At 36.2% G+C, this 109,725-nt stretch overlaps 8 protein-coding genes across 14 annotated transcripts; 3 read left to right on the plus strand and 5 right to left on the minus strand.

The window, feature by feature from the left end:
* Positions 1 to 7,688: 7,688 nt before the first annotated feature.
* LOC131939383 (very low-density lipoprotein receptor-like) lies at positions 7,689 to 15,055 on the minus strand. Its single transcript, XM_059297668.1, has 7 exons — positions 14,863 to 15,055; positions 14,280 to 14,390; positions 12,263 to 12,379; positions 11,474 to 11,590; positions 10,327 to 10,440; positions 9,090 to 9,200; positions 7,689 to 7,916 (listed from the first exon to the last, which is right to left on the minus strand). Exons 1-7 carry the CDS (start codon positions 15,002 to 15,004, stop codon positions 7,738 to 7,740), a joined length of 891 nt encoding a protein of 296 aa, XP_059153651.1. The 5' UTR covers positions 15,005 to 15,055; the 3' UTR covers positions 7,689 to 7,737.
* A 12,805-nt stretch (positions 15,056 to 27,860) lies between these two features.
* On the minus strand, positions 27,861 to 33,978 carry LOC131939384 (low-density lipoprotein receptor-related protein 4-like). The gene is made up of 7 exons (XM_059297669.1): positions 33,736 to 33,978; positions 32,267 to 32,377; positions 31,519 to 31,635; positions 30,184 to 30,300; positions 29,526 to 29,642; positions 28,655 to 28,765; positions 27,861 to 28,109 (listed from the first exon to the last, which is right to left on the minus strand). The coding sequence occupies exons 1-7, from the start codon at positions 33,875 to 33,877 to the stop codon at positions 27,940 to 27,942; spliced, it is 885 nt and encodes a 294-aa protein (XP_059153652.1). The 5' UTR covers positions 33,878 to 33,978; the 3' UTR covers positions 27,861 to 27,939.
* Positions 33,979 to 36,661: 2,683 nt separating this feature from the next.
* Positions 36,662 to 49,846, plus strand: LOC131939414 (sortilin-related receptor). Of its 2 annotated transcripts, none has more exons than XM_059297700.1 (15): positions 36,662 to 36,855; positions 37,342 to 37,455; positions 38,022 to 38,138; positions 38,976 to 39,092; positions 39,417 to 39,509; positions 40,008 to 40,121; positions 40,524 to 40,640; positions 41,828 to 41,944; positions 42,168 to 42,260; positions 44,397 to 44,507; positions 44,776 to 44,892; positions 45,660 to 45,776; positions 46,425 to 46,541; positions 47,709 to 47,816; positions 49,581 to 49,846. In XM_059297700.1, exons 1-15 carry the CDS (start codon positions 36,759 to 36,761, stop codon positions 49,748 to 49,750), a joined length of 1,719 nt encoding a protein of 572 aa, XP_059153683.1. In that variant the 5' UTR covers positions 36,662 to 36,758; the 3' UTR covers positions 49,751 to 49,846. The 2 variants fall into 2 exon arrangements, with proteins under 2 accessions (XP_059153683.1, XP_059153684.1); XM_059297701.1 differs by lacking the exon at positions 49,581 to 49,846 and adding an exon at positions 48,660 to 48,727.
* Positions 49,847 to 51,356: 1,510 nt separating this feature from the next.
* Positions 51,357 to 63,045, minus strand: LOC131939413 (pseudouridylate synthase 7 homolog). The gene is made up of 19 exons (XM_059297699.1): positions 63,015 to 63,045; positions 61,823 to 62,116; positions 61,180 to 61,300; positions 60,793 to 60,891; positions 60,499 to 60,622; positions 59,945 to 60,077; positions 59,467 to 59,544; positions 59,175 to 59,240; positions 58,955 to 59,017; positions 58,598 to 58,723; positions 58,406 to 58,464; positions 57,988 to 58,139; positions 57,206 to 57,347; positions 56,886 to 57,009; positions 53,024 to 53,040; positions 52,771 to 52,878; positions 52,393 to 52,462; positions 52,027 to 52,181; positions 51,357 to 51,545 (listed from the first exon to the last, which is right to left on the minus strand). Exons 1-19 carry the CDS (start codon positions 63,029 to 63,031, stop codon positions 51,421 to 51,423), a joined length of 2,073 nt encoding a protein of 690 aa, XP_059153682.1. The 5' UTR covers positions 63,032 to 63,045; the 3' UTR covers positions 51,357 to 51,420.
* A 4,652-nt stretch (positions 63,046 to 67,697) lies between these two features.
* Positions 67,698 to 73,787, plus strand: LOC131939359 (CCHC-type zinc finger nucleic acid binding protein). Of its 5 annotated transcripts, XM_059297644.1 has the most exons (7): positions 67,698 to 67,784; positions 69,040 to 69,199; positions 69,323 to 69,448; positions 70,152 to 70,208; positions 70,748 to 70,967; positions 71,808 to 71,958; positions 72,350 to 72,473. In XM_059297644.1, exons 2-6 carry the CDS (start codon positions 69,055 to 69,057, stop codon positions 71,914 to 71,916), a joined length of 657 nt encoding a protein of 218 aa, XP_059153627.1. In that variant the 5' UTR covers positions 67,698 to 67,784; positions 69,040 to 69,054; the 3' UTR covers positions 71,917 to 71,958; positions 72,350 to 72,473. The 5 variants fall into 5 exon arrangements, with proteins under 5 accessions (XP_059153627.1, XP_059153625.1, XP_059153626.1 ...); XM_059297642.1 differs by lacking the exon at positions 71,808 to 71,958 and having other exon boundaries at positions 72,350 to 73,787; XM_059297643.1 differs by lacking the exon at positions 71,808 to 71,958 and having other exon boundaries at positions 69,040 to 69,193; positions 72,350 to 73,787.
* A 481-nt stretch (positions 73,788 to 74,268) lies between these two features.
* LOC131939361 (peroxisome assembly protein 26) lies at positions 74,269 to 79,183 on the minus strand. 2 transcript variants are annotated; one of them, XM_059297648.1, is made up of 9 exons: positions 79,108 to 79,140; positions 77,885 to 77,963; positions 77,597 to 77,747; positions 76,988 to 77,128; positions 75,848 to 75,950; positions 75,526 to 75,651; positions 75,070 to 75,319; positions 74,795 to 74,923; positions 74,269 to 74,452 (listed from the first exon to the last, which is right to left on the minus strand). In XM_059297648.1, exons 3-9 carry the CDS (start codon positions 77,725 to 77,727, stop codon positions 74,367 to 74,369), a joined length of 966 nt encoding a protein of 321 aa, XP_059153631.1. In that variant the 5' UTR covers positions 77,728 to 77,747; positions 77,885 to 77,963; positions 79,108 to 79,140; the 3' UTR covers positions 74,269 to 74,366. The 2 variants fall into 2 exon arrangements, with proteins under 2 accessions (XP_059153631.1, XP_059153632.1); XM_059297649.1 differs by lacking the exon at positions 77,885 to 77,963 and having other exon boundaries at positions 79,108 to 79,183.
* A 266-nt stretch (positions 79,184 to 79,449) lies between these two features.
* Positions 79,450 to 93,227, plus strand: LOC131939378 (uncharacterized). Its single transcript, XM_059297661.1, has 17 exons — positions 79,450 to 79,670; positions 80,887 to 80,970; positions 81,131 to 81,313; positions 82,317 to 82,365; positions 82,585 to 82,680; positions 82,909 to 82,976; positions 83,114 to 83,209; positions 83,738 to 83,833; positions 84,025 to 84,150; positions 84,460 to 84,655; positions 85,365 to 85,423; positions 85,744 to 85,872; positions 86,161 to 86,268; positions 86,526 to 86,631; positions 87,067 to 87,152; positions 88,675 to 89,117; positions 90,233 to 93,227. The coding sequence occupies exons 1-17, from the start codon at positions 79,596 to 79,598 to the stop codon at positions 93,198 to 93,200; spliced, it is 4,968 nt and encodes a 1,655-aa protein (XP_059153644.1). The 5' UTR covers positions 79,450 to 79,595; the 3' UTR covers positions 93,201 to 93,227.
* A 3,978-nt stretch (positions 93,228 to 97,205) lies between these two features.
* LOC131939382 (ankyrin-3) lies at positions 97,206 to 105,840 on the minus strand (the record flags this gene model as incomplete). Its single annotated transcript, XM_059297667.1, is given in 14 exon segments — positions 97,206 to 97,624; positions 98,377 to 98,479; positions 98,725 to 98,835; positions 99,016 to 99,054; positions 99,292 to 99,330; positions 100,105 to 100,176; positions 101,491 to 101,562; positions 102,175 to 102,294; positions 102,682 to 102,789; positions 103,503 to 103,592; positions 103,937 to 104,065; positions 104,493 to 104,714; positions 105,252 to 105,347; positions 105,720 to 105,840. Coding segments are annotated over 14 exon segments (1,368 nt in total). The 3' UTR covers positions 97,206 to 97,502.
* Positions 105,841 to 109,725: the final 3,885 nt, after the last annotated feature.

Consider the following 109,725-nt stretch of genomic DNA (forward strand, 5'->3'; position numbering starts at 1 on the left):
GCCACTTGCCCGAAGGCCGTTTGCCCGAAAAATGTCCATTCGGGAAATCGACCTTCGGGCAAACGGCATTCGGGCAAGTGTCTTTCGGATATTTGTCGTAGACCCGTAACTTTGATATGTGGAAATCTACGTCGTAGATTGGCTTGACAGTTCTACGCAGAAATCTTCTTCTTCTTCTTAATCCCGTTTGTGCCCAAGACACATGGGGCAGATGAAGTAGAGTTCATCTGATTCAGAGATTACGGCATATGAAGGGATAGTGTGGTCATTACTATGCCCAGCCGCCTCTGTTTCCCTAACGTAAGTTAAGTACCCATCAGAGCTGGGTGGACCTGAGGTCAGAAACGTTCCACTGATTTGAACCCGGATTCAGACTCGATACACTCGGATTAGCAGTCTAGCTCTCTACCGCCGTCCCATATACAGAAATCTGACAGATACCAATTATCTCAAAAAGATAAAAAGAACTCCAAATATCAAAAACAAATACCCAAAGCGACGACTTCGTACCCAAAACTACAACCACATTAAGATATTTTTCAAATTTTCCTGGGGAACAAAACCTCTGTTTATTAAATTTGCCCCCCCCCCCCCCAAACAGCCCCAAACTTAATTTAAGAGCAATTCAAACAATTTCACATTAACAATATTAAAATTTAAAATGTACATTTCTGTAAGCGACAGCGAATTTATGGTTATCGTGGTATTGTTGCGACGATTTTAAAGTGAAGTGTTTTCGTTTACAGCAGAAAAACAAAATAGATCGAAAAATGTATGACAAGTCGGTAAAAGTACAAGACGAAACAGTAAACCGGACGTCTTCATAACTGATATTTTTGGTATCAAATATCAAAGGTTGAAGAACAAACCTACATACTATTTTACACTCATAGATTTACAGAGGAAAACAGGATTTACAGCAGATATTAGGGAAGAGAAAAACATGGTAGAAACGACGTGGATGTTTGTTTTTTTTTTTTTTGTTTTTTTTTTTTTGTTGCTTTAATTTCCTTAGATAAGATTTTTTTTTTAAATTAGTATTCATAAAATAAAAACAGTAAATGTATGTGAAAGGGAATAGTTCGTGTAACCATGGTACCCATATCTTTTCAACAGCACATGCTTGCTAGAGAAAATTGTGTAATAATCAAATTTTTTCATAAATAATGAACTTGAGGTTTTTTTTTTAAAATAGATTTTGTATTTTAGGTTAAACGAGGCAGATTATATGAAAATGCATGTCTGTAGAGCTTGTATTTTATGAGACATTTAACTCATTACTCGTATACCATTAATTCTTCTACTTTAGACAGAACAGAGTTAGATTTGGGTGGTTTCTCTGTAATATATTAAACCCTTATCCTCATCTTAAACTTAGAATAATACTTACAGAGTTAAGTCGCATCTGTGTTCTTGGTTGAGTGTCTTAACTTTGTAATTACTTTTGAGCATTCTGATTAAAAGCAATGAGTTCATTACTGCTTCTACTGAATGGTTAACTTACTGCAAGTATATATATATATCTATATATATATATATATATATATATATATATATATATATATATATATATATATATGCTACATATGTGTGTGCGTGTGTGTTTGTGTGTGAGAGAATATGCGTGTCTGTGTGCGTGTGTGTATGAGTGTGCAGTCTTCACATTTCATCTAAATTCGAAACTAAATATATATTTTTTTTATTTCCGAAAATTCCGTTTCAAGACTTTTAACAAATTTATGCCTGGTAGTTTTGTTAAATCTCGACCGATAAGAACTAGACTAGAACGAGAAAACGTGACATTCGCGGCCGTGCTAGACAGCTGGTCTGGCTCTCAGTGAATCAGACAGTGCAAGCACGACATATTTTTTTTCATACAACATGTGTCACAGATTGTCTGATTTTTACCCGAACTATCAAGTAGAAAATATATTTTTTTATTTATTAAAAAACAAAACGGTTGCAAAGTTCAAGGGTTGGGCATTGGCTTTTGCGTATTATTGAAAAGCCCTTGTACTGCAGGATAAAAATGAATATTTTCAAAATAGATTCCAGTTTATTTGTAACTGCGAATATTTATTGTTACCACAGATCTAAATAATGCACTATTTCTTGTTTAAAACAAGTAATCATATCGGCCTTTTGTTCGTGTCGGCCTTTTATCTTGTCGGCCTTTTTGATGTCAGCCTTTTCTCCTACACCCATTTATAAGTACTTATTCACAGTGGTGATAAAGCTCCCCTCCTCCAATTCGGAAATGTGGGGATGCTTTTTTACCAGTAATGTCCCATACAAGTTTTTATTTTGCTACCAAATAATTTACTTATAAAACGGTTAAATAAGTCCGTAGCGCTAGGTAGAAGTCTATTTTTGTGCTTAAACTTGGATGTGTATAATTCAGTAATTAAATTTACACAGAATGAGGTTGTTTTTTTTTACCCCGATTGGCTTTCCCGTTTGGTCGACGCCCCTGAACTGTCGCCCCACCCTCCCTGGACCAGCGCAGATTCCTTAAGAACTAGTGTCTCTTTCAGACTTTTTTCTCCGATTGGGGGGGGGGGGAGAGACATGGTAAAAGTATTCATTGTTAGGAGGGGAGGGGCGATTGACGCGCTTGTGGGGTGAGGGCTTCCCATTATGAACAGATGCATGAAAGAAACTCTGCCCAGCACATATACGACAGACATTTTTCTGACTATTTACTATATTATATTTTTACTAGATCTAACTGTACAAGAACATAGCTCTATCCGTATACAGCAACAAAACTCAAATGAACTCATCATTCTAGTATACATCTTTCTCTCTTCAAGCTGCTCAATCTGTGTATCGAACCAGGATGTATCTACCTCTCCAGATTTATTCTGTTCTTCCGGTGTTTTTCAGGGCAAGCGGGATAACTTACACTGTAAACTTACGAATTGATATCTACAATGGTAAGCGAACTGTCTCATTCAAAATATGTGTACACTGTCTCATTAGAAAAAATATTTAGCAAGGGACCTCACAGTGCCTGTTGTGCTTATCTTTCTCTCCCCCATCTCTCTCCTTCTCTCTCTCTCCTCTCTCTCTCTCTCTCTTATATATATATATATATATATATATATATATATATATATATATATATATATATATATATATATATATAATTTGTTTCTTTAGGGGGGGTGACACCTCGTATTGCCGCACCGACGCCACTGATTGTATCGTGTCAGCCAAATTCATCCAACCATTATAAAAGATAAAATTAATTCGGAATAAAGACGATTAAAGGCAGTGGTCCATTTCAAGGATCTGCATACCACCCTACCCGCGTATAAATAATCATTCATGTTATATAATACCTATATGTAGGCTTTATTGACCTACTAGTGTCATCTTTGTTAAAAGGCAAATTCAAATACAGTAATTAGGCGTTTTTATTTTTTTTTATAATTTGACGCATTGAGGCCTTAAATCATGTCGCCAGACACAGAAAGAAAAGAAATACAAAAGTAAACAAACCAATGATCCATGTCAATGTGTTTCTTAATTATCCCAAATCGTCGTCTCCCAGCGCGGTCAAGATTATGCCTGCTTGTGTCAGCTGATAGTTCTGTCAACAGTGATACGCATCACTGCGCTCCACGCTGGTGAGGTACAATAGCCCCCAAATTAGACGCCACGTGGTAAGTCAGATTTGGAGGTGGGAGGTGGGGGAGGGAGGACTTCACCACATGTTGCGTCAGAACAACACATTTTTTATGTAAACGAAGGGAGACAAAGAAACTAGATCAAGATGAGGGGCGGGGTCAAGCTTAGTGTTATAAATACCCGTGAATTTTTGCTAATCCTTCTCAGTCTACATCGTCAGACGAACCGATCACACGCATTGAACATTTCTGTTTCTTGGAATTTAAATGTAAGTAGACTTTACGTGTTTTTTATAAATATAATATTACTTACAATCAGAAAATATAAGGCCTATTATTTCTATGCATGAAAATTAATATTTTAGTCATAGGTGTACCTACTAGGCCCTACATTTAAAAATCACAAATTCACCTATAACGATACATTAAATACACTGGACCAGATTTTATGAGATGTAACTCATTAATTAAAAATTAAATTAGTGGCGAATAATACCACTTAGGTACTTGAAGAAAAGAATAGGCTATGTAAATAAATTATTGTACGCAGCACTATTATGTTACTTGGACTACACGTTTTATATACGTAGCATATGATTGGTAATGCTTGTTTCTTTTCACAATGTTGAGGCTGTCTACAAGACAAAATAAAGTCTGTCCCAACTTGTAACAAAACACTATCAGTTGAGTCGTTGTATCAACTTGTAAGTCTCTCTGAATTGTGATGCTGTAGTCACAAAATGGATTACAAAATGGGAACTTCCAAAGGTTTTGATTTTTGACTATAACCACATTATAAAGTAACCGTTTCTCCTGTAATCTAAATGTCTTTGAAATATTAAAATATGTTGATTCATATCCTAACCATGTTTTATTTATTTTCAGATTTCAAAATGAACAAAGAAATCAATATGAACCAATCAGGGTTTATTCGGGATGTTCCTCATCGACCTATGTCACATGACACAGCGGTCACTATGCAAGTGTCACGTCCTGAAGTCGTTCCACAACTTTGGATGAGACAAGCACCTCAGTTAAATCACATCCACCCGGTTCGTGGTAGAACGCATATCACTCGACCAGTGCTGATACCCCAGGACTCACACGCATTGCCATGTACTCAAGTTCAGCTTCACAGCGTAACACAAGGCTTTCAACTAGTCGTGGCTCGTCAACCGGCGCATGCGCAGCCAATGTTTCCATCCGTTGAACTCTGCACTCTCCGGTCTCAGCCTGTCCTTACACGTGCCGGGGTCCAAGTCTACACGCATCCTTGTCTTCTTCTGCGTCATCAGCAACCCCGGCAACTAGCTGGTGGGCTACAATGCCACGGACGTCATACAGGACCACATAACCGGGCATATCTAACTGGCCCACTGAATAACTCACAGCCAACTGGACCACATAACCAGTCAAATTCCTCACAGTATTATACGTACCTCAGTACTGGCTCTCAATGTATGAACTTTTTTCATTCGCATCTAGCTGGACCACATTACCTTTTACGGCCAACAGGCCCACAAAACCTACCACAGCCATCGGGCCCACAAAACCTACCACAGCCATCGGGCCCACAAAACTTATCACAGCCAACAGGCCCACAAAACCTATCACAGCCAACAGGCCCACAAAACTTATCACAGCCAACAGGCCCACAAAACTTATCACAGCCAACAGGCCCACAAAACGTATCACAGCCAACAGGCCCACAAAACCTATCACAGCCATCGGGCCCACAAAACTTATCACAGCCAACGGGCCTACAAAACTTATCACAGCCAACACGACCCTCTCAGCCAGCTCGAGTACAATCTGAACAGGATCGCCAAAGACTATCAGATGAGCTACAACGGTTCTCACGAATAATCAACCATCTTGACAACTTGATGAACATAGGGGATGCAACTCGGGCTGTAAACCGCATCTTGGACAGGAGAGATACGCCAGCCTTGGATAATACAGATGCTATACAGGTAGCACCAGCTGCTTGATAGATTGTACTTACCTCCCTTGGACACACTGATATTTTATTCAGACTACAATTCTTTATTCATGTGAATCGACTATTAATGCCATTACTTTTAAAATATTATTTTTTTTATACTATTTGTTTTGTTACTACTTGTTTATGTTGTATTATTATATTTTAGTAATTAAAAAGCTTCAAAATATTAAATTTGTTTCTACCTTCATTTTCCCCCTTTTTTTTATTTTCTGATTATAAATTTTAAGCAAAAATTAAAGGGTATATTCCAATGAGTAATTTAATATAATGCCTAGCAACACTCCTGTTTCAGCTTAATAAACGACTATAATACCCCAACTTATTCATAGTCTTTTGCATTCACTTAAAAAACGTAGGCGCCAAACAGAACACTGGAGGCCCGGGGCCCCAAATAGCACCCTGTCTGGGCGCCAGAGGACAATTATAATACTCCAAGCTTATCCGTAAAAAGAAAGAAATAAACATATAGGACATGTAAGACCTGGCTTATTAACTGTTATTGATTTTAAAAAATAATTAGTAAACAGTAAGTTCAGTGTATAGAATAAATAAAAGGCTGTATTAAAAATACCTACAACATCTGCACTAATTATGTAATTATTTTTTTCCCAACACCAAAACAAAGTAATAAAAACTAAATTCTTTTCCACTAGTGCAATGTTTTATAAAGGGAAGTAATTGTGTTTTCCTAATTTATCAAAGGGAAGTAAGTGCTAAAGGACTAAATATAAATAATTTTCAGACATAATTAGAATTTTTGTAAAATATGATATTTTTTTAAATTGAGTTTAATGAACTTGCCGACAATTATTACTATCAGTTTAGAAAATGAAAATTATTTCCCAACACTTTCAGTATTAATTTTTAACTCATAAATTTAGACCATGAGCACTTTAATAATCTAACACTTTAATCCGTCGAGGTATCTTTTTTTTGTTTTTTCTTATATTCCTTTGTAATCCTCGATTACAAACATACAAACATACAGAATTGAACTTTATATATTAGACTAATAATATTCCGCACTAGTATGCACATTTTATGTGGCGTTCCATGGTGTGCATTTATTTTTTCTATGAGATTTTATTTTTATATTTTAGAAAGTTTAAGTTTTTAAAATGGATTAAAATTCATGTCTATATCCCGAGTTCCCAACCCCTGTTTTTTATATAAGAATATTCGAGAAAGTTTAGTGAAGATCACTCCCGGTTTATTTCTTTAATAGGAAGTAGGCCTACAGTCGCTAACCCGAGGAAGGTGACTTCGTTAACCCTCGTTATTTTTTTTTATTTTAACTAATTATTATTAATATTTAATTAATTATTACGGATGTCCTAGCTTGCCACAACTCCTCGTATATAAAAGTTTTAGAACACCACTACCCCTCCGCCCTCTCTAACATAAACAACACGATTTGGTAGGCTAAAACAAAACTTGAAATATTTATAACAACTTTTTGAAAACAGAAAATACTGTTAGAGGTCAATTAAAAAGTAGTAAAGCCGTTTTGTATCCACAGGCGTAGCGAGGGCGGGGGACGCGGACCGCAGCGGGTGACACCATTTAAGGGGTGTCACCAAGGCAAATAATTGAAAAATGTAATGAAGAAAAATGTTCTTTTGCCAGTTCCATTAATGAATAATTAAAGTTAAATAGTCTTTTACGTACAAATTGACAGTTATTACAAGAGGGTGGGGGTGACATCGTACGAACTATAGAGAAAACAGTGTTGCAACCAACTATATTATTAACATACAATAGATAAACATCGTTACTATAAAATCTGCAGTGATCAGAGCTTATACACATACATGTATGCGTATGGGCATATAATATATTAAAATTGTATATATATATATATATATATATATATATATATATATATATATATATATATATATATATATATATATATATATATATATATATATATATATATATATATATAATATGTGTGTGTGTATATATATAATTTAGAAAAAAAATAAATTACGTTTAAGATTTGAGACAAAGAAACAATATCATACAAATAACAATTTAAATTTGTTTATTTTATTTTATTAAAACAATATCTCTACACCGCCGAGTCGCTCTGGTCTATCAGTACAAGAGGACTTTGTGTCTGGCACCTGAGCCGTCATCAGCGCACATGTTGCAGTATTTTCTGCAGTACCTGTGTCCATCCACGTAGGTCAGACAGATGGGGTGGGTCGTCTGGTTCATGAGGGCACACTCACGCATGGTCAGCATGTCGCTACATATGCTGGGGTGGAGGGCGGCTGTGGGTGAGTCACAGGGGGTTCAGTGGGTGGTGATAGGGGGTTCAGTGGATGTGCGGATAGGTGTTGACACGGGCTTTAGTGGATGTAATGGGGGGTGGGGATATGAGGTTTAGTGGATGTAAGGATGGGTGGGGATAGGGGGTTCAGTGGATGTAAGGGTGGGTGGGGATAGGGGGTTCAGTGGATGTAAGGATGGGTGGGGATAGGGGGTTCAGTGGATGTAAGGGGGTTCAGTGGGTGTAAGGATGGGTGGTCACACGGGGTTCAGTGGATGTAAGGGGGTGGGGATATGAGGTTTAGTGGATGTAAGGATGGGTGGGGATAGGGGATTCAGTGGATGTAAGGGTGGGTGGGGATAGGGGGTTCAATGGATGTAAGGATGGGTGGGGATAGGGGGTTCAGTGGATGTAAGGGGGTTCAGTGGGTGTAAGGATGGGTGGTGACACGGGGTTCAGTGGATGTAAGGTGGGGGGGTGTGGATATGAGGTTTAGTGGATGTAAGGATGGGTGGGGATAGGGGGTTCAGTGGATGTAAGGGTGGGTGTGACAAACGACAAGTGATGTAAACAAGACCTTTGAAGAAGAGCATTCGAACTGACAGGATTTTGTCAAAAAAGGTCTAAAAATGTCAATCTTCCATCACACAATTCTGTCTAAGATGTTCCACCCACACCCTGTGAAGTAAACCCGTCAGTAAACACTACCTCGTTACCTCTTGATAAATTACCCTCGTGTCAAAATCACCTTGTCAATTACTCTCTGACTCCACCCATCTTAAAGGTATAACTTGCACCTACGATTTTCCCAATTCAGCACCCCATCCCTTATCCTATCCCCAGTCCTAACCATATCCTAACACTATCACTATCCTTAAACCTTACCTTATCCCTAGCCCCATCCTTGATTTACCCTTAACCTATCTCTACAGGAAGGTGGTGGGGGGGGGGGGTAATTGACAAAGCTAGTTCATTATGGTGGTAATGTCCTGCTCCATAGAAACATGTAACGATTTTAAGATATTAAAACATTGGTTTTATGACATTGAAAATGTGAAACTGCACCGTCACCAACTGTTGTTAACTTTCATTTCCGGGTGAAGGGTTCTATCCCCCCCCCCCCCCATTCAGCCCCCCCCCCCCACTATTCTTTCTACACCAAACATAAACTTACGGCATCCAAGCTCGTCCGAGACGTCGCCGCAGTCGTTGTCGTTGTCACACCTCCAGTTGATGTTGATGCACAGCCCGTTGGCGCACTTAAACTGGGTGTCCGGGTCACACACTACAGGTGCGATAATATAACAAAAACCTTTTTAATAACAAACATATTGTGGCTTGTACCAACATGTGAAAGGTTTTAATCAATCCGCTTAACAGTTTTCTTTACGACACACTATCTCATCGCCGGAGTCAGATTGTTTAGACTTTTGACAACTCCGCCCTGAAATTTCCCTTACCACACCCCATCTCGTCAGTTAAGATTTAGATAAACCATCCAATAAAATTGTCCTTACCACACCCCATCCCGTCAGTTAAGATTTAGACAAACTGTCCAATAAAATTTCCCTTACCACACCCCATTTCGTCAGTTAAGATTTAGACAAACTGTCCAAACAGCTTGCTCCAATATGTTAAGATTTAGACAAACTGTCCAATAAAATTTCCCTTACCACACCCCATTTCGTCAGTTAAGATTTAGACAAACTGTCCAATAAAATTTCCCTTACCACACCCCATTTCATCAGTTAAGATTTAGACAAACCATCCAATAAAATTGTCCTTACCACACCCCATCCCGTTAGTTAAGATTTAGACAAACCGCCCAATAAAATTTCCTTACCACACCCCATCCCGTCAGTTAAGATTTAGACAAACCGTCCAATCAAATTTCACTTACCACACCCCATCCCGTCAGTTAAGATTTAGACAAACCGTCCAATCAAATTTCACTTACCACACCCCATTTCATCAGTTAAGATTTAGACAAACCATCCAATAAAATTGTCCTTACCACACCCCATCCCGTTAGTTAAGATTTAGACAAACCGCCCAATAAAATTTCCTTACCACACCCCATCCCGTCAGTTAAGATTTAGACAAACCGTCCAATCAAATTTCACTTACCACACCCCATCCCGTTAGTTAAGATTTAGACAAACCGCCCAATAAAATTTCCTTACCACACCCCATCCCGTCAGTTAAGATTTAGACAAACCGTCCAATCAAATTTCACTTACCACACCCCATCCCGTCAGTTAAGATTTAGACAAACCGTCCAATCAAATTTCACTTACCACACCCCATCCCGTCAGTTAAGATTTAGACAAACCGTCCAATCAAATTTCACTTACCACACCCCATCCCGTCAGTTAAGATTTAGACAAACCGTCCAATCAAATTTCCCTTACCACAACCCATCTCGTCACTGGAGTCAGCACAGTTTCTGGTACCGTCACACCTCCACCTGGCATCGATACACCTGGAACCGTCAGCACACCGGAACTGGAACTCGTTACATGAGCCTGTGGTCGAGAGATTGAGCCTTACGTAAGTCTGTGATAAATATATTCGAAACTTACCACGAGTAGGCCCTAAATGCAAGTAAGCAAGGTACACTGGACTACTAAACTGTCCAAATACTATAGGATATAGTGTTTAATGGACAGTATGTATAATAATACAACGACAAAAGCCAAGCATCATCTTTCCTTTAACGGGGCCGTAGACAAACGCAATCTATAGCTGGATTTGAACAGCCTCATTAGCTGTGTATTCATCAGATAGATGTGCTTGGATTTGGACATGTCCTTAAGATCTAAGTCGGGGCCAAGCGTGAACTGTGTTCAAATAAGAGTTCTGGCTAGTCGTTTCTTGGCAGATGTGTGTTTAAGTTGGTATGATGTTCATTGACTTACTGCAGTCGGCAGATGTGTGTTTAGGTGGTGATGTTTAGGTTGTGATGTTTAGGTGGTGATGTTTAGGTTGTGATGTTTAGGTTGTGATGTTTAGGTTGTGATGTTTAGGTTGGGATGTTTAGGTTGTGATGTTTAGGTTGGGATGTTTAGGTTGTGATGTTTAGGTTATGATGATGTTCATAGACTTACTGCAGTCGGCAGATTTGTGTTTAGGTTGTGATGTTTAGGTTGTGATGTTTAGGTTATGAGGATGTTCATAGACTTACTGCAGTCGGCAGATTTGTGTTTAGGTTGTGATGTTTAGGTTGTGATGTTTAGGTTGTGATGATGTTATTGACTTACTGCAGTCGGCCGATTTGTGTTTATCTGGTGATGTTTAGGTTGTGATGTTTAGGTTGTGATGTTTAGGTTGTGATGATGATGATGTGACTTACTGCAGTCGGCAGATTTGTGTTTATCTGGTGATGTTTAGGTTGTTATGATGTTTAGGTTGTGATGTTTAGGTTGTGATGTTTAGGTTGTGATGATGTGACTTACTGCAGTCGGCAGATTTGTGTTTATCTGGTGATGTTTAGGTTGTTATGATGTTTAGGTTGTGATGTTTAGGTTGTGATGTTTAGGTTGTGATGATGTGACTTACTGCAGTCAGCCTCGTCGAAGCCAGTGCCACAGTCGTTGTCACCGTCGCACATCCAGACCGCCGGGATACATCGGTGGTTGTCACATCGGAACTCGTTGGGTTCACAGGTCACTAGGTCTGTGGGTAGTTATGTGGGTGGGTCGGTAGAATGATGGATAGTTAGATTTATAGGTGGGTGGATGGGTTGATTGGTGAATGAATGAGTGGGTGGGTGGGTGGATTAATGGGTGGTTACATTTATTGGTGGGTGGATGGATTGATGGATGGACGGGTATGTGTGAGTGGGTGGGTGGATTAATGGGGGTGTTTAATTTTTGGCAGGGTGGAAGGGTTGATGGGTGGATGAATGGGTGGGTGAGTGGGTGGACGGGTGGGTGGATGGATGAATTGATAAACGGATGAATAAGTGGGAGAATGGATGGGTGGGTAGGTGGATGGGTGAATTTATTGGAGGGTGAATGGATTGATAGATGGATGTATGGACAGATAGACGGGCTAATGGATGGACTAATGGACGGATGAACGGAAGGATGGATGGACGGTTGGTGGGTGATGTGGGTGTGAGGGGGGGGGGGGTTTAGGGGTGGGTGAATTTGTTGGTGGGTGCATGGTTTGATTGAAGGATGGATGGTCAAACGGATAGACGGACGGAAGGATGAGGGGAGATGGTGGTTGTGTTTGGGTGGGTATGTGGATGGGAATGTGGGTGGGTTCTGGGTGGGTAGGAGGGTGAGTGGACGAATGAATCAATGGAGCAATGGACAGATACTTGGATGTATGACATCTTACGGCAATCTGTTTCATCGGTTCCATCCCCACAATCATCATCCCCATCACATTGATAAGATTTGGTGATACATTTCCCGTTGTTGCATAAAAACTGATGGGACCCTGTGCAGTCGGTGGCTGTAGGGGACAAAACAAAACAAAAACTGATGGGACCCTGTGCAGTCGGTGGCTGAAGGGAAAAACAAAACAAAAACTGATGGGACCCTGTGCAGTCGGTGGCTGTAGGGGAAAAAAACAAAAACTGATGGGACCCTGTGCAGTCGGTGGCTGTAGGGAAAAAAAACTGATGGGACCCTGTGCAGTCGGTGGCTGTAGGGGAAAAAAACAAAAACTGATGGGACCCTGTGCAGTCGGTGGCTGTAGGGAAAAAAAACTGATGGGACCCTGTGCAGTCGGTGGCTGTAGGGAAAAAAACAAAAACTGATGGGACCCCGTGCAGTCGGTGGCTTTAGGGGACAAAACAAAACAAAAACTGATGGGACCCTGTGCAGTCGGTGGCTGTAGGGAAAAAAACAAAAACTGATGGGACCCCGTGCAGTCGGTGGCTTTAGGGGACAAAACAAAACAAAAACTGATGGGACCCTGTGCAGTCGGTGGCTTTAGGGGACAAAACAAAACAAAAACTGATGGGACCCTGTGCAGTCGGTGGCTGTAGGGGAAAAAAACAAAAACTGATGGGACCCTGTGCAGTCGGTGGCTGTAGGGGAAAAAAACAAAAACTGATGGGACCCTGTGCAGTCGGTGGCTTTAGGGGACAAAACAAAACAAAAACTGATGGGACCCTGTGCAGTCGGTGGCTTTAGGGGACAAAACAAAACAAAAACTGATGGGACCCTGTGCAGTCGGTGGCTTTAGGGGACAAAACAAAACAAAAACTGATGGGACCCTGTGCAGTCGGTGGCTGTAGGGAAAAAAACAAAAACTGATGGGACCCCGTGCAGTCGGTGGCTTTAGGGGACAAAACAAAACAAAAACTGATGGGACCCTGTGCAGTCGGTGGCTTTAGGGGACAAAACAAAACAAAAACTGATGGGACCCCGTGCAGTCGGTGGCTTTAGGGGACAAAACAAAACAAAAACTGATGGGACCCTGTGCAGTCGGTGGCTTTAGGAGAAAAACAAAACAAAAATATTTTTAAAATCCACAAACTTGACATAACCCTAAGTCAAACCCGACGTTACAATTTCTTAAAATAATATTGTTTGAATTGTTTCCCTTAATTAAGGGATATAACAAATGAAAGTGAAAGATAATTCAGAAAATAAAGCGAATGACTATGTCATTCTGATGTGTTAGAAAAATACCGTGAAGATAAGCGGCGATAATAATTTTATATTTCACTTTGCAAAGATGTATTGTTCGATATGCAAAATAACTGCTAAAATATACTTTTAAATAATGTGTAATGCAAAAATATTACGTCAGAACGTTTAACTATCCCCCCCCTACACACCACCTGGTCACACGTTGTTTCCCCCCCCCCCCTGCCCCGCACTTCCATGAGGGCAATGTCCTTTATGGTCGACGCCTAGTAAAAATTTAACTGTTATATCTACATTAGAAATTCTACCATTTTCATGGGCACCTTACTAAAACATTTCCTGCCTATTTAGAATTTTAAAATTCCTAATTTTGTTAAAGCCACTAATTTTTGTCTACAACCAGCCCTAAAAACTACGACCCTTTAGGTACTAAACAAAAACTTACTACAGCCAGCCCTGAAAGCTACGACTCTGTAGGAACTAAACAAAAACTTACTACACGCAGCCTCTGTAAATTACTACCCTGTAGGAACTAAACAAAAACTTAATACAGCCAGCCCTGAAAACTACTACAATGTAGGTACTAAACAAGAACTTACTACACTCGGCCTCTGAAAACTACTACAATGTAGGTACTAAACAAGAACTTACTACACTCGGCCTCTGAAAACTACTACAATGTAGGTACTAAACAAGAACTTACTACACTCGGCCTCTGAAAACTACTACAATGTAGGAACTAAACAAAAACTTACTACAGCCCATCTCGTCTGAGCCATCAGCGCAATCCGTGTCTAGGTCACAGTGCCAGTTGCCGTTGATGCACTCACCGCTGGTACAGTGGAACTGCGTACTGGTACAAGTGGCTGTGTACACGTGGTTAGAAGTACAAAGTACACATGGTTAGAAGTACAAAGTACATATGATTAGAAGTACAAAGTGCACATGATTATAAGCAAACTGCATTTTAATTGGATACGACATTATTTAGACACTAACTTTCACAGATTTTTGTCTGGGTGTCACCTACTACATTGTGTCACCCGGTGAGGAACGCAAACCACGCCCCGTCCCCACCCCATGACGCAAATGAACGCCAGATAGCCTGAGTTAAGGTGTAGGGCGCCGATGATAATGTAACGTTATTTTTTGGTCAGGATTAGTATACAAAAATGTATAAAGTATGAAATGGGGTACGTTTAGTGTTTTACAAATAGTTATTGGAGATACCAGACTTTTTTCTGCCTGAAATAACCTATGCCAGACGCAAATTTGTATTTCTGGTTAAGCACAAGACCGTAATGTCGAGTAAAAGTCTAAATGTAATCGATTACTTACTCTGTCTTTTGTAGAGGCTGCCGTCTGCTAGACTTTTCCTGCTGACGTTCGAGGAGGTTTTCAGCTTGTTCTTCAGACGTGAGCCGTCAGAAACAGCAGCCAGGAGAAGAAGGACCGCCACACACAGATTCAGAGCTTCCATTTTGGTGCCAGCCGAGTTAACAAAACTAGAGTGGCCAGGAACTTTTTATCTGTTTACATTTTTAATCGAGCCAAAACAAGCCAAAATAATAATTTTAAAAAATATTTTGGTCTTTTTTTCACAGATAACTTATTGTATTACTTAAAGAACCGCACCATATAAATTAGTCATGATAATTATTATATATATATTTAACGCCTATTATTTATTATTATGCAAATTTTTAGTTTTAAAATTTATTGTTAAAAGTAAAAAAACACCGATAACGTTCTGAATTGTATTTTTTTTTAATCAGCCTATTGTAGAAAATGTGATTCTGGTTATTGACTTATTTTTTATTGGGGTCTCTGAAAATTTTTCCCTTTATTTTAACAAGCTGGCTGAAACAAAATTATTAAGACATGTTTAAGAAAAAAAAACTATTTAAAATTTTGTATGACGACAAAAGTTGTGAAACAACATCTGGTTTTTATCTTTATCTCAGGTTTTCCTTGTCTTCGTTATCTTTTACCAGCAGCGTCGGATTGTTTTATCGGAGAATTGGATCATCCGAACTGTGTTAAAATGCTATAAAATAACGTCTCTCGCAGATGGGTGCTATTTCTTAACTTGTCGATAATTTCTTGTCCGGATACAACAGAAGACGACGAGATTTTGACCTATGACTTGATTGATATTATTTTTCGTTTCTCGTTTTGTTCATTAGGTCATTAGAAAAAAAAAACAAGCCACGAGTTTAAAGGTCACATTTAACGAATTACTGCATTCATTAATGCTATTATATTTTCCTTTACACGTCGCTTTGGTCTCCATTAAATAAATCATTAGTTTACAAATATTTATGTCAGTTTTTTTTCGTCTAAAAATCAAATTATGGGCCGGTGCGGCCAATCACAGTTCAAGTCAGTAGAACGTCCATGAGTACCCCCAGCTCTGATGGGTACCTAACTCACGTTAGGAAAAGTAAAAACGGATGGTCATGGTGCTGACCACACTATCTCTTCATATGTCTAGAGCCCAGAAACAAGTGAACTCTACATCACTTGCCCCATAAACCATCAGGTTCGAAAAAGGAAGTTTATTTTTACAAATCCCTTTGGTTTATACAATCCTGTACCCATTTAAAAAATCATCAATAGACAAATATTTATTTCAGGTTATGTTCCCCAACTTATCCCTTTGGTTTATACAATCGTGTACCCATTTAACAAATCATCAATAGACAAATATTTATTTCAGGTTATGTTCCCCAACTTATCCCTTTGGTTTATACAATCGTGTACCCATTTAACAAATCATCAATAGACAAATATTTATTTCAGGTTATGTTCCCCAACTTATCCCTTTGTTTTTTACAATCCTGTACCCATTTAAAAAATCATCGATAAACAAATATTTATTTCAGGTTATGTTCCCCAACTAATCCCTTTGGTCAATAAAATCTGGTCTTCATCGGGTACCCTACACCACAATAAAACTAGAAAGATAAGTTAGCCAAAATGCCGAATACCAAAAAGCTTTTTTTTCCAATTTCTCGAACGCCGTTCTCCTAAATTCCACAATATGTGCAATTTATAATAAACTAAATGTTATACACTTAAAATTTAGCTTTTATTTATAACAGAATTTTTATGAATATATTTAAAAAAATAACAAAACGTTCGACTCACCTAGATGAAAAGTGCACACACATGTCACTTCTATTAAATGTTTGCTAACCAAACTAGTGATTTCAATATGTAATTGTATTGGATTAACTAAGAACCTTTGTTTTTACATAATTAAGGGCATTCATGTACTTTAAAAAATAGAAAAACTGAAAACCATGTGTTTAAATCTTTACATCAGTTATCTTCCACCCCAATCAAAGATATGGTAAATTTGAACCATGAAAAAATTATATATATATATATATATATATATATATATATATATATATATATATATATATATATATATATATATATATATATGTGTATGTGTATATATGTAAATTAGAAACAATTTAATTTACGTGTAAGGAAAATGAAGCAATTTCATACAAATAACAATTTAAATTTGTTTATTTCATTTTATTAAAACAATATCTCTACACCGCACTTGAGCCGTCATCATCGCACATGTTGCAGTATTTCCTGCAGTACCTGTGTCCGTCCACGTAGGTTAGGCAGATGGGGTGAGTCGTCTGGTTCAACCGAGCGCACTCACGCATGATCAGCATGTCGCTACAGGTGCTGGGGTCGAGGGCTGCGGTGGAATAGTCACAGGGGGTTCAGTGGATGTAAGGGGTTTCAGTGGGTGGTGATAGGGGTTCAGTGGATGGTGATAGCGGGTTCAGTGGGTGGGTGGTGATGGGGGGTTTAGTGGATATAAGGGTGGATGGTGAAATGGGTTCAACGGATGTATGGGTGGATGGTGAAAGGGGGTTCAGTGTATGTAAGCGTGGATGTAAGGATAGATGGGCTCAGTGGATGTAAGGGGTGGATGTAAGGATAGATAGGCTCAGTGGATGTAAGGGGTGGGTGGTGTGACCTACTTAGGTCATATTTTTTTTTTTTATAATTTATTCTTTTTGTTTATGTAATCGACCTTGAAAGGGTTGTGGCACAATCACCAGTACTTTTCCGTCACGTCATGTGATGAAATTTTAATTGGTTATTTCGATCCTTAGTAAATCCTAAACCAATCGTCTTATGACTTTGGAGTGACCTCCCTAGGTTTTGATCTGGTTTAAAAACCCCTGAACAAAAAGACTCGATGCAGCCTTCTATCAGAAATCTCGAGAGTGCCATGTGTGTGACGCAATTCTGTGTTACATAGTTTGTAGCGGCAATTTTCCCCCTATTATTGGTGTTTCTAGTGTCATTCAGTGTTTTCAGTATATTTCCTTAATTAAGCTGTGTTCACTCTCCAATGCCACATCTGTGATATTTGTAATCTAGTCTAGTGATTCTTTTCATCAACTGTGAGTTGGCTGTAAGTTGGCTTTTGGTTTATTATTTACTCTTAGTTTCTATATTATTTTGTATAGACCTAGTGTCGTTTTTATTCCTGTACACATATTAAACGGTTGTTGACAGATTAAAGTTGTTGTGAGTCACATCAGTTCAGCGTGTTTATACCCCTAGATCTTATTCTCGAGCCCAATTTGAAATGTGTTGTTTTCTGACCCTGTTTAGTAGACATCTGTCATTAGCCATTCCAAAACGAACCCGGGTGTTCGCTAGCTCTGCGACTGTCAGAATAGCGTTCGTAATAGTGGTGATAGGGGGTTCAGTGGATATAAGGGTGGGGGTGACAGGGGGTTCAGTGAATGTAAGGGGGTTTCAGTGGATGTAAGGGTGGATGGTGACAAGGGGGTCAGTGGGTGGGTGGTAATAATGGGGGGGGGGTTAATGGGTGGTGATGGGGGGTTTAGTGGATGTAAGAATAAGTGGTTATAGGGGGTTTAGTAGATGTAAGGGTGGGTGGTGATAGGGGGTTCAGTGGGTGGGTGGTGATAGGGGGTTTAGTGTATGTAAGGGTGAGTGGTGATAGGGGGTTTAGTGGATGTAAGGGTGGGTGGTGATAGGGGGTTCAGTGGGTGGGTGGTGTTAGGGGGTTTAGTTGATGTAAGGGTGGGTGGTGATAGGGGGTTCAGTGGGTGGGTGGTGATAGGGGGTTTAGTGTATGTAAGGGTGAGTGGTGATAGGGGGTTCAGTGGATGTAAGGGTGGGTGGTGATAGGGGGCTCAGTGGATGTAAGGGTTGGTGGTGATAGGGGGTTCAGTGGATGTAAGGGTTGGTGGTGATAGGGGGTTCAGTGGATGTAAGGGTGGGTGGTGATAGGGGGTTCAGTGGATGTAAGGGTGGGTGGTGATAGGGGGTTCAGTGGATGTAAGGGTGGGTGGTGATAGGGGGTTCAGTGGGTTGGTGGTGGTTGTGGGTTTAGTGGATGTAAGGGTGGATGGTGATAGGGGGGGTCAGTGGGTGGGTGGTGATAGGGGGTTTAGTGGATGTAAGGGTGGGTGGTGATAGGGGGTTTAGTGGGTGGGTGGTGATAGGGGGTTTAGTGTATGTAAGGGTGGGTGGTGATAGGGGGTTTAGTGGATGTAAGGGTGGGTGGTGATAGGGGGTTTAGTTGATGTAAGGGTGAGTGGTGATAGGGGGTTCAGTGGGTGGGTGGTGTTAGGGGGTTTAGTGTATGTAAGGGTGAGTGGTGATAGGGGGTTCAGTGGGTGGGTGGTGTTAGGGGGTTTAGTGGATGTAAGGGTGGGTGGTGATAGGGGGTTCAGTGGGTGGATGGTGATAGGGGGTTTAGTGTATGTAAGGGTGGGTGGTGATAGGGGGTTTAGTGGGTGGGTGGTGATAGGGGGTTCAGTGGGTGGGTGGTGATAGGGGGTTTAGTGTATGTAAGGGTGAGTGGTGATAGGGGGTTCAGTGGGTGGGTGGTGTTAGGGGGTTTAGTGGATGTAAGGGTGGGTGGTGATAGGGGGTTCAGTGGGTGGGTGGTGATAGGGGGTTCAGTGGGTTGGTGGTGGTTGTGGGTTTAGTGGATGTAAGGGTGGATGGTGATAGAGTGTTCAGTGGATGTAAGGGTGGGTGGTGATAGGGGGGTCAGTGGGTGTAAGGGTGGATGGTGGATGGTGAAATGTGGTTCAGTGGATTTAAGAGTGAATGTTGGATGTTGAAAGGTGGATCAGTGAATGTAAGGGTGAATAGTGGATGTTGAAAGGTGGTTCAGTGGATGTAAGGGTGGGGTGTGACAAACAACAAGTGATTTAAACAAGACATTCGAAGAAGAGCATTCGAACTGAGGATTCTGTCAAAAAAAGTCTGAAAATGTCAATTTTCCAACATATAATTCTGTCTAAGATCTTCCACCCACACCCCTGTCAAGTAAACCCGTCGGTAAACACTGCCTTGTTACCTCTAGATAAATTACCCTCGTGTCAAAAATCACCTTGTCAATTACTCTCTGAGTAGTTACCGCCCCTCTTATGGGTATTACTTGTACTAATGATTTTCCCTATTCAGCACCTTATCCTTTCATTTAACCATATCAAAAGTCCTAACCATGCACTCTAACACTATAACTATCCTTAAACCCAACCACTTTCCCTAGCCCCATCCCTGACTTACCCTTAACCTATCTCTACAAGGCGGGTGTGGGGTGGGGGGGAATGACAAAGGCTAGTTGATTGTGGTGGTAATGTCCTTCTCCATACAAACATACATTACGTAAGGATTTAAGAAATCAAAATTGTGGTTTTAAGACATTCGTAATGTAAAACTGCACCGTCACCAAATGTTGTAACTTTCATTTCCGGTATTCATGGGGGGGAAGGGTTCTACTCCCCCCCCCCCCCCCCCCACCCCCTGTTGCCCTCACCACTGACAACACGAACTTACGGCATCTAAGCTCATCCGAGTTGTCGCCACAGTTGTTGTCGTCGTCGCACCTGAAGTGGATGTTGATGCACAGCCCGTTGGCGCACTTGAACTGGTAGTCCGGGTCACACACTACAGGTGCGATAATATAACAAAAACCTTTTTTAATAACAAACTTTTGGACTCACACAAATAAAATACAGATAAACGTTCATTAGTTGTAGTATAAATATATAAGCACTGGTTACAAGTGGATTAATTGGCTTATAAACACTGCGTCAAAATTGGCCGATTTTTTAAAATTTAACGGTAATTATATTTCGTAACATTTTTAATATTTCAACAAAAGGTTTTAGTCATTGTCCAGTTATTTTTTTTACCACACCCATCACTTCACTAGAGTCAGCTTGTAAAGATCCCTTTTTTTAACCTGACGGCTCATGGAGAAAGGTGAAGTAGATTCTACCTGTATTTTCGACCTCGGCAAATTAAGGGTAAATGTTTTCAGCATCATCATATTTCCCGTTAATGCCCAAGACATATGGGGCAGATGAAGTAGAGTTCATCTGCTTCAGAGACCACGACATATAAAAGGATAGCATTGTCAGCACTATGCTCAGCCGTCTTTGTTTTCTTAACGTGATTTAGGTACCCATCAGGGCTGGGTGGACTCAGGAACATTCTACTGGCTCGAGACTCTCGGGTTAGCAGTCTAGCGCTCCACTTTGGTCACTCTGTCTTAATATATTTCTTACTACAACCCATCAGTATAAATATATTTAAAATTGTTGACATTCCGTCCAGTAAAAATTTCCATTACCACACCCCATCTTGTCAGTTAAGATTTTGACAAACCGTCCAATAAAATTTCCATTGCCACACCCCATCTCCTCAGTTAAGATTTTGACCAACCGTCTAATAAAATGCCCATTACCACACCCCATTTTGTCAGTTAAGATTTTGACCAACCGTCTAATAAAATTTCCCTTACCACACCCCATTTCGTCAGTTAAGATTTAGACAAACCATCCAATAAAATTTCCCTTATCACACCCCATTTCGTCAGTTCAGATTTAGACAAACCATCCAATAAAATTTCCCTTACCACACCCCATTTTGTCAGATAAGATTTAGACAAACCATCCAATAAAATTCCCCTTACCACACCCCATTTTGTCAGATAAGATTTAGACAAACCATCCAATAAAATTTACCTTATCACATCCCATTTCTTCAGTTAAGATTTAGACAAACCATCCAATAAAATTCCACTTACCACACCCCATTTCTTCAGTTAAGATTTAGACAAACCATCCAATAAAATTTCCCTTACCACACCCCATTTTGTCAGATAAGATTTAGACAAACCATCCAATAAAATTTACCTTATCACATCCCATTTCTTCAGTTAAGATTTAGACAAACCATCCAATAAAATTCCACTTACCACACCCCATTTCTTCAGTTAAGATTTAGACAAACCATCCAATAAAATTTCCCTTACCACACCCCATTTCGTCAGTTAAGATTTAGACAAACCATCCAATAAAATTTCCCTTACCACACCCCATTTCGTCAGTTCAGATTTAGACAAACCATCCAATAAAATTTCCCTTACCACACCCCATTTCGTCAATTCAGATTTAGACAAACCATCCAATAAAATTTCCCTTACCACACCCCATTTCGTCAGTTCAGATTTAGAAAAACCATCCAATAAAATGTCCCTTACTACACCCCATTTCGTCAGTTCAGATTTAGACAAGCCATCCAATAAAATTTCCCTTACCACACCCCATCTCGTCACTAGAGTCAGCACAGTTCCTAATCTCATCACACCTCCACCTGGCATCGATACACTTGGAACCGTCAGCACACCGGAACTGGTACTCGTTACATGAGCCTGTGGTCCAGAGATAGAGCTTTACGGAAGTCTGTGATAAATATATTCGAAACCGCATAACTTACATCGAGTAAATACAAGTAAGCAAAGTACACTGGACGGCTAAACTGTCAAAATATAGAGTCAAAATGTAGAGTTATATTGACAGTATTTATTATAATACTACGACAAAAAGCCAAGCATCATCTTTGCTTGAATGGGGCCGTAGACAAACGCAATCTATAGCTGGATTTGATCAACCTCATTAGCTGTGTATTCATCAGATAGATGTGCTTGGATTTGGAGACGTCCTTAAGTCGAGGCCAAGCCGTGAACTGTGTTTAAATAAGAGTCCTGGCTAGTCGCCTCTCGGCAGATTTGTATTTAGGTTGTGATGATGTTTAGGTTGTGATGTTTAGGTTGTGATGATGTTTATTTACTTACTGCAGTCGGCAGGTTTGTGTTTTGGTGGTGATGATGTTTGTTGACTTACTGCAGTCGGCAGATTTGTGTTTAGGTTGTGATGGTTAGGTTGTGCTGTTTAGGTTGTGATGTTTAGGTGGTGATGATGTTGATTGACTTACTGCAGTTAGCCTCGTCAAAGCCAGTGCCACAATCGTTTTTACCGTCGCACATCCAGACTGCCGGGATACATCGGTGGTTGTCGCATCGAAATTCGTTGGGTGCACAGGTCACTAGGTCTGTGGGTAGTTATGTGGGTGGGTGGGTGGGTGGATTAATGGGTGGTTACATTTATTGTTGGGTGGATGGGTTGATGGATGGTAGGATGGGTGAGTGAGTGGGGGTGTTTAATTTATTGGCTAGATGGATGGGTTGAGGGGTGAATGGATGAGTGGGTGGGTAGTGCACATGGTTAGAAGTACAAAGTACACATAGTTAGAAATACAAAGTGCACATGTTTAGAAGTACAAAGTACACATAGTTAGAAGTACAAAGTACACATTGTTAGAAATACAAAGTACACATTGTTAGAAATACAAAGTGCACATTGTTAGAAGTACAAAGTACACATGGTTAGAAGTACAAAGTGCACATGGTTAGAAGTACAAAGTACACATGGTTAGAAGTACAAAGTACACATTGTTAGAAATACAAACTGCACATGGTTAGAAGTACAAAGTACACATTGTTAGAAATACAAAGTGCACATGTTTAGAAGTACAAAGTACACATGGTTAGAAGTACAAAGTACACATTGTTAGAAATACAAAGTGCACATGTTTAGAAGTACAAAGTACACATGGTTAGAAGTAAAAAGTACACATTGTTAGAAGTACAAGTTCACATGGTTAGAAGTACAAGTTCACATGGCTAGAAGTACAAAGTACACATTGTTAGAAGTACAAAGTGCACATTGTTAGAAATACAAACTACACATGGTTAGAAGTACAAAGTACACATGGTTAGAAGTACAAAGTACACATTGTTAGAAATACAATGCACACATGATAATAAGCAAAGCATATAAGCACAAATAGTGCTATCCCTACTTTGGGTATCACACGGCGCGGTAATTAATGGTGTCACCCACCCCCGTTCAACAAAAATGCACCTTTGTTTTTATTGTCACCCCTCCCACTACTTGTTCATTTTTTATTTGGATAAGACTTTATATTTTGACACTAACTTTAACAGATTTTTGTCTTGGTGTCACCTACAACATTGTGTCACCCGGTGCGGAACGCAAACCACGCCCCGTCCCCGCGGGTCACGCTAATGAACACCAGATAGTTAGACATACGGTGCTGATCGCCGATGACTTCTTCTTCTTCTTCGTTCTTAATTATTAGTGTTGAAGGGGATCGAGATTTATCTGCCAGTGCGTTTGAACTCGAGACTTTGTTCGAATTTATCAACCATGAGCTTTTTGCCGACTCGACCACGCCTCCAACACAATTAAGCGTTACGTGTCAACTGGTTATGCGCCATTGAGGCAATTGACTCCGATTTCAGCCTGCTTTTATTTTTGGATTTGCTTCCATAGCCTTTGTCCAACCAAGAACAGACTACAAGGCAGCAGTTGTTTAATTTTGGAGTTGTCTCTCCTAGAAGAGTGGCTGTCCCCAGCTAACGGGCCTCATCTGCCCGGGGGTTCGAACTCGAGACCATGAGCTTTACCGACTCGACCACGCCGACCCCAATAATAGAACTTTTTTTTGCCCGGGATTTGTATACATAAATGTCACGGCCTTTTCTGCTGCCAATCATGGCACGAACTCAAAAAAACAAATAACCGCTCTCCTCTCTCCTCCTTTGTTATTACATATTATAGTCTGATTTATAACATTAAACAATCCACGTTCAGAAAATTTTCATGATTTTATTGGTTCATTGATACAACGACTTCACTGCCAAAACATCGCCATTTTCTTCCCGCTCTCTCTTCCTTGCTTCCTTTTTTAGCGCATGAGCACACCCACACTATATTTTAGATTTATATCGACTTTTTATGAAACATACTCGAAAAATGCATTCACCTTACATTTAACTGTTACAATAAATGTATAAAGTATGAAATGGGATTCGTTTAGAGTTTTACAAATAGTTATTGGAGATATCAGATACCATTGTTTCTTTCAGACTTTTTTCTCCGGGAGTAGGGGGGGTGAGGACTAAATTGTCCGAGGGGTGGACTAAATTTACTGGAGGAGGGGGTAACACGGGTAAAAGAATATATTTTATATACAAATTCTATTTCGTTCAGGGGAGGGGGGGGGGGCTCAGCAGACCGAATAGATACCTGAAAGAAACTCTGCAAGATACGAATATGTATGTCTGGTTAAAATCTAAATGTAATCGACGACTCACTCTGTCTTTTGTAGAGGCTGCCGTCTGCTAGACTTTTCCTGCTGACGTTCGTGGAGGTTTTCAGCTTGTTCTTCAGACGTGAGCCGTCAGAAACAGCAGCCAGGAGAAGAAGGGCCGCCACACACAGATTCAGAGCTTCCATTTTGGTGCCAGCCGAGTTAACAAAACAAGAGTGGCATTTAACTTTGTATCTGTTTACATTTTTAATCGAACCAAAACAAGCCAAAATAATAATTTAAAAAAAATATTTTGGTCTATTTTTTCACAGATAATTTATTGTATTACTCAAAGAACCACACCACATAAATTAGTCAAGATTGTTTTTTTATATATGTTATCTATTATTATGCAATTTTTTTGTTTTAAAATTGATTGTTTCAAGTCAATAAAACTGATAACGTTTTGAATTGTAATACTGTTTTGTTTTTAAATCAGCCTATTCTACAAAAGTGATTCTGGTTATTGATTTATTTTTAATGAGGTATCTGAAAATTTTTCCCTTTATTTTTAACCAGCTGGCTGAAATAAAATTATTAAGACAGGCTTAGGAAAAAAAACAGTTCAGATACAAATGTTGTATGACGACAAAAGTTGTGAAACAACATCTGTTTTTATCTTATCTTAGGCTTTTCCTTGTTATCTTCTATTAGCATCATCCGAACTGTGTTAATTAAAATGTTATAAAATAACGTCTTTCACATATGGGAGCTATTTTTTTTAACTTATCGATATATTTTTATCTAGAAAAAACAGAAGTCTTGACCAGATTTCGACCTATGACTTGATTGATATTATTTTTTTCGTTTCTCATTTTGTTCATTAATTCATTAGAAAAAAAAATCCAGCCACATTTAACGAATTACTGCATTCATTAGTGTCTTTCTTTTTTTTCTTTTACACGCAGCTTTGGCGAATAAAATCCTGTCTCCATTACACAAATTATCAATTTACAAATATTCATGTCAGTTTTTGTTCCTCTACTAATCAATTATGGGACGGCGTGGCCTATGGTAGAGCGCTAGACTGCTAACCCGAAAATCTTGAGTTTGAATCCGGGTTCAAGTAAGTAGAGCTTTCCTGTGCCCACCCAGCTCTGATGGGTACCTAACTCACGTTAGGGGAGTAATGGCGGCTGGGTGGTATAGTGCTACCCACACTATCCCTTCGAGAGCACAGAGCAGGTGAACTCTACTTCACTTGACCCATGAACCGTCAGGTTCGAAAAGTAACTTTATTTTTACAAATCCCTTTGGTTTACAAATCCTGTCCCCATTTAATAAATCACCATTTTACACATATTTATGTCAGATTTTGCCCCCCGCCCCCCCACAATCCCTTTGGTCTATATAATCCTGTCCACATGGGGTACCCTACACCACAATAAAAGTAGAAAGAGAAGTTAGCCCAAATGTCGAATGTCCAAAGCTTGTTTTAACGATTTCTCGAACGCAGTACTCCTAAATGCCAAAGTATGTGTAATTTGTAATTCACTAAATCTTATACAATTAAAATTTAGCTTTTTCGTTAAATCATAAACAGAATTTGTATGTATATATTAGAAAAATAACAAAACCTTGGACTCATCTACATGAAAAGTGCACACAGATGTCGCTTCCATTAAACGTTTGCTAACCAAGCTAGTGAATTCAAAAAACCATTTGTTTGTATCTTTACATCAGTTATCTTCCAATCAAAGATATGGTTAATTTGTTCTCCATTTCAGAACATGATTCATCAATATGGACTATACGTGGTGGGTGGTCTCTTATACTCGTAAAGACGTTATTTACTTCTGGTATTACAAAATCACGTGACTTCAACTGTGTTTATTACCATTTCTTGACCAGTTAACTTTAGAGTCTTACATGACCACTTGACTTACAGAGCTTACAATAATGCCCCTATCATTTCTTGACCTGTTGACTTACAGTGCTTACATGAATGACTAAATCCATGTCTTAATTCAACGATTAAAACTTTACCCCGGGGTTTTAATCTTTTCTTGGCCGTCTTTAGCTTGTCAGAACATTGCCAGAATAAAGTGTTCAGGAAGTCCCGAATCTTGATCCTCCTCGTTTGGGTGTTGACTTTCATGACTTGGGGCCTCAACCATACCCTTCCATTTTGTCTGGTCCCCGGCTGTTAACTTTGCAATCTCCTAAGACATCCTTGCTGTCTTCAGCTCTTCGAGAAGACTCCGCCGTTTTGGTGTTACACACTTTAAAAATATGAGATTCGGTCATGCGCGGTTCTAGAAGAACACTAATTTACCCGTCGTGTCGACCGGAACAAAATAAACATAGGCCATTTCCCAGGATACTTTTTTTCAAACTAGATAAAAAAGAGTTGAGTTTCTCTTTCAGACCTGGCGATGAGCAGGGCTGGTGAAGTAGATGTTTCTGTAACCACGGCATATACGGTGATAGAGTGGTCAGTTATATGCCCAACTGTTATATTCCAAAACGTGAGTCAAGTACCACGTGAAGGGATAGTGTGGTCACGTATATGCCTTACTTTTATATTCCCTAACGTGGGTCAAGTACAAGTCAAGGCTGATGAATTAGATGTTTCTGTGACAACGGCACTGTTATATTCCCTAATGTGGGCCAAGTACCCATTAGAGCTGGTTTAAATCAATGACGTGCTACAGACTCGAGTCCTGGATCCAAACTCGAGACTTTCGCGTTAGTAGTTGTGTGCGTTACCGTCCGACCTCACTAGGTAAGTTAAACGTAAAATACACCCAAATAAAAAGCGATATATTTTTTGATAATTAGTGTTTTTTGCTAGAACATTTTCAAAACAACTTATTTCAGTTCTTTCTCGATCAACGAGGAATTTTAGCGTTAATTTATTTAAAGCTTCATGGTGTGCGTGGTGACGTCATCTTGACACAGATCGCAGTACTTCCGGCAGTACTTGTGGCCGTCATCGTAGGTCAGACATATCGGGTGGGTTGTCTCGTTCATCAAAGCGCATGCGCGCATGGAAAGCAGGTCACTGCATATACTGGGGTGAAGCGTGGCTAGGAAAATAATAATTAAACAATAATTAAGTAAATTGTTTCATATTTAAATACGTTACTTTTTTTTATTTCCACTATCTCACAGCAAATAAAATATATGACTGTTTTTGAATTAGTTCACAAAAACTGTTAAGTATAAGAAAAATCAGATATTTAAGCTGCATATTACCGATATGGTAAGTAAAATATTAAATAAGTACGGAAACATTTTTTTTTTATTTTTAAAGTTGACGGTGCATTTTGGCGTCTTTTTAAAAGATTTGAAAAAGCGCAGAAATTTAGATGCGCGCGCCCCAAAACCACTTGAAGACATTTCTTGTAACTGTATTCCGATTTTAGTGCTAGTGAAACCTCATTGTACGGCTGCAGAAAGATCTAAAAATGTGTGTAAACGCTGCCAGTATCAAATGCAAAACTTGTCTACACTATGCAATTAGTAGCTGATTAGCATTTAAATGATTAGGAAGTACCAACTAAAAAAAACTTCTAACTACTATGCAAGCGGCAAGTAAAACTATATTGGCGTGACATGGAATCGAACTTACGACATCCGAGCTCGTCAGAGAGATCCCCGCAGTCGTTGTCGTGGTCACATCTCCAGTTGATGTTGATGCAGCGACCCGTGTCACACTGCCACTGGGTCACTGGGTCACAGACTAGATGGGTCAAGGTTAAAAAATCTGATTTTCAGCATCAATGTTAGTGTTATCCAACAAATTATGTTGAATTTTAAGACAGTCGAATATAGCAAGAATAGGTAAACTGACTTCGAGTTGGGGTGGGGGAGGTGTTATTGACAGTGTATTTAACAGGAGGTATAATCACCTACTGTGTGTAATCCTTAAATTGGCCATTCTTGTTTTATTTCCGTTTATTTATCTTATTTTATTTTTTGGTTCACTTACAAAAAAGAGGGGTTTGACTATTCTAACTCCGTGATTCATATAAAAATAAGGGGGTGGGGGAGGGGGAAGGGGTGTGTCGGTAACTATGGATATTTAAGGGGAGAGTTGTATTTTGTTACGTAAATTAGTAGAGGTTTCAGTTTTGGTGACAACGAATTTTTCTTGATCTTATTAATGGGCCAGCCTTTAAACCTACCTGCGATAATGGACCACTAACACAACACAGATCAGACGACCATTTTGCACCACTAGCTTTCTTCTTCTTCGTCCTTAAAAATTCTAGTGTTGGAAGAGATTCCTTCCAACACAATTCAGTATTACATGTCAACTGGTTTTGCGCCATATAGGCCGTTGCCTTCGATTTCAGCCTGCTTTTATTTTGCCCTTCTAAGAACAAACTAAAAGACAGCAATTGCACGACATAAAATCGACTGACTTAACACCGGACAGAAGAGACACCGTTATGACGTCACAACAACTACGTCACGGGTCAGTGACCACGTCGACCTACCACAGTTCCTCTCATCACTCTCGTCAGGACAGTCCGCCCCACCGTCACACTGCCAGGAGAGGGGGATACACCTGGACTGGTCAGCACACTCAAACTGGTAGAAGTTGCAGCCTGACGCTAGAAGTGGACAACAAATTATTTCATGACAATCGTCCAGTTTTAATACGAAAACAATATTAAACCTTTTATAAGTGGAGCCATTAGAGTTTGACGTAGAGTTTGTGTCCCGACCTCGAGTCTGTAGGACGTCCCTTAGTAAAATTTAACCTGCTCCAATGTATCGGAAGGTTCGAAATTGTACTTTATTTTTCTAAGCTTAGCCCTAAAACTTTAGCCATTATACTTACACCCAACCCTAGCCTAGTGCTAATCATCTCTCTAACCCTAGATTCAATACAACCCTGTGTGAATAATTTAGCGTAATAACATGGTATCAATTTCTTTACATAAAAACCCTATTCTCCAACTTTCTCAGCTTTAAACTGTTATCCAACCATGCAGATTGGTATATGTTTCAATACCTTCTTAAAATATGTTCAAAGGCATATTGCTTAAACTAAACTTGGATTTTTTTTTAAAAATTTTTATAAACTGCATTAAATTGAACATAGAATTCCACTTTGGGTAGTGAGAAAACTCTGGAACAACTTTGACTTACTGCAGTTGCTCTCATCCCATCCATCACCACAGTCGTTGGCACCGTCACAGACCCAGGAGAGCTGGATGCACCTGTGGTTGGGGCACTTGACCTGACCCTCCTCGCATTGGATGAGATCTGTGGAGTCGGTTAAGGGGGAGTTAGAATAACTGAATGCACGTCGTGTATTTAACTTTTTTTAAACAATGTGAGAGATTAGGTTACTGGTGAGTCAGAATAATAACTTACATGTGCTTTGTTTAATTACAAAAATAATTCATTCGAATTTTAATGTCAATGACACCGGGGGGTGGAGTTTCTGAAGTGTTAGATTAGGAGCCACATGAGGAAAAGGAATTTAAGAAAATGTGACGTAGAATACGTATTGTATTTCTTAGAAATTAAACAAATGGAACAACACCTTGATTTATTTAAATCAAATCAAATATATGTCCTACTATTATTACATTCTATAACATAAAATACAATATGATATTTTAGATTTAAATTGAACTTTTTATGTCAGTAGAATATCTGGCCTATGGAAGTGAATGGTGAGCGACTAACAAAGTTGTTTGTTTGTTTTTTTTTGCTTGATTTTGCTATCGCTCACTTACTTTAGCAATAAACTGAAGTGTATATATTGTGTGAAATGTGCGTGAAGGATGTGCTAACCCAATAGGGCTGGTAAATAGATCACCAACCAGTTCAACGGCTCGATAAAACCTGCATAAGCCATAGAACTGGTTGGTGACCTACTTACCAGCCCTATTGGTAACTTAACGTTACTGTATAACAAGTCAAAGTGTTTTCTTCCCATACTGGCAATAATGAAACAATAGTACGTGATCAGAATGGGTGTTTTTTTAGGCATCTCTTCGGGGGGATAGTGGCTCACCTCCCACTCCACCACCCTCAAACCAAAGCACGTCAACTACCCCTCCCCCCAACAATTTAAAAAAAAATGTAAATAGAAAATATATCCCCCACCCCCACCCCGGAAATGTAACTCCGCTCCACACCCCGAAAGTTTTAAGAGCCCACCCTGCACTCCTCGGAGAAATATCCCTGAAAGAAACACTATACTTGAAGCAACTCTACCCACTCCACAATTTTGAGGGAAATCATGATACACAACCGGAAGTGAATTTGGATAGAGATCACGTTATATATCACGGAAATGACTTAGGATTGAGAACACGAGAGGCATTTCTGAAGTGAAGTAGAATCAGCATTTTAACATCCCGGAAATGAGGTACGATTACGTGGAGATTACGCGCTTCATATCCCGGAAATGAAACCGACTTATTGAAACTGTGAACTGTTTCACCAAACCACACGTCCAGCCATACTCACGGCAGTCCAACTCGTCGCTGTTGTCGCCACAGTCGTCGTAGCCGTCACAGTGGAAGTAGCCGGCCAGACAGTAGCCGTTGTGGCACTGCAACTGGTGCTCTCCGGTACAGTCGGTAGCTGGGGAAAGTTGGGATTCGTAGAACTTGTATGTTTAGTGGAACTTTTTTATATGATTCGGGACTTACCTGTGTTGGGCTATAGTTGATTTCTTTGTTGTACTTACTATTTTATTAAAAATTTGAAACTGATAATGGATCCTTACATTAAATACATTACAAATACGAAACTGCTAAAGGATAACTACATTAAATATATTTTAGAAAGTACGAAACAATGAATGGATATTTACAATAAATACATTAAAAATACAAAAACTAACAATGGATATTTACATTGAATATTTTATCATACAATTAAAATTATAATTTAAGATTTTTTTATTTCGTGCTGTCTCAAATTTTATATGTTGTAAATGATGCTCATATTCAACAATTCTACTGTCGTGAATAATATTTACCTCCCCCTTTCAAAGAAACAAACACAACTTTAAATAGAGTTCTGGTTAGAAAACTGCTACTGTAATTCAAAAACTTATTTTTATTAAAGGGCACTAGGGGTTTTTTTCATGGCAAAACCTTTTTGTAACCTTTTTTTTATTATTAAGATGTTACTGGGTTTTAAGATGTACTGGGAGCGATACATGGAAACTATGGTAACCAAGGACGCCATAGCACCAAAAAAAACTCACGACAATTGAGCTCATCCGACCCGTCCTCACAATCTTTGTCCATGTCGCACTCCCACAGGCCGTTGATACAGCCACCATCATGGCAGTGGAACTGTTCGACGTCACACACCGCTGTTAGGGGGGTAAATATAAAGGTCACACACCGCTGTTAGAGGGTTAAATGTTAAGGTTACACATAGATGTTAGAGGGTTAAATGTTAAGGTCATAAACGGCTGTTAGAGGGTTAATATAAAGGTCACACACCGCTGTTAGAGGGTTAAATGTAAAGTTCATACACCGCTGTTAGAAGGTTAAATGTTAAGATTATCCAACGCTGTTAAAGGGTTAATATAATGGTCACACACCGCTGTTAGAGGGTTAATATAAAGGTCACACACCGCTGTTGGAGGGTTAATATAAAGGTCACACACCGCTGTTAGAGGGTTAAAGGTAAAGGTCACACACCGCTGTAAGAGGGTTAAATGTTAAGGTCATAAACGGCTGTTAGAGGGTTAATATAAAGGTCATACGCCGCTGTTAGAGGGTTAATATAAAGGTCATACGCCGCTGTTAGAGGGTTAATATAAAGGTCATACGCCGCTGTTAGAGGGTTAATATAAAGGTCATACACCGCTGTTAGAGGGTTATAAATTAACATCGCACACAGCTGATAGAGACTTAAATATAAAGGCAACACACCGCCGTTAGAGGGTTAAATTTAAAGGTCATACACTGCTGCTAGAGGGTTACAAATTAATGTCGCGCACAGCTGTTAGGGGGTTAAATATAAGGGTCACACACCGCTTTTAGAGGGTTAAATTTAAAGGTTATACAACGCTGGCAGAGTATCACAACGGTTCCTATTTATATTTATATCAACTAACCTATAATATAACTTGGAGATTTAGATTGTGATAAAATACGGTGTTAACTATAACCTTAGGTCTTGCGATTAGGGAAGGGGTTTAGGCTGGACATGTGTGTTGGATTAAATATATAATTATCTATTCACCATGTAAATCTTCGAAAGATCTCGAGTTTGCCTAGGGTCCAATATATCCATTGACTGAATAAATTATTTCATCTAAATTTCTCGGAGAGCTGGACTGCGAACTCGAGTTCGAAATTGGGTTCATTCAGTAGACCGTCCCTGAGTCCACCCAACTCTGATGGGTACCTAACTCACGTTGGGGAAAGTAAATGCGGCTGGGCATAGTGCTGACCACACTATCTCTTCATATGCCGAGGTCACAGAAACAAGTGTAGTCTATTTTACATGCCCTACAGACTGTCAGGTTTGAAAGAGAACTTTACTTTACTTACTTAAATTGCTCGGAGTGCATAAGAAAACATTTTCATAAGACGAATTAAATAAACAGATAGACTCTACTTTACCTGCACTATAGGCATTCTGGAAACTCAATTTTTAATTACTTATTATTATTCAAACATTAAAACCGGTACATTACTTCTTTTAAAAAAAGAATACCTTGTTTTTTATAGAAACTGCTGTAGGGAACACCCTTAGCGTGAAGATGTGAGTTCTTCTTGAGATATTTCTTGTTCACCTGAGTGCAGCTACTGGCAAGCACCAGGGCTAGGAAGACAAAACTTAGCTGAAAGGCTCCCATGGTTGCATATGGTGGTTTCCTTGTCTCTAGCGGACACGGGCAGATCTTATCAAAGTTTACAGTCAGCCAGCAGTCTAAAATCTACCAGCAGTCTAAAATCTACCAGCAGTCTAAAATCTACCAGCAGTCTAAAACAAGGGAGTGAACTCTGTTTTGTTAAACTTTATTACAAAATCCGAACGAATTGGCTCATATAATTGCATTGATTTTCTTTATATTCAAAGAATTTGTTACTGAATATTGTTTTCTTACATATTCAAGGAATTTGTTACCGAATTTTTTTTCTCTTTTATATTCAAAGAATTTGTTACCAAAAATTGTGTAATTTTTAAACAATGCAATTTACAGTGTTATTAAGACTCTTTCGTAGCTTTCTTTTGTGCAAAGATGTGAAGTTATAGACTTTTTATCGTACTCTGCTTGCAACGACAGTTTTTCAACAAAGTTTAAAAGCAATATCTAGATTCTCATAAGTAAAATTCGTTTTTTATTGAACAAAATTTTTGCAAAATATTTTTTAAATACAATTTTTTAAAAATAACTAGCTTTTGGTACAATGCGCATTTTGGCGGCTATCAGAGGGACAAAACCAAACTATTAGATCTTAAAGATAAATGAACTTGCTTAAAATGCAAACCGCACAGTTCTAATTTTAAATATAAGATTACAGTTTAAGGGAGGTCATCCACACAAAGATAAGCGGTGAAACTTTAGACCTAAGTCGATTTTATGAGGTCTAGTCAAGCATGTTCTTCTGCTGAAAGCTGACCTAAATCGATGTTTGTGAGGTCAAGTCAAGTTATACTGCTCTCAGCTGACTTGATCATCTAGTGTATGGTACCAGTATAGAGAAGATTGTGGCAACCCCGTTAGTGAATAAATACTGCTATTCATACCCACTCTTATTTTGTAAATTGATTATACTTTGTCCTATCTTGAATTTGATTTTATTTAAAAAATAATCATTTGTACAAGATCATTTGCTTTGATTCTCTGTCTGTTGGTTTGTGTCTGACGTCCGTCATAGGTTGAAAATTGCGCGGAAAATTTCAACCACTTTTAATGAACTGAATTATTTTAAACTTTGACACTTAGTCAAGACCCCTTGGCAATATTTGGTTTCTGATTAAATTACATTAATTAAATGTTCGAATATTTGTTAAGTTAATGCAAGCCGCTTTTTAAATCTTTTTTTTTTTTCAAAAACCGATAAACTAATTCCTTTGATACTTTTTAGCGCAATTTCCATTCTGGAGAATTGCGTTTATTAACTCGTCATTTCTGGGAATGGATGGATGAATGAATGAATGGATGTATGTGTGTCCGCAGCTTTAAGTCGTATCTCCTCCTCAACGAAGCAATATCGAGGACTAGTTCCAAAGCAATTATGTTAAGCAAGTTACGAGGATGAACATAGGCCAAAAAAATTCCGGGTTTCTTTCATGGATTTCCTGGAAAAGCCAAAAAACCTCGAAAAAATGCAGTTTTTGGCCCATATCTCGGCAACCAGACCACTTAGCGACTTGAAACATGTACCAATCGATTCCTGTCATAATTTAGAACAATATTGCCGAAGAAAGTTTTCAAAAATATCCTTTCGTTCGGTCACAAAAAATTTTTTGAATTAATTAAAATTTGGACCGAATTAGTAGGCATTTTTATCCAACCACACCACACGCGTCATCACGTTCAATAGCTGCGCCATCACGTTCAGTGGCTGCGACATCACGTTCGGTAGCTAGGCGCGCAATGGTTTTTAGTCATGTAACTCTATTGTAAATAAAACATGTAAAATAATGAAAAAAAAATTAATAAAAAACGTTTTAATAACTAACCAATGGTTTTATTAACCCTGCTCTTGATTTACGCTACGACAGAGCTATTTTTAGATAACATAAGGAAATTGCGCTTAAATGTCACTAGACTTTTTAATTAACTTGTTTTCCGGAATTTCTCTTTCAATTTCTGATTTCCATAGCGGGTGTCCACCTATGTACAATCTGGAATCAGCATATGTTTGAGTTTGATTCTTCACTCCGGGATGGGTTGATTTCCTCATCTCACCAACCTCATCTGTTAAGAAATCGGAACTTTTGGAGCTAACGATCATACACTCTACTACCCAACCACACAGTCCTCTAGATTATCTCATGTCTCACATTCTCGGATTTCACGAACTCACTTCTCTGATGATGCTCACGTCTCTATTGGGTTATTGAAACTTATATTGCGTCTACTTTATTCGGCATTGCTTTCAACGTGATATGAACTGGGTTCTCATCCGGCTGTTCTGTACCTTTCTTTACACATGGCTTTGAAATTACAATTTGTATTCAGCCTCTTCGTTGTTAATTGTACCTTTGAAGGGAATATCCTCCAACACAATTAGTATTCCATGTCAAGATATTTTAGCCCCATGACTCATTCAGAAAGATTTTTCTTTTTGGGTTTGCTTCTATAACTTTTGTCCACCTTAAAAGAATATATAAGGCAGCAGTTGTTTGATTTTGGAATTTTCCATCCTAGATACGAAGCTGTCCCACGCTTACAGGTGTCATCTATCCGGGGTACGAACTCGGAGCATTCGGATTTAGCCATCAAATGCCTCCCGAGACTTTATGTCTAGTACTACTGTTCCAAAAAAAATTGGATCTTTTTAAATCTCACGTACAAAGCATGTACATAGTCCCATTATTTTAAACATTCAGCACTCCTTAAAATCTGCACATCACATTTTTTTTAACCAACTTTTAATCAAAACTCTAGCCTTATCAGTTATTTTGCTCGATCTCACAGAAACAGGTGTCAGTTTTTCGTCCTAGGCGAACACAATCAAGTCGATATAAAGACCAAGTGTGTGATTTGGTCTGTTTAAAAAAAAATGTTTTCCTCAAAACTTCGACTCCTCTCCTGTTTGGTTCTAGTGGCATTAGTCGGTGCCAAGAAGAAAAGTGTACCTGGTATTTTTACAAGACAAAGTAAGTTATATTCATGCATTGACTAGATTTTTTAAAACTTGGGGAAGATGTAACATTTAATAATTTGTTTGAATGTGACTTTTATTACACTGAATAATACAAAAATAGCAATAATAAATCTAAAAAGAGAGAAAAAAACAAGATTATGTTTGAAAATATAAGGAGGGTCCTTATAACGCTCAATTTTCCCTATATGTGTGTCAATATATCTTAAATGACGTCTCCCCCCCCCCCAACCCCCAACCCCACACCTGATGTCTCTATGCAGCTCTACAGTTAAAATTCTTGTGTTTACGAAATTCTTGTTCTCTATGCCTCTATACAACTTTCTTCATATGTGACTAAACAACTCTAATATTTTCCTAAATCCTTGTTCTCTATCTCTACACAACTCTACAGATACGATTCTTGTTCTCTGTGTTTCTATACAACTCTGTTCATTATGTGTCAACACAACTCTAATATTTCCCCAAATCCCTGTTACAGCTAGCTGTAAGGAAGGAGAGTTCAGGTGCACCAACGGTGTTTGTATCCAGATAGACTGGGTCTGTGATACTGACGTAGACTGTGGAGACGGATCAGACGAGCAACAGAACTGTGGTAAGTGCTCACGTTGGCTTTGAACTTCTTCACATTAGACTGCACAGTATCATCGCTATCGAAGGTGACGTTATTGCTGAAAAAGAGAGAAATATAACCAGTTACCTTTTAATTGTATTGCATACAATATCCATCCCATCTCAAAGCCATAAAATAAAACAAGCATGTTATGTTTAACGTATACTGACTAACACATTTTTATTCTTATAAGTTGACGTGTATTGACAAAAACATTGAGTCTAAACAACATTTGTTTTTATATTTCCACATGGAAACAGAAAATGTTATATTTCATTCAATATTTATACACTGAAATAGTCTGTTCAAATACAAGATTGAAATAGTGATGCTGGCACAGTGTTTCTTAACCTGGGTTCGATGGAACCCCATGAGGTCGGTGATTCAATCTCAGGGGTTCGGAGGAGTTCAGGACACACACTCTATTCATGTGGTTCATAATTAGATTTTGTCAACGCGGACGATAGAACTATTCATCGTTGCTTTGGTACCTCCAAAAATGTCAAGAGCCACAGTGTATTATCAAGATCACAATTTTCCTTTTTCAGAAACGGACTGTACTGGTGAGCACCAGCTGAAATGTAATAACGGCCGGTGTATTACCAGAGAGTATCTGTGTGATGGGGACAATGATTGTGGAGATGGGACTGATGAAAATGATTGTGGTAGGTCCTTTTCGTGTAAAAGCACTACAGAAAACTGCATTGAGAAAAACAGGGTATTCTTCGTGTTGTAATGTGGTTTAAAAACAACGTAAATCGCTTGTGATAAAAACTTGACATAACCTAATGCGCTACCTTACACTTACCTAACACATGTGTATATGGATTTTACACCTGTGTACGCTTACCTTAAATCTATTTACATAACTTGCATCTATGATCTTACAAAAGACTTGTGTACTTACCTTACACCTGTGTACGCTTACCTTAAATCTGTTTACATAACTTGCATCTATGATCTTACAAAAGACTTGTGTAATTACCTTACACCTGTTTACTTACTGAGCCTCACCAGTGTACGCGGGCTTTACACCTTTGTGTATTCACCTTACACCTGTGTAATCACATTACACCGATATACTTACTGCACACCTAAGTATTTATCTTACATTTGAGTCGCCCCTTATATGTAATCACATTACACATGTGTAACCACCTTACATGTGTATATTCAACTTACTCATGTGTACTCACCTAACCTGTGTAATCACTTAATACAAGTGTACTCCGATTACACAATTGTACTCACTTTACGCCTGTGTACTAACATTACACCTTTGTATCTACGTAACACATGTGTAATCACCTTACACTTGTGTACTCACATGACACCTGTGTACTCACCTTACACCTGTGTACTCACATTACACTTGTGTCCTCCCCTTACACCTGTGTCCTCCCCTTACACATTTGTCATCCCCTTACATTTGTGTCCTCCCATTACACCTGTGTACTGACATTAACCTGTACACGTCTATTACCTGTGTACTCACCTTCTAGAACACACAGAGTGCACACTTGGAGAGGTCAAGTGCAGCAACAATATCTGTATAGAAGAGTCCTGGATATGTGACGGGGACAACGACTGTGGAAATGGCTGGGACGAGTCCAACTGCCGTAAGGACAAAAACTTACACACAAAAAATAATTCACTTTATTTTTCCCCATTAGTCCTTCAGTTAATCAAAATAAATTAGTATTATCTTTTTACTATTCTTAAATATATTTTACAATAAAGGTATAACAAGGTAGGCCTATAAATATTTTTTTTAAATAATATTAGTATTCTGTAATTTTCTTTACACGTTTTTTTTAAAGAAGGTTATTTTCTATCCAGTTACACTAGTGAAGAAATATAAATGAATAAATAGTAATGCAGATAATTAAGAAAAATGTTAATTGTGAATAAATCGAGGACTGTACGTTTTAAACTATTTTTAGCTGCCAGTGGCAAGAGGAGTGACGAGAAGCCTGCCGTTAAAAAGTCTAAGATGGCTAAAGGAAACAGCTATGCTGACATCTACAAACGACAGAGTAAGGACCCTTTTTTAAATCAAAATTAAAACTAAATCACATAAACGAGTGTATTTTGAAAAATAGTCCATTTACGTTGTTTCTTAGGAAAAAGACGACCTTTTGAACTTATATTTTTTTTTAAGTATTGTATTTTTATATTGATGTGCAGGCTTATATTTTAATTATTATTTTTTAAAACACGAAAATTAATTATTAAATGGCTTACGAATTTTACAAAGAAATGCGTGTTACGAACCAGTTACGTCATCTTTAACATTAACATAACCAACGAGTCTTATGTATGTGTATGACAATGTGTACATTATTTTGAAAGTGGTTCCTTACAATGTTGAGTCCACGACACTTTGTTGTTTCTCTGTATTTCTATCTAAGGTATATATTCTCGTGTGACAAACAACTCTAATATTTCCTTAAATCCTTGTTCTCTAAGTATCTACACAACTCTGTTCATATGCGTCTACACAACTCTAATAGTTCCCTAAATCCCTGTTGCAGCTAGTTGTAAGGATGGAGAGTTCAGATGCACCAACGGTATTTGTGTCCAGATAGACTGGGTCTGTGATACTGAGGTAGACTGCTCAGACGGGTCAGATGAGCAGCAGAACTGTGGTAAGTGCTCACGTTGGCTTTGCACCTGGTACCTCTAGAGAGTACGTAAATCGTAGATGATAATTCTGATGAAAAGGGGAGTCACAATTACTTTTTACTTCTTTTTTATTGCCTCCAGTCTCTTTCATATCTCAATCAATCAATCGTCACTTAACCTCTGGGGTCATTGGGGCATCACAGTTGATTTTTCAATTTTCATAATTCTCTGCTGCCATTCTATGTTAGAAAAATCTTTCGTAGCTGCTTTCTTTTATATGAAATCTTCTTTTTAATTACAATGTTCTTGGGTCCAAACAAAATATTTTTTTTTTAAATTTCACGTGAAACAAAATAAATTGTGTTGTTTTATTCAACGTTTCTGCTTTAAAGTACAATGATATTTTTTTTTTTCAACTTTACCAGAAACGGACTGTACTGGTGAGCACCAGCTGAAATGTAATAACGGCCGGTGTATTTCCAGAGAGTATCTGTGCGATGGGGACAATGATTGTGGGGACGGTACTGATGAAACTGATTGTGGTAGGTCCTTATTTTTAAAACATGTAAGCTAATTTGATGACCATTTGCGTTGTTCTGTGTTCGGGTAGTTACAGCAAGAATGTACGGAAATAAAAGTTTTGACCAAATCACCTTGAGGTAAAAATAAAACTTCAAACTCGTGGAGGGGTTCTGGGCCACTCTAATTCTGTGTCCTTTTGGTTACATTTCGAGAGGATTTGACGTTGTGGTCAAATGGTAGAGCTTTCAACTGCGAACCTGGAAGTCTCGAGTTCGAATCAGGGCTCTAGTCCTTTGGACGTCCTGTGTCCACCAAGCTCAGATGGGTATTTGACAGGAAAGTAAAGGCGGCTGGGCAAGGTACTGACAACACTAGCCCTTCATATACCGCCGTCACAAAAAAGGTGAACTCTACTTCACTAGCCAGATAGACCGCAGGTTCGAAAAGATACATTACTTCACATAGTATGTAGTTAGGTTTATATGCGAGTCTGTGTAATCTGATTGAAGTTGATAAATTGATAAATTCTCTCGGCTTGAAGCCTTAAAACTGACTCATGTGTAAATCCTCTTTCATGGGTGTAACATTTATTTATCTGTGTAGTCTCTTTAAGCCTGTGTACACAACTTACACCTGGGTATCTCCTGGCAGCTGTGTGCCAAATTTGCACCTGTGTAAAATTCTTACACATGTTTACTCACTTTATCCCTGTATTTTTAAATTACACCTATGTTATCATATCACACATGTGTAGTCACATTACGCATATGTAACCACCTTACACATGTTTAATCAACTTACCCCTGTGTAATCACATCACACCTGTATACCCACCTGTGTATTTACCTTACACCTGTGTCATCACCTTACACTTGTGTCCTCCCCTTACACCTGTGTACTTACTTTACACCTGTGTAATCATCTTACATTTAGGGGGGTGACACCAAGGCAAAAAATAGCAATATATATAGAGAAAAACTTGATGGGGGGTGCAAATTGAAAGTTTGAGGGGGGGGGGGGGTGCAAATCGAAAGTTTGATGGGGGGTGCAAATCGAAAGTTTGATGGGGGGTGCAATTCTGGGGCGTGACACCTTTAAGTGCCGCACCGGGTGACACCCGACCTCGCTACGCCACTGCCTCCCTTTACACCTGTGTCCTCCTATTACACCTTTATACTCACCTTACACCCGTGTACTCACCTTCTAGAACATACAGAGTGCACACTTGGAGAGGTCAAGTGCAGCAACAATATCTGTATAGAAGAGTCCTGGATATGTGACGGGGACAACGACTGTGGAAATGGCTGGGACGAGTCCAACTGCCGTAAGAACAAAAACTTACACGATTAAATCGATATGAATCATTATTAGACAAACATGATATAGAACCTTTAAATAATGAAGCCGAAATATCATGAATTATTTTCTTGTTAAAGGGTTTATTTTTCAATCAAATAAACTTAAGTGAAAAAAATTGCTAAAATTGTGGTTGGATGAGGAGTATTAATTGTGAGAAAATGATTTTATGAGTTAAACATTTTTTTTAGCATCAAGCGGCAAGAGGACTGAGAAAAAGGCTTTAATCAAAAAGTCGATGATGGCAGCGAGAGTAAGCAAGGACGGCACATACAAGAGGCAGGGTAAGTGAGGGGAATTCTGACATTTGAACAGAGTTTCTTCTAGGCATCCCTTCGGGGGGAGGGGGGGCTGAGCCGCCCACCCCCCCCCTTCCGAAGAAAGTCTACCGCCCCCGCCCCCCCCCCCCGCCCCCCGAACGAGATGGATTTTATATAGCAAACATACACTTTTACTAGTATACGCCCCCCCCCCCCCCGAAAAATGTTGACCGCCCCCCACCCCCAAAAAAATTTTAAGTGCCCCCCGGAGAAAAAAGTCTGGAAGAAACACTGCATTTTGAGGGAGGCACATACAGGAGGCAGGGTAAGTTAGGGGAGTTCTGACTGACATATAAGGGGGGGGGGCACATACAAGTAGCAGGGTGTTAGGGGAGTTCTAACACAAGCGGTGGGGCACATACAAGAAGCAGGGTGTTAAGGGAGTTCTAACACAAGCGGTGGGGCACATACAAGAAGCAGGGTGTTAAGGGAGTTCTAACACAAGCGGTGGGGCACATACAAGAAGCAAGGTGTTAAGGGAGTTCTAACACAAGCGGTGGGGCACATACAAGAAGCAGGGTGTTAAGGGAGTTCTAACACAAGTGGTGGGGCACATACAAGAAGCAGGGTGTTAAGGGAGTTCTAACACAAGCGGTGGGGCACATACAAGAAGCAAGGTGTTAAGGGAGTTCTAACACAAGCGGTGGGGCACATACAAGAAGCAGGGTGTTAAGGGAGTTCTAACACAAGTGGTGGGGCACATACAAGAAGCAGGGTGTTAAGGGAGTTCTAACACAAGCGGTGGGGCACATACAAGAAGCAGGGTGTTAAGGGAGTTCTAACACAAGCGGTGGGGCACATACAAGAAGCAGGGTGTTAAGGGAGTTCTAACACAAGCGGTGGGGCACATACAAGAAGCAGGGTGTTAAGGGAGTTCTAACACAAGCGGTGGGGCACATACAAGAAGCAGGGTGTTAGGGGAGTTCTAACACAAGCGGTGGGGCACATACAAGAAGCAGGGTGTTAAGGGAGTTCTAACACAAGCGGTGGGGCACATACAAGAAGCAGGGTGTTAAGGGAGTTCTAACACAAGCGGTGGGGCACATACAAGAAGCAGGGTGTTAAGGGAGTTCTAACACAAGCGGTGGGGCACATACAAGAAGCAGGGTGTTAAGGGAGTTCTAACACAAGTGGTGGGGCACATACAAGAAGCAGGGTGTTAAGGGAGTTCTAACACAAGCGGTGGGGCACATACAAGAAGCAAGGTGTTAAGGGAGTTCTAACACAAGCGGTGGGGCACATACAAGAAGCAAGGTGTTAAGGGAGTTCTAACACAAGCGGTGGGGCACATACAAGAGGCAGGGTGTTAGGGGAGTTCTAACACAAGCGGTGGGGCACATACAAGAAGCAGGGTGTTAAGGGAGTTCTAACACAAGCGGTGGGGCACATACAAGAGGCAGGGTGTTAGGGGAGTTCTAACACAAGCGGTGGGGCACATACAAGAAGCAGGGTGTTAAGGGAGTTCTAACACAAGCGGTGGGGCACATACAAGAAGCAGGGTGTTAAGGGAGTTCTAACACAAGCGGTGGGGCACATACAAGAGGCAGGGTGTTAGGGGAGTTCTAACACAAGTGGTGGGGCACATACAAGAAGCAGGGTGTTAAGGGAGTTCTAACACAAGCGGTGGGGCACATACAAGAGGCAGGGTGTTAAGGGAGTTCTAACACAAGCGGTGGGGCACATACAAGAGGCAGGGTGTTAGGGGAGTTCTAACACAAGCGGTGGGGCACATACAAGAAGCAGGGTGTTAAGGGAGTTCTAACACAAGCGGTGGGGCACATACAAGAAGCAGGGTGTTAAGGGAGTTCTAACACAAGCGGTGGGGCACATACAAGAGGCAGGGTGTTAGGGGAGTTCTAACACAAGCGGTGGGGCACATACAAGAAGCAGGGTGTTAAGGGAGTTCTAACACAAGCGGTGGGGCACATACAAGAGGCAGGGTGTTAAGGGAGTTCTAACACAAGCGGTTTTCATCCAACACACTTTCACTAGTGTCGTTCCAAGTGACCCCTCAGAAAAATTTCTGGAAGTTAGGCTGAATATAAATGCTCTCGTTTTAAAATATAATTTGAATGTAACCGTTGTTTTTATTTCTTTCAGTCACCTGCCCTCCCCTCCACTTCCAGTGTAACGATGGCGGATGTGTACAGGACGATTGGAAGTGCGATATTGACCGGGACTGTGCGGATGGATCTGATGAAGTCGGCTGCCGTACGTCAAGTTAAAGGGTTGGGGGGAGGGAGGGTGCTCTTGTACTTCATTGGGTTTTAGAGACAGAATAAAGCCCTAGTTTGGGATGATCAGAGAAAAAAATTAAAAATATATGGAAAAAAGTGTACAAAATCTTGTTTGACCTTCCCATACTAAAAAATTAGATAAATAACTGAAATGTAACACTTTCTACACTTAAGATTATCATATAACCTCGAGTTTTTGTTTGAATGACCGCTTAACCTGGAGTCTATTGTTTAACCGACAGCTGTTGACTGCAGTGGTGAGCACCAATTCCTCTGTGCCAACGGCCGCTGTCTCACCAAGGAATACCAGTGTGATGGTGACAACGATTGTGGTGACATGTCGGATGAGATCGACTGTCGTAAGTGTTAGCAACGTGGTAAATTATCACGTGACATTGGCAACGTGACCTGAATCTGCATCACGTGACATTCACAGTTTACAAACAAAAGATTTAGATAAAGTAGAGTTGACATTTTAGAAAGTGCCAAAATTAAGTTTGCATCAAGTTCCAAAGTTTTTAGCAATTTTTTTTTTGTTTACCTATGTCGTTATAATATTTATAGTCTTATTTTTTAAGGATCCTTTCTAGATAAGCCCCGTCAAAAAGTTAACCCATGCCGCCCAAAAAAGCTTATGAAAAGTGATATGAAACGTGTACTTTTAGTTTTTAATCCTAACCTAACCTTAACACTAACTCTAACACTGACCCTAACCCTAGCCCTAACTAACCCTAACCTTAACCTTGACCCTAACCCTTAAAAGCGGATAAGAATTTTTTTTATGTCTAGACATCAGAAATAGGCCAGTGTCAGTATTTCTTCCAGGTACTCTTCGGGAAGGACCCCCCCCCCTTCCCCGAAGAAAGTCTACCGCCCAACCCAACTGAAATGGTATTTATGTAGAAAATATATACTTTAAACAGTGTCCGCCCCCCGAAAATTTCAAGTGCCCTATCACATCCCCCCCCCCCCCCACCACAGAGAAAAAAGTCTGGAAGAAACATTGGTCAATGTTGCTTGCGTGCTGGCAAAAGAAAAATGGCGGAGTTTAACTTTTCGCCCGTACACTTTTTGCATTAGTGGCGGGGCTTATCTGGACAAGATCCTTTTTTTTTATTTTATCCAGATAAAGTCGTTTGCTCAGCGGGCGAGATCCAGTGTGACAACTTCCTGTGTATAGAGGCAGCCTGGCTGTGTGACGGAAGTGACGATTGTCGTGACGGTTGGGACGAGAGGAACTGCAGTAGGTTGCACTTTTGTGACGATATGGTGACGATATGGTGACGATAGGGTGTCAATCGTCATCATCTTTTCCTGTTCGTGCCCAAGATGCAATGTGCAGATGAAGCAGAATTCGTCTGTTTCAGTGACATCTTCACATGAAGGGATACTGTGGTCAGCACTATGTCCAGCCGCCTTTATTTTTTCCTAACGTTAATTAGGTACCCATCAGAGCTGGGTGGACTCAGGGACGTTCTACTGACTTGAACCCGGATTCGAACTCGAGGCTTTCGGATTAGCAGTGTAGCGCTCTACCGCTGTGATGTCGATTAAAAAAATGAATTATCGTCTCCATTATGTGTATAGTAGTAGTTTGTACTTTCACTTTTTAAGAAAACAGGTTATTGGGTTGTTGTTTTTTAGTGTAGCTTTGAGCTAGAAAACATTGCATTTTATAACAAAGTATTTGTGTAAGTTTATCATAACTATTACCGCAAATTTATGGTTTTTACTAGTTCTTACTGACGTATATATATATATATATATATATATATATATATATGGCTGTACATCTTTACTGGTATGTAATATTTGACATTATATGTATGTGGATGTGAATTTTACATATCTTCTATTCTTTCTCTCTCCCCCCCCCCCCCCATAACAACAGCTGGGGCGTGCGAAGACAACCAGTTCCGCTGTGCCGATGGATCTAAGTGTATTGACCTAAATTGGGAGTGTGACGGAGATGATGATTGTTACGATGCCAGCGACGAGAAGAACTGTGGTAACAACAACAGATAGTTTTATGGGAGTCTTGTTATTGTGGGCTCTATTGTCACGAGTCCCTAATGTCGGATTTAGTTTTACGGGAGTCTTGTTATTGTGTGCTCTATTGTCACGAGACCATAATATTTGTTCACTTTTGCATGACTGTATGGCCATCAATAAACTAACCCCAACTTCCTCTATCTTTTAAAATTGATTATCTTCCTTCTTAATTGTAATGTTGAACGGGGTTTCCTCCAACACAATTGCTTTACGTGTCAACATGGTAAGCTCAATATAGACCGTTGGCTCCTGATTTCAGCCTAGTTTTCTTTTTTAGATTTCATTCCGTAGCATGTGTCCATCCAAACTACCAAGGCAGCAGTTGCTCAGCCGTCTTTACTTTTCCCAACGTAAGTCAGGTACCCATCAGAGCTGGGTGGACTCAGCCAGTGGTGTAGGCAAGGGGGGGGGGTAGGGGGGGGTTATAACCGCTCCCATGGTCTCACACCCCTATATATATATATATATATATATATATATATATATATATATATATATATATATATATATATATATATATATATATATATATATATATATATATATATATATATATATATATATATATATATATGATTTTATACATATGGAAAAATATTTGACCCCCTCCCATGACCGATTCCTGTCTACGCCACTGAACTCAGCAACGTTCTGCAGTCTCGAGACCGGTCCGAGATCTAAACTCGAGACCTTCGGGCTAGCCTCAGACCTCTCTACCTTTTGACCACTCCGTCCCATATGTGTGGTCCTTAAGTCGGCTGACTTGTCGAGGATGACTATCTGCAATGTAAGACCAGAAGACAGAAGTTCTTAGAGAGAATTAAGATCTTTTTATCAAAATGAAAATCAAAAACCCACAATAACAAACTGTTGGTTTATAAATGTTATACGTTTGCTCAGCTTCAATCCACATTTCTAGTTCCTAAAAAAAAACAGAATTGGAGCACCCCGCTTTCCCCAAACGCCATCCAAACTTTAAAAAACTGAAGAAAAAGTATATACATTATCCATCAGCCAAACTTTAAAAAACTGAAGAAAAAGTATATACATTATCCATCATCCAAACTTTAAAAACTGAAGAAAAAGTATATACATTATCCATCAGCCAAACTTTTTCCTTTAGTCTGCACGCCCTATCAGTTCCAGTGCCACAACGGCCGCTGCATCAACGGCAATTGGAAATGTGACGGAGATAACGACTGCGGCGACGCCTCAGATGAAACAGATTGTCGTAAGTATTGTTTACATGTCAAGGAGTCTAAAGCACTTGAATTTGTTGTGGTTTAATTGATGTGAATGTGCTGTCTATAAAGACTGGTTCCCAGAAAGATGTGAAACGGAAAAATTCGCAACGGAAAAAAGCGCAAACAGAAACCTGCGCACACGGAAAAATGCGCATTTTTCTGTGTGCGCAATTTTCTGTTTGTGCATTAATCTGGTTGCGCATTTTTCACTTTGAGCATTTTATGGTTTGCGCATTTTTCCGTTGCGCATTTTTTTTCTTGCGCTTTGTTCCATTACACAATTTTCTGTTGCGCATCTTTCTGGTCACCGTAAAGACTTCGCCAACTATTACACTACCTACAATGTGTGACGCACCCAATTATAGCACTATCTACACAATGTGACATGACAATCAAAAGCTTCCCCCCCCCCCACACCATAACATGGCACTACAAGTACCTCCCACAAACACCATCCACCCCAGCATATGTGAAGACATGATGACACCCCACCAAACACACCCATCATAACACACCACTACATCTCTCCAGCCACCACCCACCCCAGCATATGTGACGACATGATGACACCCCACCAAACACCCCCACCACAACACCCCACCATAACACCACACTACATCTCCCCAGCCACCACCCACCCCAGCATATGTGACGACATGATGACACCCCACCAAACACCCATACCATAACACCCCCAACATGACACCCCACCAAACACCCCACTACATCTCCCCAGCCACCATCCACCCTAGCATATGTGACGACATGATGACACCCCACCAAACACCCCCACCACCATAACACCCCCATTACAATTAACATCTCCCCAGCCACCATCCACCCCAGCATATGTGAAGACATGATGGCACCCCCACCACCATAACACCCTACGATAACACCCCACTACATCTCCCCAGCCACCATCCACCCCAGCATATGTCACGACATGATGACACCCTACCAAACACCCCCACCGCCATAACACCCCTACCCACTATATCTCCCCAGCTACCACCCACCCCAGCATATGTGACGACATGATGACACCCCACCAAACACCCCCACCATAACACCCCCAACATGACACCCCACCAAACACCCCCACTACATCTCCCCAGCCACCTTCCATCCCAGCATATGTGACGACATGATGACACCCCAACAAACACCCCCACCACAACACCCCCACCATAACACCCCCACTACATCTCCCCAGCCACCATCCACCCCAGCATATGTGACGACATGATGACACCCTACCAAACACCCCCACCACAACACCCCCACCACAACACCCCCACCATAACACCCCCACTACATCTCCCCAGCCACCATCCACCCCAGCATATGTGACGACATGATGACACCCTACCAAACACCCCCACTACAACACCCCCACCACAACACCCCCACCATAACACCCCCACTACATCTCCCCAGCCACCATCCACCCCAGCATATGTGACGACATGATGACACCCTACCAAACACCCCCACCACAACACCCCCACCACAACACCCCCACCATAACACCCCCACTACATCTCCCCAGCCACCTTCCATCCCAGCATATGTGACGACATGATGACACCCCAACAAACACCCCAACCAAACACCCCCACCACAACACCCCCACCATAACACCCCCACTACATCTCCCCAGCCACCATCCACCCCAGCATATGTGACGACATGATGACACACCAACAAACACCCCCACCATAACACCCCTACCCACTACATCTCCCCAGCCACCATACACCCCAGCATATGTGACGACATGATGACCGTGCGAGACTGCGCCTTGATGAACGAGACGAACCACCCCATCTGCCTGGATCCAGTTGATGGCCCCAAGTTCTGCAGAAAGTACTGCAGCCTGTGTCTGTCCAATATCAACTTGACCCATCCACCCCAGTGATAAACTGTTTCTAATTTAGATGGGAGCACACACATCTCCAGAACAATTCAGTTCTAATAAACATTTTTTATTTAGTACTGATGTACTAGTATTAAACTATGAAGTTTGTTTTATTTCAGTTTTTTTTTTTTAATTCAAGACTATCTAGAAAGAGTAAATAGTGGACTTGTAAATGTATTATTGTTTGTATGGACTTCACAAAATTAAAATTTTTAAAGATCCAAACTAACTCGTTTAAAGATCCAAACTGACTCGAGTGTAAACAAAATTCATATTGAAAATTTGCGAAAATATCAGCTATAAAATGCTTAACTTACAAAATTATTTTGAAATTTAAAAAATTTAAATGACAATCCTGCTTAATAATAAATAAAATAAACACTTTCTGATAAAAAGACTTAAAATTGATTAAGAAATGAAATTAAAAAATGTAAAAAGTACTTGCTTTCCTAAGCAATTAAAAAATTTAAATTTCGACGAAGGCGGACTTAATTCACCGGGGGGGGGGGGGGGGGGGGGGAGAGTGTAAGGTTCTATCTCATTTAACCCGCCTTTATATAACGTGTATGTAGGATTTATTGTTAAGGGCGAAAACTGGGAGTAATTAATAGGAGATAATTGATCTGGGTAATGATAGTGAGTAATTGATATGAGGTAATACCAGAGTTTCTTCCAGGCATCTCTTCGGAAAATTTTTTACCGCCCCCCCCCCCCCCCCCGAACGGAATGAAATTTATAAAATTTATATAGAACATATATACTTTTAACAGTGTCCGCCCCCCCCCCCCCCCCCCCCGAAGAAAGTTTACCGCCTCCCCCCCCCCCCCCCCCCCGGAGAAAAAAGTCTGGAAGAAACACTGGGTAATACCCTGCTCCCAGATTGGGAAGTACTGTTTAAAAATCTTTAGAATTGTTATCATTGAATATTAAAATGCGTGAGTTACTTCCCATTTATAAATTTACCAAGCGAGGCAACCTATATCTATGTTCCTAAAAAAAAAGAATGAGAATGCGATTTTATAAAAAAGAAAACAGTTTTTTGATAGTTTTAAAATATAAATATTAAAAATCAAATAAGAAACTTTATCTAATATTTATACTTGATAGACTTTAGACTTAGAGTAATAAGTTGACTACAGTTTACATAGAAAACTGTTAGCTGTGATACGAAGGCTATTTAATAGATATCCGAAAGTTACCTAATCAATTGTTACACTTTCTCCAACGTATTTTTTTTTTATTTTCTTTATTTTCTAGTCGAATCACCATTTAACACTTGACAATACTTATACATAAATGGAAAACATTAATGGAGAAGAATGGTGCAGGCGATGAGAAATAATAAAACAGAAAGAGACCAAATCATCAAAAATGGTCCATGAAATTCCTAGAGGAAAACCAAAATCAGATAATATGTGGAAAGCAGTTAGAACCCTGAGATCTTCTGTCATTAATTAGGTAAAAGCTATGAAAACAACATTGGAACAGAAAATGGCACTCAGGAATAAAAAAAAAAAAGAAAGAATATTAAAGGACCTACAGGAACAATTAAAGAAAGAAAAACATCTTCAACGACTTGAATGAAGGCAAACAACAACTGATGATGAAAGGTTTTAACAAACATAATTTAATTTTTATAATTTCACAGACTTTATTAAAACAACAACAACTCATTTAACATTGAGCGTGGTCTGGTGAGCGGCTGAGGTGTCTATCTTTAAAACTTCTCTCAGTGCCATGGTGGCATAACATGATGAAGGCAGGGTCAATTTCAACACCACAGCTTTCAGGCTGCCTGTTAATTCAAAGAAAACAAATCATTACAACATAGTGGCATAATAGACAAAAATAGTATAAACAAAATTATCTTAAAATATTATAATAGTAATATTGGGCATTCGGACAGCTTAAACATTATTGTTTTTGTAAAAAAAAACTTATTTCTGTGATCTTCATGTAAACTAACAGTCTCCAGGCAGATTTTGCTGGTCAACTATAATTTCTTACTTTTTTTTATTGAAAATGACCACATTTATGCTAAGGCAAGACATTTTTCCAGACTGAATATTTAACCATGGTATTCAACAACACAGTGTTTCATTATAAACAGTATTCTTTTTATATGAATGGTAGATAATTAATTTTTAAGAAGAAAGTTTAAAAAAAAATCAGATTTCCCACCATAAAATAGGGAAAATATACACCTCAGCTGAAAACAGTGAGTCAGGTTTAAACTTGAACCATTGAGTACAGGGCAGATTGGGGAGAAAAATTACCTTTATCATCTGAAGGAGGCAGCTGTACTTCTTTAATCAAATCCAAATCGCTTAAAGTTATTGGCAGTGTGTAGTCATCGTAGTTGTGATGTGACCATGTGACATTCTTTGGCAGTAGGGTGACATGACGATAAGCTCCCGGCAACGAATAGTCCCTGAGTAAGGTAAAAACTTAGTTCATAGACATTTTTATTCGTGATAAATTTTATTCAATGAATTTTTTTTTTTCTTTAAAAGGGAATAAACTTATTTAAACTAAATGAATGCTGTTACTATAAAATATTTAGATTAGATTAATTAACATGAAAAATTTGCTCTCACTAAAACTGACAAACGGTTATTATATGAACTATTTAATAGTCTCACTTTTGTGTTCTTTTCATGTTGTCAATGTCAAGGCCGTCAGCTGCCAGGGCACTTTTGTACCAATCAAACACTGAAAATAAATTTTCATTTTTACAGGTATAGACAAATGGAAAATAAAACAACAACCTATAGCTACTGTTTTACTGATGGGAATTTTAACATACAATTAATAAAACAGTTCACATTTTTCATAGTAACAGGAGCTTTTGTCTTTTATTCTATTACAATTCGGTAATCAACCTTCGCATTGTCTTTAATCAAAAACAAGATGTATTTAAAACACATTATAAAACAAGATTTTTTAAAAATGAACATTGTCTTTATAACTTTATATTATAAAGTTGATCAACACAAAACAAATAGGTTTCTAAAAATTACCTTCATTTTTGGGATAAATAACATCATGACCAGGAAGAGGCAAGACCACATCATGTAAGGTATACTGATCTAAATTCTCTTGTGTCATAACTAGAGGAGTCGCATGTTCTGTTAGACAAAAAATACACACATCACGTAAGGTATACTGATCTAAATTCTCTTGTGTCACAACTAGAGGAGTCGCATGTTCTGTTAGACAAAAAATACACACATCACGTAAGGTATACTGATCTAAATTCTCTTGTGTCACAACTATAGGAGTCGCATGTTCTGTTAGACAAAAAATATAAACATCATGTAAGGTATACTGATCTAAATTCTCTTGTGTCACAACTATAGGAGTCGCATGTTCTGTTAGACAAAAAATACAAACATCATGTAAGGTATACTGATCTAAATTCTCTTGTGTCACAACTAGAGGAGTCGCATGTTCTGTTAGACAAAAAATTCACACATCATGTAAGGTATACTGATCTAAATTATCTTGGGTCACAACTAGAGGAGTCGCATGTTCTGTTAGACAAAAAATTCACACATCATGTAAGGTATACTGATCTAAATTATCTTGGGTCACAACTAGAGGAGTCGCATGTTCTGTTAGACAAAAAATACACACATCATGTAAGGTATACTGATCTAAATTATCTTGGGTCACAACTAGAGGAGTCGCATGTTCTGTTACACAAAAAATACACACATCATGTAAGGTATACTGATCTAAATTCTCTTGTGTCACAACTAGTGGAGTTGCATGTTCTGTTAGACAAAAAATACACACACATGTAAAGTATACTGATCTAAATTATCTTGGGTCACAACTAGAGGAGTCGCATGTTCTGTGTCACAACTAGAGGAGTCGCATGTTCTGTTAGACAAAAAATACACACATCATATAAGGTATACTGATCTAAATTATCTTGTGTCACAACTAGAGGAGTCGCATGTTCTGTTAGACAAAAAATACACACATCATGTAAGGTATACTGATCTAAATTATCTTGGGTCACAACTAGAGGAGTCGCATGTTCTGTTAGACAAAAAATACACACATCATGTAAGGTATACTGATCTAAATTATCTTGTGTCACAACTAGAGGAGTCGCATGTTCTGTTAGACAAAAAATACACACATCATGTAAGGTATACTGATCTAAATTATCTTGTGTCACAACTAGAGGAGTCGCATGTTCTGTTAGACAAAAAATACACACACATGTAAAGTATACTGATCTAAATTATCTTGGGTCACAACTAGAGGAGTCGCATGTTCTGTTAGACAAAAAATACACACATCATGTATGGTATACTGATCTAAATTATCTTGGGTCACAACTAGAGGAGTCGCATGTTCTGTTAGACAAAAAATACACACATCATGTAAGGTATACTGATCTAAATTATCTTGTGTCACAACTAGAGGAGTCGCATGTTCTGTTAGACAAAAAATACACACATCATGTAAGGTATACTGATCTAAATTATCTTGTGTCACAACTAGAGGAGTCGCATGTTCTGTTAGACAAAAAATACACACATCATGTAAGGTATACTGATCTAAATTATCTTGTGTCACAACTAGAGGAGTCGCATGTTCTGTTAGACAAAAAATACACACATCATGTAAGGTATACTGATCTAAATTATCTTGTGTCACAACTAGAGGAGTCGCATGTTCTGTTAGACAAAAAATTCACACATCATGTAAGGTATACTGATCTAAATTATCTTGGGTCACAACTAGAGGAGTCGCATGTTCTGTTAGACAAAAAATTCACACATCATGTAAGGTATACTGATCTAAATTATCTTGGGTCACAACTAGAGGAGTCGCATGTTCTGTTAGACAAAAAATACACACATCATGTAAGGTATACTGATCTAAATTATCTTGGGTCACAACTAGAGGAGTCGCATGTTCTGTTACACAAAAAATACACACATCATGTAAGGTATACTGATCTAAATTCTCTTGTGTCACAACTAGTGGAGTTGCATGTTCTGTTAGACAAAAAATACACACACATGTAAAGTATACTGATCTAAATTATCTTGGGTCACAACTAGAGGAGTCGCATGTTCTGTGTCACAACTAGAGGAGTCGCATGTTCTGTTAGACAAAAAATACACACATCATATAAGGTATACTGATCTAAATTATCTTGTGTCACAACTAGAGGAGTCGCATGTTCTGTTAGACAAAAAATACACACATCATGTAAGGTATACTGATCTAAATTATCTTGGGTCACAACTAGAGGAGTCGCATGTTCTGTTAGACAAAAAATACACACATCATGTAAGGTATACTGATCTAAATTATCTTGTGTCACAACTAGAGGAGTCGCATGTTCTGTTAGACAAAAAATACACACATCATGTAAGGTATACTGATCTAAATTATCTTGTGTCACAACTAGAGGAGTCGCATGTTCTGTTAGACAAAAAATACACACACATGTAAAGTATACTGATCTAAATTATCTTGGGTCACAACTAGAGGAGTCGCATGTTCTGTTAGACAAAAAATACACACATCATGTATGGTATACTGATCTAAATTATCTTGGGTCACAACTAGAGGAGTCGCATGTTCTGTTAGACAAAAAATACACACATCATGTAAGGTATACTGATCTAAATTATCTTGTGTCACAACTAGAGGAGTCGCATGTTCTGTTAGACAAAAAATACACACATCATGTAAGGTATACTGATCTAAATTATCTTGTGTCACAACTAGAGGAGTCGCATGTTCTGTTAGACAAAAAATACACACATCATGTAAGGTATACTGATCTAAATTATCTTGTGTCACAACTAGAGGAGTCGCATGTTCTGTTAGACAAAAAATACACACATCATGTAAGGTATACTGATCTAAATTATCTTGTGTCACAACTAGAGGAGTCGCATGTTCTGTTAGACAAAAAATACACACATCATGTAAGGTATACTGATCTAAATTATCTTGTGTCACAACTAGAGGAGTCGCATGTTCTGTTAGACAAAAAATTCACACATCATGTAAGGTATACTGATCTAAATTATCTTGGGTCACAACTAGAGGAGTCGCATGTTCTGTTAGACAAAAAATTCACACATCATGTAAGGTATACTGATCTAAATTATCTTGGGTCACAACTAGAGGAGTCGCATGTTCTGTTAGACAAAAAATACACACATCATGTAAGGTATACTGATCTAAATTATCTTGGGTCACAACTAGAGGAGTCGCATGTTCTGTTACACAAAAAATACACACATCATGTAAGGTATACTGATCTAAATTCTCTTGTGTCACAACTAGTGGAGTTGCATGTTCTGTTAGACAAAAAATACACACACATGTAAAGTATACTGATCTAAATTATCTTGGGTCACAACTAGAGGAGTCGCATGTTCTGTGTCACAACTAGAGGAGTCGCATGTTCTGTTAGACAAAAAATACACACATCATATAAGGTATACTGATCTAAATTATCTTGTGTCACAACTAGAGGAGTCGCATGTTCTGTTAGACAAAAAATACACACATCATGTAAGGTATACTGATCTAAATTATCTTGGGTCACAACTAGAGGAGTCGCATGTTCTGTTAGACAAAAAATACACACATCATGTAAGGTATACTGATCTAAATTATCTTGTGTCACAACTAGAGGAGTCGCATGTTCTGTTAGACAAAAAATACACACATCATGTAAGGTATACTGATCTAAATTATCTTGTGTCACAACTAGAGGAGTCGCATGTTCTGTTAGACAAAAAATACACACACATGTAAAGTATACTGATCTAAATTATCTTGGGTCACAACTAGAGGAGTCGCATGTTCTGTTAGACAAAAAATACACACATCATGTATGGTATACTGATCTAAATTATCTTGGGTCACAACTAGAGGAGTCGCATGTTCTGTTAGACAAAAAATACACACATCATGTAAGGTATACTGATCTAAATTATCTTGTGTCACAACTAGAGGAGTCGCATGTTCTGTTAGACAAAAAATACACACATCATGTAAGGTATACTGATCTAAATTATCTTGTGTCACAACTAGAGGAGTCGCATGTTCTGTTAGACAAAAAATACACACATCATGTAAGGTATACTGATCTAAATTATCTTGTGTCACAACTAGAGGAGTCGCATGTTCTGTTAGACAAAAAATACACACATCATGTAAGGTATACTGATCTAAATTATCTTGTGTCACAACTAGAGGAGTCGCATGTTCTGTTAGACAAAAAATACAAACAATACTGATTAGATACCATTTTGTTGGGTAAATTATTTTAAATTAAATTAAAGTAAATAAATATTTTAATTACATTTAAAGTATTGTAATCAGCATACATAAATTAAACTTTGTTAACATATTTATAAAATAAAAATTTCTTGAAAACAATATTTTTAATTCAAGTTCAATTACCTTCATTCTTTAAGTTAGCTGGAAGCACAAGGTCCCCAATAATTGGCAATTTACCAAACTTCTGCAGCCTTTTTGATACCATCAAATTCCAAATCAGGGCTTGATAGCTGTGAACATACAGAAGCCTGGTATTCCGAGATATCTGTTAATAAAAAGTTCTATACAAGTTAATCATAGTTAAAGGGAAACACAAGCCAAAGGATGGTGTGGTCATGTGGTAGAGCCCATTGTATGCTAAACAGAAAATCTTGAGTTCAATTCAAGGCTTCAATTTAAGGGGCATCCCTGATTCCAATCAAAATCGCACAAGTATTTGAAAAAATTTGGTTAACATTTGTTAGTGTGGTGCTGGCCACACAATTCTATCCCATGATGAGCTTCTAGAAACAGATGAAAACAACTTTTTAAATTTATAAAATGGATTGTTTCAAAGGAAATACTAAAGAACTTATTACCAATATCATTATAGAGGAAACATCATTATAATCACAATACAGAGTGAAAAAAACAGGCTATATTAATCTTACTAAGTTGGAGATAAATAAATAAAACCACTTCTAAAAACAAGGAATATATTTGATTAATTGATCATTACGTGTAAAATCAACGTAAGAAAGAACACATGAAAAATTTTTACAAAACAAAATTAGTTGCTTGGTAAGAGTCATGAGCCAATAAAGTTATAAAAAAACTATATTCACAGTAAATCTACTAAGTGTGAAGTAAGTCAAGAACATCTTTTAAGACTGTAAAATATATTTTGTAAGGTTTTGGAACTCTACCTTTTCTAATGCATTAAAGGGCTTCATATTCCTTTTGAGGGCTTCTAACAGATTCCTCTCAAGGCCACAGAATTTGGGTGTGGCTGCCAAAGTTTTCTCAGGGTTACGAGTCTCCTTCCATATTTTCTGGAAGCCATCTTTGGAAGCATTGTCTAGAAATACAATTTTTGGTATTCAATTTTTGTTTCATTTGACAAACAAATCAAATATCATGTGTGTAATTTAAAATTAATATTTTTTTCCTTTTAAATCTAAGAACATATTTTTAAAAAATTGTTGTACAATTCATGTTGCTAAACATAAAGTAGTTTTAAATTAAATAGCTCTTTCCTTATATGGTACACAGATTTAGTATACTTGTAGTACACTTTCAAAAGACTGAGTTTTTTTAATTAAAATAAAAACCACCAATTCTCACCATCTCTAGGTTGTAAAATTAAATCAATGGCCTTTTCCCAGTCCCCATGTAAAAGAGCGCTGAAACACAAAGTAAACAAAGTTTCATTTTTTTAATCAATCAGAGAATATTAATTGATAAAAGGGAAGAGCATCTAAAGACAGACAATGGCAGGAAAAAAATGGAATGAAAATAAATTTAAACAGCACTAACCATCCGACTTTGTGTGTGGGCACTGATGTGGTTCCAAACCGCTGCATACCAAAATAGTTGATAAAGCCATTGGCCTTCAGAGAAGAGATGGCATTATCCACAGTTTCTGTACTCCCCTGAACATTTCTGTGACACAACACAATGTAAATGACACCAATGGTATAAATTTAACATTGAAAAATGTATTTAACATGTAAAAAAAAATTACACAAAATAAATGAAGCCATTTCATCAAAGTTTTTAGTTTAATAAGTAATGTTCAATGAAATAACCAATTTTTTTAAATGTGACTATAGGAAAAAATTATTATTTTTATAACAGCTATGACTACAATGAAACATTTGTTATTTTGCTTACCTTAATACGATGGTAAATGTATTTCCTGACAGCTGACCAAGCTTTAGAGGCTCCGCTACATAACTAGCAACCAATTTGAAACAAAAGGCTGAGTTGTAATCAACATTTATAAATTTAACAGATGAAACATTCAATTGAGTATCATACTCAAAACGTTTAGTAATAGTTCAAAGCAAACTTTCTTTAGATTTAACATTTAGTCACGTAGAAAATTATTTACCGAAAGTTACCTAGTCCCATATTCCGAAGTATCTTATTAAGAAACACCAATTTTTTAGGATGTATTCTGAAAAAAGAAATTTCAAACATTATTTTACATAAATGATAATCATAAAATCAATACAAATATGAATGTACAATCACAAAATAAAACTAAAACAAAAAAAACACTGTAAGCTTCAGTTTATATGAAGAAAAATCTATTCCATTATTATATTTACCCTATTCAGAGTCAAGTTAAAGTATTAATTACTGCATCATCAGAATATATTTTTTTTACAACATGCACATACCTATTAGCAGTAACCTCTTGAGAGGTTTTGGCCCTTCTGTCTTTAGTGCCAGCAAACTGAAATAGACTCTCCTTCAACCTACCGACAAAATAAAAATTGTATACAACTTGAACTATACTAAAAAAATTTCTAAATAATCATTTTTAATGGAGTCATTCTAAACACCACAACATTCAAAAACCCTAACATAACATTTTGACTACCTCTTTTTCTTTCTTTTTTGTTGATTTTAATTTTAATTCCATGCCAAACTGTTTAAATTTATTTGATCAAAATGATAATATAATAATTGCAAAAAGCAATAATGGTGACCTTCTGTCATTTGCAAAAAAGCAACAGTCTTTTCTGTTTGAAAATGTCTTTTTTTCTTTCTTCCATGAGGTTAAACGGATAAATATTATTTGTAATTGTAAAATAACATGGATCAATTAAATAAAGTAATTACAAAAAAAAAAAACAGATAGTTCAATGTACTTGCCTCAAATTTTTGGCAATCAGCCCAATAGCATCCATAGTATCTTTGTTTTCTTTGTACAAAACAAACTTGACAAAACGACAAGATCTTTGTGATTTTGGCCAGTCATCTTGAAATTTATCTCGGGATTTAGCTGCTGAGATACATAGGCTTTAAGTTATTATTTATTTTAAGATTTTATTTGTATTTAAAGTGAGGAGAAAATGAACAAAGCTAAAAAATTAATTAAAATCAATTTTATATTTTTACTTAGATTATGTTCTTCACAAGAACACAGGAAATTTCACCCTGTAAATTATAAACTTATAAAACTAGCAAGTCTATTATACTGAATAACCTAAGCACGATAAGACAGAAATAAATCTCTACAAGTAATTTCCTGAAACTTGTAAAAACAAGTGAACTGATATCAACCAATAAATCTGTATCACCAACAACAATACCCAATCCAAAAGTCAACCATATCTGTTACTGTATGTGGTTGTCTGTTTCAGGAAAACATCCTCAACATAACTTTAACTGAATTCTATAGCAATGACCAAGCAATTTATTCTTACCTGATCTCCACAATACCTGAATATATTTTTTGCCCCCTTCTTCAATAGTTTTGGTCTCCAGCTCAGAAAAAGTTTTTTTGATAGCCAAATGCATTTTAGTGCGCAAATCTTTACATTCAGGAGCCTTAAAAAGTAACATAAAATCCTTTATTTATTTTAAAATTTACTTGTACTATTTTAACATTTACTTTTATCTATATCATAGGAGTGAAATATAAAAAGAAGTCACTGAAAACAGTCTAATTGAAATAGCTTATAAACTGATTTAAAAAGCCATAAACAACAAGAACTTACAATTATATTAACAGTACCAGTCTTATCTCCTGTTTTAACAAGGTTATCAATCTTGGAGAGATCTTCATCACTAATCACATCTGGTTTCTCCAACACAATCTGAGACAATCGATAAACAACATTTGAGTCTGATGTTTAAATCAGAAAATATCAGCGCCAAGACTGGTCAAAGAACAGTTTTTTAAAATGCGTATACAATAAAACAAAGTATAGTAACTAGTTTGGAATAGGTGGGAAGAGTAAACAAAATCTTTATTAATACAAAACAAAAGTAATTATTAGAGTAATTTAATAATACAATGTGAATTTGTAAAAGTGAAGTAGATTATATCATTTTAAATAAATTTAACTATGTAATCAGCCTGTGCTAACTAATTCATAAAATACCTTGTCATTATTATCTTCAGCTTTTTTATCTTCATCTGTCTCCTCAACAGGGCATGTCATTTGTGTTAAATGCACCTCATTTCCATCTAAATCAACTTCATTTACAATGAAATCAGAGTACCTGTAGGATTATAAAATATTTAACTGTTAATCAAATTATATTTGTTATCTTATATTGTTAGATATTGCTACATAATTTAAACTGAATGAACCTAATTAGTTTGCTCATTTTAATAAAGAAGACTATGTCTAGTTATTGGTTAATGTTAAGACACCAAGACACTGTACTTTTTTCACTTCCTAGAAAGCATATGACAGGACTAGAATTCTGCAACAAACTTGGTTTGCACATCTGAGGGATTCTAAAGTCATCAAATACCTTCTCAACTTTTCCAAGTTATTTTTTTTGTTTCCTATTTTGACCAATTAGATCCACTAATGCCATTTTTTCCTTTGTTTTGATAAAATGTAACACCATACAGTGATGTTTTTCAGGGCAATGTTAATCACAAAAACAGAACAAATAGAATCATGATATGAATGATAAAATGTAAAACCAAACTACTGATACTGTGATGTTTTTTCAAGGCAATGTTTGACACAAATAAAAACAACAGAACAAATAGAATCAAAATGACTTTACCTTTGTTTTATAACAGCACTAAAACCTTCATGTTCACCAAGATATTCAGTAATTCCTGCTTGTATTTCAGTAATAGGCACCTCTTTTTCATGTATTTCGCTCTCTAACTGGATACCATTTTTATTTTCAATACATTTTTCATTGTCTACAACTGTTGCAGGTAATTCAGCATCTTCTTCTTTGCAGGGTTTTTGTATGTTGTTACTTTCTCCAGGAGCATCTAGCTTTATTTTTTTACATGCAGGCTCTTCAGTTGTAACATTTTCCGTAGATAGATCCACTGATTCCATTGTACTAAAGAATTAAATATATCCTCCTGGTTATCCAAGGTGTCAATGGTTGTTATTGTTTTAAACTTCTTAATCGAACTATTTTTCTTAACAGCACAAACTTAATTTTAAATAAAAGAATACTTTTGAAATTAAAAAAATGACAAAGAGAATCTAGATTTCTTAACAGAAAATTATTAATAAATTCAAAAAGGAAAAAAATTAGATTGGCCAATAAATTACTACTCACTAAATTACAAAACTTTCTACAATACTCTATAGGACTTATAAACTAAACAAAAAAAACACTGACTATAATATAGTCTAACATCGGCATAGAAGTGCCCAGAGATACGACAAACATTTTTTAATGGCATTTCAATTAATTTCAGTGTAGAAAATTGCTTTGAGATACGAGAAATTTGACACACAAGCAATGTTACTGAACAAATTCAATTTACGTGGCCTGACCAATTTAATTAAAAGAGATTTAGATCTATTGTAAAATACGAGCTGACAATGACACTATTGACGCGCGACGTAGCATACGCCGCTATTTAGTTGTTTTATTTTTCACTTCGACACTACCAATGCTGCGACTGAAAATATTTTGCTTTAAAACACTATCAGTAGCTCATGAAGGACGTTTATCCTCACCATCCCTTCCCCCTCCCCACCTGCCCACTTGTAACTACGGTTTACAGTCAAAATGAAAAAAAAAAAATCAAGCAGAACTGTTTTTTATTTCTACTTTATTTAAAATAGTTTAAAAACTAAATTATCTGCCCTTTATAGCTGTCACTGATTTGACTCAGCTCTACTATTGTAAAACTTTTGAAGTGAACCACAGCTCACCAGATTGGTGGGGCGGTAGCAATATGCCTAGGGAGCGGGGTAGGAACGGCTAATGGCTAAGCCCTTACATGGTGGTGTCTTTCATGGTCCTCACATACACTGTAGAGAATTATATATATAGATAAACTCAAAACAATAATTATTAGGCCCTAATTTAGGCCTATAGGCTAAATTAATATAATAGGGCCTATATTATTAATTATAGGCCTATGAGATTGTTTGGAGTTAAAATTAATGTAATTTTTAAAACTCAATGAAAAATCTAGATAAAACTAGATCTAGACTAGAATCTTAAATAAAAATCAAGCATGTGCTTGTTTATTTTTTATTTAATTTAATTAGGCCTAGGCCTAATATTAAATATTAATAATTAGCAGACAAGCACATGGATAATAATTTTAATATAATTAATTATTATTAGGCCTAGGCCTAATAATTTAATTTACTGAATGTGATTAGTGATTAGTTATAGTTAGGATAGATTACCTAATACTAATAGGCTACCTAATACTTTTTAGCGCAATTTCCATACAGACAATTGCGATTATTAACTCGTCATTGCTGGATGGATGAATGAATGAATGGATGTGTGTCCGCAGCTTTAAGTCGTATCTCCTCCTCAACGAGGACTAGTTCCAAAAGCAAATATGTTAAGCAAGTTTTGAGGATGATTGTGGGCCAAAACAATTCCTGGAATTCCTTCCTGGATTTCCCGGAAAAGCCAAAAAAACCTCGAAAAAATGCAGTTTTTTCCCATATCTCAGCAACCAGACCACTTAGCGACTTGAAACATTTACCAATCGATTCCTGCCATAATTTAGAACAATATTGCCGGTCACAAAAAGATATTTACTACTTTTTTAAACTGAGCATGTAGGCCTAGGATGATACTACTTTTTTAAAATGAGCATCGTGTAGGCCTACTCGTTAAAATAAAACATAAGGAAATTGCGCTCAAATTGTCACTAGACTTTTTATTAACTTGTTTTTTATACAAAAGGCTTCCTATAGAATAGAACTAGTTAATAAATTAGTTAGTGTTACTGTGTGTTAGAGTGTTAGTTAGAGTCACTAGAGTGAGACTGTTAGAGTCGTAGAGTGAGTATCAAGTCTACTGCCTCTACAGTACTCTACTCTACAGTCTACCCGCCACTCACTAGATCTAGACTAGATCTAGTCACTACTCACTCAGCAGAAGAGTCAGTGACTGTTTGTACAGTCACAGTACTGTACTAACTATGTACTATGTATGTATTACTATGTTACTATGTAAGTAGTAGATTCTAGTAGTAGTATTGTAGTAACTAGTAACTGTACTGTTGTACTGTACTCTGTAGTCACAAGTCAGTGTCACTGTTTTGTAGTCTTACTTGAAGTAGTTACTTAGATCTAGATCTAGTAGTAGTAGTATAAGACTTGTTAGTCACTAACAAGTTGTTAGTTACTAGTTACTAGTTAGATTCTAGTATTAGACTCTACGCTACGGCTACCGGCTAGTATAAAATCCTACAGCTTTTTCAGAGTGAGAGTAGTTTCCCTTTTAATTTATTTTCTCTCTTCCCTTTCATTCCCTCCCCCCCCCCCCTCCTCCCCACGTGTCCTCCCCTAGCTACGCCACAATATATAGACTAGTACTTAGTAGGCTTTAGTTATAGCATAGACTAGCATAGTATAGACAAGTCACTATACTTTAGTCACCCTTTAGTGCCCTATGACTACTATGAGACTTTAGGCTGGCTATCCCCTATAGGTCATAGGAGGTTTCACTTGATTCAGAATAACATTTAATTCAGTTTACACTTAGATCTATGGGTCATTTTATTATAGAAAATAACTAGATTAGATATTGTGGTCGGGGTTCAAAATATTTAAAAGGTTATGCTTTTGAACCCCGACCACAACACTTAATCGAGTAATTTTTTTAAAGTAAAAATCGTAGATTCTAGTACGTGTTGATCGAGTATTGCGTTTCATTAACCTTTGAACTTGAGATATATTGAGCTCTTTTTTATTGAAAATTTTAAAAAGTACACGTTCGTGTGCAAAATTAATGTTGTAGGCCTAGGCCTTGCTGGTTGATAAATTATTTTATGCCAGTTTGGCTTTGTAAATAAAATCATATAATTTTCTAATTAGTTTCTTAATAGTCTCAACCCTTGCTTCGAAAATGAATCGATTTAATTTTTCACATTTATAATTCTAAACGTATAGTAGGGTGGAAGAACTATTACATCCAAAGGTTGTCTATTGGTTATTATTGGAAAAGAGTTCATACAACATTATTTGAAATAAAATATTTAATTTAACAAGTACTATTTTTGCCTTTATATATGTGTGTAATGTAATTTTTATTGCTATTCAATATTTTATTAGTGGGAATGTAAATACAAGGAACAAAGTGATCAAAAACAGGTTAAGATTTAATTGGCTCTATTAATGAATTATAGAACATATAAAATTATAAAAACAATAACTCACTATAAATAGATCTATGTGCCTCCAAAACTATACTCCATTATAACTGTTGAATTGAGGCATTTCTGAACACGTTTTTTTCCTTGCATAAGACAGAAATATCACGAACTACCAGAGTTTCTTCTAGGCATCTCTTCGCCCCCCCCCCCCCCGAAGAAAGTCTACCGCCACCCCCCCCCCCCCCCCCCCCACGAAAGAAATTGAATTTATATAGAAAATATATACTTTTACATGTGTCCGCCCCCCCCCCCCCAGAAATGTTGACCCCACCCCCCGCCCACCGAAAATATCAAGTGCCCCCCCCCCCCCGGAGAAAAAAGTCTGGAAGAAACACTGCGAGCGACCGGGTGTTGTAAGTGAAATACGGCTAAGGTTCCAGTGCGCGAAACGATGAACAGTGACTTTTAGAAATATAATAGTGGAATCAAAGTAAAGCTAATGGCAGGCTCAGAAACTGTGAAGAATTTTTGTTAATCAACTAAATAGATTATATAATACGGCTCGGTGATCACAACACCGCGCCAAACAACTTAATACAGCAAAATTATAAACCATCACCCCAACATGTTCGTGTCAAGTAATATGTGCACGTCTCATTTGCAATTTCAATATAGGGATAAAAATGTATAGATCTAAAGTGAGAAAGATGGCATTCTAAAAATCTTTTTTGTCGATTTCATGCAAATTACGTCATTTTTTTCGAATAAAGGTTCGTCCATAATGACATCACACTCCTAAGAGGAGGACAATAGTTAAAAAGTGGTATGGAATAAGTGTGACGTCATTTCGGGGAGGGGTCTTACATTTTGTGACAATGAGGCATGGTAGGGAATAAGCGGGAAATATCGCACGAAAACGTGTGGCTTCCATTTTTAAAAACATAATTGGCCTAGGCATTCTACATCCCTTTCCGACACGGTGTTCGACTTTGTTCACGAGACATTTGACTGAATTAATTTCTAAGTAAAAACATGAATAGTAACTTTGTTTTTAAACATGTGTATTGTGGCTCCTATAGGTTGAAAGAATGTTATTTTTTTTTCTTTATTACTTATAACACTTTTACCATATGAAATGGAATTCAAGCTACCGGGTTCTGAGTGAGGTCGTCGTGTTGTAAGGGAATACAATAGCCAACTCTAGGCAAATTGTGACATGTCAAAATTGTTAATAAAATAACAAAATGTGTTAAAGATAAAGAAATATACATGAATAATAAGAACTCTTGATTGCTAAATAAAAAAAAAATCCCGAGTTCGAAACACCGGGTAGATGAAAGCTCATTAGCTGGGAACAGCAACTCATCTAGAAGAGAAAACTCAAAAAATCTAACAACTATGTTGCCTTGGATAATATTCATAGATAGACATAGGCTATAAAAGTAGATCCAGAAAAAAAAGCAGGTTGAAGTTGGAGCCAACGAACCATTTGGACGAAGATGAAGAAACTGTGGATAATAGAGACATTTTAATTATGCATTGTAAATGTTTTTAAACAACAAAACGCAAAACAGCGCAAAAGGAAACATGACCATTAAATTTGCTTTCATGGCATCAAAAGACCGCAATTTTTAAAATGAAAATAATGTGTTTGGGATACACATTACTTTATATATATATATATATATATATATATATATATATATATATATATATATATATATATATATATATATATATATATATATATATATATATATATATATATATATATACATCGGAGATATGCCTGAAAGAGACAGTGATTCCACGATTTGCTTAGTGTTTTCTTTAACCACGATTGCTATTGAAGTCCATTGTTATCAAATACTACACACTTGTTTTTTTTTTTAAATAAATATTGTCTCCCGATGCGGCCTGCATCCGTCTTGTGAAGGTTGGTTTTTCTTATGCACTGAATTCAGTGTTTCTTCCAGACTTTTTTCTCGGGGGGGGGGGGGGGGGGGGGGTGGGGGGCACTTGAAATTTTCGGGGGGGGGGGGTGGGGGCGGACACTGTTAAAAGTATATATTTTCTATATAAATTCCATTTCGTTCGGGGGGGGGGAGTGGCCTTAAAAATGTTAATTTATAATGAAAACTGCTCTAATTTTTCGCAACAGTTGAATTTCAAATTACTTTAATAAATCCCATGTTATGTTTAGAGCGGAGATATATTAAGATCCATATCTAGTAATCAAATATAGACCTAGATCTATTTGAAATATTCTTACAACATAAATTTTAGCTCGGCCTAGCCTGCCCGAAATTGTTGTTCGCCAGAAATCTGGCCAGTAAAATATCAAGCGTACATAGCCGTGTGCAAAATACACAAACTGAAATCAGCGTGGTGAGGGGGAGTCAAGTAGGTTGTATTATTTGGAGGGTAAGGATCACAATTGTTTATATAGATCAATATTATTCTTATAAAACATAGATAATTTCTTTCCGTCTACTTTACAATTTAGCGGCATACAATAAAACATTGACATTAAAAGAAAGATGTGAATAAAAACTTAACGAACATTTGTCACTGGTTGTGGTGGTTTTCCAGAAGTGTCATGGATTCCGCCACTATTCCCTGCCGAGTAACGATTAGGGCCGAACAGTGCTGTTGGTTTTTGAGCTCATGAAAGTCTAGTCTACTAAGTCTAGTCTTTCACCTGACTAGATCTTTTATAATTAGCTTACGCGTATTTTGCAAATAAACTATCTAGATCTAAAATAGGTCTAGAAATGTGAATCTAGAATTCTAGATCAGGGCTTCTTTACGGTAATCTATCGTTTTGGGTACGTAAAATCGCCCGCGGCTATTAATGTACGAAAAAGTTACCTCATTATCAAGGCTTTGTTAGTAGAAGTATATTGTGATATATTTGTGTCAAATATTATAGAAAAATGAATAATAAACCTAAATCAATGGCTAAATATATCAATATATGCCAGAAATTAACTTTAAACAGCAGTGTTTGCGAGCAAGATTTGCTATATAAACAGCAGCCATTTGTAAAATAGAGTGACTTCCGCCTGTCTCGCGCTATATCCGCTATAAAAAAAAACTTAAACAAGATGGCTGCTATAGTAAATGAGCATGGTTGCATCTGTTGGAAATATCGCTAGTCTTCATTTATTACTGAAAAGTTTTAATTCAATTGTTTAAAAACAGGTACATAAATGAAAGAAGGAAACATTTTTGTATTTTTCAAAACATAAATCCTCCTCAAAATGTGAAATAATTATTAAAATTTAAGGAGTCACCTGTTTTTCACATTACTAGTCGCGGGCGATTTTACGTACCCAAAACGATAGATTACCTTCTTTACAAATAACAGTTTCTTTCAATTGTGACTGAAATTTTGATTTTAAAAAAAAAATTTTCTTTCATTTGCAAACCCCAGCAGTTAATTCACTGAACCCTTAATAGTTCCGTCGATGCACTGACAAAATTCCATTGCGAATTATGTCTGGTGTGTCTTGACCTCCACTGAACCCATGAGAAACGGGTCTTATAAATAAATCAGCCACCCCCCCCATTTTTTATATATGTGTATATGAAGAATGTAGCCTATGTTTTGCTTATAACAAGTTGTAAGGTCTATTATTGATATTTATGTATGTTGAACTAGAGCCACTTTTTTCAGGGAAGAAAAGTAAGCATGAGTAGTGGAGATTGTTACAAGTGTGGACGTCCTGGCCACTTTGCCAGGGACTGTCGCAGTGGTCCTGGTGGTGGCGCTGGAGGATTTAACAGGGATAGAGGAGCGCGCATGGATTTTCGCAACGGCAGAGGAGCCGGTGAGGGTACAGTCATTTTCATTCTCCTGCATTAATCACCAGCTCATTACTTTCTACACTCTCCTTAATCAGAGATTTCACATAGGCCTACTTCTTTGTATTTTATGCTATTAAAATGTATTATTACAGATAAATGTTACAAATGCAATAGACCTGGACACTTCGCCAGAGAATGCAGAATGGACCAGGACCGGTGCTACAAATGCAATCAGTTGGGGCACATTGCAAAGGAGTGCGAAAAGGACATAGATTCAGGTTAGTTCTCAAGTACAATTGAGTGAAAGTGTTTTTAGCTTAAGATTCAAGAAAAGCATGTAGCATTTCTTGTAACTGCATATCGAAAATTAATTTTAGTTACGTCTTAATGTAAACTGATCAGTTGCTAGACTATACAATTTAGGGATAGTGGCACATCAATAACTTTCATTTGAATACTAAGAATTTTTTTCCAATACTGCAGATATTTACCTTCTTATAATTACCTTACCACAACTATTTGTTGAAGCTACTTTTATCCTTAAGTGAAATAAAAGGGTTGACCATAAACACTTTTTAGATAGTTTCTAAAAACAAAACTTCTGTTTATTTGGTTAGAATTTTTGTGCTATTAGGTGAGTCAATGTACCATTTGTTTCATGTTTTTGATGAAATCATTTGATTGGCCAATTAGTACTTACTTATACTTTAAAGCATTTTATTTTTGTAAGGTTGTATGAAAAGTATGTAGAAAAGAATAACCCTTCCAGTGCAATCTCCAAAGGATTCCTTTAATACAGATCTGTTCTCAAGAAGGCCTGACATAGCATTTTGAATTTGATTAAAAAATTAATGGTCATTAGGAATTAAAAAAAAAATATTTGGGAAATTTACTCCATCCCTTCCCCATCATAAATATTTTGATGCCTGAATCAAACCATAATTGTTCCCTGATTTTGACCTTTTGTTGCATCCCTGACAGGTATGGTTGAGGGTAAGAAGTTCAACAACTTTGACAAGCCCCAGCAGATGAAAACAGGTCACTAAACTCTGAATAGACATGTTGCTAACATTGATTTGTAGTTTAATAATCCACCTTCTTATCCAAACTTTAGAAGCATTGCAGCTTTTTTTTTTATTGTATCCCATGCGATCAATTAATAGGGGCATGTTACTCTGCACTAATAAGGCACATTTTGGCTTTAAATTGTTTGTTTGAAAAAGAGGATTGTTAACATGACACACAACACCCTGGATATCTGACACATATCTCTATTTGTCAAAAAAAAATGCACTGTCAGAGCCAAATTTGTTTGAGTAGAGGTTTGTGTGTTGGGCTCCTTTTTCTGTTTTAGTACAAATTGCACTAATAGTTCTTATTTCTTTTACTTTGGCCATTTTGTGTATTAAAATTTATAACTGTTTGTTAGACCAGAGTAATTTTAAATTACGTAAGGCTTCTTTTTGTGCTGCCTATGCATAGTAAAACCTTTACTGATTTACTGTTTGTTAAAAAGCAAAACTTCTGAGTTTTTCTAAGTATTTGATTTTATTATAATTGTAAGCTTTCTTTTTCAGGTGCATGTTATAATTGCAAGAGTCCTGGTCATGTTCAACGTGACTGCCCTGAAGTGAGCAGTAGGCCATGCTACAGGTGTGGTGAAAATGGCCATTTGGCTCGTGATTGTCCAGAAGATCGTGGTCCAGATGACCGCAAGTGCTATGGATGTGGTGGCGTTGGTCACATTTCAAGAGAATGTCCTACAGCTCAGCGTAGTATGGCAAGAGATTGTTACAGGTAATTACTAGTTTTAAAAAATAGTTTTGGGTTTATTCTTATCTGTTAATATTTTTTTTATAAAGTGTTGGTTCTTTAATATTTTTTTATAAAGTGTTGGTTCTTAACTTTACTAGTCATTTCATGATTTGACCATCAGAACAAGGGAAATATGGGTGTTCAGTAATGTATCTCTCTTGTCTTCTTAGCTGAATTAAACTGCTGTAAAATGTAATGCATTATGTAGATCTAGTTTATGTTGTCAAGCAACATAATTGTTATAATTGTTAGTACTGATATGAAAATAATTTTATGCTACTTTTCTGATTACCTAGAGTATCTAGTTTTGCAATAGTTAGATAGTTCTAGTAATATTAAAAATAAATTTGCTGGAATGGAAGTAAGCCAGATAAAATGTGGGTTAGACAGTGTTGGGTTATGAACGTTTTTACGATTGAATTTAATTTAACATGTGGTTATTACCTCTTTTAAAAAAGTGGATGTTCCATTTGTTAAGTATTCATATTGGTTGCCAATTTAGCTTTTTATTTTGTTCCTCATTTGTTTCTGTATCTGTCACTCTACGAAAATGCTGCCATTCATATAATTTTCCAATGGAATTAGCTTTTATTAACCAGGCATCAGTATAATATGATAAAGACAAATGGCTTGTATAGCAACTAAATTTGTAGTATAGTGTTACAGGTCTTTACGTGGGTGGGTGCAAAACGGTGCAGTATTGGCGAAGAATTTTTTATTCTGATGCCTGGTTCATTACAAAAGTACAGTTGAAGTAAGAGGATGTGGAGGTGGTGGAAGATGGGAGGAGGAGATTTGAGATAGTGACTATCATTTGCACAGGGGAGGAATTGGGCCCATTCGTTCTGCGAGAGACAGACCTGCTAGAAGCAGTGGGCCATATCGGTGGTCTGCAGACAGTGGTCGTGGCAGGGAGGTGAAGTGGAACTGAGAGGGAGTGAGAAAAAAGAAAAAAAGATGGCAGCCAGGATAGGTGAGGAAAGGAACTGCTGATGGACGAGTTAGAGGTGGAGGAGAGAAGTAGCTTGGCATTGGTTTTGATGTTTTGTAATGATGTTAATGGCAGCAGTAAGGGTGATGGAACAAACTAGAGGGCACAAACTAATCTTAGCATCAGGGAGATGGATCTACATGTTGGGTTTTTTAATAGCATGATAATGTTCAATGGTGTCACATTTTGCCTGATCTTTGATTTGTTTTTCAAAGACAGTTGTGGAAGTGATTAACTGAGCATTACTCTCATATAACATAATTCATGGGTAGTTTTTTTTTTTTTTGGGGTTTTTTGCTCTTGTAATTAAAATCCACATGCTTTCCACCTGTGCTCATGTGGTAGTGTAAATAACATTTTCTACGTGTTTCAGGTGTGGAGCTAATGACCATTTGGCTCGTGAATGTCCAGATGCTGCCAATAAAACTCAGTGTTATAATTGCAACCAGATGGGACACATAGCAAGAGATTGCCCGATGGACTCAAATGACTTGGTGGCTGCAGCATAGTGATCAGATTGATGAGCCGTGCTTATCATTTTGTTGCTCATTTATTTCTGGAAGGCCATTTTTTTTTAATCTTTAGAATGAGGTGTCAGTTGATACGAATCTTTAATTGCAGTTGTTGCTGTACTTTTTAAAATTTCACATTTTGTTTTGATTGTGTAAAATTAATATAGTTGTATGTTAATATGTCTAAATCAAATTTCTATGTGACATTTGAGAAGAAAATATTTTAGAGGTTTCCCTTTCCACTTGCTGAAAATTTTTATAATTGAAATGAAAAACAAATGTGTTGCTTTGTAAATAGATCTGGTTGAAGGATTTTATTATATGATTTCATCTTCATAATTGATTCCATATTTTCTTTTGTTTTAAACAAGCTTACATTCAAATTGAATTAATTTTCCAAGATTATTTGTCATTTACTATGAAAATGACTTATGGTTTAAAGTAAACACAATTTAGTAGTCATTTAAGGGATTTTTTTCATAAGTTTTATTTTAACTTGGTATTTTCACTATGCTTCAGCTATTTTATTACACTTCATTTATGTGCAACAGTTGGTTTGCCATTCTTCCCCAATGTCTAAGAATGGAATTGTGTTTCTGCTTTTGTGTCTATGGTCTGTGTTCTATTAGGATGTTAACGGATTTCATTATAAAACTACATAAAAGACTGAATTTGCCCCTTTGTAACTCTTAAACTTCTGCCACTTGTAATAATTGTTTAAAGTAAAGTAATATGTGATAACATTGATAGAAGTAATTCTTCATCAATAGCAAATTTTATGTACATTATAAACTCAATGTCATTTTCAATACATCCTAGAGAGTTGATGTAGTTTTAAATTGAAAATGATATACTACAAATGTGGTTTTTATCAGTGTTACCCCTTTGTGGAACTGAGTTGGCAGACCAGGTGGTGTGTAATCCAGTAAACTTTTTTTAGTTGGAAAGGGATAGTCAAATGCAGATTAGCTGCTTCATGTACAGTTTCCAATTAACCACATTTGAGAATATTTGCTTATGAAAACTAGTTATCTTAGCTATTTTAAATATGAAAAGCTTAAAATGATTTAATCCATTTGAATGGTTTGAGGTGGAGATATGATGCATTCAGCAGAGGTGGGGTTCATAAAGGCAGCTGTTCCTCAACTAAGTTACATGCCATTTCTACCATCTGTTTGATCTGTACATATCTAAGTTAGTATTGTGCAGCTGAATCAGAATGGTGTATTGCTTGTTACTTTTATTCAAGATAAGCAGAGGGGGGTTTGTAAATATGAAATAAAACTGTTTGTACTGCAATAGGTGTTTCTCAAATTTTATGTAAGTGTATGAATGTAAGATTAAGCACTGCTGTACTTAATAATTGTATGTATGGGGTGTCATGTAATGATTCTGTAAAAATTATTCCATAAGCAGTTACGATAGGTTGTAACTATTTAAATCGATTCCTTAGTTATCAAAAAGTTGATAGCAACAAGTGGATAGATTATGAACCTACAGAAAACAAAATTTTTTTTTTTTGCACATACGTGGATGATTCAGTAATATCTTGACTATCTGGTATTTCTAGTTTACATGCATGTTCCATATATATGTTTATTTAAATTGGACTCACTATGCATACCAAAAAAAGGTGCAAAGAGTTAGGAACAATAGGTTTATTTTGGAAAATTGAGCATTGTTAATGAAAAAAATTTTTGGGTTTGTCAGCCCAGAGGTAATTATTTTGCCTGAAATACTTAAGACCACATTTGATAAAGAGCACAAAACAATACAGTGGTCAATATTGGAAGGCTTACTGTACAATTTTATTTACTGTAAAAGCAGCATGTTAAAGGCAAAGTATAAATAAGTTATTTTGTACACCAATGAAGATGGTTAATTGCCAGCAAAAAATGCACCAAGTCTATGCAAAAACACTCTCCACAAAGTGACTAGTCTTCCCAGGCTTGATACAGGATCAGCTGCATTATTAGAAAAAGAATTAAACATTATTTACATGCAGAAAAAAAAATTATTTAACAAATGTATAATTTACCAAATGTGTTTTAACTACATTAGTAAAGTAGATTTAAGCTAAATAAATAATTCCAACCAAAGTATGAAATGAGGATTATCACAGGGCAAGTGTTGATGATAAAAATATAATTAACCAGGGATTTGTTGCACCATTGAGTGATCCTTAGGTCTGGATTCACTTATTTAAGTTACTTTTTTATTACAATGCATAACTTAAATTTTTATTTTATTTTTATACACTTCAATAGAATAAAGGGTTACTTGATTTCTTATATTAACAGTAATACCTGTTTGTGTTTGAATTACTGACCACAGAGCAAAGGTTGCCATAACAATTAAATGAAATGAACGACGATGCCAAACACAGTTTTTTATTAAATTACAAATAGTTCTGCATGCTGTCATAAGTTTACTTTCTGAAAAGGAAAAAAAATTCAAAAGCTATTTTTTTTTACTTAAAAATGTTATGTAATAGACTTACAAACTTGAGGATCAAATTATATTTTCAACATCTAGAATCGTAGCAATTTGATCTGAATATTTAAAAAAAATGTACCCTTACCATGAATATTTTTATCACCTTCCCTTGTAGTTGTAGTAGAAGAAATGTTTTCCTTTTGTTCTTTATTGCTGTTACATTCATTGACTAGCCCAAGTTGTGAGTCTGTTGGTAAATCCATTTCTAAGCTATTATGCTGTGGTATTTTATCAAGATGTTCTAAGCTATTAGTTGTATTTAACTGACTAGGGATTTCAAAGCCTTCATTGCAGGTTTCTAAACTTCTCCTTTTAGCTTCATTGTATCTCACTGCCTATTGAAAGAAAATATTTGTGTACTTCGTATTTTACAAATAAATGCAGACTGAACAATTGAAATTAGATTTATTATTGTAAAGAACAAATACTAAGTATGTTATCAATTAATAATATAATATGTATAGGCCCTACTTTATGTTACAATTTTTAAAGGGAGCTATTTTTTATTGACTATAACCACTGAACAACAAAAAATACCTACTTGGGGTAACTGAAGCAGAGCAGTCCTTTCGGCCTCTGTGAGTGACTTACAACTGTGTACGATTTCTTTCAATGTTTCATAAGACCCAGTTGGACATAGTATGTGATGTGCGTAAATGCGAATAACCTGGTTTTTAGAAGAAAGAAAAAACATTAACACTTTTTGTGTGATTCCTTAATGGGTCACTGGGTGACCCCAATCTCACACCACGAAATGCAAATTAATATTAAGTATTGTAGTTCATCCAGATAAATAGCCAGATTAATTTGTTCTATTATTGACATTTTTGTAACTTGATAATCTTTAATTTACATAATTTTACCTTTGAACACTGTTCATGATTTAAATTATGTGGGTTGCTTAACCACATTTGCACAATTTTGTGACAAGGAAGATATTCTTTAACATGAGCATGAAGTAGAATGCTGCAGAGGTCAAGAAGTATAACAATGAACCATTGAAATATATACTAAGAAAATTCTCACATTGTTTATGAAAAATCATAAAGAAATTAGTAGTTACTTTTAGATGTTTTTTCTCACATTGTTTATGAAAATCATCAAGAAATCAGCAATGACATTTAGATGTGTCTTTTATTAAGTTTAAACTATAGTAGAAATATAGACTTTAAACTCTTCCCCTCCTCTAATATTTACAACTATTTAATGACTTATTTTGTCTCTTATTTTAAGGTGGGTTACAATGATTGGTTACAATTGTTTAAAGGCAGGTGGGATGTCTTGAGTCTTTGTCCTTTTAAACTCTCAATGGAACATTGGCCATTTACAACATTGTTCCATGCTTTCCTGCATTTTGCTATTTTCTTCATTTCTTTCAGAATTTTACATAAGAATTTAAAATTCGTAATTTGGTATTGTTAGCTATTTACTTGATACAATTGTGCATATATTATACTGCCATTATATATTGTTTCTTCCTATTTGTCTGTTAAATTCCAACAAAACCAAGGTGACAGAGGACGCAAAGTCAAAGGGGCCAGAAAACCCTCCCTATCAAAAGTTTAACAGCCACAGAAATGAACTGACAACACAAATAAAGCTATTCTGAGGAAGGATGGATCTCTATATTGACGAATGAATGAAGCTTATTGGCTAAAGCCAACATTCCTTGGTAACCAGTGGATCAATCAGAACAACTATGATTATAGTATCTTGGAATGTCAGAGGATCTTGTATAGCACATTGGGGACTTCTATTACATATATATCATATAAATTTAAATGGAATAGTAGGAAAAATGATAGATACATTATGAGCATGCTATATAGTTTTTATCAGAAAGTTAAACCAATAGGAGAATGACATAATTTAGGACCCTTTAGTAAATTTTCTTTAGACTTAAATTAACAGATCACTGCAAGGAAATCCTGAATTTAAATTAAAAAGCAGTGTGTAAGTTAGCTAATAAAACTTGCATAGACTACTTTATTAAATTTTCTTACCAGACTTGTATAATACGAGGTGGACAGTGTTCAATAGAGCCATATGTTTCATTAATAAATGCCACAACTTGATGCCATAAGTCAGTTTCAGCTAAAGCCTGGATGCCCAGTGCTGTAGCAGCTTCAATAACTTCCTGGTTCCTAGAACAATAAAAATATTTTTTAGCTTCATATATATATATATATATATATATATATATATATATATATATACACATTTACATTAAAATATTAAGAACATCATTCATATAAAATATTCAATAAAATATTATAAAAACTACAAATAAAGCTAAAATTCAATTGAATGCTGATAATACTAAATTTTTCCAGAATAAAAATACAAATATTTTAAGGAAAGCTTTTAACATAACATTCAACCACACAGTCCCTGTAAGTAAAAACATAATGCACTGGTACTCTTTCTACCTCTTTGGGCCATGAGCCTGAAAGGGTACTTTACTCACACATACAACCCAATTATATTTATAGATGAATCTATAAAAACATGAAATTCAAATTTGTAAAGAGATTTTTTTAAAGGTTTCTTAATGTACATTATTATATTTATATACCTCTCTTGTGTTTTAATGTACATTATAATATTTATACCTCTCTTGTTCCGGTTCACACTTGGCTTTGTTGATAACATTTGTGCAGATTTTAAAACAGTTACTGAACTTTGTCATCACAAACAAATCTACAGCCTGAGCCAGACTCTTGTTCAGTTCTGAGACGCTCATAGTTGGCTACTAGACTGATGCTATAACATAAAGAAGTATGTTTTAGTATGCACTTATTCGAAGCTGCTTTTCACGGGTTTAACAGTAAATTCACACTTAAAAGGAATTTAGTTATTATATAATTTAAAAAAAAAAAATTATACAGCAATTTTCTTACAGATGCTTCAACTAAACCTGTGGTTCCCAACTTTTTTCAGGATGTTACAAAAGTTAAGTGACCCTCTACTTCTTTACAATTGAAAAAGGCATTTTAATTACTAAATTAGGTATTTAAAAAAAAGTTTGTAAGTAGACCTATAATTTTATTTAAAATTATTTTTATTATTTATTTTATGGGAAGGTTAAAAATCGCATGTTCTTAACCAACTTCAAAATGTGTAGGTGAGTCAGTAGCGTAGCGAGGGGGGGACATATGTCCCCGGGCGCCGACCTTAGGGGGCGCCAAAATGGGTTGGAAAAATAAATTGAAAGGTGGAGGGGGGTGCAAATCAAAAGTTTGAGGGGGGGTGCAAATCAAAATCTCGAGGTGGGGCGCCGGGAAAGTTCGCTACGCCTCTGAGTTGAGTTTTTTTTGCAGACATAAATGGAACTATAAACTCAATACAAATACAAGCGACATCACATTTTCTAATTTCTTAATATAAATTAATAATTCATTCAACACCAGAATTGTGTGAGCAATTTTTCAATATACAAATTACAGGCAGATTTTAATCAGAATTTATATATATAATATATAGGCCTATTATTATTTATTATTAATATTTCATCCGCAGATAATCATTGGATTTCATGCCAGTGAATTTCTTGTTCTATTATCTCATGTTCAGAAATTCAAAAGTACGTTTAAAAGAGTTTTTGACTCCCAGTATTGAGTAATCTCTTTAATAAAACGCAATAATAAAATAAAGTTAAAAAATAGTAAAATACTTAAATAATAATTTATAATAGACTAATTATTTTAATAGTAATAGTATTACTAATATATTAATAATTAGGCCAAATATTGTATAAATAAATTAGGCCTAGGATAAATTTTAAAATTAAATTCATCGGCATAGGCCCACCCAGTATCAGTGTGTGTATGATCATCAGTCAGTGAGTATTTCTCAGCCTCGTCTTTTAACTTTTTTTTTAGTTTACTCATTCAACTCATTGTATTGTTGTAGCCTAGTTTGATTGTAGTTTAGTTTACTCACTCTCCAAATAAAAAAATATTATTATTACTTAACTATAGGACCCCTAAATTTATTATAATTTAAATCTAATGTATACATAAAATAGATCTAAATTATAAGAACGAACGTTCTTAATCTTAGTGGGTTAATCAATCATAAAGAAATAATGTTTTATGAACTATTATTTATGAGGTAGCCTTACTTCCAAGGCGATTGTTATTTTTGTAGAAGTCACATGACTTTATTTTTAAGTTTAAAAATAGAAATATGAATCAATTTTGCACTTTTGGGCCTATGTTTCATAAAATTTTAAATTGTTCTTTAGCTTAGGGATCAACCTTACGGGATGTGTCTGGTTTCTGGTGAAGACTTATCGGGGCCTTGGGGAAAAAGTAATATTAAATAGAATAGGGCCTACTATTTTTAAAGATACATATTTTAATTTAAAATTGTGTTCTTTGCTGATTTCTTTTTTGTTGGTTTTTATAATAAGCAAGCAATTTAAATTTATGTCGGCCACAGTTTTATCTGGCCAACACAAAGGGAAATAATGTATTTTTCTCTAAGGGTGGTACCTATTAGACGAAGATGGTAGGCAACAAAAACACTTCGTTCTGCGAAATAACGTCAACAAATAATCGTGTACAAACTTTTTTATAGAATCAGAATTACTTAAATGGTTTTAAAGATATGGCGAACTTCGGTAAAGATCTACAAGATCGGTGTGTTCATATACGTTCAGCAGAACAGACAGAACATTTTACTGTAAGTTTTGAGTTGAGGGTTGTTTTTTTTTTTACAACATTTTATTTTACATAGCAAGTCAAGATCTACAATGTAAAAATTATTAATCATAATAAAGTCATTGATCTAGGTCTAAAGAAAAATAAAATAAAAATGCCTTTAGGCCTAGATCTAGACTAAATTCTAGAACAGATCTAGATCTAGTTCAATTGGCATTTATCTATAATTCTAACAGAATCTAATCAAATCTATTCGCTAACTTCTATAAAATTAAATATTAAATAGTATACTAGTATACAATAGGCCTATTTTAGTATTTAGATCTAGAAGCAATTGGGGAGTAGGGGAAATTATCATCATCTTTTCCCATTCTGCACAAGATAGATACATGGGGTCAGAGGCGTAGCGACCCTTCCCAGCGCCCGGGGACAAACTTTTCGATTTGCACCCCCCCCCCTCGAGATTTTGATTTGCACCCCCCCTTAAACTTTTGATTTGCACCCCCCTCGAGATTTTGATTTGCACCCCCCCCCCCCTCAACCTTTCAATTTATTTTTCCAACCCATTTTGGCGCCCCCTAAGCTCGGTGCCCGGGGACATATGTCCCCCCCCGCCCCCCCCCCCCCCGCTACGCTACTGCATGGGGTAGATGAAATCAAATTCTTCAGTTTCAGTGACAGTGGCATAAAAGGGATAAGGTGGCCAGCACTATGCCCAGCCATCTATAATAATCTGTATTTTACCTAATGTGAATTAAGTATGCATCAGACTTTTTGGAGGGGGGGAATGATGCTGAAGTAAAAAATAAATCAGGGTCTGAATAGTCTGCTCTCCATGTTTAGACCAGGCTGACTTTTGTGTCTGATTAGTCTGGATTGGCTATATGTACCCGAGTCATTTGTTATTTGCACTGCAAATAAAAATAATAAGGCTTGACTTTCATTACAAACCTGTAAGTTGATTGGATGATATTTAGTAATTTAGTATTTAATTTGGGTATCATGAATCATGTATGAGTTAGGAATTTTTTTAATTAAAAAAATAATTTCTAATCCACAACAGAATAGTCACAACACCAGAATAAGTATTAATTTTAATACCTGGTAATATGTGACTATAGACTGAACTTATAGTGGGGTCTGAATCGCTGCTCCCTAAAAAAAGATCTAAGCCCTGATCTTAACTAAACTGTTTAAATCCATTTCATCCTATTTTTTTGTATTCATTTTAAAAAAAGGTTTATGTAATATCTGTGGCTGTTGGATCCTATTCATGGACTGTTAAGCATCGTTACAGTGAATTCTATGACCTGCATGAAAGAGTAAGTGTCAAAATTTTAATATTTGCTTTTTCTGCTAATCAAAATCCTTAAGCTTGTTTTAAAAATCCATGGCTGTATGTTAGCAGCTATTTGTTTAACAATAAAGTTTGTGTTCAGTTTCCCGGAAGTGCTTACACGATAGATATATTTTTTTTCCCAGTTAACTGCAAGCTATAAGCTTGACAAGACATTACTACCACCAAAAAAGATTTTTGGCAACCAGACAGAAGCATTCATCAAGAAGCGTCAGCGAGAGTTGGAGGTGTATCTTCAGACTATCATACTCTATTTGGCACAGCATATACCGTCCTGTTTGGCATATTTTCTTGATTTTGACAAATATGTAAGTTAAGCCATTTACATTTTTTACTTAAAATAATTAATTTTAGAATTCTTAAAGCAACTGAAAAAATTTCGTAAAATATTAAACTAACTTTTTTAGTTTCATTTTTCTTAGTTATGATAAATTCATTGTTAAGAAGTCAGTATTTTTAGCTGTTAAAACCAATCATGCAGTATATAAAACTTCCACTTATTTTACTGTTAATATAAATGCTTGTATGAAATTTCTAAATAATATTGCATATTTGAGGATTAAGGAAATAAAAACACCTGGGAGAATTGTGTAATTCGGGAAGTGTTTTATTTGTATATTTATTAAATTCAAAGTTTTACACAACTTCTAAATGTTGTATTATTATCTGAGTTACTTTTTTAACCAAATGAAGAAAAATCCTCTAAAACTGGATGCTGTTAAATATTAAACATGCTGTAATGAAGCTTTATGTTTGTTATAGTTTTTAGGTTTTGTCAGACTCTTGTTTAGTTATGGATGTTTTGTCAGCATAGTGCATTAATGTCTTATTTACATGACTAAAGGTTAATTAAATGAAGGAAGCATTCTATAAATAGCTCATTATTTATGTTTCATGAAGAAGGTCAATTCATTTTCCCCACCTGCATTGTCATCATGTTATCACTGTGTTCCTTGACCTACTTTCTTGTGATAACATGCCCAGTCAGTGCTAATACAGGTCAAAAGTTGTCAGGTTTTAATTAAGTTGGACAAAAGAATTGTAGAAAATAAAAACAATAAAAACACAGTTGCCTTAACATCTATTGATTGATTAATATTAGAATATAGGATCATTGTTTATGGACATAACTTGCACACAGAATAATTTTAATTAAACTATTGCTTCTTTCACTTAATTATTTTAACAAGGGATGTTTATTCTTAGCAAGATATTTTATTTTTGCATGGTAACTACAATATAAATATTTCATAGTTAATTTAAAGAAGTTTAATTCTGTTGTAATGCGCAATTATTATTTTTTTAATCCAGGAAATTCATGGCATCACTCAGTCGATGGCAGAGGACCTCTACAACAGGGGCATGCTTTTTTTTTCTAATTAATTATTGAAATTTAATTATTTTAATCAATTTTAAGTATTATACCTTGGTTAACAATTGTAGCTATTCATTTTCCACATTATTTGTATTTGCATCTATCACTGACTTTAATTTTTTTTTCTTTCACTGTATAATGTTTTGTCTCTGCATTAAAAAAATTATTATTTTGTTTGCTGACATGTATTTTTTTAATGACCAGGAGAAAGTTTGCTGCAGACAAAAGAACAATATGAAGTGAGCACCCTGCAGTTGTACTCCCTCACTGAAAGGCTTAAGTTACCTGAGCCCACTTGTGGTTAGTCAAACTAGACCATAATATTTTTCTTAAATTTCAAAATTGAACAGTACAAAAATCTGTCATTATCATAAACCGTTTGACATAGCATTTTTTAATTTAATTCTAACACATTTTTTTAATGTGTCAATTAATTATATATTTATATCTTCATTTATTTACTATTTTAAATAATTTCACTAAGATTTCTTGATTATACCACACAATTTTCTCATCGTATGCTTTCAGACAGTGGTGATGTGAAGAAAGATTTGGGTCACATTCTTGACTTTATAACCAGAGCTAAACACTTAAAGGTAGGCATCATTTTGTATTCAGCTAAACTGTAGTCACACAATCACAACTAGCTAGAGAGTTGCCTAGAGCTGTTTTCACATTTGGTATTCTTCAGTCTATAAAGATTCAAATGTACGTTTTAATTATTTGTGTTCAGGTAGTGAGCAGTAAAAAACCCGTGGGATCTAGCAATATCTTGATGAACAAGCTGCCCTTTGATTTGACTCTGTTCAAATCCCTACAAACTTTAGAGGTAAATTTACACTGTATGGTTAGTTAACGAACTACATTGGTGAAGGTGTGATTGTTTTGGTGCTATTGATCCATTCTGGTAGCTGATGAAATGTTTCAATGTTATTACTTATCACCTTCTAGAGGTGTAACATCTCCAATTTTTTTATTTAGGAAATCAGTTTTACCATTAGAGAAAAAATATTTTTTTAAAAAAAACAACTTTATTTTTGAGGAACTTGGCTATGTACCTTGTTTTCTTGAAAACAAAGTTCCTATTTTTTTAAGGGGGTCAGTTATATTTTTTTATACTTATATGTGTAATAAATTATAATTTTTTTCTAATAAAGAATTTTTTATTTATCTCAGATTTCTTGCTACCTGTTTAAAAATTGAAACACACTAAATTTTATAACCATATTCATTTAAATGAAACTGATTGCTATAAATTATCCTTCAATTATAAAAAAAAAGTGTTGGTCAACTATTTTTATTTGTCTAAAATTTAGCAAACAATTGTTACTGTTTTTTTAATTTGTAACTTGTCCAGATTTCTGGTTGTAACTTCCGTCTGGTCAATGGACTTGAAACAGTCAAACAAACCCTTATGGAGTTCTATGTGCATGAATCCTCATCATCAATAAGGGTGAGATGATTTTCTCTCAACTTTTTAGAAATATCTTTTTTTAGTGTGAAAACCACAGCACTTGGAAAAAAAAATCTCTTAGAAAATGTTGGTTCATGTATTTTACTTCTTATTTCTAAATTTACAGTAATTATTTGGATTATTTAAACTAAGCCACTAATCCATTTATTAATTAGTTGATATTTTTATAGGAAATTTTGCTGCAAGATGCATCACACTGGCGGGCTGAAGATGGGTCTTTAGTCGTGGGATATTGGGACTTGGTTATTGAAGTTGACTTCAGTCAGAATTCTTTTTCTGATATTCCTGATAGTGTTGTAAGTTTGATCCTTACATATTTTACTTAATTTTAATAGCATATGAAAATTTTCATTTTTTTAATTTAATAAATACTGTTTTTCTTAGACAAAGAGCTCTTTACTTATGTGTTTTTAAATTGTTTGGTTGTGGTTTATTGCCCTGTAACCATGGTTCTTTTATAAAGCATTAAAATATTTTCCCAAATATATTCCATATTATGCTTCCTTAATCCCCATGGCTACTTATTGGTTAGCTTAAAATGTATTGGTTTTAGTGAATAAAACTGTTTGTTTATTCTAAATTACATTTTTTTAAAAAAACCTTAGCAACTGATGCCGAATGTTGAAAAGCTCAACCTCAGTCACAATGCTATTGAGAGCATTCAGAACCTGCAGTGGCTGAGTCAGCTCACATACCTGGACCTGAGTCACAACAACATCAGACATGTAGACTCCCTGCACACAAAGATGGGCAATGTCAAAATTGTCAAGCTGGCCCACAATAGGCTGGAGAGCTTGCATGGTAACATTTTTGTTTAAGTTTCTTGTAATTTTGGGTTATGTGCTTCATCATTGTTTCCGTTTGAGCCCAACACACCAGGCATATCAAGTAGATTTAAAGGGTCAGCACCATACCCAGCCAGAGTTTCTTCCAGCTGAGGCCCCCCCCTCCCCCCCCAGAGAAAAAGTCTGGAAGAAACACTGTACACAGCAACCTTTACTTTCCCTGATGTGAATCATGTACCCATCAGAGCTTGATGAACTCTGAGACATTCTGTGAACGCAAGTCTGGGATGCAAATTCTAGACTTTTGGGTTTGCGTTCATGAGCTTTACCACTCAACCATGCTGTCCCATCTCTATACTTGCATATTAACATTTTAATATATTTTCTTGGATTTTTGGGGCCCTGTGTATAGCACAAAATTTGATCACATTTTTCTGCTGGGAACACTGGGCTATGATAATGATGTAAAAAATTGTTAAGGTACTTTTACAGACCTGATCAATTGGGCAGATGGAGTTAAGTACATCTGTTTTTGTGGCCTTATATATGAACCAATAGTAATCTTCGCACTATGCCCAGTGTCAGGTACCTATCAGAGCTGGGTGGACTCACTGACATCCTACATACGGTCCAAGATCCAAACTCTAGAATATTACTATTGCCCAGCCATTATTGTTAGTTTAACTTTCAAAATTCTCCATGTTTTTATAAAACTTTTGTTGCAGGTTTTGCCAAACTTTTCTCACTTGAAAAGTTGGATGTTTCTCATAACAAAATATCAGCAGTAAGTAGTCACATGCGTTTGAATTTTATACACAAATTAAAAGTATAATTAATTATAAGACTAATTTTTGACACAATGAATAGTAGAGCTAACTATGAGTAATTTGTGTGACATATAGAAGATCTAACTATGACAGATAGAGAAAGATTAAACTATGAATGATTTTTGTGACAGATAGAGAAAGATCTATGTATGATTTCTGTGACAGAGAGAAAGATTTAACTGTGAATGATTTGTGTGACAGATAGAGAAAGATTAAACTATGAATGATTTGTGTGACAGATAGAGAAACATCTTACTATGAATGTTGTTTGTGACAGATAGAAGAGCTGAGGTACATCAGCCAGCTGCCTTGTGTAGAGAACATCCTGCTGGTGGGTAATGCTGTGACCAACACATTGGACTACAGAACCAAAACTTTGGAGATGTTCGGAGACAGAGTTCGTGAGGTAACCGTACCCTGTTTGTGATGCATTCATTCATTTTCTGATACTTGCTGTTGGTCTAATATCTTCATTAAACCTGTCGTTAACTGGAAAATTAAGTTGCATGTAAAATTTAGATTTGGACTTGACTGTGGTTTTCATGAGACTGCTACATGCATGAAAAATAAAAATCACAATTGTTTAAAAAATAATCTCACATCAAACATAAATTTTTCATTGATATTTATGTCTGTTACAGTTTTTGAACTTGTAAACATAATGCAGTTTCCATTGTTTATTTCATTTAATTAGATTACACTGGATAACCAGCCAACTGACCAAAAAGAGCTGGACACAGTTGCAGTCCTGCAGGCATTGAGGAAAGCCAAAGATATTAAAGTGATTAAAAAACCAAAGAAGGTAGTTACCTTTTTATATTTATTTAATAATTTTTATGCATATTGTATACACTCATACTAATGTTTTTAATAACTCAATATAATTTGAGATTTGTTACTCTTATATATATTTTGACAGCCATAATTGAATGTAAATTTATGAGTAAAAATTGTATTAAAAATGTGTAAGCATATCATCTTTACATCACTCACTGAACACTCACTCACTGTACACTATTGGCATGTCAACATATACATTCGCTATCATGTCTCTCCCAGAATGCATCAGCTGTCAGTCTGTCTGAGTATAGCCAGGGGTCACCCACCCATTCTATTACAGATCAGGTTGAAGGAAAAAATGGCAGAACAGATTCCCCAGGGCCTGGTACTCTATTTTATTTTCTCTATTGATAAACCTTTTGACTTAACTATTTGAGAATAACAAATGATAAGATTATAAAACTTGAAAAACAAATGTTGATTTTTGTGTACTAGAAGAATCTATCAATACAAAGTGTTATGTTTGGTGTTTTGTGTGTTCAAAGTATATTAATACAAAACATATCAGCCACTAGTTTATATATTTTGATTTATTTATTTGAAAAGTAAAAAGAACTACTAAGTTTCTTAAAAAAAAGATAAGTTTTTATAATACCACAAATCTGCAAATAAATGACATCTGTTGTTAGTTTTTTTAAAAATTGTTTAAAGTTACATAACTCAGATTAGGACGGTCTAAACCTTCATCCCCTTATTTTATAGATGTTTACCATTAGGCACAAGTTAAATTCTTCAACTATTTGTTGTATTTGTTGTACAGGCTTAATAAGTAGGTCAGTTCCTTCTGTGTCTGAATGGCCTAAGAAAGATAACTCCTCAAATCGCAGCACTAGTCCTTACAGTCAGGTAGGGTTTTTTAAATATTGCTTCTGGCTATGGTACAATAAACATTTTAAGACATGTTAATCCTGTACAGCAGGGGTCTCCAAACTACTGCCCGCGAGGTCCTCTCATCTGGCCCGCGGAGATCTTTTTGTTCATGGAAAAAATCTTTGTTAGAGGTGGCTGAGGAACTTTGCCCAGAAATTTTTTTAAAATTTGAATATGAAGCTTCGGGTGCAAATACCATTGTCCTCCATGTTGCAGACATTGATGAAAACATTGTGACTCAAATAGTGAAAACTGCAAGCAAGTTTCGCAATTTTTCAGTTGCAATGGATGAGTCACTGGACAGTTGTTCCATGTTTTTGGAACAAGTACAGGGCAACAACTTGACGCACTTTCAGCAGTGCAAGGTCTTCATGGCTGAAGCAACAGCTGTGTTCCCCACATCATTTGCATGCGAGATCATCAAAGACCTCCCGCTGCACTTTCAGTAGCGGTTTTCTGACTAGGATTCAAAGGCAGAAGAAGTTAGACTGTTTCAAACCCCAATTGAAGAAAATGTAACCAGTTGCCCAGATAAACTGCAGTTTGAGGTCATTGAATTGCAAGCAAATGACCTCCTTAGAGACAAGTTAAAAAAATGGCGGGTGGGTTTTTGCGTTTGCTCAAGGAGAACAAACTTGGACCTCGAGTGTGTTGTCGGACCCGACAGAGTTTCTTTCAGGCCTTTTCTCCTGGGGGGGGGTATTTTAAATATGTATATATTTCTATATAAATTATATTTCGTTGGGGGGGGGGGGGGGTGTGCAGGGGGACTCCACAACCCCAAAGAGATGCATGGAAGAAATTTTGGCCCCCGAACTGATATTTGATAGTTAATGCGGCCCTCTGGCTGAAAAGTTTGGAGACCCCTGCTGTACAGTGTTTACTTTTTTATTATAACCATTATTTTGTAAAGTTGTAATAGATTTCCTGAATTAATTAAAAATGTATGTATTAATACTTAAGCTAAAACTTGAATACACAAATGAAAGTAAAGTACCCGTGCTGAAGTTTTCAATAGAGTAGGGGATGCTGTTTATAAGCTTTTATTCAACTTGATTTTTCTGTCATGCTTAGGGTATTGAATGCATAATCTATAGATTCACATTTTTTAAAAATACTTCTATGTGAAATAAATAGTGGTGCATTATTATACATTGAAGAAAATTATTTTCTTCTTTTTGTAGAGCATGTATACATTTGTTATTATAAATGTCTTTATTTAAAAAATTAATTGTAACCTCTACTTATAAGTATAGTGTTACTAGCACTATATATTATTTGTTATTATAAATGTCTTTATTAAAAAAACAATTTGTAACCTCTACTTATAAGTATAGTGTTACTTGCACTATATATAATCCTCTGAACTGCTTGTTATCTCCCTGCCTCAATTGATGCTCCAACTAAATATTTGACACTTAGTAATGGAATACTCCATTTCTCCTCTACACCATTATTGCTTTACAGATAGTTACGGTATTTTCTTTTGTCCCCCCAGGAGTCAGTCTCATCATGTGTTGTACAAGAAAGTGATGGGGAGCTGGTCTCAGAAGCCCACCCTTTTGAGTTCGCTGCAGCTGCATCAGAACTAAACACCCAGCCAAAGCCCGGAGACAGCAATAACCTCAACACCAACAACAGCAACGACGAAGCATGCTCCTACCCCCATGAACTCGTGCCCGAGGCGCACCCGTTTGATCTGACGATAGAAAACCCTGCCTCGGTTCTTTCATCATCCCACCAGTACATTACTTCAAGGAGTATAGACAACGCCAGGTCTCCGCGTAAAACCTCTTCGTTAGCATCGACCCCGCCTGTTTGGGGTCAGAGTCCACTAGCATCGCCTAAAATATCCGCCAACTCACCTCTCAAGCAGTCAGGGTCATCTCCAGCTTTTGTGACCTCATCGCAGGGTGGGCACTCGGAACCCTCGGATAAGAGGTGTGTTATTAAAAAGGTATTACTGGCCTACTTGTTCCATTCCTTTTGAGCATGCAGATTGCTGTGTAGCTTCTTGTTGGATGTGGCCGCCTCCTGGTTTGGTTTGTTTCATTTCTTGCAGTCAAAGTTTTTTGTTTTTCCTGTGTCTGTAAAGTAACATCTTCTGTTAATAATAAGACTGGTTTAATGTCATTTGATGGCATTTCCCTGGTATTTTGTAACCTCCCTGGTTTTGCTAAACAATATAGCCTTAACTAGCTTGACTCTACTAAACGATGGCGTTTACCATAGTTTCTCTAAATTATATAATGCTAAAACACTATCATTTTATAACTCACACAGTGTTACTAAAATATAACATGCTGCACGTTTTATTTTTACCAAAGTATAACATTAACCCTGACATGTTGTAACTGGCATAGTTTACTAAGGTATAACTTATAACATTAATCCATTCAGCAAGTTCCATTGTCTACTCAGGTATAATGTTAACTCTGGCATGTTATAACTGCCATGGTCTACTCAGGTATAACATTAACCCTAGCATGCAGCAAGCTCCATTGTTTTACTTAAGTATCACATTAAAACATCAACCATAAGTTAATCCCCTTGCATGTCTTATCAAAGGCTTCTTAAGCTATATCCAAATATGTATTGTGGCTTTTTGTATGACCATATATTTACCTTATTTATAGTTACTACTATTTATTTATAGTTTTTACAGAAATATAGTTTTTAAAAATTCAGTTAAATCTTTTACATTTGCAGATGCACTTTTCTGTCTCCTCAATATGAAAACAGGATAATAAAATGACACTTTTCATAGTCTTTAAGTGTATTGATTTACTTATTGTATTTTAAAGATTGCCAAACTTTTTATTTAAAATTTCTTTTAAAAATTATTAACAATTTTATTTGCTGTATTGCTTCGTTCTTTTTAAATATAATGTTTTTATTTTAATTTTATGAGTTTTAATTTTATGAGGTACAAAAGATAAAAATAATTTTAGAAGCTTAATATATATAAATTTAATCTGTAACTTAAAGATGAAAATAGGTGAAAAATTGCTGGCTGTTAACTGCAACATACTAATTTAATTACATTCTGTTTTCAGGAAACTGACAGTCATGTACAGTGTAGCTGATCTGCCCACGTTAAAAGATCCTGGCTTTGTCCTTTGGCTGAATGAACAGTTGCTGACCACTGGAGATGTCACACCAGTCCTGAGCCCCGAAGAAAGTTTTCACACGAACATAGGAAGAAAAGAAGCCATTTTGGATATATTTTGGTGCTACGCTGAGCAGCTGTCCCAGCCTGGACTGCTGCATCCGTGCTGTGTGGTGCTGACCAAAACTAAAATTTTCATCGAGAAAATGATCGAACTGGAGTCCAACTTCCCCGGAGTTCCTGAGCTGGAACCGTTTAGTATTATTCCCATGGGGAACATTCAGCAGCTGGTGATAGGGCAGTGCCATGCGTTTGTCCGTTTAGAAGAAGCTTTTGTTGGGAGTAGTGGCACGGTCACCCTGTTTGGGGTGGAGCCCCAGGGGGTCAGGAGGTTCACCAGCAGGCTGCTTGAAGCCTGTAACCTTCTGGATGTCAACAACATCCCCGACTGCCTCAACCTGGCTGAGCAGTCTGATCTCTTGGGCCAGATTGTGGCCAAGGAAGAGGAAAAAACGCCTGGCATGGCCTCGGATCGGCTGGTGGTGGCCATTCTGGTACGACTGAAAGGAAACGACGGGTTTAACTTTCTGGTTTTGTCGGAGAATTCGGTTTACTGCCTGGATACAAGTTTTATTCACTGGCCTCCGCCGTCTTTTGAGACGAAGCCTGAAGATTCAATTAGATTTAATATTGTACATGAGTACTCTATAACTGATAGGATTAGTGATATTAAGATTCATCCCCACCAAGACAGTTTTCACCAGTGTGTAGATGGAGCGGCTGTGGAATTCGTGCAATATGGACTGACATTGGAGGTTTCCCTGACTAGCCTAGAGCCGGGTGGTAACCCCACGTTTGCACACTGTGACACGTCTGTGATAGAGGCGCCCCCTACCTGTGTCAGTTACCTGTTTTCATCCGCGGCCTACAGGGATTTGTTCCTGGACAGGCTGACCAACCTGAGAGCAGAGCAGGCTCATAGGATGTCACCCACCCACAGGGAGGAGCCTGAGGGTGGGAACGAGCAGGTGACTACACCTGACAGCGGGGGAAAACAGTGGAACACCTCACAGAAATCTGTACAGCAACAACCAGCATTGTCAAGAACTCCGCAACAATCCCAGACAGTGGCTATTGTCCAGGGTAGATCTCAGGCCATTGATACGAGGAATGTGAGTGGGTTATATAAGGACATGTTGAGTGGGTCGGTGAAGTCGGATAAATCTTATGGGATCATCTCTTTAACTGAGAGCGATATCTACGGTCATTCACCCCCTTGTGCTAACATGTACCACTCGGCTTCCCCTAAAGATGACCTGTCAGTTTCCCCAATGTCCAACTTCTCTAGAGCCAGCATCAGCCCTCCTGTTGGTCATCAAGACAGTATTAAAAAAGTAGGGGTGTACTCGAATGTGACGGCAGATATAGAAAACATTCAACGCAGCTCTGCGGCCAAGGCAGACTCGCTACCGTCAAGTTTTGACTGGAAACGTTACTACTTCAGGCCTCCGGTCACATCCACTGACACAGGCTACCAGTCTGGGAGCTCGGATAAAAAAAATAACCGGATGAACCTCCAGATCCAGATCCCTGGGGTGCTGGAGGACATCGAGTCCAGCTCAGAGTTTGACCCCTCCAGCCAGGCTGTGGAAACTGACCACGAGCTGTACCTGAAGCAGTGCGTCAAGTCGTACGACCTCATCCACCCCCTGCCCACCAAGCTGAAGCCCCTGTGCCTGATGAACGGCAGGGAGCTGAAGAAGTTTTTCCACACGGTGATCTCCAAGACGATGCCGGAGTTCCAGGACCTTCTGAGAGAGGAGCTCCACCACGTGGTGTGGACCGGCGTGGTGCCGTACACCAACCCCAAGCATGAGATTGTCACCTTGGTCATGCTCAGCACACACAGCATCTACCTGGTCTCGGACTCCAGTCCCCAACTTGCCGGCAAATCCAGACCGTCGTGGATGACTCACTCGCGCAACCAGTCGGACTCGGCCATAACGTGGAAAACTGAGGCCAGTGACAGCTCTGGGGGTAACAAATTAGTCAGTGCTTATTTCAGCCTGGCGTACAATGATCTACAACAAGTCAATGTAGGTCTGTTTGACCAGTGTGTGCGTCTGACAGGAAGTAACGAGAACTCTGTGTTTACCCTAGCAACAAGGGACAGCACCAGCACGGATGTGTTTGTGCAGAAGTTAAAACACATTTTATCCCTCCGCGTCCCTTCTCCTATGATAGAGAAAACTAAAGCCGAGATGGAGCAGGACTTCTATCAAGACTCCTCCCAGCGTGTGAAATCCACCACGGAGGGGATTGTCTTCACCCACCCCAGTAAAGTCAGTTTTGTTTACCCCGGTGAGGACGCAGTCAGGGATATTTTGTATTTAGTCAAGGAGAAAGTTTTCCGGGGGTCCAAGACTGTCCCGTCATCCGTCGCTCCTTCACTGTGGTTCTACATACAATGCTACCAGCTTGCACTGGATGAAAAATCTTTAGAGAAATCCCAGCCTAGGAGTGTTATAGTCACCCAGTCCCATTTTTGTCTGGCAGTGGAAGACATTGTGACGTACCCCCTGCCAGATTTTGTACGAGGTTTACCAGAGAACCCCTGCCATGAAATTGTGGACTGCCGGCGGATCGACTGCCTGAAAAGGGTCACCCTCTACCACGGTAATCAGCACGTAATCCTGCTGACCTTCTCAGATGAAGTGGAGGACATTGTGGTGGACGTGTCCATAGAGCACTTTAGCCCCTCGACCAAAGGGCGCCTGAACCCTAACCCAGAGATCAGTTATAAGTTGTACGTCCAGAGCATGAAGGAGAGGGACAGGTTTGTCAGGGTGGTAGAGAAGCTATGGAAGCAGCTGGTCTCACAGGTTGGCAGGATTCTAGACGTCGTCAAGGTTTAACCCTAACAGGTTTGTCAGGGTGGTAGAGAAGCTATGTAAGCATTTGGTCTCACAGGTTGGCAGGATTCTTGATGTCGTCAAGGTTTAACCCTTACAGGTTTGTCAGGGTGGTAGAGAAGCTATGTAAGCATTTGGTCTCACAGGTTGGCAGGATTCTTGATGTTGTCAAAGTTTAACCCTAACAGGTTTGTCAGGGTGGTAGAGAAGCTATGGAAGCAGCTGGTCTCACAGGTTGGCAGGATTCTTGATGTCGTCAAAGTTTAACCCTAACAGGTTTGTCAGGGTGGTAGAGAAGCTATGGAAGCAGCTGGTCTCCCAGGTTGGCAGGATTCTAGACGTCGTCAAGGTTTAACCCTAACAGGTTTGTCAGGGTGGTAGAGAAACTATGGAAGCAGCTGGTCTCACAGGTTGGCAGGATTCTAGGCGTCGTCAAGGTTTAACCTTAACAGAGTTAAAGTAGGAGATTTCTGTGTAGGACTTAACATGCAATTAAAAAGTATTGAGTCGAATTAAAAATAAACGTAGGGAATTTTTCTGAAGAAGTTAAAAATAGCTTCTGAATTTGTAGTTTTTAAAAACTTTCATGTCATTGTTTTATTCACAAAATTTTAGTACTTTGATATTTGTATCACATTTTCAATGAGTTTTTAATACAATTTTACCTATAATAACCTATGTTTAAAACTAGCATTTTCTTTCAATAAAAAACAACTGGCGTAACATTTGTACCATCTGTAACCATCTTCATGTGCAGGGCATGACCACCCACTATTATATTGTTGAACTAAACAACCATTACACTTGAATCATCATGCTAGTTTGATAAGCACAACAGTATTTTTTTCCTTCTTCATAGGTTGGTAGGTCAGACTGACATAGAAGCACCTTCCTTTAAAATGAAGAATTTTATATTTTTACAATTTTCATCTGCCATAAATTTAAACCGAACTGACCATTTCTGTCATAATAGAACCAATATCCCACTATGACCATGGCTGAACAATAAATATGTCTGTATCTCTCATCTCTCTGAAGACATCAGCATTTATTGAGGGTCAACTGAGGCAACAATACCTAATATTAACACTAGATTAGATGGGTTGTTTTTTATGTCTTGTAGCTTATGGTAAGTTAGTCATAAACTAGACTAGTGGTTGATATATTATCATTTAGATCAGTGTCTCATAACCTTTTTGGATGTTCCTCATTGATCCTTTGAGACTAACTTAAAACAAGAGAGTGATACTGATTTAGCGACAAGTTTGTGATGGATGTAATTAGTGTAATATAAGCTTTAATGAACAGAATTTTAAATTATTTTCTTTACTAATTGCCTGTTAGAAGTTATTGAGCTAAAACAGGTTAGTGTACACTGAATGTGTGAAAATCAGGGCATGTTTTTTTTTCTACTTTTGACATGTGATTGTGCATATTACAAAATCAGGTACGGTTTAAATCTAACATGTAATGTATAAAAATTAGAAAATGTTGTGAATATATTTTCATTTAATAGTGCATAAAAATATGAAAATAAATAATTCAGTTGCTTTTAAAGAATTAACTAAAATATCAGTAGAATTAACTGCAATAGTTGCATGCAACACATACTTTGTAATTTGCTATTAAACCATGTCTAGAATTTTTTGCTGAACATAAATTTTTAAGTTGTCTATATTTAAAAATAATAGATCCATAAGTTAAAATGAAAAGGTCCATATTAAAAATTAAAAGGTTCGTCTTAAAAATTAAAAGGCTTGTATTAAAAAATAAAAGGTTCATGTTTAAAATTAAGTTCTTTATTTACAGTAGAAGGTCCTGATTTGAAGAATTAAAGTATTTTATTTAAAGTGCATGCCAGTCAGCTGTTTCCTGTTTTCTCTACTATTTAAAAAAGTTGAGGTTACTTCTGATCTCTTTCCTGGTGTAACTAATACAGCCTTGAACTTTTCAAGCCTTAATAATGATGAAGAATGTTACTGGAACGCAAGTCACAAGTTTTTTAAAAATTCATAATCTTGTATATAAATAAATTTTATTTAACCCTATTGAGCTAGTGTTTTTTATATGTTGAAAGTAAAATGGCGATTTTGATGAACACTACCAAACTGTTTTGAACTTTAGGAACTATTATGTTAACTAAAAATTAATATTAAGCAAAATTGTTGAACAATCTATTTTGATGCAACTACTGCTAAGATTTTTTTTAGTTATAAAAATTAGCACTTCAAGGACAATTCACTGTGTAGCAGGCTTAAAAGAAGTTTGTCACTATAAGTTACAGTTGAAGCAAGTTAGATAAGATCTTTAGCTGTTGATTAAATTTATTTTTACAAAGATTTTTTAATTCACATCAAATTTTCAACGCTTAACAAAAGCTTTCAATAAGCAAGCTTTTTGTATCTGGTCATTTAATATTTTCATTTTTAATATTTACATTTTTTTCTTTATCAGTCCAATACCTCTTACATGAGTTAAAGAGGTATTTTTAAAATGGTTTTCACAGAGTTTTTGTATTTTCATTAAGAAACTTTACTAAATGTAATACAATTTACATAACAGAAACATAGTTTTTCATTCAACAATGATAGTTTGTAAAATGCTTTTCTTTGTTTTAATTTGCTTTACCTGTTATTTTCGAGGGTTGTAGAAAATAGAAGCCCAGCACACATTTTATATTAAAAATGTGGAGCCAATAGTTTAATGTTAACAGCTCAATTTTTAGATTGGGTTTTTATTGTGGCTTCTAAATTCCTTACTGTATTGTTTAAAATTTGTGTAAGTTCATAATGGATAAAATAACATTCATCAGCACTGTGTGGATGTATTCATAATATTTTAGCTAACTCATTTGCATTGATTTCATTTTCAAATTGTATCTCACATTCCATAGTTGCTTTTTTTTACTTGTATGCACTGTCTTAGTTAAGTGTGCTCAGATCTCTGGTAACACTGATGCTCACTTCACACCTAACACAATGTATAAATGGTGAGAGTTATCTAACTTTGGGTAGTGCTATCAGTCAAAATTGTTGTGAACATTTAAAAACTGTGATTCAAAACTTTAAGAAATAAATACTGTACGGCATTCCTGTACATTTGTGGTAAATCAGCATTAGTTTTATACAATATCACTTTTATTTAATTTTGTTTTATTACAAGTTAAAAAAGTTTTCAATACAACCCAATCTATGGTTACTTGAACTTTTTTCTTTCATGTGTTTTTATAACAAACAAACACCAACTCTACTTAAATCTCAGTATGATTTACTATGTAGATACACTAAACACTACTCAGTCTGCAACAAATGTTTCCTAATTTGTTTTTTGTCGTGAAATAAACCTGTAAATAATGAATTTTTTTTCTGTTTTAAGATTAAATTATTTTTTATTGCACTATTTACATATTGGGTTGTGTATTTTTTTGAACTGTTCAAATTTTGCTATTAAAGCATCAATTTCTGTTTATTACATGAATCATATATACTATGCTGATGAACCTCCTCCACATACATTCATTAAAGAAAAGAAGGAACCCAGGCGTAGGAAAATAGGCTAACATCTAAAAGAATTTCATGGACAAACATAATACAAGGACCAATGGATGATATGGACAAACATAAAACAAGGACAAAAGGATGATGGACAAATATAAAACAAGGACTAAAGGATGACATGGACAAATATAAAACAAGGACTAATTGAGGACAAGGACAATGGGAGGATATGACAAAAGGCAGCAACATACGAATATAAGTTGATAGATGAGAAGGCAGTCAATAACTTCCTAGAATTTCAAGAAATGGGTTACCACTATATGTGATGGGCATAGTGCTGACCACACTATCTCTTCATATGCTAAGGTCACTGAAATTGGTAAACTCTACTTCACCTGCCCCATATAGCACAAAAGGGTTCTTTACTTTTTTTAATTAAAAAATAAATAGGCAATGCTTTTTATTTTAATGAGTGCATTTTTTAATTTTTTATTTTTTAAAAAAAGCATCAAATAAAATACAGGTACATATTATTGAAAACATCAACCAACAAGAAAATCTATTGTGCAAAATGAACACTGTCTCACAAATAAAATAAAGACAGGACTAAAACTGTAACACAGGGCAATAAAATCATCCCTCTACATCAAGGTATTTTTTTAGCACAATGGGAAATAAATTACTTAAATCCTACATATCACATCAAAATTTATACAATTTTTAGCACAATGGGAAATAAATTACTTAAAATCCTACACATCACATCAAATTTTTTACTGAAAATCCATCACAATTCATAAATATCATCCTACAATATAACACAAGATTTAGCTTTCTTCCCTGAAGGCTGCTGTTTGCTTTGCTTTTCCTCTATTGCCTTGACTACTGTAAGACTGTTCAATTCCTTGGCTAGTTCATAGGCTGTTTGACCTGTTTGTACCAAAGTGAAGTCAATTAGCCATTGTACTGTCAAACACTGTGGTGGTCTCAATTTAAAAAAAAACCAAATGTTTAAACTAGCACAGCATCATGTTAACTGAAAGCACAAAGTGTTAAATATGTCAGAATAAAACAAAGATTCCAGTTCTAAAGGTAATTTACTATAATTACTTTAGTACTACAGTTAGAAAATCAACATTTTATAATGTATGGAGAATTAAATGCTGTTTTTATGTTATACCAGCCAATTGGCAATCAAAGATGAGCTGGTAATTATTGAATAGTTCTGTAAGACAGGCACTAGGTATTATACTTAATTTTTTAAATAGTTGGGTTAAGTCAAATTTTTAATTGCCAGTTCACGAATTGAAAAAAAAACACCAATTTTTTGTAGGCATATCAACAATTCAAACACTGAATATAAAAATAATTTTAAAAATGTCGATGACAAAAATAAAAATATTTCATAATTAGACATAGAATGGGATAGTAGAGCCCTAGACTGCTAACCCAAAAGTCTAGAGTTCTAATCCGGGTTTAAGTCCTTGATTCCACCCAACTCTGGTGGGTACCTAACACACGTTAGGGAAAGTAGTGGGCATAGTGCTGACCACACTATTCCGTGATAAGGTCACAGAAACAGGTGAACTCTACTTTATTTGCCCCATGAACCGTAAGGTTCAAAAAGCAAACTTTACTTTTAAAACATAGAAACCAATTATTATCATTGTGAAAGAACACACCTTTTGTGTTTTTAAGAGTGTAGTCAATATTGTTGTCCAGCAACAATTTAGCTGTGGTTCCATAATTTTTTTCAGCACATAAATGTAAGGCTGTGTTGCCAGTCTGGAAAAAAAATTATTTGTTGATGAAAATATAAACAAAAATTTCAAAAATTTTCATCTTATCATGATTTTTTTGATAAACTTGTAAACAAAGTAAGTGTCCTTTTTAAAAAAAATTTTAAAAGGATTATTTTGTATGCTACAGCTTACAGGTTAATTTAGTATGGTCTCCTTTATACAGAACTCTCCACCCAATTAACTTCAGATTTATTATGTTAGTAACATTATCAAAGGAAATTTTCTCACCGACTGGATTTGTTTACTAACTTCAGCTCCTTCATGAAGCAAAGTTTTTAACTTTTCATTCCTTTCAGTTTCATTTTCTATCAATGTAGCAATATGGATAGGGCTTAAGTCCTAAAGTAAACATACAATACACAAAACTGATTAATTTGAATTTGGTGAATAAGATGATAGGTTTACATAACATAGTAAATTAACATAACGGTTTTTTAAATTAAAAAAACAACAACAGCTTTCTGAAAACTTGAAAAAGGTAAAATTTAAAAAATTATATAATATATAAAAAAAACATACTGTATTTGGTGCAGTAACAGGTTCACTTGTAACTGGCCTCTAGATGAATAGTTATAAGATTTTTTAAAACAGTTTTTTAAGATTAACTGAGACAATATCAGTCATTTGACAAAGTATGTGAATAATCATTTTAATGCATCAGTAATATTATTAATATCTTAGGTTTATACATTACATTTTCAATGTTATATAAGTGATAAATAATGAAATGAATATGTGAAAACAAATGTTTGGTTACCAAAGATTGAATAAGAAAATGATCTTAAAAAAACTCACAGTAACTGGTGTTTCTACTGGCTTGTTGGTGGCTGGCCTCTAAGAGATTGATAATTTTGTATATAATATGGAAAATGTAAAGCAAAAAAAAAAAAAAAAACATTGTAGCATTCAAAAAGTAGCTTGAAAGAATTTCAACTATAAAGAAAAGAAATTCTTTTATGATAACAATATGTACATTTTAATATGGTATTTAAAAGACTGTTTACTTTTTGTTGAACAAGCACTTTAAATAATGTTTCTGACATATTCTCTTTCAAGAACCAATAAAAAATGAATACATTAAGATAGTATATAAAACATTTTCGGTTCAGGATAATACTGCACGCACAAATGCATTATTGAAACACAATAAAATGAAGAAAAATATTACATGATAAAGACTATACATTGTCAGTCATTTTTTTGTTATATTTGATTTGAACAATGTTAGATTGGTTTTGAGATTATAGCCTAAATCAAATGTACATGAGTTTTAAATAAGAAAATCATTGCGAGGTTTTATCATATTAAAAAGAAATAACCAAGCTATTAAACACTTTAAGAAGATAGTAAAATAAAAACTAGTCAAAATGAATAAAAAAATTTCATTAACAATCTGTTAATTATTTATGAAATGTACACCACATACTAAGAAAATGTAATCTGTTAGATCTTGTTTTTTGGAGAGATTAAAACCAAAAGGTACTTTCAGTTGGCGAATCTACTTGCTAGTATTAGTGTCCATCTACTTTTTATTTTATTCCTACAGCTAATAATGATTTAGATAAATCATCAAAATCACTGCAAGCACGTTAATATTCACTCTAATACCTCTTCTTCTTCAGGAATTGGTGAAAGATCTATTGTTACATCTGGAGATGGCTCTGGTGTTTTTGGTTTCACCTATTTATTTGTATTTTAAAACACAGTGAGTATAAAAAAAACAATGACTTTATATAGCTTTGGGTGATGTAGATCAGATGAGCAGTCTTTTATAATGTACTGTTAAACTGCAGAAGATTGACAATATTATTTATATTTTAGTTTTATTTTAATTCATTTATTTATTTATTTTCCTGTGGAAGATTTTTATGATAATTTATAATTTAATAACAAATTTCTTGGAAAAAAATGTCTATGCATTACAAATAAATAAAAAAATATGTGTATAAATAAATGTAGATATAGGCCTATATCGCTTTAAAAAGTTAGCATAAATGAAAATATAAAAGTAAGTGAAAACTAATCTAAAACTGTAATAATAGAATTTGGTGATTCTAAAAATGTTAGTAGTAAATTAAAATTAGATCTATAGTAAACTTTATTCTATTACTATTGTGATCTAATAGTATTAAAAAATTAGATTTGGAAATAACTGTTAGCACAACGTATGCTTAATTGAGAATTTTTAGTTCTCTATCTTATAAAGTCCATAAAATGTATGCAAAATGTTAATGCTACACCTATGTTTCAAATAAAGTTTGGTATGAGCTCTTACATGAGGCACTTAGACAGAAAGATCAGTTAACTTATAATGATAAATAATTTAATTTTAAAAATGTAAGTAAACAATCAACTATTTTCTAAATTTTAAATTTAATTATTATTAAATTTTTAAGACATCATTTTTTAATGAAATACAAACAATATTTTTTAAAAAAGAATTTATAATCTTTCTGCCAGATTAAGCCTCAAAAGCCCAACTTACATGTTCTAAAATAGACACTTCATTATTTTCTTTCTCTACTTCCTTAAATACAACATTTTTCTTTGTATCTTTGTTAAGTGGAGGTTTTTTCCTCTGGTAATAAAAAATTCATTCTTGTTTTAGTCAGTGATTATTTAAAGTCGCCAGATGGAAATTTGCAAATCAGGAATACTCATCTTATTATTTGCTAAAAAACAACTAAAATTATCTAAATGTTGTAGTGTCATCATTACCTATATTATACATTTTTCATTAACAGAGAATATCAATAATGTATACTTTTTAATTGTGTAATATAATACAACATATTTTCTAAAGTTATAACAATAACTGATAAATCTCTTTGTATGGATATGCACTGAACCTTTGCTAGGCAGAAGTTTAATACAAAACAGAGAAGTTGCTTGCACAGTACACTTTATTCTAGCACTTAACAGAACACATCTGGTTTCATTGTCAGTCCTAGCGAGAGAAATTTTAAGAATAAAGAATCAGAAAAGTTTGATTACCTTTTTCCTTAAGACTGCTAACACATCATTATATCCCTTTGTTTCTGCTAGTTTTATTGCATCGTTGCCGTCCTGCAGATTTTAGAAATAACACTGCATAATTTAAAATTGATTCACTTGTTACGTAATTTGACAGTAACACTGAAGTGGGAAAGGAATTTCAATTAGAAAAAAACTGCAAAGTAAAGAAAGTTGCAAGGCCGTCTCAATAAGTTCAACAATAAACATCTGATGAACTTCAACTTCAAAACAAATCATCCACTCATTTTTAAACATATTGTACAGAGGTTAAAGCCATCATAATAATTAATTATCTATAAAAGGTTATGATAAATTTTGAAAAAAATCATCCACCTAGAATGAAATCTAAGTAAGCATTACTCTTGCTGGAAAGGAAAAACTAAAAGTGATATAAATTTCCAATTAGCTGTACTGGGCTCCAGAAGTTTTTAATCATGAATCCTATTGCAAATAAGGGATAGTTTATGGAGTTTTTAAAGGGAAGCCAATTGTTATAAGACAATGTTTTTCATCACTGTAATTAAAGTAATTAGGTCTTAAATTTACAAATGAATATGGTCTGAAACTGAAATACATGTGTGATGTTATCACTTACTAGTCAGCACATTTAAAATGAATCTTTATAAAAAGTTTAAGCTGTCTGACCATTACAGTCTAACTTACTAAATCTGTAAAATTGGACTCTGCTCCATTGTCAACCAATAGCTGGACACATTTTACCATTTGTCCATTTTCTCTAAGGTTTTGTTTTTTAATGACTAGATTTAAAGCTGTATCTCCTTCCTGCAAACAAAAAAAAATGCAATATACAGAAATGTGAAATTAAAGTCACTTGTGAAATGAAGTAAAGACAAACACAATATTCCATTAAGTGATTTTGTTTAAACCTTTTGAACAAACTATATTCTTTTACTTTTTACTTTATATTTACTGTTGTGCACGTTTTTGCTTGCTTTAACTGTTCAATGTTATTTAGAAAAGGATTAAAATTTGTAACAATGTAATTTGAGATTTTAAAATAGGTCTTGTTATACATGGACAATTTTAATAAATTAGTGAGATGAATTCTAAAATTACTTAAAAAAACAGTGAAGTACAAATATCTTTCTTTAAAGTTTTTTTTAAAATAACTATCTGAACTGTGTAAATAGGTTACAGACAAAGATTTACCTCATCTCTGAGATTGGCATTAGCACCTGACTGCAGCAAGGTTTGCAGCGTGTCATACACAGGTAGTTTACAGTGTGTAACTGTGTAGTGTATGGCTCCAGCGCCGTGCTGGGAACACAGAAAATGTTGACTTTAGTTAATGAGATTTATAGTTATTATAACATTTATTTTAGTTAATGAGCTGTTTAATTATGACAATATTCAATTTAGTTAATGAGTTATACAATTATTACAATGTTCATTTTAGTTGATGAGCCATAAATTATATAATATTCATTCTATTAATGAGCTATATTACTTGTACAACATTCATTTAATTTAACGAGCTATATAATTTTCACAACATTCTTTTAGTTAATGAGCTATATAATTATTACATTGTAATTTACAACATTTATTTTAGTTAATGAGCTATATATATATATATAGCTATATAGTCATTACAATATTTAATTTGTTAATTATTACAACATTCATTTTAGTTAATGACCTATGCAATTATTACAACATTAATTTTAGTTAGTAATTTATAAAATGATTACAATATTTATTTTAATATATTGAGTAATATAGTGTGAGAGTGGTGTTATGGGTGTTAGGAGAGGTAGAACCCACATTTCTCCCATGACAAAATTTTGCCTATGCCATTGGAGTTATTTAATTATTACAACATGCATTATAATTGTCACCAAAGGTTGTGTTCAACGTTTTTGTGAAATATAATTTGGGCCTACTATAAATAGTAAAGTTTCACATGCTCTAGTACATTTCTACTACATATATTCTACTACATATATCTAAAAGTGATTGGTGAAACTTACTTGATTTAGTACATTAGGGTCACCACCTAGGTCGAGATACTCTTTCAATTTTGTTTTATCGTTGTTCAAGATGGCTTCAATGATGTATGGCTAAATATCAGAATAAAATTCTATTTCATAAATCTTTGTAAAAATATAGTAGCCCTAAAATGAAAAACATTATACGATATTAAGATAAATATTTTGCATATTTGATATACACAATATAATATCTTTAAGCTTCATAATGTATATATTTACAGCTTTTATATGTATTATATATATATATATATATATATATATATATATATATATATATATATATATATATATATATATATATATATATATATACATACATATATATATATATATATATATATATATATATATATATATATATATATATATATATATATATATATATATAAAAGACAATATCATCTATTACTCACACCATATTTTTGTCTACAACTCTCTATGAAATATTCCTTAGCCTTGGCTGCTGGCACACTCCCATCCAAAATGCCAGCTAGCTCATAGTGGCCATTGGCTATTGCACAGTCATAGGGAGTTCGAAGCTTCTGGAATAACCATCAAAGTGCCTGCATTAAATGAGTTCTCACACTGGTGGTAGTTTTGTAATGTCTTGTTAGTTTTTAGGAGTGCTTAACATCTTCCCCGACCCATTTTCATACATCGTGCTAAAAAGGCAGACCGACACCCTAAATGACGTCACACATAAGTCTCCCGCTGTATGTACACGCATAAGAATTTTTTTTTTTGGAACAGCGATTTCTTTCTAAAATTATAACGAAATAGGTGCACAAATCAATTTTGTTTTACAATTTACAAATATGTCTAATATTTAAAAAAAAAAATTAACTTTTTAAAATGCAAATATATGAAGCCACAATTTCTGCCCCCCCCCCCCCCCTCCTTCGTTAACCCCATCATTATGATGTTATTCAAAAACGAATTTCACAACTAGATATTTTAAAGGGACACCACCTTGTTTCTGATCTTAAGGTCCGCCTTTCTCTGCAGCAAGAGCACAATTGTGTCGATGTCCCGAGGAAAAGATCCAGATAAAACCGCCAGATGTAGTGCGGTGTTGCCGTCTGCCGATGTTTGGGCGTTGATGTTCGCGCCGTTATCCAGCAGAGCGCCAACTACGTCACATGCATCCTTCCGGTGACTTAAGATAGTTACGTGTAGCGCCGAGTGACCATCCTGGATAGATCAAAATAGTCAATATACACGAGTGTGTTTTTTAACGAACACTCCACGATCCTTCCCGAATTTTTATCTTTGGATTTTTATTTCCTAGAAATGATAATTGATATAAAGACTGAATAAGTCCCCGAAATCCACCAATTCAAAATAACGCTCACCTCCTACGTATATAGATAATTCAAGACAAAAAAAAAGTGTTTTTAAAAAATCAATCTCTTGGGTTTCATTAAATCTCTACGATAATCATGCTTATCGGGTTATTTATTTTCTTAGCTATCTTCGTGCTAACCCGAAACTTCGGATTCTGGACTCGAGATAGTAAAACGTCCTTGAGTCAACTCAGTTCTAATGGGTTCCTGACTCGCGTTAGGGAAAGTAAAAGTGGCTGGGCATAGAACTGACCACAGTTACGCTTTATATGCAAAGGTCGCAGAAACTCGACTTCATCTCTACACTAACATAATCTTTAGACTCAATGGTTAATGAAGGGCAGGTAACCTTTGACCTCTAATATATAAATATTAATGAACCTACATGGTACCACTGGAGCTTGGAGGCCCTGGGAGATGCGTGAAGCAGGGAAAGGATTTCACTCAGTTTTCCTGACTGGCAGAGTCGATGTAGTTCACTCTATGAAAATATATATTTAAAAAAAAGAGAATACAATTAACATCGTCTTTCCGAATATATGGGATCACGAGCATATGTTGTGCCCAAGTACTCACATGCGCACACCAACTTACGTGTTGTGTTTTTTGTTTGGTTACTCACTCGACTGCTTACATGAAAGTCTCGAGTTCGGATCCCGGACTCGAGTATGTAGATCGTCTCAGAATCCACCCAGCTCTGATGAGCACCCGATTCACGTTAAGGAAACAAAAGCGTCCAGGCATATGTGCTACGGACACTTTCCCCTTGCATGCCGAGGTCGCTGAAACAGATGAACTCTACTTCACCTGTATTATGTGTCTTGGACAGGAACAGGAAAAGAGAATGACTCACCTGGTCATCTTCGTACCCAGAGTCCTGACCACTTCCGGTGAGCATGCTTGGTCTAGATGTCAGATAGTGCACACAATCATCTCTTCAAGATATCTCGTCATCTCGTTATTCAATGATACATCGCTTGCTCTAATAAAGTAAAAACAACAGTTCAGTGTTGTAAGTACATAATCATCTCTTCAATATAATATTTCGTCATCTATTTATTCAATGATACATCGCTTGCTCTAATAAAGAAAAGAGTTCAGTGTTATAAGTACACAATCATCTCTTCAAGATATCTTGTCCTCTCGTTATTCAATGATACATCGCTTGCTCTAATAAAGTAAAAACAACAGTTCAGTGTTGTAAGTACATAATCATCTCTTCAATATAATATTTCGTCATCTAGTTATTCAATGATACATCGCTTGCTCTAATAAAGAAAAACAGTTCAGTGTTGTAAGTACACAATCATCTCTTCAATATAATATCTCGTCATCTAGTTATTCAATGATACAGTGCTAGCTCTAGTAGAGTAAAAGCAACAGTTCAGTTGTACGTAGAGAGGCAGGGCTGACTTGAGAAAACATAAACATCCGTCGTGTTTTTAAAATGAAGTTATGGGGGGGGGGGGGGGGGGGGGGGGGTTGAGGAGTAATTACACAATGAACAGTGTTTCTTTCACTCTTTTTTCTTCTAGGGGGGTGGGGGGCGACTAAATTTCCCCGGGGCAGGGGCACGGGTGAAAGTATATATTTTCTACATAAATTATATTTTGTTCGGGGGGGGGGGGGGGGCGCTCACGAATAGACGCCTGAATGAAACGCTGATTACGCAACAGAACAAAGAAAAATATTTTTTCATGTTTTAATTGATAACGTCTTCGTCACTATGAATAAGAAAATCTACGAGTGCTAATATCTTGGCGAATAAAAAGATAATGTTATGCAAATATATATAGATATATATAAATATTTAAAATAATATATAAAGGGGCATGTATATATATAGGCCTATATATATATATATATATATATATATATATATATATATATATATATATATATATATATATATATATATATATATATATACGCCTGCACATAAATTATTAAAATACTTTATATTGCAAGGGTAATAAAATGTAATATTTAATTCTATAGGCTTACTTCCCTTTATAACCAAGGGAAAACATCAATTACGTTTCCATAATTACGTTGTTGAAAATAAAGAGTCATTCAATGGTAACAAACCCGAAAATGACATTCAAAATGTATTACTAAATTAATACGTAAATAACAAATTCATTTATGCATTTTGTCCGGTTTTTAAAAAATGTTTTATTGACATTAAAATTATCATTTTGCTCTAGTCTAAATTTATACAGCTTTATTAAATAGCCCATCTAGTTAGTTAATATAAAAATGATCACTTAATAAGTGCATTAACTCTATGTAGTTAACTTGTTTGAGCAGCGCAAATCGGTTATTATAAAATACTTACACTATTTTCAACAACCTAAAACAGGGATCGGCAACCTTTTGAAGCGGAAGAGCCAAAATTTACAATTTTCAAAATTTCCCTGGTTTTAAAGAGCCACTAACATTTTTTTTATTTCAAATATTTTACTTTTTGATTAAGATTATTAGTATTTGTGCAAGGAGCTGGAGAGCCGCATCTTGATATCAAGCCGCAGGTTGCCGACCACTGACCTAAAATAGAATTTCAAATTAAGCATTACTTAAACACTTTTTGATAAACAATGGTAAATATTAATACTAGCCTCTTTATGAAGTCTAGTTTTGTTTTTGGTTATGTATATAATTATAAACTCAGCTTCAATTACTTTTCACTTGTAATAACCTTTGTGAGCTAATTTATTCTATTATGAAAAGACTTTAAATCACATATTGACTTTGATATTCCGCTGAATCTTCAACACCTCATAACTAAGTTTTACTTAGAAAATAACACACAAATCACCCCGGAAACAACTTTAGTATTTCAACCACTTCACGCCTACCATCCCCTACCTTATACTCAACAGACACAATTTCTACAAAAATAAAAATTGCAACGACACGATTCACTGACCGACACAAAATTCTCCCCCCTCCCTCTCATGCAAGTTTTTTCTTACCCACCCCCCACCCCCACCCCCATGACCCTAATATCGATTGGTTTCGACGTTGTTTTTTTTCCACTAGCACTGAATTATTATTAGGTTATATATTATCAGCATGCGTATATTGTTAAAACAAAAAATAACACATTGACTTTGATATATGCACAAATGAAAAAATCTTTTGGTTTCGGTTGATATTTGAAATTATGCAAATGATGATGTTGTTGTACTTGTTTTATATTGAAAGTAAAAGTATTTAAAAATTGTTTAAATAAAATTGTTGTAAGTTACTAGTCTGAGGCAAAATATTTCTACATTTTAGGTGTAGACGCTCCTTGGTATCTATTCTGCATTATTGAGGCAACAGGCTGTGGTTAGAAATTCACAAAAAATGTAGACATTATAATTATATGCAAATATACAATGTCATATACACGATGCACCACCTACACATTTAATTGTCAGTTCCTCTGCAACCACATATAATTCTAAACACAACGGTCATAGACGCTCACATAGTTTCAATGTACATATATAAAGGAGTGTTTACTATACGATAATTGGAAATAATCAATAATCAATATCCAATCTTGGCGTTAGTATTGTGTACTGCCACCAAGATAAGCTTCTTCTGTCACGGAAATGTTTTTTTGTTTTATTTTTTTTGTTGTGTGCTTGACCAAGACATGAAAATTTTGTAGTTGCAGTAACACATCATTTCTTTAGCATTATGACTTTTAAAAAATACATGATCTAACGAATAGAACCTGACTTGTTTATAATATGTAATTTAAAAAAAAAGTTTTTATACATATGATTTATGATAAAGCATGTTTTTTTTTGGACAAAGCTCCGAAAATAAGCCAGGGGTCATCCATAAATGACGTCACACTGATAGGAAAAGGGGGAGGTCCGTAATTTTCTGACGGTGTGTGATGAGGAGATTGGGGGGGGGGGGGGGGGAGATTTAGATGGCGCGAGGTCACACTCTTGCATTACAAAATTTTTTTTTAGAAAACGAATTTTAGCTGTTATTTCGCGTTTTAGAAAACTTGTTTCATAAATTGTAATAGAGATTGATTAGAATACTCATGTTGACAGAGTTCAGACAAGATTTTGGAAAAATATCGATATTTTTAAGAAAAATTCAACTGCAATTTTGATGGGGGCTGTAAGGCTGAGGCGAGAGGTCGTTTTAGGGAGGGGGTCTGGCTTTTTTGACGATGTGTGACGGGGGGGGGGGGGGGGGTGGGGGGATGACGTCACAATTTCTGTTTTTCATTTTTTTTCACGCGCGATTTTTAAAAAAAAATAGACCGCCAGTGTAATAAAACTATAAGATGATGGGTTTACGTAGTATTTTTAAATCGATGTATTACATCAGTGGGTTTTTTTTGTGGGGGTTGGATAGACGTGTACACACAGTTGAAAATAATTTTTAAAAAATCCTTTACGTGTAACTCATAAAACATCGTGTCCAAAACGTTATTGACACAACTATTTTTATTGACTGGTATGAGCATATCTGGCTACGCTTAGCTAAAGAAAATACGTGCGTCTAGTGTGTGTACCAAGAAAGGGGGCGTAATCGTGTTATTCCATGGGAGACAACTTGAGTGTGTTGGATTAACTTCCTTTCGTCTTGGACTTAAACACGTCTAAGTGATTTTAAAAAGAAATGTAAGCATTCATTAAAATTTCTAAAGAAATAATAATAGTCTAGCGGTGTTGTGGCTGCATGCCTCGGAGCTATTGAACCACGACACACACACACACACACACACACATAATTAATTGAATGAACAAGACGTTAGAGAAGCTAAATGTATATCTATCTATATCCATATCTATATCTGTATCTGTATCTATATCCACAGCCACCCCCACACCTACATCTAT

The sequence above is a fragment of the Physella acuta genome, unplaced genomic scaffold, assembly GCF_028476545.2.
Source record: "Physella acuta isolate Inbredline_101_S28 unplaced genomic scaffold, ASM2847654v3 ptg000276l, whole genome shotgun sequence".
Taxonomy (NCBI): domain Eukaryota; kingdom Metazoa; phylum Mollusca; class Gastropoda; family Physidae; genus Physella; species Physella acuta.

Excerpts from the sequence above, each read along its gene's own strand:
- LOC131939383 (XM_059297668.1), bottom strand. The coding sequence starts at position 15,004 with ATGGAAGCTCTGAATCTGTGTGTGGCGGTCCTTCTTCTCCTGGCTGCT. Across the intron at positions 10,441-11,473 it reads CTTCGACGAGGCTGACTGCA|GCTCATGTAACGAGTTCCAG; the intron begins GTAAGTCACATC and ends TCTCGACCACAG. Across the intron at positions 9,201-10,326 it reads CAGTGACGAGATGGGTTGTG|TGTGTGACCCGGACACCCAG; the intron begins GTAAGGGAAATT and ends TCGCACCTGTAG.
- LOC131939384 (XM_059297669.1), bottom strand. The coding sequence starts at position 33,877 with ATGGGAGCCTTTCAGCTAAGTTTTGTCTTCCTAGCCCTGGTGCTTGCC. Across the intron at positions 30,301-31,518 it reads CAGCGACGAGTTGGACTGCC|ATCTCATCCAATGCGAGGAG; the intron begins GTGAGTATGGCT and ends CCGACTCCACAG. Across the intron at positions 29,643-30,183 it reads ATGGGATGAGAGCAACTGCA|CGTCAGGCTGCAACTTCTAC; the intron begins GTAAGTCAAAGT and ends GTCCACTTCTAG.
- LOC131939414 (XM_059297700.1), top strand. The coding sequence starts at position 36,759 with ATGTTTTCCTCAAAACTTCGACTCCTCTCCTGTTTGGTTCTAGTGGCA. Across the intron at positions 42,261-44,396 it reads CGGCACATACAAGAGGCAGG|TCACCTGCCCTCCCCTCCAC; the intron begins GTAAGTGAGGGG and ends TATTTCTTTCAG. Across the intron at positions 46,542-47,708 it reads CAGCGACGAGAAGAACTGTG|TCTGCACGCCCTATCAGTTC; the intron begins GTAACAACAACA and ends TTTTTCCTTTAG.
- LOC131939413 (XM_059297699.1), bottom strand. Across the intron at positions 59,545-59,944 it reads CTGATTGCCAAAAATTTGAG|GTTGAAGGAGAGTCTATTTC; the intron begins GCAAGTACATTG and ends TTTTGTCGGTAG. Across the intron at positions 59,018-59,174 it reads ATGGGACTAGGTAACTTTCG|TTATGTAGCGGAGCCTCTAA; the intron begins GTAAATAATTTT and ends ATTGGTTGCTAG.
- LOC131939359 (XM_059297642.1), top strand. The coding sequence starts at position 69,055 with ATGAGTAGTGGAGATTGTTACAAGTGTGGACGTCCTGGCCACTTTGCC. Across the intron at positions 69,449-70,151 it reads CGAAAAGGACATAGATTCAG|GTATGGTTGAGGGTAAGAAG; the intron begins GTTAGTTCTCAA and ends CATCCCTGACAG. Across the intron at positions 70,209-70,747 it reads GCCCCAGCAGATGAAAACAG|GTGCATGTTATAATTGCAAG; the intron begins GTCACTAAACTC and ends TTTCTTTTTCAG.
- LOC131939361 (XM_059297649.1), bottom strand. The coding sequence starts at position 77,727 with ATGAGCGTCTCAGAACTGAACAAGAGTCTGGCTCAGGCTGTAGATTTG. Across the intron at positions 75,951-76,987 it reads CCTCGTATTATACAAGTCTG|CATTCTACTTCATGCTCATG; the intron begins GTAAGAAAATTT and ends TGACCTCTGCAG. Across the intron at positions 75,652-75,847 it reads ATCATGAACAGTGTTCAAAG|GTTATTCGCATTTACGCACA; the intron begins GTAAAATTATGT and ends TCTAAAAACCAG.
- LOC131939378 (XM_059297661.1), top strand. The coding sequence starts at position 79,596 with ATGGCGAACTTCGGTAAAGATCTACAAGATCGGTGTGTTCATATACGT. Across the intron at positions 84,151-84,459 it reads CTGATATTCCTGATAGTGTT|CAACTGATGCCGAATGTTGA; the intron begins GTAAGTTTGATC and ends AAAAAACCTTAG. Across the intron at positions 86,632-87,066 it reads AACAGATTCCCCAGGGCCTG|GCTTAATAAGTAGGTCAGTT; the intron begins GTACTCTATTTT and ends TTTGTTGTACAG.